The sequence below is a fragment of the Balaenoptera ricei genome, chromosome 20, assembly GCF_028023285.1.
Source record: "Balaenoptera ricei isolate mBalRic1 chromosome 20, mBalRic1.hap2, whole genome shotgun sequence".
Classification (NCBI taxonomy): domain Eukaryota; kingdom Metazoa; phylum Chordata; class Mammalia; order Artiodactyla; family Balaenopteridae; genus Balaenoptera; species Balaenoptera ricei.
In genome coordinates this window covers 23,122,773-23,264,320 of record NC_082658.1, presented here as the reverse complement: position 1 = coordinate 23,264,320, position 141,548 = coordinate 23,122,773, and the positions used below count along the sequence as shown (strand labels likewise).

General features: G+C 51.1%; 3 protein-coding genes, 1 non-coding gene and 1 pseudogene across 5 annotated transcripts; 3 read left to right on the top strand and 2 right to left on the bottom strand.

The window, feature by feature from the left end:
* Window positions 1–50,231: 50,231 nt before the first annotated feature.
* On the top strand, window positions 50,232–92,510 carry MAP3K14 (mitogen-activated protein kinase kinase kinase 14). Its single transcript, XM_059907869.1, has 16 exons — window positions 50,232–50,326; window positions 73,133–73,408; window positions 74,624–74,693; window positions 75,832–76,042; window positions 76,164–76,784; window positions 77,367–77,504; window positions 83,071–83,200; window positions 83,430–83,561; window positions 84,007–84,111; window positions 85,434–85,597; window positions 86,079–86,229; window positions 87,996–88,385; window positions 88,551–88,657; window positions 89,092–89,236; window positions 90,415–90,515; window positions 90,878–92,510. The coding sequence occupies exons 2-16, from the start codon at window positions 73,153–73,155 to the stop codon at window positions 91,040–91,042; spliced, it is 2,886 nt and encodes a 961-aa protein (XP_059763852.1). The 5' UTR covers window positions 50,232–50,326; window positions 73,133–73,152; the 3' UTR covers window positions 91,043–92,510.
* Window positions 92,358–105,578, top strand: SPATA32 (spermatogenesis associated 32). The gene is given in 8 exon segments (XM_059908474.1): window positions 92,358–92,466; window positions 92,918–93,041; window positions 93,293–93,576; window positions 93,579–93,602; window positions 102,624–102,678; window positions 103,504–103,558; window positions 103,880–104,871; window positions 105,494–105,578. Coding segments are annotated over 8 exon segments (1,728 nt in total).
* Window positions 105,579–106,627: 1,049 nt separating this feature from the next.
* LOC132355918 (uncharacterized) lies at window positions 106,628–111,491 on the top strand (annotated as a pseudogene).
* Window positions 109,027–109,133, bottom strand: LOC132356307 (U6 spliceosomal RNA). The gene has a single exon (XR_009499824.1). It is a non-coding gene; the product is annotated as a U6 spliceosomal RNA (small nuclear RNA).
* Window positions 111,492–111,552: 61 nt separating the features above from the next.
* Window positions 111,553–137,098, bottom strand: FMNL1 (formin like 1). 2 transcript variants are annotated; one of them, XM_059907479.1, is made up of 27 exons: window positions 136,871–137,098; window positions 127,477–127,560; window positions 125,777–125,890; window positions 124,955–125,028; window positions 124,509–124,592; window positions 124,038–124,175; window positions 122,321–122,429; window positions 121,282–121,358; window positions 120,978–121,071; window positions 120,047–120,121; window positions 119,621–119,731; window positions 118,379–118,528; window positions 117,789–117,890; window positions 117,357–117,609; window positions 116,812–117,111; window positions 116,484–116,608; window positions 115,603–115,805; window positions 114,910–115,144; window positions 114,681–114,749; window positions 114,048–114,128; window positions 113,832–113,961; window positions 113,533–113,696; window positions 113,177–113,278; window positions 112,933–113,028; window positions 112,543–112,663; window positions 112,287–112,385; window positions 111,950–112,032 (listed from the first exon to the last, which is right to left on the bottom strand). In XM_059907479.1, exons 1-26 carry the CDS (start codon window positions 136,997–136,999, stop codon window positions 112,294–112,296), a joined length of 3,312 nt encoding a protein of 1,103 aa, XP_059763462.1. In that variant the 5' UTR covers window positions 137,000–137,098; the 3' UTR covers window positions 111,950–112,032; window positions 112,287–112,293. The 2 variants fall into 2 exon arrangements, with proteins under 2 accessions (XP_059763461.1, XP_059763462.1); XM_059907478.1 differs by lacking the exon at window positions 112,287–112,385 and having other exon boundaries at window positions 111,553–112,032; window positions 136,871–137,097.
* Window positions 137,099–141,548: the final 4,450 nt, after the last annotated feature.

The window sequence follows — 141,548 nt, the reverse complement described above, 5'->3', positions numbered from 1 at the left end:
CTGCGTAGCTGGAGAACTGGAATATTCGATGAGGGTGAAGTGGAGAGTGAAAGGGATGAGACAGAGGAGGAAGCCAGCAGCCAGATTAGAAAAGGTTTGTAGACGTTGGATTAATTCTGCAGTGAGATGTGAGTCCATCGAAAGGTTTTAAGGAAGTGAGCTGATGTATTCTGAGTGATGCTTGAACAAGACCACGGGGCTAAGCTGGAGGCGACAGAGGTGGGAGACCAGCAACGATGGACGGTCTGTGTGTGGGGTAAAACAGGCAGAACCCACTGCAGGAAGCCTTGGTTTCTCTTCCAAACCTGCTTCTCCCCATCTGTCCCATCTCAGAAAAGTGGCCCCACGGCATACCCCACTGCTCCAGCCCGAAATTTCCAAGTCCTTCCTGCACATCCTTTCTTCCTTTCACCCTCCGCACAGGTTCAGTTCTGTCCGTGTTCACACCAGGAGAATAGAACCGTCTCCAGGCCAGGCCAGTGCCCATCCGAGGGGCTGCACCCAGGCAGCCTGGCTGTGGGACTGGCTCAGCAGCTTCCTGCTTCTCTGGGGAGAAAGTGGAGAGTAGGCTTCAGCCACAGGGAGGCTCCAGCAGGCATGGACGATGAAGGGAGGAGGGAACGGGAGTTGGGGTCGCTGCGAGAGAATAATCAAAATGGTAGACCATGGACTCCAAGGTGGTAGAGACAGAAGGGAAAGGTCAGGGGTGACGGCCAGTGAGAAAGTGGGAGAGTCCCTGGTTGGGGGTTTTAGACGGTGCTGGCCCGAGAGAAAGTGAGCTGGGAGGATGAGAGGTGTGGTCAGGGTGGAGACTTGGGGACCACACTGCCGGCAATGAGGACGAGGTCAAGGGGTGACTCTGGAAGTGGGCAGCTGGCGGAGTGGAGAGTGATGGCTGGAGGCCAGGAGGTCAGGGTGCTGAGGACCATCTGTGTGGATGTGGGAGTCACTGGGAACCAGGCCAGGCTGGGTGACAGGCATCGGGTCCCCCAGGGTGTTGGGGGTGGCTGGGAGGTGGTGGACGCCAGCACTGGCAGAGGCATGGCTGGTACAGCTGCAGTTGGTGTGTGTTCAGAGGGGCCAGGGGGTTGAAGGAGGAATGGTCTGGAAACTATAGGGAGAGAGGAGGACACACCCCTACACACACTTCCTGGCCCTGAGATGCCTCCTTTTGCAAGGACTGCTGGGAAGTCTCCACCCTGACCAGGAGGTTGGGGGGACACCCTGAGAACCCCGAGGCCCCCAGGAAGGGCTGTAAAAGGGTTGAGACAGAGGCCCGGACACGGAGATGGGCCAGGCTGAGGCCACCCTGGGTGAACTTCCCAACTAGCTGGAGTAGAAGGACAAACAGGCCAGCCGGGCAGGCCGGATGGGGACGGAGAGGGTGGAGGCCATGGGTCGTGGCGGCAGAGGGCGCTGTGGAGGAAGGAAGGTCCCAAAGAGGGCGAGAAGTTAACTAGCTTGTAGCCCAGGTTAACTATCCATTCTTTTGTAGAACTGCCTTGAACCCCCAAAACTGCCAGAACTGTGGCTTCTACCACTGGTCTTGCCAGGCCAGCAGTACTGGTCTTCCCCAGACCCCTTCCTCCTTCCCTCACTCTGGGGAGAGGGGTTCCTCCTGGCCTGGGGCCCCGAGGCTGGGCAGACCCAGGTGAAAGTAGCTGAGGGACACAGGGAGGACAGGTCCCATCTCCTCACCGCTGCTCCTTTGCAGATAATCTCCGTGGGCACCAGAGAGGCACAGAAACTGCTCTTCAACCGTGAGGGGGTTTGGTGGGGAACCTGGGGTGCCAGATTAGCCACCAGGTCCCCTGGTCACCCTGCTGTGTTTGCTGTGGAGAAAGCAGCTGCCTCTCAGAGGCCATGGCTACCTTATCCGTGTGTGTAGGGGGACCCCTTTGACACTACTGCCGCCTTTGTCTTGACAGGTCCACATGGAACTCCTGCTCTGGGAGGGAAATGAGAAGAAATTGGGCCTGTGAGCCACCATCTTGGCTGTCACAGAGCAGTAATCCTTACAGTGTATGGAGGGAGGCTGGGATTTCACAGACCAACAAGTGATCAGTGTGCCACAGCTAGGATGTGGGTACACATGGGGCTCTGGGAGCCCCCAGAAGGTGCCTCATCTGCTTGGAGTGTCAGAAGCACACAGGTTGGGAGTATTCGTGGAGCCTGGGCCAAGGGGGGGTCAGGAAACCTGAATCTGCCTTTCTGGTCAGAGGGAACCCAACCGATGTCCTGGTGACAACTGATAACGGTAACAGTCCCAGCAATTGTCCCTTGAGCGTTAGTGACCTGCCAGGCATGAGCACTCGTCCATCCTCTCAAGTCACCCACCAACACCCGCAATGGGTAAGTCCCGTCATGGCGCCCATTTCACAGAGGAGGGAGCAGGACCTAGTCTGCAGCTGGTCTGGCCTCACAGTGACAGACACGCCATCCATGCATCCATTCATTTACTTATTCAGTGAATGTTTATTGAGCACCTCCTAACAGTGCCAGGCACTGTTGTAAGTGCTGGAGATGCTGCAGATTACAACACAGGTAAACTCCTGTGAGCCCCTGCTTTCATAGAGAGAGAGCTAAGTAAGGAACAAAGAAATAAAGGAAACCGAGATTTGAGAGCTGGTGTGGTTTAACAGCCCAGACCAACGGTCCCTTCCAACCTGCTGATCATGAGCACGCTCTGCCTGGGCTGGAGCCCACAGGGAGGAGGGTGCTAGCTTAAGAGCTGGGAGCAGCACCCAGAGCCAGTATCTCTAATTGTGAGTCCGGGGTGGGGGGGCGGTTCTCTCCCCTTGAACCCATTCATCTCTGGAGACCCTTGACATTGAGTTTCCGAGCTGTAAGCCCAGATTTGGGGCCAGTCAAGGTTCCACCTGTTAGGGGGTCCTGACTGAGGAGCTCCCAGCATCCCTGGCAGACACCTCTGGCTCATTCTTCTCTCTCTAAATGCAGCTCCCCTCACTGTCTGCAGTTGATACTGGTCAGCACAGACCTTGGCTGTGACTGTTGGCCAGACACCTATACATGGTCCGGACTTCTTCACAACATGGCAGCCTTGCACTGTTTACACGGCAGCTCGGGTCTCCAAAGGGGAGTATCCCTGGAGAACTTGAAGGAAGCTGCATTGTCCTTAAGACCTAGCCTTGGAAGTCACATCACATCACATCACTTCTGCCATACCCTATTGTCACCATACTCTGTAAGTCTGGCTCTCCTCCAAGGGGAGGAGGCGTAGACCCCACTTCTTGATGGCCAGAGAATTTGTGGACACGTTTTAGAACTGCCACATACAGCTAGGAGTAGTGGCACCAGAAGGTGAATTTGGGATGTCTGATGGCAGAGTCTACACATTAGGCCATAGGACCTCACATGACTCCAGGCTGCCAAGAAAGAAAGAGAAGGGGCTTCACGAAGGCAGTAGATGTGGGCTTGGAGAGGAGACAGAGAGGAGTGACGCTAAGAAGGTGAAAGTTCTGTCCTGTCTACCTGCAGACATCCCAGCCCAGAGGATCAGGGACTGCTGGGCCGGTTGGATGGTTCCGGGGGCTCGGGGAGCCCCTTCTCCAGGGCAGGGGGCCTGAATCAGTACCTAGCACTGGGGAGAAAAGGGAGATGGGCTTCCTGCACTCAGTGAGCCTGGAACGGTCACGGGCCAAACTCCTCAGGGTTTTTTTAAGGAGCTGGTGAGGGAGCATTAGGGATGTCAGATCCCGCTGCCCAGATTGTAGTCACCACCATGAAATTTGGGAAGTGAAACTTATTCAAGGTCAACTTTCTCATCTGTTGTGTGAGGTTGGCTTTCAGTGGCTCCCCCGCTTGGAGCAGCAGGCAAAGGGCTGGGACCTGAAATGCACCGAAACTTGCCTGGGGGATGTGGGAGAAGGGGGGCCACAGCACCCAGGTGACCCCCGCGGGCATTCCCAGTTGGAGGCAGCGCAGTAAACTCACAGGGCCCTTTTCCTCTGACACCACAGTGGAGGGCGGGGGGTGGGGACAGGGGGTGGGTTCTGGCCTGACTGGGAGTCAGCCTGGGTTTTGGTGGCAGCTCCACCAGGAAAGATCTGTGTGACCTTCAGAAGTCACTTCCCTCTCGAGCGCTCAGTTTCCTCATCCATCAAATGTCAGGTCAGTTGATCTTTAAGACGCTCTCCTCTGGTGACATCACAAGCTGATTCTCCAGCCTCCACAGACCTTATTCACCACAAACCTGTTCTCTTAGCCCCCAGCCAGAGCCTGATGACTGGACAAACACACAGGAAGAAGACGTGCCTAAAGATAAGGACCTGGATTCAGCCCAGATCCACTTTGATCTCAGACTGGGTCCTCAGCTAAACCTGCCACCTCCCAACCTGCTGGGAAGATGGGGAGAGAGCGTGGATGGTCTAGGGTGTGTCCATCCGTGGGTCCCCTGCAGGAGCACGGATGGACACGTCAACCCTCCTTCCCCGGGGATCAAGAGCATCCTAGCTAAGCCCTTCTCCATTAGCACCACCATCCAGCCACCCACCAGGCAGGACACTGAGGGAAGAGATGGAAAAGTGTGAGGCTTGGGCACCCATCCCTGACCAGCTCAGGCCCCCACCACAGACAGTCCCTGCAGCTAGGACTCCTCAGGGCTTATCGCAATGGTTATTAATCATTTTGGGCAATTGGTATTTAATATTCATCTTCCTTGCCAGACTGGAAGTTCCATGAGGACCAAGTCTGGTTTGATACTTTATCCCCAAAGCTTGGAACTGTGACTTGCATATAGTAGGTGCCCAATAAATAAAGTGAATGATTGAATGAATGAATACTTTTGAAGAGCTTTTAACCTAGTAAGGAAGATTAGGCACATACAAATGCTATGATAAAAAGCCTTTCATAGTATTTATATATATATATGTGTGTGTGTGTAACTGAATCACTTTGCTGTACAGCAGAAATTACCACAACATTGTAAATCAACTATACTTCAATAAATTTTTTAAAAAGCCTTCCATGTCGTTCAACATTTATTATTAATATACTAGCTAACATATAGGTGAAAGTTGCCAGATTCAGCAAATAAAAATACAGGACACCCAGTTACATTTGAATTTCAGGTAAACAGCGAATGATTTTTTAGCATAAGTATGTCCCACGCAATATGGGTGTCCTGCATTTTATCTGGCAGTCCTTCACAAGACAACTCTCCAGTCCTCACGCCAACCCTACGGGATGGGTATTATTATTATATTCCTTTACGGAGGGAACTGAGGCACAGAAGGGATGAGTAACCTGCATGAGGTCACATAGCCAAAAAGTGACCAAACCAAAGCTAGGTCCTGATTAGTTGGAGCCTTGTGTCAGCCTGCTTAGTCTCTCTACTCTCTTGCTTCCCAACAAGTGCCCATAAGTGGTGGGCACTGGGACCCAACAGGGGAAGGTCCTTTGCCAAGTCGGACAGTAGGTTTTTGTTGGATGGACAAGAAAAGTTTTCCAGAGGAGGGACAGAAGGGGTGGGGGACAGAGACGGTGGCAGACTCTTGCAGGGACAGCATCTGGGAGAGACACCACCTCAGGCTTAGACCCACCAGCCCATGCCCAGCTCTGACTGACCACTCTGAGCCTTGACCCTGTTCAGTAAAATGGGCAAAGCACAGATCCACAGTCTCTTATCTAAAATCCTAGGGGCCAGATGGGTTTTGGAATTCAGAATTTTTCAGATTTTAGAAAGGAGGTTCAGCATGAAATGTGCATTATATATAGCACCTCCAGGGGACCTGGGGCAGCATCCTGTAATCAGACATGTACATTTCTGTAGCCAAACGTCTGAGCATCTACATTCAGCGCGATAAAGACTATAACTTAGTTTCACGTCAGTTCAGCAGGTTTTGCCATCCATTTGGTTTTCAGGCATTTTTGGGCTCTGGAATTGGGGATAAGGGAGTGTGGATCCGTTCTCTCCAAGGCCGGTGGGTCGCTGCACAGAGAGGGCGCTTGTCCCCAGGCTTCCCTGCCCTCCTTCCCCCGCCTGCTGGGGACCGGGGAGGAGAGGGGGCTGGTTGGAGCGGAGGCGTCTAAGGAGTTTCCAAAGAGGAAAACCAACGGCTGCGGGGCCCCAGGACGAGGCCGGGCGTTCCCTGGCTGCCTGGGCCGTGAGTCACCGGGCCGCAGCAGGCAGCTCGAAGGAATGTGGCCCGGCCAATCGCCTGGCAGGGGGTGGGCGGCGGGCAGGCGAGGGCACGGCTGGGCTGCCGGTGACTAAGCAAGACCCTCCCTGCGGGCCCCTGCCGGACCCCCAGCGTCTGGCAGCTACCCTGCAAGGGGCGGGGAGGACGCGCCCCCTTGGACCCGGCTCGGTGCCCCCCCCACTCCTTCCGGCAGGCAAACGCGTCCCGGGAGGCCCAAGGGCTGCGCAGGGACCTTCGAAGGGGATGTGGGGAGAAATAGTACAACTTACATTTCTATTCACTTATATTTCATACTTTTACATTTTAATTTACTTTTTTTTCTTCAAATAAGTTGTACAAGTCACATGCTTTAGAAATGTAAATATACAAGGATCCCCCAAGAGATCATCTGTACACCCGTATAGCAACATTATTCACAATAGCCAAAAGATGGAAACCAAGGCACCCGTGGAAGGATGAATGGATAAACAAAATGTGGTATATACAGACAATGGAATCTTATTCAGCCTTAAAAAGCAAGGAAATTCTGACACATGCTACAGCATGGATGAACCTTGAAGGCATTATGCGAATGGATAGAAACCAGGGACAAAAAGGCAGAGACTGTATGATTCCACTTATATAATGTACCTAGGGTGGCCAAATTCGCAGAGACAGCAAGTAGAATGGTGGTTGCCAGGGGCTGGGGGAGTTACTGATTAATGGGTACAGGGCTTCAGTTTTGCAAGATAAGAAGAGTTCTGGAGATGGATGGTGGTGATGGTTGCACAACAGTATGAATGTACTTAATGCCATAGAACCGGACACTTAAAAACGGTTAAGATGGTAAATTTTGTGTTATGTGTATTTTGCCACAATTAAAAACAAAAAGAGGAAGAAACATGTAGAGGTACAAAAGTCACTCTCGCACTCCTGCCCAGCAGCCGTCCAATTCCTTCAACCAAAAAAACCCTAATGTTTTTAGTTTTTGTGTGTCCTTCCAAAGAGAGTCTGTGCATATACAAGATAATCCATATATACATGTCTATGTATAAACATTATATGTATAAAAATAAATATAAATATGTATGAAAGTATGTATATGCACACCTTTTATTTTTTTCCACATTTTTATTGAGATATAGTTGACGTACAATATTATATAAGTTACAGGTGTACAACATAGTGATTTACAATTTTTAAAGGTTATACTCCATTCATAGTTATTATAAAATATTGGCTCTATTTCCTGTGTTGTACAATAGATCCTTGTATCTTATTTATTTTATACAAAATAGTTTGTATCTCTTAATCCTCTGCCCCTATCTTGCCCTTCCTTGCTTCCCTCTCCCCACTGGTAACCACTAGTTTGTTCTCTGTATCTGTGAGTCTGTTTCTTTTTTGTTATATTCACTAGTTTGTTTTATTTTTTAGATTCCACATATAAGTGATATCATACAGTGTTTGTCTTTCTCTGTCTGACTTATTCCACTGAGTATAATACCCTCCCAGTCCATCCATGTTGTTGCAAATGGCAAAATTTCGTTCTTTTTTATGGCTGAGTAATATTCCATTGTGTATACATACCACATCTTCTTTATCCATTTATTTGCTGATGGACACGTAGGTTGCTTCCATACCTGGGCAATTGTAAATAATGCTGCTATGAACACTGGGGTGCATGTATCTTTTCAAATTAGTGTTTTGGGGTTTTTTGGATATATACCCAGGAGTGGAATTGCTGGGTCATATGGTAGTTCTATTTTTAGTTTTTTGAGAAAACTCCATACTGTTTTCCATAGTAGCACACCTTTTCTTTTTTAAAAAATGCAAACAGCAGCATACTCTGTACCTTGATTTTTCCATTTAAAATACATCTTGCATGCAAACTGTTATATACAGAATGGATAAACAACAAGGTCCTACTGTGTAGCAGAGGGAACTATATTCAATATTCTGTGATAAACCATAATGGAAAAGAATATTTTATTTTTATTTATTTTTAAAATTTATTTATTTATTTTTGGCTGAGCTGGGTCTTCGTTGCTGCACGTGGGCTTTTTCTAGTTGCGGCGAGTGGGGGCTACTCTTCGTTGCGGTGCGTGGGCTTCTCATTGCAGTGGCTTCTCTTGTGGAGCACGGGCTCTAGGCGTGGGGGTTCAGTAGTTGTGGCTCGCGGGCTCTAGAGCTCAGGCTCAGTAGTTGTGGCGCATGGGCTTAGTTGCTCCATGGCATGTGGGATCTTCCCAGACCAGGGATCAAACCCCTGTCCCCTGCGTTGGCAAGTGGATTCTTAATCACTGCGCCACCAGGGAAGTCCCGAAAAGAATATTTTAAAACAGAATAAATAGATATGGATAACTGAATCACTTTGCCATACAGCAGAAATTAACACAACATATATTTCAATTAAAAATTTTTTAAAATATTTCGATGCCTAAAGAATGTCCTCTTTTTTTAAAAAACAGCTATATTGAGATACAATTTACATAAAAATTCATCCATTGTAAGTATACTGTTTGATGATTTTTACTAAGCTTATAGAGTTGTGCAACTTTGACCACAATCCAGTTTTAGAATATTTCCATCATCCCCAAAGTTCCTTCGGGTCATTTACAGCTTAACCCTCACTCCCACCCCTAGTCCAGCCAACTGCTGATCTGCTTCCTGTCTCTAGGGATTTGCTTTCTCTGGAAATTTCATATAAATGGAATCATAGGATATGTAGTCTTTTGTGTCTAGCTTCTTTCACTGAGCATAATGTCCTTGAGGTTCATCCAAGTTTCAGCATGTTTAATTAGTTTGTTCCTGAGTAATAGCCATTGTATGGATATTTCACATTTTGTTTATCCATTCACCAGTTGATGGATATTAGGATGTTTCCAGGTTTTTCTATTATGAATAATGCTGCTTACAAACACATACAAGTCCTTGTGTGGACATATGTTTTTATTCCTCTTTGGCTGAAACCTAGGAGGATTGCTGAGTTGTGTGGTAAGTTTATGCTTAACTTTTTAAGAAACTGCTAAGCTGTTTTTCCAAAGTGACACACCATTTTACATTTCCATCAGTGATGGATGAAGGTTACAATTTCTCCACATCCTTGACAACACTTGCTATTATTTGTCTTTTTGAAGAAGGTCATGGTAGAAGATGTGAAGGGTTACCTCATGTGGTTTTTTAATTTTGTTTTGGTTTTTGGGTTTTTTTTAAATAATTGACTTTTTTTTTTTGGCTGTGTCAGGTCTTAGTGCACTGCAGGATTTTCATTGAGGCATGCGGGATCTTTCCTTGTGGCCCAGGCTTCTCTCTAGTTGCGGTGTGCGGGTTTCTTTTTCTCTCTCTCTAGTTGTGGTGCACAGGCTCCAGGGCACGTGGGCTCTGTAGTTGTGGTACGCGGGGTCTAGTTGAGGTGTGCAAGCTCAGTAGCTGTGGCACATGGCCTTAGCTGCCCTGCGGCATGTGGGATCTCAGTTCCCTGACCAGGGATCTAACCCGCGTCCCCTGCATTGTAAGGCTGATTCTTTACCACTGGACCACCAGGGAAGTCCCCCTCATGTGGTTTTTAACTTGCATTTCCCTAATGTTAAATGAAATTGAGCACTTTCATATGCTGATTGGCCATTCATATCTCTTTATTTATTTATTTATTTATTTATTTATTTATTTATTTATGGCTGTGTTGGGTCTTCGCTTCTGTGCGAGGGCTTTCTCTAGTTGCGGCGAGCGGGGGCCACTCTTCATCGCGGTGCGCGGGCCTCTCACTGTCGCGGCCTCTCTTGTTGCGGAGCACAGGCTCCAGACGCGCAGGCTCAGCAGTTGTGACTCACGGGCCCAGCTGCTCCGTGGCATGTGGGATCTTCCCAGACCAGGGCTCGAACCCGTGTCCCCTGCATTGGCAGGCAGATTCCCAACCACTGCGCCACCTGGGAAGGCCCATATCTCTTTTTTTAATGAAATGTCCATTCAAATCTTTTGTTCATTTTTCAATTTAGTTACCTTATTATTGAGTTGTAAGAACTTATTCTTACATTCTTAGTAATCCGTTGTACGGATGAGCCATAATTTGTTTGTTTCCTATTGATAGTGCTTTAAATTTTTCATTTTATGTATATTTTATAGTGGGCATAATATATTAGTGTAATAGTATATATCACTGACATAAATAACTAAACAAATACATTTTGGGGATAGATCTTCAAATTATTTTACTGAGAAGGGAGCAGTAAAGCTTGGTGACCCCTGGCTTGAGCCTTCATCCCCCTTCTGCCCCCCCACCAGCCCCACCCCATCCTTCAGGCCTATTCCAGCCATCCTGAGATTTGTAGAAATCCTGTGAAAAGCTTGCTCCTCTGGCAGCCCTGGGACCCCAAAGAGCCTGACCGGTATCCCCTAACCAATGGGGTAAACGAGGCTCCGAGGGTGACCACCTGGAGCGTATGGGCACAGTCTGACTTTCCAGGGCCCTCTGCCATGACCCAGGGCCCACGCTTCCCTTAATTTGGGGATCTCCAGGAAGGATGACCCAGTGATATTCATGTTGGGGTTCCCTGAGCCCAGCAGGGCAAGGAGAGTTCAAAGTCCAGGAACGTGGTCTGGGGCTGGGGCTGCCCTTGGCCCCTGTGCTCTGTCCCGGCCTCCCTTCCCCCGCATCTGCTCAGCCTGATGACACGGCCTCACGCACAGGCTCAGCTCAGAGTGCTCCAAGGGACGGGACTCTGCTGGTCATTTCCTTCCTCCTTGATTGGTTCTTTCATCTCCTTCATCAACTTCATCATCATCATTGTCACCATTTATTGCAGACCCTGTGCCTGTATGTGACATACAGGATCCCATTTAATCCTCCCGTCAATCTTGTGAGATGGAGCTTATTCGTTCCGTTTTGCAGAAAAGGAAACGGAGGCTCAGGGAGGTTACATGACTTGTCCCTAGGGACAAAGGAGGAATTCAAACACAGGTTTGACCAACTCCAAATCCCACCTTTGACTGGATGCTGGAGAGCCTGAGGGTCCCCACAGACCCTGCCCAGCCTCCGGCTCAGCCTACAGGGTGGGAGAGGGGAGGTTAAGCCCAGAGTAGGGGGGATGTCAGGGATACTCAAGCCTTCTGTACTTTGGCAGGAGAAAGCTAAACTCTGTAATCACACTTTGTGCTTTCACTTTCCTTCTGTCTCTCAGTAAGCATTTCTACTGGAAAACTCCAGCCCTGTCTGAGCTGAACTGAAGGGAGAGGGACCTGTGGGCACCAAGGGCAGCCCAGGGTGGAAGGGGCAGGAGTGGAGCAGAGGGTCAGGGCCCCCGTGGCTGATGCTTTCAGCTCCCAGGAGCTCAGATCTGATGACCCCAGCCTTGGCTCCTGAACCATCCATGAATGCCTCCCAAATTCAATCCACACCCCTTAGCCTGGCACTCAAAGCCTTTCCCTCATCCAGCTTCAGTTCTTGCTCCTCTCTGTGCTTGCCTTCAGGAATTTGCTCGCATTGTCCCCTCTGCCCAGAATGTCTTTTCCTCCCCTTCCCCCCAGATCCAACACTCAAACTCTGGTTGTCCTTCAAGGCCCAGCCTAGATGCATCCTCCTCCATGACGCCTTCCTTGATCCCCTTAACTACAAATGACATCTCCCTCTCTGAATTCCCACAGCCCTTGGTTCATACCTCTCTGAGGGCATATTCCATCATCCTACCAGCAGTATTGATTGTTATCCTACTCAGCATCTGTCTTCCTTCAGATCATAACACCCTAATCTTCCTTGGGAAATCATGTATCCCCCAACTTCAATCGTGTGGTCCAGAAAAAGCTGACTTCACCCCCAGGATCCAGGGAGGAGCCAGAGCATTTCATCTTCTCTAACCACCCTCATCCCCACCACCGACCAGTACAGAGATTGGTTCAGGGATGGGCCTGTGACCCAGTCAGAGTCAGTTAAACAAGGGCTTTTCTGGTGTGACCAGGGAGTAGACAGATTCTTTCAGGTGAGACTGATTATCACAGGATATGGTCCTAAGAGTGTGAGCATCTCCAGGAATGAAGCCAAGACAGAGAAGAGCAGAGCCATGCAGATTTCATGTAACATGTTATAAGGACCTGGATCCAGCCAAGCCTGAAGCTGCAATCCCTTCAGACATGAGGACAAAATATTCCCTTTTTTTTTTTTTTTTTTTTTCTTTAGTTAATTTATCTATTTAATTTTGGCTGTGTTGGGTCTTCGTTTCTGTGCGAGAGCTTTCTCTAGTTGCGGCAAGCGGGGGCCACTCTTCTTCGCGGTGCGCGGGCCTCTCACTGTCGTGGCCTCTCTTGTTGCGGAGCACAGGCTCCAGACGCGCAGGCTCAGTAGTTGTGGCTCACGGGCCTAGTCGCTCCGCGGCATGTGGGATCTTCCCAGACCAGGGCTTGAACCCGTGTCCTCTGCATTAGCAGGCAGATTCTCAACCACTGTGCCACCAGGGAAGCCCCAAAATATTCCCTTTTTGAGATTGGTTCAGTTTGGATAACTCAAAGCATGGGCTTAGGGCACTAGCTAACTTAGGGGACCAACAGAGGAAGAAAGGAAAAGATTTCAGCTTTGATAAACGTATTTAGAATTTTGCAATCAGAAAATCTAAAGAGTCAATGTTAATTTTGGCATACACACACACCACACACGTATTCCAAAAAATAACACTTTAGAAAATAACATTTGAAAAGGAATTACTTTCAGAAGTGAGAAGCACACAGTCTTTTCTCTCTAGAGGTCATATTACTTGCAACCGAAAAATCCCAGACTGATTTACTCCCTGTGCTCTGGTTTTCTGTAGCTAATGTCCTATTTGAGCCTATGGGATGGAAGTTCCTGGAAGGCAGGGGCGAGGACCTCTTGCCTTTGTGCTCTCACAGCACCAAACACAGGGCCAGGCCTACAGAGATGCTCAGAGATGAGTGTTTGAGAACTGCCTGGATGAGGAGTGAACACTCTCACTGTCCCGGCTGTCTCCACTCCAGCCAGGAGCCAGCCCAATGCCCTGAAGCCCCCACTTTCTCCCCAGGTATGAACTAAAAGCAGGCAGCCCTGCCCTGAGCTTCCTGCCCGCCACACCCAGCCAGTTGTTCCCGGTGAGTAGGGGCCAGAAGACGGTGATTGCCCTGATTGCAAGAGCTCTGCATCCCCAGGGATACATCTGAAAGACAATGTGAGGCTCAGAGAAACTTCCAGGCACTTTGGCCAGCATCTGGAGGGCAGCCAGTGGTGTCTGGGCCTTTGCTTCTGGAAGCCATCTGCTGGGGGTGGAGACAGGGGCACTGTGCCAAAGATGAGCAGCTTTGGAAACCAGCAACAGGGAGAAGCCTGATGCCAGGCAGAGGAGGAACCAGAGCAAGAGGCCAGGCCTGGGGGTCCCTGCTGCTCAGGGGGCTCAGGAAGACCCTCAGTATTCTCCCATCTGCTTCTGGAAGCTTGTCTTTGGGCAGTCATTCTTACTCTGGGCACAATACAGTTCACAAAACAAAGTATCTTAGGGACACTATGTTGTCAATAGAAAACGGGGTGAAACAGTGATATATTTGGTGTCCTGTCTGGTGTACTAGTCAGGAGAGGCTATGACATGCTGCGGTAACCAATTAATCTCCAAATCTCAGTGGCTTAACACAACAGAGGCGTATTTCTGGTACACACGAAGCAGCTGCAGGTAGGACAGCTGTCTTTTGTACGACAACCAGTGATCCAGGCTGCTTCCTCCTAGTGGCTCCTCCATTTCAAGCTATGGCCGCTATAGTCACCACTAAAGGAAAAGAGAGAACAGGAGGGTCAGACACCAGGACTTAATGCCTTGGTCTAGAAATGACACGCATCACTTCCATTCACAGCCTGTTGATCAGAGTTAGTCACATGGCCCCAACCTGACTGCAAGGAAGGCTGGGAAGTGTGGAGGAGCACATGGCTATTCAATGAGCATCAGGTGCCTCTGCCTCGCTGGGTGTCCCAGGAGACAGAGGCACAGAGGAATTCACAGACTGTGAAGTTGTTTACTTAGGTTTCAGCCCAACTGTTCTATTCACTAGCTATGTGACCTTAGGAAAGTTCATTTCTCTGAGCTTTGCTTTCCTTGTCTACAAAATGGGGATAAAATAAGAGTCCTTGCCTCATTAGATCGTTGGGAAGATCAATAGACAAGTCTTAGTGCTTCGCTATGCCTGGCACACGGTAAGCACTAATGAATGACACTACTTGGGGGGAATTCCCTGGCAGTCCAGTGGTTAGGACTCAGCGCTTTCACTCCCGTGGGCCCAGGTTCGATTCCTGGTCAGGGAATTAAGGTCCCACAAGCCTCGTGGCATGGCCTAAACAAACAAACAAACAAATAAGTAAGTAAATGACACTATTTAATTAGTCTCCTTTTGTTTAGAAAAATTTGAAGATGCCCAACATATGATGATTGAAAAATATAAAAAATATAGCTGAGACGTCATCAAAGCTTGCATCAGGCCTGACACCTCCCTTTCCCCAGCTGGCCCCTTTCTCCACTCAGTCCAGGGTCCCCATGCTCTCCTTCGCTCCCCTCTAGAAGAACCTATAAGGACCTATAGGGTGTGAGAATTCTGCCCCCTTTCCCAGGGGTACGCATATCTGAAGCCTCAATGTTGGTTGCGGGCAGAAAGTCTTGGTCTTCAGTTGAAGGAATTCCAAACCTTAGGAGCAGGTGAGAAAGGGGGAGATGTGCCCCTAAATGTTGCTCCTGCTCATGTTTATGGCAAACAGGGTCCCCAGAGAATGGAAGACTTCAGTGTGGATATTAAAGTCCCTGAAAAGCTTCGTGGAGGAGGTCAGATATAGGCAAGTGTCTTAGAAACAGGGGGACCTTGGGGTAGCTGAGTGAGGTGGAAAGCAACGTCAGAGACAGAGGAAGCTGTGAGGAACCCAGCTTGGGGATGGGGTGGGGGACAACCCTTCACATACAAACAGCCCTCTACAGTTTACAAAGCAAGGTCACAAAACTGGTTAAAATGCAGTGGGACTCAGTGGCAGGGCCAGCAAAATTCAAGCTCTCCCAGTGTCACTTTGTCACCGGGAAACAGCTGCGGAGCCAGGGACCACATTTCCCAGGCTCCCTTGCATCTAAATGTGGCCCCATGACAAATTCTTGCCAATAGAATCAAGGCTTTTGAGAAGCGGTTATGCCTCTTTCCTTCCAACTAGATGGGTGCCAAGGATGACAGCTAGACCAGGGGATGGTAGAGCCTCAAATATGCAAAAATCCTGGTCTCTAAATCGCCGCGTGGAAGAAATGCAAACTAGGAACAGTTGCTATAAACTGGTGCACGAGTGAGAAAGAAACATACTATCTGTGGGGGGTTACTTGTTACAGCAACTAGCACTGTCTTAAAGCATGGTAAGTATACCTTTCTTTGAAGGGGGTTTGGGAGCATTGTGGGGAGTACAGAGGGGTGACAGTCCCCTCCTCAGCACTGCCACTGTCCCCCCACCAACAGCTCTTTTGCCTTGCAACAGGGCAGCTCCCGTGCCTTCCTCTCCTCCCTTCCTCCCCTCCCACGCCCTTCCCCATGAAACAGACAAGACCCAGGATGGGTGGAGTTTGGGCTTGCCCAGTTTTCTCCTCAAAAATCGTTCCTCAGAGCGTGAGTTGGAAGTTTTGGCCCTTGTGAGAGGTTTGGGCAGCTGACTCTGTAACTGGGTGGGGCGAGATGAAGAAACGGGGCTGGAAAATCCATCGAGGGTGGCAGTCAGTGGGGGCCCTGGGAAAGCCAGCCCAGGAGTTCGGCTATCTTGAGCAGATTAAATCCCAGGTATTTCAGCCTCTCTCTCCTCCCTGCAGGCTGGGCCAGCAAAGGACCAGAGGCTGTGGCAGCTTCTCATAGAGTGGGCAGAATATGCCACCTATACCACTGACGCCAGCTTACCTGTCCACAGAGGACCACACTCATCCCAGGCCATGGTGGCAGCAGCCCCACCAGAGGGCTAGTTGAATGATGTGGCCCAGAAGGTTGGGGAGGAGGGACACGAGAGCACTTTCCCAAGGCCCCTTGGCACTTCCCTGCCTTCCCTTCCCAGGAGGGTGTTAAGGAAGAACATCCCTTCTCAGGAACAGGATAGAGAAAGGAAGTCAGTCTTGCACACTATATTGTGCCTCTTTCTCCCTCCCATCACATGGCCACAATATTCTTAACCTTCCTAGACCCTCTACAATTGCCTGTAAATAAATGGCACCTCCCCACTCCCACTTCCCAAACCTAGGATCTCCTGATGGGCTGTCTTTTCTGTCACTGTTCTGGCATTCAGCTCTGCTGCCAACAATAGAAAATGAAATTTGAAAATTTTCCATTTGCAATAACATTTTTTAAAACAACATGAAATACTTAGGAAAAAAGTTCACAAATTATGTGTAAGACCTCTGCACTGAAGACTACAAAGTATCCCTGAGAGAAATTCCAGAAGACCTAAAGAAATGGAGAGATATGTTCATGGATTGGAAGACTCAATATTTTTGTGATGTCAGTTCTCTCCAAAACGATTTTTAGATGCAACTCAATTTCAATCATAATCCCAGCAGACCCTTTTGTAGAAATTGACATGTTGATTCTAAAATTTTTATGGAAATGCAAAGGATCTAGAAATCCAAAGCACCGTGAAAAAGAAGAACAAAATGGAGAATTTATCCTACCTGTCATCATGACTTATAAGGCTACAGTAATTGAGATATTGCAGCACTGTCATAAGGATAAATGACAATGGAATAGAAGAGAAACCAGAAATAAACCCACAATTAAACAGTCATTTGATTTTTTCATAAAGTCACCAAAGCAGGGACTTCCCTGGTTGCGCAGTGGTTAAGAATCCCCCTGCCAATGTAGATAACACGGGTTCGAGCCCTGGTCCAGGAAGATCCCACATGCCGCGGAGCAACTAAGCCTGTGCACCACAACTACTGAGCCTGTGCTATAGAGCCTGCGAACTACAACTACTGAAGCCCACGTGCCACAACTACTGAAGCCCGTGCACCTAGAGCCCATGCTCCACAACAAGAGAAGCCACTGCAATGAGAGGCCCATGCGCTGCAACGAAGAGTAGCCCCTGCTCACCGCAACTAGAGAAAGCCTGCGCACAGCAACGAAGACCCAACACAGCCAAAATTAAATAAAAAATAAAATAAAATAAATTTATTTTTTAAATAAATGAATAAATAAAGACACCAAAGCAATCCAAAGGGAAAAGGGAAGTCTTTTCAACGAATGATGTTAGACCAACTGAAAATTCATATAGAAAAAAATAAACTTCATTCCCTCCCTCACAAAAGTTGATTTGAGATGAATCACAGACCTCAGTCAAAAGCTGAAATTCTAGAAGAAAATATAGGAGAATATCTTTGGGACTTGGAGGTAGGCAAAGTATCTTAAAATAGATCATAGAAAGAAATAACTATTTTTAAAAAGATTGAAAAATTAGACTTCATAAAAATTAAAAAATTCTGTTCATCAAAATACACTATTAGGTGGGCTTCCCTGGTGGCGCAGTGGTTAAGAATCCACCTGCCAATGCAGGGACCAGGGTTTTGATCCCTCGTCCAGGAAGATCCCACATGCCATGGAGCAACTAAGCCTGTGCACCACAACTACTGAGCCTGCACTCTAGAGCCCACGAGCCACAACTACTGAGCCCACACACCACAACTACTGAAGCCCGCGCACCTAGCGCCTGTGCTCCACAACAAGAGAAGCCACTGCAATGAGAAGCCCACGCACCACAATGAAGAGTAGCCTCCGCTCACCACAACTAAAGAAAGCCTGCATGCAGCAATGAAGACCCAACACAGCCAAAAATAAATAAATAAAATAACAAACAAATTTATTTTAAAAATACACTATTAGGTGTAGTATAGACAAGCCTTAGGTTGTGAGAAAATATTTGCAAAATATATCTGACAAAGGACTTGTATGCAGAATATATAAATAATCCCTACAACTCAATAATAATAAATAAGAAGAACCCAATGTTTTAAATAGACAAAAGATTTAAATAAAAACTTCACAAAGGAAGATATACAGATGGCCAAGAAGCACATGAAAAACTGCTTAACATCATTAATCATCAGGAAAATACAAAATAAAACCCACAACAAGACACCAATATACACCTACCAGAACAACTAAAATTAAAGACCGACAAGATCAAATGTTGGCAAAGATGTGGAGCAATCAGAACTCTCATACATTGTTGGTAAGAATGTAAAATGGGGGCTTCCCTGGTGGTGCAGTGGTTGAGAATCCGCCTGCCAATGCAGGGGACACGGGTTCGAGCCCTGGTCTGGGAAGATCCCACATGCTGCGGAGCAGCTGGGCCCGTGAGCCACAATTACTGAGTGTGCGCGTCTGGAGCCTGTGCTCCGCAACAAGAGAGGCCTTGATGGTGAGAGGCCCGCGCACCGCGATGAAGAGTGGCCCCCGCTCGCCACAACTAGAGAAAGCCCTCGCACAGAAACGAAGACCCAACACAGCCATAAATATATAAAATAAATTTTAAAAAAAACCACTTTGGATAAAGATCTGGTAGTTTCTTAAAACAAAAGCCACCTATGATCCAGCAATTTCACTTCTAGCTACTTACCTAAGAGAAAGGACAGTATATGTCCTCAAAAAGACTCATACAAGAATGTTCATAGCCACTTTATTCATAATCTCTAAAAACTAGAAACAGCTCCAGTGACTATCAACAGAAGAATAAATAATTCTTCTGGTATAATCATACAATGGGACATTACTTAGCAATAAAAAGGAATTAACTACCAATACATGCAACATCATGAATGAATCGCCCATTATGCCAAGAGAAAAAAATTAGACACAGAAGAGTACATGTAGTATGATTTGATTTCTATGAAGTCCTAGAACAGGCAAAACGAATCTATGGTGAAAATATCGGAATAGTGGCTGCCTGGGTCGGGGGAGGAAGGGACTGACTAGGAAGGAGCATGGGGGACCTCCTGAGGTGATGGTAATGTACTATACATTTTAAAAATTTTTTTATTTATTATTTATTTTTGGCTGTGTTGGTTCTTCATTTCTGTGTGAGGACTTTCTCTAGTTGCGGCAAGCGGGGGCCACTCTTCATCACGGTGCTCGGGCCTCTCACTATCGTGGCCTCTCTTGTTGTGGAGCAGAGGCTCCAGACGCGCAGGCTCAGTAGTTGTGGCTCACGGGCCTAGTTGCTCCACGGCATGTGGGATCTTCCCAGACCAGGGCTCGAACCCGTGTCCCCTGCATTGGCAGGCAGACTCCCAACCACTGCGCCACCAGGGAAGCCCTATGTACTATATCTTGATGGAGGTTTGAATTATATAGGTACAGGCACCTGTCAAAATTCACCTAATGTATAATTAAGATCTGTGCCTTTCTTGTATGTAAATTGTACCTGAACAGGATAAACAAATATTGAACTTTAGTTAATTATATACCTCCAGAAGAGTTTAGGGGTAAAATATGCTAATGTCTGCAATTTTCTTTGAAATGGTTCAAAAATTCTTTTTGTTTGGTTTTTTTTTTAGTTTTTTGTTTTTGTTTTTGTTTTTGTTTTGCCACACTGTGTGGCTTACAGGATCTTAGTTCCCTGACCAGGGATTGAACCCAGGCCTTTGGCAGTGAAAGCACTGAGTCCTAACCACTGGATCTCCAGGGAATTCCCTCAAAGATTTTTTTAAATGGAGGTATAGGTGAATGGATGGGTGGGTGGGTGGATGGATGGATGGATGGGGAAAGAAAGAGAGATGCATAGACATGTGATTAAGCAGAACAAAATCTTAATTGTAGAACCTCAGTGGTAGGTATGTGAGTGCTCAAATGCAATTCTTTTTTAAATTTTCTGTATGTTTGAAATTTTTCATAATAAAATGTTTTGGAAAAAAGGGCAAAACAAACAAATCTTCATCAACACAGTCTGGACTAATTTCTCTCCTTCTATGAGACCCTTGAGACTATCCCATCAGGCCCCACACACTTGTTCACATCGCTCGCTGCAAGTCATTGTTGATCCCTCGTCACTCAGACACTCATTCCAAGCTACCCAATCCCTCTCCTTCCCTTTCCAAACCCTCCCCCTGGGCTCTCTGGAACTCCCACTCTACCTCTTCTGGAAATTTCCCCTACCTCCTGACCCTAATGGAAACCAAGCTCTCCCCTGAGACACTGCCTCCTGCTCAAGAGGAAGCTATTTTTTCTCTCATATTCCAAGTACCTCAGAGCCGGGGGTGGGGCAGGTGTTTTTCTTACTCCCCACAGCTCCTTCAAAGTCATTTCTCTTCCTTCCTCCATTAAAAACTCTAGTTCCTTCGAAGTCCGCACCAACTGGCTAAACCTCCATGCCGCCTCCTGACCAGCCTCCTAATTCACTGGGAACTTTCGCTCCAGGCACGGTCCGCGCGTCACTCCCACACCCCGTCGATATTCTTGTGACCTCGCCGTCCACAGGGATGACTTTTCAAGATGCTGGCCTCTCAGTTACTTGACCTCCTCACCTCCAAAGCTATTTTCCTTCACACCATCTCAGCCACCCATTGCCCTAGAACGTGCTAGACTTTGTCCCACCCTCAGATAGCATCCCCCTTCCCTCCAGCTCTCTCTCTCACTGCACCAGTGCTCCAACATCTCCAATCCAATCACCCCATCATTTTTCCCCACAGCCTCCTTTCTTATTTCCTTCCTTTCTTCCCACCAAAATATCCTGTCTCCTTTTCCTGCTTTAGTTTTCCCTGTAGCATTTACTACCTTCTAACATCAGTAAAACCTACTTATTCATTTTATTAGTTGACTCCACCCAGGAGAATGTATGAGCCATGAGGTGTTGTCGTCTGTTTAATCACTGCTGTAACCTAGAACAGTGCTATGACACCCAGTAGGTGCTCAGTAAATGCTTGTAAAAAGAAAGGAAAAAATAAAGAAATAAAGAGGGCCAAGGGGGAGACAGCTTCAATTAGAAAATAGAAGCAATCCCTCAGGAGCACCCTCACCTTCCCATGTCCCCATCTGTACCATGTTCTCCTACTCCTTGTGACAACTGGAAGAGCATCCCTGCTCCTCTCCAAGACCATTCCCTCCACATGGGCTCTAGATGCCATCTCTTCTCACCTTCTCAAGAACCGGACTCCTGAGCTGTTCTACCCCCTCTGCCATCTCTAAATTCTCCTTCTGAATGAGATTATTTCACTTGCCTCTACTGTCTCCCATCTCTTCAAATTCATCTTTTGACCTCATATGCACATCCAACTTCTGTGCCATTCATTTCTTTGCTCCTTCTGCCTCAATTCCCATTCATTCTCAACCCAGTTCAGCAGCCATCTCAGCCCAGGAAGTGAAGCTTGGGATGGGAAATCATGTGCCAGGACAAAATGGAAAAACATAAAAGAGCCTGGGTTCCCAGTGACTCTGAGGAAAGACGGTACCAGCCCTGGAGTACCCCCCTCCAGGCTTCTATTTTTTTTTTTAATTTTTTTTGGCTGTGTTGGGTCTTCGTTGCTGCCTGCAGGCTTTCTCTAGTTGCAGCGAGCGGGGGCTACTCTTCATTGCAGTGCTCGGCCTTCTCATTGTGGTGGCTTCTCTTGTTGCAGAGCACGGGCTCTAGGCACGTGGGCTTCAGTAGTTGCAGCACACGACCTCAGTAGTTGTGGCTCGCGGGCTTAGTTTCTCCGCAGCATGTGGGATCTTCCCGGACCAGGGCTCAAACCCATGTTCCCTGCATTGGCAGGCGGATTCTTAACAACTGCGCCACCAGGGAAGTCCCTCCAGGCTTCTATTTAGTGTGAGCGAAATAAATTCTGTCTTGTTTAAGCCATTGGTATTTTGGGTTTTTCTCTTGTATCAACGAAGTGAATCCTAAATGATAGGTCTTATCTCTCCTATGATTCTGCGAAAAATGGAAGGCAATGGCTATATTTCTTTTCTTCAAAGTGCTCTGCAGAACGTAGATTCTAAATAAATGCTTCTTGGGGTAAATGAGATCTGGAAAATTAGGCAGAGGCATCAAAACAGAGGACCACGTGTAGCACCAGCCTAGGGTTTGCAACCAGGGTTCCTCTGCTAGGTCCACAAGTTTGTGGTCAAGGGGGGTGTTGAGCGAGGCAAGGGAAAACATACTGAGGAAGTAAGAGGAAGCGAGAGGCTGAAAGTAATGAATGATTCATACTCGGTTTCGTTCTGTTTGTGTCTAAGCTGATGAACTTTATCAGTCAGAGGGTGCAATGAAGTTCCACTTCTAGGTTTCTTTTCTTTCTGTAACAGCTTTATTGAGATATAATTCACATACCATACTATTCACCCATTTAGAGTGTACAACTCAGTGGTTTTCAGTATATTCACAGACTTGTGCAACCATCACCACAGTCAATTTTAGAATATTTTCATCACCTCAAAAAGAAACCCCATACCCTTTAGCCGTTGTTCCCCATTCCTCCACCCCACCCCAACCCTAAGCAACAACTAATCTATTTTCTGTCTCTATAGATTTGCTTATCCTGGACATTTCATATAAATGGGATCATACAATATGTGACATTTTGTGTCTGGCTCCCTTCCCTTAGCATAATGTTTTCAAGGTTCATCCATCTTGTAGCATCAATCAGTACTTCATTCCTTTTTATTGCTGAATAATATTCCATTGTAAAGTCCATTGTATGGATATGCCACATTTTATTTATCCATTCATTAGTTGACGGACATTGGGTTGTTTCCACTTTGGGGTTATTATGAATAATACTTCTATGAACATTCATTCGAGTTTTTGTGTGAATGTATGTTTTTAATTCTCTTGGGTACATACCTAGAAGTGGAATTGCTGGATCATATGGTAACCCTGTGTTTAACCTTTTGAGGAACTCACCCCTCTGGCCTACAGCTGCTTGTGCTTGTGCTGCCCCCAGTCAGAGGTCTGTCGGGGCCTCCATTAGGGTTAGATGAGTTTTCAGTTGTTTTCCAAAGTGGCTGCACCATCTGTGTTCCCACCAGAAGTGTATTTCTCCACATCCTCACCAACAGTTGTTATTATCTATTGTTGTTGTTGTTAGTATCCTAATGGGTGAGAAGTAGTGTCTCATTATGGCTTTGATTTGCATTTATTTCCCTTAAGACTATGATGTTGAGCAGATTTTCATGTGTTTACTGACCATTTGTATATCTTTTGGGGGGAAATGTCTATTCAGATCGTTTGCCTATTTTTTTCTCCCATTCTATGGGTTGTCTTTCACTTTCTTGATGGTATCCTTTAAAGCACAAAAGTTTTTAATTTTGATGAAGTCCAATTTATCTATTTTTTTCTTTTGTTGCTCGTGCTTTTGTGCCGTATTTAAGAAACCAGTGCCTAAGCTGGGGTCACGAAGATTTATCCCTGTACTATGTTCTAAGAGATTTACAGTTTTAACTCTTACATTTAGGCCTTTGATCCATTTTTAATTCATTCTTATATATTGTGTGAGGTAGGGATCCAACTTCATTCTTTTATATGTGGATATCCATTTGTTCCAGCACCACTTATTGAAATTCTTTCCCCATTGAATTGCTTTATCCATGCCAAAAATCAATTGACCATAAATGTGAGGGTTTATTTCTGGACTCTCCATTCTATTCCATTGATCTCTATATCTATCTTTATGCCAGTACCACACTGTCTTTATTATGTAGCTTTGTAGTAAGTTTTGAAATTTGGAAGGGCAAGTTCTTCAACATTGTTCGTTTTCTAAATAGCTTTGAGTTCTGAATCCCTTGAATCTTCATATGAATTTTAGAATCAATTTCTGCAAATAAGACAGCTGAGACTTCAGTAAGAACTGCATTGAATCTAAAAAATAAATTTATCATCTCAACAGTATTAAGTCCTCTAATCCACAAATATGGGATATCTTTTCTTTTATTAAAGAAGCTAGATCTTCTTTAACATCTTTCAGCAATGTTTTGTAGTTTTCAGGAGTATAAAGTTTCACTTCTTTTGTTAAGTTTATTCCTAAGTATTTTATTCTTTTTTATGCTATTGTAAATGGAATTATTTTCTTTATTTTCACATTGTTCATTACAAGTGTATAGAAGTACAACTGATTTTTGTATTCTGAAATCTTTTTGTACTTGCTTATTAGTTCTAATAGTTTTTTAGTGGATTCCTTAGGATTTTCTATATAAAAGATCATGGTATCTGAGAATATAGATATTTTACTCCTTCTTTTCCAATATGGATGCCTTTTATTTCATTTTCTTCCCTAATTGCCCTGGCTAGAACCTCCAATTCTATGGGGTTTTTTTTTTTTTTCAAATATAGTTTATTTATCTATTTATGTTATTTATTTATTTTATTTTTGGCTGCGTTGGGTCTTTGTTGCTGCGCACGGGCTTTCTCTAGTTGCGGCAAGCGGGGTCTACTCTTCATTGCAGTGCGCAGGCTTCTCATTGAGGTGGCTTCTCTTGTTGCGGAGCACGGGCTCTAGGCGCGCGGGCTTCAGTAGTTGCAGCACGCAGCCTCAGTAGTTGTGACTCTAGGGTTTAGTTGCTCTGCAGCATGTGGGATCTTCCCAGACCAGGGCTCGAACCCCTGTCCCCTGCATTGGCAGGCTATTCTTAACCACTGCACCACCAGGGAAGTACCTCTCTGGGGGTTTTTTAAACAGCTTTATTGAGGTATAATTGATGTACAAAAAAGGGCAGATATTTAATGCATACAATTTGGACACATTTGATGAATTCCATACACCCATGAAACCATCACTACAGTCAAGGTAATAAATCTCCAAAAAGTTCCCTCTTGTCCCTTTGTTTTGTCTTGTTTTTTGTGGTAAGAACACTGATCATGAAAGAAATCTACCTTCTTAACAAAGATGTTAAGTGCACAATACAGTATTCTTAACTGTAGGCACCACGTTGTACAGCAGATCTCTAGAACTTAGTCATCTTGCATAACTGAAACTTTATGCCCATTGAACAACAGCTCCCTATTTTCCCCTCCCTCAGCCCCTGGCAACCACCATTCTACACTTTGCTGAGTACAGTATTGAATAGAAAAGGCAAGAGTGATCATCCTTTTGTTCCTAATCTTAGAGGGAAACCATTCAGTCTTTCACCATTAAAAAACCTACTGTGGGGTTTTTGTAGATGTCTTTTATCAAGTTGAGGAAGTTCTTTACTATTCCTAGTTTGAGTGTTTTTATCACGAAGAGGTGTTGGATTTTGTCAAATGCTTTTTCTGTATGCTTTGAGATAATCATATGGTTTGGGTCTTTAATTCTGTCAATATGATATATTATGAATAGATTTGTTAAACCAACCTTGCACTTCTGGGGTAAATCCCACTTTGTCATGGTGTGTAATCCTTTTGATACGTTGCTGGATTTGGTTTGCTAGTACTTGGTTGAGGATTTTTTCATGTATATTCATGATATATATTGGTCTGCAGTTTTCTCTTCTTGCGGTGTCTTTGCCTGGTTTTGTTATTAGGGCAATACTAGCCTCATAGAATGAGTTGGAAGTGTCTAGGTTTCTTTTTCACTCATGTTTTGGTCAAGCTTATCTCTTGATCTTTACAACATTCTGAGAAAAAAGCCAAGGCCTGGGAAGATTTATCTGGGGTTCTCAAGTTGAGCATGCATCACGATCAACTGGGAGCTTGTTCAAAGCAGTTTCCTGGGTCCCGGCTCCATATACTCTGACTCAGAAACTTTGCAGCAAGACTGGTGACCCTGTATTTCTAACAAGCACTCCCCAAGAGATTCTGAGATAAGTCTTTCTCATTTCACTTTAAAAAACACTGATAGACTTGCCCAAGCCGACCCAGTTAGTAGCCTCAGAGGATGGGCTAAGAAAGTATTGTTTCTTCATATAGGAGTCTCAGAGGCTTCAGTGTGCTCATGTCCCTCATGAATATCTAAAGGGGAAGCTAAAGTAAGCACTGTTTCCCAGACTTATTTGTCCACAAAATCTTTTATTTGTGGAGGACTGGTGTTCCACAGAGCATAGTCTGGGAAACACTGCCCCCAGAATTATTCAAACGTCCCTCTGAACTTTCATGGGACTTTGTTCTAAGCACTCACCCCTTTGGCCTGCAGCTGCTTATATATGTGTGGCTGTGTCAGACATCTGTCCAGGCCTCAGTTAGGGTTGGATAAGTTAGGCATTTGCCTCAAGAGCAAAATTTCAGGAAGTGCCAAGAAACTCAATTATCAAGATAAATTATTATTTGGAGGATGGGTCAACCAGATAGCCCATCAGGCAGCCAATGGGATAAAGGAGGGTATAGTAGTGTAAAGGGAGCTTAATGATTACTGTGTGTGGGACCAAGAGCCACGGTCTGTCCAGGCAGGGTCAAGTCCTGGAGCAGTGGGATGGTTGAGCCAGGTCTGTTGTTTGTCTCCCCCATGGACTGCGACCCTCTCCAGAGTAGGGGCGGGTCTTTCTCACCTCTGAACCCCCAGTCTGAATCCACAGTGCCTGGAGCACAGACTGGTTCCACTCCCTCACGGGAATAATGCCACATTGTCTTACCTCCCAACTCCTACTTGAGCCTCTAACCCACTGCTGGACACAAGGAGACTCAGCCAATTCATATTTTGAAGTGATTGAATGGATTTCATCTAGAAAGCTTCCCCAGAGTATCTGAGCCGTCTGCATGATGGTGCCTTGCTTTGGATGTGCTCCCAAATCTGAATTGGGGAGAGGGGGGCTGGGTGCCAGAGAATTTCTGGGAAAAGTCTGTCCTTTCCCAAATACCCTTCCTCTCTGTGTCCAACAGCGCTTGACCTCAAATGTGCAAGCTCTAACATTTGTAAAAGTTGGGCTGATTGGGCTGCCGCTAGATGTTTGTGATTTGTGCAGTCATCATGGCCTGATTGGGCTCTGTGACTAGGAGGCCCTCAGCCCTGACCTTGGAAAACAATCTGAAAGCCAAGAGTGGTTGCCCAGGGGTACCATCCTGGGCCCACCCTTCAGGCTGGTTCCAGGGCATTTCCCTGCCTCAACCCTACTCATTCTTTGCCTCATTAAAACTGCTTTAGGGGCTTCCCTGGTGGCGCAGTGGTTAAGAATCTGCCTGCCAATGCAGGAGACACGGGCTTGAGCCCTGGTCCGGGAAGATCCCACATGCCGCGGAGCAGCTAAGCCCATGCGCCACAACTACAGAGCCTGCGCTCTAGAGCCCGCGAGTCACAACTACTGAAACCCGCACACCTAGAGCCCATGCAAAAGCCACCACAATGTGAAGCCCGTGCACCGCAATGAACAGCAGCCCCCGCTAGCTGCAACTAGAGAAAAGCCCGCGCGCAGCAACGAGGACCCGACGCAAGTAAAAATTGATTAGTTAATTAATTTTAAAAAAACAAAAAACTGCTTTATAGGCCTAAAATCTCATCGATTAATTGGGCAACAAGGAATAAGAACAGGGTTCCCTTTAAATAACTTGTGTAAAAATTATTACAGTGGCTCCATGTTGACCTGCTCAAGAGAGGAAACTTGTTCACTCTCTTAGGCAACATCTAACTGTAAATAAGCCTCCAGCTGATTATAGAAGATTCTCGTCTATGCCATAAAAAGCTGATCCCCCATGACCTCTACTTATCAACACCTCATAAGTTTACTATGGGTTGCTTCATAACCTCACGGGTACAGTGATGTCTTCTGGGAACCAAGCTTTATAGTAACTCGATTGTGTTAAATAAACTTCAGGGAGACTTCCCTGGTGGTGCAGTGGTTGGGAGTCCTCCTGCGAATGCAGGGAACACAGGTTCGAGCCCTGGTCCAGGAAGATCCCACACACCGCGGAGCAACTAAGCCTGCGAGCCACAACTACTGAGCCCACATGACACAACTACTGAAGCCCACGTGCCTAGAGCCGTGCTCCACAAGAAGAGAAGCCACCACAATGAGAAGCCCCTGCCCTGCAATGAAGAGTAGCCCCTGCTCGACGCAACTAGAGAAAGCCCGCATGCAGCAACGAAGAGCCAATGCAGCCAAAAATAAATAAATTTTTAAAATAAAATAAAATAAGAAATAAATAAATAAATAAAAATTTCAGGAAGCAGGGCAAGCTAGAGTCCAGGGAATCTGTGTGGATGAGCAGGGTTTAGGATGGTTGGAAAGCTGGTTCTTAGGGATTGTGGAATTGGCCCTGGCTCTAGGATGATGGCTTTCAAAGGAATGTCATCTCACAGAGGGGTTACTGAGACCCCGGTTGAGGGAAAGGAGTGACTTGTCTATATTTACATGGTGGCAAAGCTGAGGTTAAGACGTGGGTCTCCAGACACCAGACCCTCTCTCTCCTTTCCCTTCCAACTCCCAGGGCCCAGCCCCTCTGCTCTAATCCCCTTCCTGCTAGGAAAGCAGAAAAGAATCTGACAGCTGACTGAGAGCATGTGTAGGAAAGAAATTCAGCCATTTTCTCTCCTCAATTCGTCCTCTGCATTTTAAGCCATTACTTTTTATTGTGCCGTGAAAGTCTTTGCGCTGTGTCAAATGAACTTCAGGCAGGTGGGAAGAAGGCAGTGTAGAGGTAGGAGGCCACTGAAGTCACACCTGGGGTAAGGCAGCAGGTCTCACCCTTGGCTGCCTGGTAGAATCACCTGGGGCCATTGTAAAAGTCCCAATGTCCAGGCCACGTCCCAGATCAATTACATCAGAATTCTCTGGAGCTGAGCTCAGGCATTAGGATTTTTTTTTAACTCCCCTTTGATTCTAACATATAGCCAAGTTTGGGAACCACAACAGTAACGCCATTCTAAATCCAATGAAGCCAACGTCGGAGTGGAACAGCTGTGGTGGATGTTCACCACTGATGTAGACAAAGTCAGTGGGCCCTGGGCCCTCACCCTCACCCACCCCTGTCTCCAGAGAGACTCCCCATCATAGCAGCCTGCTCCGCTTGCATTTGTTCAGTGCGTGCTCTGCCCCAACAGGCGTTCTGTTAAGTGCTTTATGTGCGTTGCCTCACTTTCCCCACAGTTGCCCGGTGATCCAGGTGCGATTATTACCCACACTTTGAAGATGACAAACCTGAGGCTGGCTGAGATGGCACATGAACCCAGGTCTGTGTGACTCCTAAGCTTATCTTCCAGTAAATAGTTGTTGAAGTCATTATTCTATGGATTAATACTATACGCTTAGACATAATAATGGCGTCAAGAAATATTTCCCATGTGCCTCTTGTGGGCTGGGCACTGAGCTGGCGCTGGGTATAGAGTGGTGAGCAGGACCGGACAAGTCCTGGCCCTCGGGGAGCTTACGAGCCAGTGGGGCAGATGCACTCAATTTAAAAGACTCTACGCCAACACTCATGCCCATAAACATTTCCAGATGCTGAAGGCTGTGAAGAAGGCCACCTGGAGGCTGGAATGGGGAGTAAGGGTGGGCCTGTGTCAGCCAGAGGGAGAGGAAGTGAGATGTGGAGAAGAAGCCAGCTGGTTCCAGCGGGCAGGGGGCATGGTCCTGCTGGGCTGGGGAGGGGTACAAGCCAGAGGGGTCCCTGAGGGTTTCAGGCAGAACAGTGACAGGATCAGATCTGGGTCATTAAGAGACCACCCCCAGCAAACGGATTCCCCTTCCATTTCAAAACCGATTAGCTGGGTGACCTGTCCTCCCCACCCCTACCCTCTTCCTCCTCTGGCAAAGGAAGGGCAAGACCAGTGATATCTCAGGCCACCAAGCCACGGAGTCCATGGGTAAAGGGCTGAGGAGCACATTTGTCATCCGGCCCCAGCTCAGATTCTTAGGAAATACCAAAATAACGAGAGACCAACGTGGCCTAATTCAGCTAGAAGAGCTGGGAGGTTTTAATTAGAAACATCACAGAAATAAAAACCTTAATCCAAACCATCCCCACCAGCTGGAAATTCAGTCTCTCTTTCAAGGTCTTTAAAAAGAGTTTGCTTTACACTACACAGTGATAAGTTTTTGTACTTAAACAATATTTATGAGCTGGGAATTCTTCTTCGTCCTGGGGCTAAGACTTCTTTAATGAAATCTAACATGAATACCAGCTTTTCAATATATTTCTATTTGTGAAATTACGTATATTTGAAGATAAGAAATTATTGTCCAATAAAAAGTTAAAAAATTAAAGATGACTCTGGAGCTCTAACATAAAGGAGTGGCCGTTCTCTTAAGCCACTTTCTTCCCTGGGTCCTGTACCCAGTAGGTGCCTAAATATGTTGCTACTAAGGACACAGCGAGTAAAGAGGAGCAGGAGCACGGAAAGGAGGGAGGGAGGGGTGTGTCTGGAGCAGCACAGCAAGAAGCTGGTCCTGGCCCAGGCCCCGAGCAGGGCAAAGACAAAAGTCCAGATCCTCAGGGACCCCGCGGGGGACAGCAAGAGACATGTTACATCTATGAACCCCCTGTCAACACATCCCAGCAAGGTCCTGAGCCCTTCCACAGTCACTCCAATCCTTGACACCTCCTTGGTCACAAGAACCAACACACACACATACACACACTGGTTGCCATGAACATCTTGGGGTGTCAGGTTTAACAGAGTCAACTGAGGTCAGGGTTGACAGATCTAAACTCTTGTCCCAGCTCTGTCCCTGCCAGCTGTGTGACCTTAGACAAGGTACCTAACCTCTCTGTTGGTCAGTATCCTCTCTGGGAAAATGGGAGGAATAAACACATAAGACATTCTTCGTGGGGTTGTTGTGAGGACTGATGGGGTTATGGGGTGAAGTGGTTTGTGAGCTGGACCCACACGATTCATTAGATTCATTGTTACCTTGGGTCTGACTCTGAAGCAGGGGTCAAAGAGGGACAGACAGGAAAGGAGGGAGAAGTTAAAGAGGTTGGAACTCTGGGACTGTCCCCAAACCCCAAGGCCAGGCACCTTGCAGCTGCTGTGGTCTCCCCCTGGGCTCTGAAATTCACAGACACTGTGAAAACAGCGGGGGGGCCTCCTCCGAGCAGGTCCTGGGCAGACACTTTTCACAAGATCAGATGTTCTCATGGCCCCATTCTACAGAAGAGGAAACTGAGGCTCAGCGAGGTTCTATTTCTAGGCTGAGCCAGGCATTCCCCTCTAATGTCTGAGTGCTAATCCCTGTGTCACGGGGCCATGTGTGGGGAGCACAGCTTCTGCAGAACAGGAAAGCACTAGAAGTTTCCCCCACGGAGCTGCCTTATCTTTTAGGCACAGGGCCCACAGTACTTTCAGGGGCCCATGCAAATGTTTTCATTTTAATTTATTTTAAAATCAAAAGATAAATTGAATAAAATAATGAATATATAATCATGAATCCAGCTTGGATTATATTCATCTTTATACCGATACAGTTGTATCATATACTTTTTAGTATTTTTTATGAAGGAAGGGGCCCACAAAGGCAAAAGTCATAAGTGGCCCTGGTGCCCCATAATTATGTCCCCACCTGGGAGAGGAAGGTCAGGAGCTCCTCCTCCTGACACCCCACCTTCCCGCATGTTCCTGGTCCCTGGGGGCACTCAGCAAGGCCAGGCCAGAGCAAGCCCAGCCTATTAAGCCCAGCCCCTCAGCGAGGCGGCGGGGTCCAAGCCACCCTGGCTTGGGCTGCAGAGCGCCAACCCCACACGCTGTCCCATGTCCTGTCCCCAGCACCATCACAGTGTCCTCCAGCCCAGGGCTGAGGAAGGGTGTGTTCCGATTCCTGGCAGAGCCCAGCTTCCTGTTTTTCTTCAAGTAGACGAGGTCAGGCTGCTGCTGGAAAGGGACACAGGGACCAGTTATGGGCCAGCAGATCCCGGCCGCGCTGATGGGCTCGGCAGCTGAGGGAGGAGGGGCCGGCAGGCAGGCACACTGGGCCCCAGGACCCAGAGGGGGCCCTCTCTTCCTGACACCCCCTTGGACCCCCCACAGACCTCTGCAAGGCCTCCTCGTCCTCTCTGACTTCCTGGGCTTCAATTTGCTCATCTGCGAAACAGACAGGGAGGTTCTGCAGTGCCTGCCCGCCTGCTAAGAGGATCCAAGTCAGGCTGAGATGGGAGCAGAAAGGGCTTTGTCAACCGTAAAGACCCCATTGGCCATCCGCACAGTAGGGCTAGTGACCAGGAGGTGCAGTGTAACAGCGTCTATTTATTGCCTCTCTGCCCCTTGTGGGGTCTGTCCCTGTGCAATTTCATCTCCACAAAGACCCTATGAGGATGGACCTACTATTCCTATTTTCTGATGGAGGAAAGTGAGCCTAAGTGCCTCTACTCTGGCCTCGGGGGCAGGAAATGACTGACGTCAAGCTGTGCCCACACCACAGTCTCCTCACTCCTCACACAGTCGGTGTGGGTTGTGGGAACTGAGAACTGGTAAATCCAGGTCTCCTTCTGGCTGGTGGATTTCGGGGCCCTGATCATGGTGGCTGAGGAATTACGGGGTGGGGAAGGTAAGATGCTTCACTAGCCGGTGCCTACAGACACCAGGGATTTACACAGTCAGTTCGTAGCCTTCAGCCTCAACCCGCCTGAATCCCCATCCATTCAACACTATTCATCGAGTGCCAGCTGTGTGCCAGGTGCACGCCCTCCTCCTCAGGATGCCCTGTTGGGACTTCTACACCCTCCCGCCTCCGGGGAGTGGAGACAGACTCTGAGTTCAAATTCCAGCACTGCCACTTACAAGCCATAAGGCTTTGGGCAAGTTTCATAACCCAGCTTTGCCTCCTCCCCTGTAAAATGGGGATGATAATCGTGCTGACCTCACAGGGCTATTATGTGGATTAAGGCATCAATGTGTTAAATTCATGTCACATGTTGTCATCGGCATCCTCCCTCCCTCCTTCCATTTCAACCTCCTTTCCTCGCTTGGCCTCACTTCTTTCTTCCACTTGCTCTGCCCACTGCTCTCTTTGGATTACCCCTCCCTCGTCTCTTCCAGGGCCTTTCCTGACATCAGGAGAGACATCCAGGAAAAGAAAACACAGGCCAAGAGTACACAAGGCCAAGGACAAGGTAGGATGCGGTCACATGAAAGAGGAGGGCTCCATGCTGCAAAGGGCCTTCCCTCCCACTGAGCCCTCTGGGGTCCAAGAGGAAGGATCCATGGGGCCGTTCGTGACGCTCACTCTCAGCCAGCAGCTGAAGGTCCAGAAGGGAGGACAAGAGGTAGCTGGGTCACATGGAGACTGGCTTTACATCTGGGTGACCCTGAGCGTGTACAAGAAATGGGGGTCAGGGGGACAGGGCCTCCCACCTCCAGCAAAAGCAAACCCAAGGCAGGACTTGTGGGATGCTCAAGGATTTGTGAGATGCAGAAGACTAAAACAAGAGTTTAGTGGCCGGTACCATGGGTAGGCATTCAAGAACTATTTGTTGAATGGATAAATGACTCCATGTGGGAGTGGGGTAGGGTGTGTTGGAAACAGGAGCAGAAGGAAGATGGGGACCAATAAGGGTACCAACAGTCACATCTGCCATGCAGAATGTGGACCAAGATGGCAGCTCACAGGGTAATACCAGTAGCTAACCCTGGAGAAGCACTTCCTGTGTGCCCCAAGCACACAGGAAGTGTGTTCTAAATGTCTTACCCATAGTTCTGTTATCATCACCTCTGTCTTACAGACAAGGAAACTGAGGCACAGAGAAATCAAGAAGCTGGCTCGAGGTTACACGAACACAGGCACTCTGACCTCAGTGGCCGTGTCGCTAACCACTGTGCCCTCCTGCCTCTCAATTTACTCTGGAGAGGGAATAGCTTCAAATTTCAGGTAATGTGCTGATTTTCCAGATCAAGTATCGTGTTTGTGGCTTTCCTAAAGTTTGTTTAGTTCATATGCTCTACTTGAGGCTCCTTCAGTTGTCTTATTTTTTTGTTCACATTGTTACCTGTCTTTTCAGCAGCTCCATACTGTTGGCCATCTTGGCTCAAAATCAAAACAATGTCAGCAGTTAGGAAAGAGGTGGAGATGGAGAAAGGGAATAGTCTGGAGCTCTGTTTTGGAGGTCACAGTCAGAGGACTTCCTGATAGTTTGGATGTGGGGGTGAGAATAAAAATTACACCCTTCTCGCTGCAAATCAAGTGATACAGCGCATGTGAAGTGAATGATATAATGCATGCAAAAGCCACAAATGATCCCCTAAAGCAAGGGAAACAGATGAAGGAAAGGAGGAGAGCTAGCAATGAAGAGGTTGCAGACTGAACCAGCCCTGATGTTGTTCCTGTTGCCTGGAGCTTCATGCCATCCTGCACTGATACAGGGTTCCAGCTGAAACATCCAGCAGGTGCTCCTGCTGTGGGCACCCGACACAGCCTGGGTTACACCTATTGCCCGGACATGGTTGTCATCATGCCCCTGTGGCAGATGCTGTGAGGCACCATCCAAATCCCCAGCTGTTGGGTTGGCTACCCAAGCTGCCTTCAGCTGTCAGCCCTCTTTGGGCGTTGCCTCAGCTAAAGGAAACAGCCTCCCCCGAGGTCACACCTCCTTCCAGAGGCCACAAGTATCCAGTGACTGCTCGTTGTTACACAAGATGTTATACAAGCCAGGCCCCCGGCCCCAGCTGGAGATGATAGTGAAGGGCCATCTTAGCTCTGGGCTCCCCGTGGGGTTAGCTGAGACCTTCACTCAGACTGTGTCACATCTCAACTTCTCCCTCTGCCCAGTCTGGCTTCTGTCCCTTCCTTTCCACGTGTATTGATCCCAAAAGTACTCCTAATAATCTTTCTGCACGCAAATCCCACTCCGACCTCCCACCCTCATCTTAAAATCTGCTTCCTGGGGAACTTAACCTGCAACGATCATTTTTACTCTCAATAGTGTCCTAGTTAGAATACTAAACGGCACGGTCACCCTAGCTCCATGAGACCTACCAGGTCACAGCACTTGTCACAGCTCATTGCAATGACTTATTTAGTGACACTAGACTGGGAGCCCCCTGAGGCAGGCAATGTGGAGGTCTCATTCCCAATCATGCAGAACCCAGTGCTTGTCACAGCAGTGCTGAATAAATATTTGTTGAATGGATGGATTAAGCACCTTATCTGAGAGTTTAGAGACCAGACGAGCTGGAGGGTGGGGGGGGCGGGGGGGGGAGGAGGAGGAGGAGGAGGAGGAAGCTGCCCTGAGCCCCTAAAATGCAAAGTAGCAGCAAGACACATGCATCTACCACCGTCCTCCCCAGTCTGCCTTTGCTCCTCCTGGCTTTATTGCCGCCTCCCAACAACATCCCATCCCTGACTATAGTTCTTCTTGTTTATGGCTTCATTCATTTGTTCATTCATTCATTCATTCATGGAATACCTGCGGAGCCCTCCCTGTGTGCCAGGCCCAGGGCAGGACACTGGGATACAGAGGTGAATACAACCAGCCCTCTGTCCTCCAGGAGCTCACAGGTCAGAGGAAGAGACAGATGTGGGAAGGGCTCTTGTGATATAGTATGAGAAGGCAATAGTATACCAAGGCTACCCTTGATTTTTATTTTAGCAAGATTTCACTTGCACTAATGTTGGGCGGAGGGAGGAAAAAGGATCCTTGGGTTTGTCTGCAAGCCCAGGAATGGCTCTGATCCCAATTGTACCCATCCCTAAGAACTGGCCCCGACCCCGACCCCACTACTGCTCCCACTCCCTCCTCCTCCCGCCTCCTCCTGAAATCCATCAGTCCTGCAGCCCAGGCCAGGTTAGGTGCCTTCCAAGATGACAAGTACCGAATCCTAAAAATGGCCCTGGGGTCACATTTCCCTTCCTGGGTAGAGGTCATGTTGTAAAGCTGGCCTTCTAGAGACAATGGCCTCAGATTGGTGGCCTGCTCCAGACCAGGTGGGCAGAGAGCTGGATCCTGGGTGGGAAGAGAACCTGTCTTGTAGACTTGCCCCACACCTTACACAGCAGGCAGCCACCCACCCTCGTGGATGAGGTTCTTGGGAGACCCAGGTCAGCTCCTGGAGGAAACCTGGAACCGGTCTGCAGAACGGGCAGTGCCCAGGAGAGCCGCCAGGCCAAGCTACCTCTCCACCCGCCCTCTCGCTTCCCATTCTCATCTCCTGTTAGTCAGAGGGGCCTTGGCAGCTGAGGGAAACTCATACACAAAGCAGAATTCCAGGAACTCCAGGCTGAGCAGACTCCTGGCTGTTTTCTCAGTTCCTTTTTGCTTTTCTTAAAGGTCTCTGGTGCCGGAGCTCAGCCCCATGACCTTCCAGGCAGAATCCTGGTTGATGGTCTCCATGCTGCCTCCCTCCTTCCCCCACAATTACACTTCTCTTCGGAGGCTTCTGAGAATCCTAGAAGGTCACACTGCTGGAAAGGACCGTATATAGATAGCGAAAGAGGAAGCTGAGAGGCTCCAGCCTAAGGAGGCAGCCTCCATCTAGCTGGTTCCCACCTGTCAGGCTGCATCTCCCCAGGGTCCCCAGCCTCCAGAAATGCCGCCACTAATTAGGTACCAAGAGGTATGGAGCACTGGAACAATAACACCTTCACACTTGTATGCCTGACCCTTTCTACAGGTGATGAAATAAAAAGGTGGAACAGAAAAGGGTACGGGGGTTGTTGATAACATACAAAGCCCAGGATATGAAAGGAAAAGGCAGAGAGCTCCCCATCCCACCAAGCAGAACAGGGGGAGATGCAGATTTTTTCCAGAAGGATGAAGACTACCTGGAGGGACTGCTAAATGGAGTGTCTGAGTGCCAAGTGATGGGAAGATTGAGTAGAGGTAACTCCAGGCAAAAAAGAGGATGATCTGAATTGCTTTGGAGTTTTTAGGAAGAGACGTTTCTAGCCTGTGATTCATCCTGTGATTTTGATGACGCAACAGTTTTCGATAAGTGTATATATGTGCATTACAACCCCCTTCCCCTCCCCTATCCTCACTCCTCCTTCTTTGGGGCCACAGAGGGGAACTCTGGGTAGGAGGGACTCATCCTGCCTTCACATGAAATGTCTATGCATTTATTTATTCATTTCTTTCTTCAGCAAAGATTTTCAAGCACCTATTCCAGACCCTGATAAAACAATTGTAATCAAGGTAGATGCAGTGTCTGCTCTCATGGAGTGTACAGTCCAATGGGGACAATGAAATGATTCCACAATAGTGTGGAGTAAAGTGCTATGTGGGCAGAAAAAAGTGAGAAAGCTAAGGAACACAGATGAGGGACCCCTCAGTGAGACCTGTGTGAGGGAGGAAGTCAAGTCTCCTCCCTCATGACAATGGGTTAAACAAATGACAATGCTTCAGACTCAGAGACTAATTGCCTCCAAGATCACACATCTAGTGACAGTCACCAACTGAATCTCATCTCTATAAACTGACTTTGACTCCTAACTCTGCCACTTTCTAGCGAAGTGCTCTTGGGTAAGTTACTCAACTTCTCTGTGCCTCAGTTTCTCCGTCTGTTAAATCGGGATAATAAGAAACCTGCCTCATTAGGCTGTTTGGAAAAAGTAAATGTATTAGTACAGCAATTCTTGTTTTTTAAAATTTATTTTTTATTGAAGTATAGTTGAATTACAATGTGGTGTTAGTTATTGCTGTACCGCAGGTGACTCGGTTACATATATATATATATTCTTTTTCATACTCTTTTCCATTATGGCTTAGCACAGGATATTGAATATAGTTCCCTGTGCTATACAGTAGGACCTTGTTGTTGTTGTTGTTTTCTAATTTATTTATTTTATTTTTGGCTGCGTTGGGTCTTCGTTGCTGCACGCGGGCTTTCTCCAGTTGCAGCGAGCAGGGACTACTCTTCGTTGCGGTGCGCGGGCTTCGCATTGCGGTGGCTTCTCTTGTTGCGGAGCACGGGCTCTAGGTGCGTGGGCTTCAGTAGTTGTGGCGCATGAGCTTAGTTGTTCCGTGGCATGTGGGATCCTTCCAGACCGGGGCTTGAACCCGTGTCCCCTGCATTGGCAGGCGGATTCTTAACCACTGCTCCACCAGGGAAGCCTGACCTTGTTGTTTATCCATTCTACATATACCAGTTTGCATCTGCTAACCCCAAACTCCCACTCCAACACTCTCCCACCCCACTCCCCCTTGGCAACCACCAGTCTAATCACTATGTCCCTGATTCAGTACAGCAGCTTTTAAAGTGTGGTCCAGGGACCCTTGGAAGTCCTCAGGATTTTGTCTGGGGGTCCAAAAGGTAAAAACTATTTTCATAGTAATAGTAAAATATTATTTACCTTCATTGCTCTCCAGTGTTTTCCAGAGACCATATGATGTGTGACATCACAACAGATTGAATGCAGAAGATGTGTGAATCAAACTGTCTTTGATTGAACTAGACTTTACAGGGAATTGCAAAAATATTAAAAAAAAAAAAGTCACCCTCTTCACTAAATATTGTTTATTTTGGAAAATAACAGTTATTTTTGCAAAGAATGTTATTTATACTGACATGCAATGGGTTTGTTATTAGTATTTTTTTTTTTTTTAACTTATTTATTTATTTATGGCTGTGTTTGGTCTTCGTTTCTGTGTGAGGGCTTTCTCTAGTTGCGGCAAGTTGGGGGGCCACTCTTCATCGCGGTGCGCGGGCCTCTCATTATCACGGCCTCTCTTGTTGCAGAGCACAGGCTCCAGACGCGCAGGCTCAGTAATTGTGGCTCACGGGCCTAGCTGCTCCGCGGCATGTGGGATGTGGGATCTTCCCAGACCAGGGCTCGAACCCGTGTCCCCTGCATTGGCAGGCAGATTCTCAACCACTGCGCCACCAGGGAAGCCCTGTTATTAGTATTTTTAATGGATGCATAGTTTAACTTTTTCTCAATTTTAATTTCTAATATCTTAAATATTGATAAATATCCCAGCAGGGTGCTGGAGTCAGCTTGCACTGGCTTGGGAAAGTTGATTGTGCACATCTCTCCCCAATTCACATTCGGTTATGTCAGGGGGAATCTTAAAATGGGTCACAGTAGAAGTATTTACACCATGGGAATTGGCAAATGCTACACATCAGAATTTTTCTCCCAGAGAACCAGTTATTAAGCATCACACCACCAGATATAATCCACAGAAATAAAAGCTCTTTGGGAAAAAAAAAAAAAAAAAAAAAAGCTCTTTGGGGGTTTTCAAGAATTTTTGAGGCAGCCAGAAAAGTTTGAGAACCATTGAGTTAAGTACTCACAAAATACTTAAATCAATGCCTAGTATGAGGTAGGTCCTCAGTAATTAATTATCAATAATTAATCTCCACCAGATTTCAAAGTTCAAGGATGTAGTCATTAATGGAGGGCCTTATTTTTTGTTTTTCATTTTCCAAGTCCCCAGATGCTCCTTGCTCTCACCCCCAACCTCACCCCTCCATTCGACTGTGGCCCCTCTTAGCTCCCACCAGAAAGTTTCTCTGCTCCAGGGCCTTGAGGCACCATCCACCCTCTGACCATAGCCAGCAACCTCTGCCAGAGGCTTTCTACCACCTACTCGGCATAAAGAGCCCATTTGTGAAAGGTACTCTTGTTTACACTTGCAACCACCCAGCTAATTGTGTCTTTAGCTAACAAGCTGTGGGTGATTACGGGCCCACTGGTGGCTGTGGGGATTGTTCAGAAGGTTCTGGCTTTGAGATCTCCTCAAAGGCCTACTTGGGTTGGTTGTTTCATCATGTTATATTTTAAGAGCATTATCGAGCAAGCCTCAACCAGATTAAGAAAATCTGACTAAGGGTGCTGCATGAACACCCCTGGCAGAGGCGTTTCCAAATATCTCCAGGGACGGCAATGACATAGAGGCTGGGGCATCTGGGGAACCCAAGTGGAAGAGATTCTGTGAGAGAATGCAAATTGGAACAGTTCAACCAAAAAACAAAACAAAACAAAACAAAAAAACCCTTTCATGACCAGAAGCTCAGTGCAATTTAAGCATAAGAATTACCAAGCAAATAGTAAATGACAAACAAATAACCTGCCTAGGAAGAAATACGGATGCAAGTCCATTTCAACACCAAAGATGAGTGAGGATACAAAAATAAACACCAAATACAGTAGAAAGAGCCTCACCTTTTCTCCTTGCTTTGTTTCCATCAGTGATTTCCCAACCTCAGTCATTTGAATAATACCTTTGCGGGTTTTGCGGGTTTTTTCCACCCCCGAATTCCCACCTATGTTATTATTTACTTAGCTTTCTTCTCTAAATTGACTCACCTTTTTTTTTTAACTTAAATTATTTTGAAAGGAACTTTCATATTTTGATTGTAGATGGAAAATCTATGTAAAACTATATCCAATAAAAACCAAACATTGTTATTATACTCTAGCTAGGCTCTGGCCAAAGACTCTAATCCGAGACCAACACTCTGTCTTGAAGAGATTAGCAAGTATTAGAGAAAGATAATATTAAAGACATATTGGCACTAGTGAGACTTTCTCACCCAAGTGAGATTCTTCTTGACATCATTAGAAGGATTGAAAGAAAGTGTGACCCACTTCTAGGAATTTATCCTGTAGCTTTCTCCACTATAGATTGTCAGCTCCATGATGCAAGGACTGGGCCTGTTGTGCTCACTACTCTGCACACACACACACACACACACACACACACACACACGCACACACACACCATGCCTAGAGCTGGCCTGGTGCATAGTAAGTGCTCAATAACATTTGTGGAATGCATGGATGAATTAATATGCAAAATGAAATAGGTACAAAGATATTTACTGCAACAATTCTTATAGTAGGAAATGGGTTGGAAACAGGTAACTCCATCAATAGGGGACCAGGTAAATTACATACCAGACATACAATGGGGTAGAATGAAGCATGTACAATGTGGAACTCACTGATATGTAAAGTGAAATAAAGTACAGAGCTGTTGTGTATAGCATGCTTCCGTTACTTTTTTTTTATATATATATAAATTTATTTATTTTTGGCTGTGTTGGGTCTTTGTTGATGCACACAGGCTTTCTCTAGTTGCAGCAAGTGGGGGCCACTCTTTGTTGCAGTGGGCAGGCTTCTCATTGTGGTGGCTTCTCTTGTTGTGGAGCATGGGCTCTAGGCATGTGGGCTTCAGTAGTTGTGGCACGCAGGCTCAGTAGTTGTGGCTCGCGGGCTCTAGAGCACAGGCTCAGTAGTTGTGATACACGGGCTTAGTTGCTCCACGGCATGTGGGATCTTCCCGGACAAGGGCTCAGACCCATGTCCCCTGCATTGGCAGGCGGATTCTTAACCACTGCACCACCAGGGAAGTCCACTTCCGTTACTTTTTAAAAAAGAGGCTACCTGAATTTATGTGTTTGTAGATGCATGAAACACATCTGGAAAAATACATAAGAAACTATATTTTTGAATGGTTGCTTCAAAAGAGGGAAACCTGGGGCCAGAGGTGGGAGAAGCACACTCTTTTGAAATTTGTACAAAGTGCACACATCAACTATTCAAGGAATAGACAAACCTGGAGGACTGGAGGTTTGAAAAACGAACTGGAGGACTTCTCCAGTGGCACAGTGGTTAAGAATCCGCCTGCCAATGCAGTGGACACGGGTTCGAGCCCTGGTCCAGGAAAATCCCACATGCCAAGGAGCAACTAAGCCCGCAAGCCACAACTACTGAGCCTGCGCTCTAGAGCCCTCGAGCCGCAACTACTGAGTCCACGTGCCACAACTACTGAAGGAACCGTCAGGGACTCAAAGCCCATCTAGCTTTCTGCTCTGCCATCAGAGGATGAAGTTTTCATGCTTATGCTCAAACACTGGCTGCTATACCTCCTGGCAGTGGGTCTACATTCTAGACTAAAGAAGGATAATAAGACAAAGGACAAAAGACAAAGGGTATGTGCCAGCTGGGTTGGTCCTCTTTAGCAAGTTTTCCCAGAAGCCCCACCCAGAGACTTCCATGTACATCTCACTGGCCAGAATTTTGTCACATGGCCATCCTAGCTTCAAGGGAGTCCAGGAAGCATTTAAAAAGGAGCAGGTCACCATTATGAACAAAATTAGAATTTCAATCTTAAAGAAGGAAAGGCAGGAGAACTCGTGAGTGAAAGATATTATTTTAAACTGATAGTAGTTATCAGTAGGCATAGTTTATCCACCCTGGTAGATACGGGAAGGGAAGGCAGGGAAGGTGTATTTTATTCATTTTTCTATCTTTCACACTTCTAGCATAGAGTTGAAATTGAACAAGGGCCATATTTGGGGGAACAGTGGGGGAATAAGATTAGATACCTAAGCTGGAGCCTGGGAAGCCACTAGGAACAGGTTTGAAGCGTTGGACAATGAGGAGCCACAACAGGTTCTTGATCTGAGGAATGTTTTTTGAGCCAGTTCAGTTCAACACACATTTAGTGAATACCAACTCCTCATACGGTGATTAAAAGCTGCCCTTAAGGTGCTGTCTGTTAAGAGAGATGAGGCAGACAATTACCTGGGAAATATGGTGCGTGGAGAGGAAGCATTTCACCGGGGCCTTGAGGGATGGGTGTGATTTGACAGGCAGAGGCAGGAGAAGTTGCATTGCAGTCTGCAGGAAAGCCTGTGGTCTGGACGCACAAGACGTGGCATGGTTTGGGGCGATGGTAAGGGTGTCTGCCAGGAAGTTGTGAAAATTACGAGCCAAAAAGGTAAGTGGGGGCTGGACTGTGAGGACCTTGAGAGCCAGAGAACAAGCGTGTACTTTATCAGTAGGCAATGGGCAAGCACTGAAAGTTTTGAGCAAGGGAGTGTCAGACAGACAGTAGGAAGGATCGGAATGGAAATGACAGGAAGCAAGAGGAAACGGTGGGACATCACAGGGGCACTGGCAGAAAGAGGAGCCAAAGGGAGGCCACAGACTCAAAGGGCGTTATGGAGGCAGAATCAGTGTGGCTCGGGGTGAGTCGGTGAGAGAAGGAGAGGACACTCCTGGGGTTGGTGGTGACGTCACTAACAGAAGGAGACGGACGAGGCACAGGTTTGGGGGACTACGTAGAGGTAGAGGTGACAGGCGACTGGCTAGAAGGTGGAAATGCTCTACGGGCCCCTGGAAATTCCGGTTTGGAGCTCAGGATCGAGGTCAGAGCTGAAGGTGTTCATTTGGAAGTGAACAGTCAAGAAGGACAATTGATGGGGCCAGATGTACTTCAGCTACAATATGTCCAAAGCCGATACTCCTCTTCTTCCCAGAACCTGTCTCCTCCAATGGGTCCTGACCTCAGCAGTATCAGCCCAGACTCGCCGTTCCCACCCTCGGTCCACGCCCTACCAGCTGACTTCTTTTCTCAATTCTGAATCTCTCCATATTTTGCTAGACTGTCCTGGCTCCGCATCCCCTTGCACTGCCCGAGTCCAGCCCCCATTGTCTCTCACCTGGTTTACTACAAAGCCCCCCAACTAGCCTGCTAGATTGTAACCTGCTCCACCACCCCAACCCTTTCACACTGCAGACAGAGAAACGTCTCTAAAATTGTGTTCTACGGACTTGAGGACACGGGGGGGGGGGGGGGGGCGGGAAAGGGAAGCTAGGAAGAAGTGAGAGAGTAGCATCAACATATATACACTACCAAATGTAAAATGGATGGCTAGTGGGAAGCTGCTGCATCGCACAGGGAGATCAGCTCGGTGCTTTGTGACCACCTAGAGGGGTGGGATAGGGAGGGTGGGAGGGAGGCTCAAGAGGAAGGGGATATGGGGATATATGTATACATATAGCTGATTCACTTTGTTGTACAGCAGAAACTAACACACCATCGTAAAGCAATTATACTCCAATAAAGATGAAAAAAAATTTTTTTTAATGAAATTGTGTTCTAGAAATGTTGTCTTTTCCCCAGCCCAGCCTACTAAGTATATAAGGCCCTCTGCAATCCAGATCGAAGCCTTCGGGGCCAGCCTGAGGCTCTCTCTCTCCCCGCATACCTTGCATTCCACACCCAAGTCCACAATGTGCCTTGACATGCCCCTTGTCTCCATGCCTGTGCACATGTTATTCCTTCCACCTGAATGTTCTTCCCAGCACATTCACCTGGCTCACTGCTAGCATACCTGGCAGCAATCGGCTCAAAGGTCACCTCCTCCAGGCAGCCTTCTTTGATCTCTTCTATGTGTTCTTACCTCACCCAGGACTTCCTTCTGTCGTCCACATTGTATTGCAACTTTGTCCATCTCCTCTTTGAGGGCGGGGGCCTCATGATTCATTCATCTCTCACTGTCACCAGGGGCCTACTCAAGTGTCTGGCACACACCAGGTGCTCAATTAATGTTTGTCGAATGATTAAGTGAAGTTAGGAATGGATGAGAACTCCAAAGGAGAAAGTGCAGAGAAGTGGGGGGCTTAGGACTGAAACTTGGGGTGTGCCTCAATCTTTAAGAATGGGAGAAAGAGGGAATGCCAGGGAACTAAGATCCCACAAGCCGCGCAGCACGGCCAAAAAAAAAAAAAAAAAACTGGAGAAAGAAACAGAAAGTACAGTATCCGTGAAGTCTCAGGAGGAGAATGGGCAAAAAAATACCACTGACCTTTTTACTGTCTCCATACTTTTGCCTTTTCCAGAATGTCATATAGTTGGAATCATACAGTATGGAATCTTTTCATATTGTCTTCTTTCCCTTAGTAATACGCATATAAGTCTTTTAAGTAATATGCATTTAAGTCTTTTCATGTTGGATAGCTCATTCCGTTTTAGCGCTGAATAGTATTTCATTGGTTGGATGTATCACAATTTATTTATTTATTACTATGGAGATAGTAAAAATATCAGTGGCTGCCAGGGTTTGGGGTGGTGGGGTGGGAGGAGGGAGGAATGAACATACAGAGCACAGAGGATTTTTAGGGCAGTGAACATACTCTGTATGATATTATAATAATGAATACATGTCATCATACACTTGTCCAAACCCACAGACTGTATTATAGACTGTACAACAGCAAAAGTGAACCCTAATGTAAACTGTGGACTTCGGGTGATTACAACGTGTCAATGTAGGTTCATCGACTGTTAACAAAGGTACCACTCTGGTGTGTGATGCTGATAGTGGGGAGGCTATGCGTGTGCGGGGGCAGGGGGTAGATGGCAAATCTCTGCACCTTCTACTCAATTTTGCTGGGAACCTCATGCTCTAAAAAATTAGTCTTTTTAAAATGTCAGTGATTGCTGGGAACATTTTCTCCTCCAATTCCCCTTCACCTTGCAGGTCTCAGCTTAGTTCCTCAGGGAAGCCTTCTCTGAGCCCCCTCCACTAAGTCAGTCCCCCCTCATCCTCTCCCATCCCATCCTGGTAGTGGTCCTGGGCTGTTGCCCTCCCGTCTGGTCCTCACCTTCTCTGTTCTGCACTGCAGGTGACTGACCCCTGCAGGCTCCGGACCAATGAGAGGCTCTGGCAGGAGACCAGAGGGTGGAACGTGGAAGGAAAGGAGAATCTTCGTCCGGCTCAGTCCTGAGCGGTATCTATGGAAGTGGATTGTATCTCCTCTGTGGTTCCAACTTCTTCCAAGTGACCCTGGCCCTCCACCACTGATTACACTGTTTTCCCCCCAACCCAGGACTAATAGTGGATTCCTGGTTACCTTGCCATCTCCTCCTGGGCTTCTCAGCTCTTCCAACCTCTGTGTAACCAATTCCTTGTATGAAATTCCATGTTTAAAAACTCGGAATGAGTTCTGTTTCCCTGGTTGGGCCCTGCGTGATACAGTACACTCTGTCCATCCTCTCAACATCCTCAACACTAGAATGATTTCGGTCCTCATCTGTAGTCACTTTTCAAGGTCTGCCCACCCTTGGGAAGGGTGTTCCCTAAGGGCAGGGCAGGGACTGGTCTGGAGGTCCCGCACTCCCTCCCCAGGGCCTGGCACAGTAGGTGCCCGGAGCATCACATCTGTAGCTGGCTGCATATGAGAGCCAAGACAAGGTCATCTGACTCGGAGGCGGTTAGTGGGGTGTCCATGGAGAGAAGGGATAGTGGGCCAAAAACAGACTGCCGGGGTTACACACAAGTGGGAGATGAAGCAGACACCAGGAGTACCAAGAAGTTTGGGAGCTGAGAGGGGAAAGAAGGCTGGGGCAATAGTGTAGGGGAGAGCCAAGACAGAGGAAGGGTTTTTTTTTCTTTACTGGTCTGTTTTTCGGCTGGGGAGACTCGATAACATTTGGAGGTTGAGAAGAAAAAGCTAAAGGTGAGGAATTGAAAGGCGAGAGATGTGGAGACACTGGGGCTAGAACACATGACCTAAGTGGTCTCTTAGGAGGATTAAATCCACCAGAAGGGTTGAGAATGATGTTGAGAGGAGACTGGAGGCAGGGAGGTGAGTTAGGAGGGGATAACCCATCAGGAAGTGAGAAGAATTTGAGTCAAGCCTTAACCCAGGGCTCCCTAAGAAGCCTAAGAAGGCTCCAAGGTCAGGAGGGGTCTCGGGTACGCCCAGGAGATGACCTCTTGGTAAGGTCATTTTTGCCCAGTGCTCCAGAGACCCCCACCCAGGCAGCTCTGTCCTTTGTGGAGATGAACATCTCTCTCCTCAGCCACGTCACCAGGGCTCCTCCTATTGTCCCACAGCTCTGTGGCTCGCCATGCCCCCTTCTATCCCCCCTTGTGAAGCAGAATTAGTGAGAGTCAATCAAGATCCAGAATCTGCATGCAATGGTGTGCTGGTAAATGCTGAACAACCAGCTTGCTGGTAGGTAGCCCTGGTTTATATTGTTTGCTAATTTCTGTGGTGTAAATACTCCCATCATGTCTGATTTCAAGCAACATGAGTTCCTGGCGGCAGGATAGGAAGAGAGCCCCAGCACACCACTGCCTGCACCCATTCCCTCTCCTGCTTCCCTAGTCCCACCGATACCTCTGGACTGGGTGGCAGCAATGGGGCAGGTCCAAGCCTGGGAGGGCAGCAACAGCACTACAGCTGCAGCCTCGGCCAGGCCCCTGATGGAGAAAGAAAGCTGCTTCTCCTTCAGGAACATCCATTCCCACCCCCCAGTCCTCTCTGATCTCAGCCTCACATCCGAGTTCTTCTCAAGCATAACTTCAGGATCTCCCAGCAAAGTGGGGCCTAAGACCCACAGACACAGAGATGATTCACTAGCTAATTTCCCACTAGACATCACTGGACACCGTGAACTGTGCTGACCAAGGCAATAAAAACCAGAATATAATTGCCTTTCTTCCAAAGCAAACAGAAAAGGAGAAATGATCCAAGAATGGCATTCTCTCACTGATTCACAGAATTCACTCACTCTTCATCACTCTTCTACAGAAGTGATTGGGCAATTTGCTCCTTGAAGCCCACAGTCTCTTTGCAGAGTCCTGCACGCAGGAGAGCAGGGGCTCTGGGTCACACCTGGTTTAAATCCCAGATCTTCTATTACAGTGAAGTGACCTTGGGCAAGTTACTTTTCTCTGAGCCTCAGTTTCCTCATCTGTGAAGTGGGGATGATAATAATAGTTATTATTCTATGAGGTTAGACTGCAAAGTTTCTCAACTGGGGGCAGTTTTGCTCCCTTTGGGACATCTGTCAAGGTCTGAAGACATTTTTTTTGTTGTCACAACTGGGTGTAGGAGGGCGGTGTTACTGGCATCAAGTGGGCAGAGGCCAGGAATGCTCTTAAACATCTTATAATATATATGATAGCCTCCCCACAACAAAGAATTATCCAATCCAAAATGTCAGTGGTGCCAGGTTGGGAAACCCTAGACAGGAGTGAATATTTAGCGAGGTTATTATGCATACAAAGCACTTAGAAATATCTGGTTTATTTTTTATAAGCTCTCAAAAAACAGAAGCTGCTATTCTTCTTGGAAGAGCATAGTCTTGCCCTTCCATTTCCGGACTTGAACCATGGGAGTGGGATGCAGAAATCCTTGACTGCTGAGAACCCAGCTCACTGCTCCAGGTGTGAGTCATCCCATAAATAGCAATTTATTTTACTTAAAGCAGAGCTGAGGCTGCACGACTGACTCAGGGCTAGAAGCCTTCCCAGGTTGTCGTGACTTAACTAGCTGGGCTGGAAGGAAGTAATTTTACCCTGAAGCTCTCCTTCCAGAAGATGCCAGCATTTCAAGGCTCAGAAGTGCTCAGTGCTCACTTGCAGTGGGTGTCATGTTGTTTCTTACCTCACATCACACACAGTTGGGCTTGGAAAGGCCTGGGGAAAGTAGCTGAAACCAGGAGTCCCAAATCTTGTCCTCATTAGTCTGTAGAGGTTTGTTCCTCTCCTGCAACCTGATGTGAAATTCCTTCTTGCGAGTTGCAACTATGGGTCAACAGGTTCACTCTCTCCCAGTAATACACATTAGTGTTAGTGGATAGATTTAAAGACAGATAGTCTTGATAGGGTGGGTGGGTCATCGCAGGACCGAGAGACGTGTCGAGGGAAGCTGGGTAAAGTACATGGGCACTGGGTGTCATAAAGAAGGAATGGTGAAAGAGGGAGAAGGCAAAGGCAGGCCAGGGAATGTCTGCAGACTCTGGCCCTGTGCCCACATCTTTCCTGAGAAGCGGTGTGCCCAGAGGCAAACAGGTGGTGGAAGAGGCAAGCCCTGCATCCAGGCTTGCTGATACTGACCTGTAACCCACCATCTGGCCAAGCTCCACCTCTCCCTGAGTCACTGAAATGAAAACCCTGTGGTTGGAAGCAGCTTTAAGGGCCCCCAGCTTCTTTCTTACCCATCATCTCCCACGCCAGTCAGTAGCAGAGCGAGTTTATGCAACAGAGACTGTCCAGCTCCAAAGTATGGGCTATCTCTGGACCATGACCACAAACGCTTTAGTGGCCAGGCAAATGACATAGGTTAAGTGGTTGGGTGTAAGACAACAGGGGCTGGGGCTGTGAGGAACTGCAGGCTCTGCTCGAAGGCATTCAAATTCAATTAAAAAAAAACATTGGGCCAGCCAAACAAAACTTATCTATGGCCTGAGTGAGTGGGTGAGGCCTCTAGATGGTTCAGTTTTCTGCCTAAATGGTCTTCCGTATCCCCTGACAACCAAGATGTCTGTTGGATGCAGATCTCCAGAAACAGACTTCAAGCTATGAACCACTGTCTGCAAAGTGGTCCTGAGCAGGTCTTTGCTCCAACACTTCCAGAGATAGGGTGATCCTTACTGTCCCAGACAGCCTTGAATGGGGCCTGCTTACCCGTACCACTAGAGCCACTTACCACACCTGCCTGTTGTAGACCACTTATTGGGGTGGGGTGCCCACGTAGGGGCATATCTTTTATTTTGCAAACTTTTTTTAAGCGTGGAAATATTTTCTTTATTATAAATAAAATACAAGCTCACTGTGGAAACACTGGAAAATATGGAAAAGCAAAAGTTAGAAAAGAAAAAATATCCATACCTCCCTTAAGCACCTCCCCTACCCCTTCCCCAACGCCCACCCCCACCCCCCATTCAGAGAGAAGCATTGTTGACACCTTGGTGCATATCCAGACTCCGAGTCCTTTTTTTAAATAAGTAAAGCTCTAGTCTTCTTTCTGGCTCCATAACCTGTAAACCCAGCGAGGAGCTGCTTCACGCAGCGCTCACACCACGTTGCTTCTCTGGCTGTGGAAAGGGATTGCACCACGCCAGCCACACGCTCTCACCAGACCTGGGTTTCAAAACACAGGTCTGACCTGCGTAGGCCTTTAGCCCCCCAACCTTCTCGAGGGCAGGCACTAGAACCTACCCTATCCTCAGAGACTCTACAGCACTAGGCTCACAGCAAGTGCTCAATTAAGTGTTTCTAAATACACACCCCTGCCCCGCCCCGCTCCCTCCACAACCAACACACCTGCCTCAGCCGCCACGGCCTGGAGCAAAGAGGAAACACACCCAAAGCCTGGAGCGAGAGCACGCCTCGCCGTCTCCTAGGTAACCAGGTCCTAGGCTGGGGAGGGCCCACGCATGCGCACGCTCACCCTTTCTTCCCGTAACCTCCAGAAGAAAGCAACCCGAAAGATTGCCAGAAGCCGAGCGCGCATGTGTGGTTACACCAACACCCCTACCGCCTCCGCCTTCTGTGGATCAGTCTGCCCAGCAATCTCTTCTCTATAAACACTGTCCGGAAATAGTGCCCATTCCTGGAAACGAGGCCTCGTTAACCAATCGTTGCTTGGGGCGGTAGGCCAGAACTGGCTGGGACGCGCTGTCTCATTGGTTAGACTGGAGGAGTGGGCGGGGCCAAGGGTCTAGGTGAGGCCAAAGCAAGGAGGCGCGAAGCGAGGCAAATTTGCTGCCGCCGGCGGAGGCGTGGCCCCGGGGGCGGCCGGGAAGGCGGTGAGGGGGCGGGGCCCGAGGCGGGGCGGGGCGACCGTGGGCCCTGAGAGCAGCGGTCGGCGACCGGCGGCAGGAGATCGTGGACGAAGGGAGCGCGACACTCGCTGGTGGGGAGATCGGCGCTCGGCCGGTAGGTGACTGGAGCGAGTCCCGGGGCGAGGGGCAGAGGGGATGGGTCGCTCCTCAACCCGGGGCCGGGCTGCGGCCTGGCCCGCCGCCACGGAATGGTGGGGGTCGGCGGCGCGGCCGGGGGACCCACTCGCGCGCGGGCCCTCGGCCCTGGCGGCCGGCCGCCGGCGCTCTCTCACTCACGCTGCCAGGGCCACGGTCTCACGCCGTGCTCAACCAGCACACCCACAGGCCACACGCTCGCCCGAAGCGCGCGCAGGGACGCCTTGCTTCCCCTTCTCCAACATCCTTGTTTCTCTGCGCCAAGCTGCCCCACCGCCAGGCCTGCCCCTCCTGCTCTGTTCCCTGGATGCCCCCCAGGATGAGGGCTCACCTCGGCACCGGGCAGAAGGTGCCTAACGCCCAGGTGCGCCGGGTCCGTGAGCCCTCCCACCTGTCCGGGCAGTGAAACTCTCAGGCCTTTCCTGGGAAGTTCTGGGGTCACACCCCGAGCCTGGGAGAAGAGGCAGAACCTGCCCTTGGCACCCAGCGGGGCAGTGCAGGCTACTCGCAGCATCCTCTTTCTCTCCCTGACCCCTCTGTAATTCTTCTGTCCATTCCACTCAGGACTTTATCTGTCAGCTCAGATAAAATATCCCATCTTGGAAGCCCATCGTGGCCCTGGCAGCCTGCAGCCACCGGCACCAGGCAGAAGGAGGCCACTTGTGAAGTACAGAGAGTCCCACCTGCCCGGGAACCTCCTCGGTGCTGGATAACTTCAGAAAAAGCCGTTTTTTCCTAATTGAAGTTAAAATATTGCTCTCGGTCCTAAGGGTGGACTAGGGGATGAATGGAGAAAAGAGACAGAAATCAGTGGTGTAAATGGTAAAATTATTATTTTTTAACTGGGGGACAGTGAGTACCTGTCCCTTGATTAAGAACTTGAAAAGCAAATGAAGTTAAATGATGAGAGATGGGGCCTAATACAGAATAGAAGTCTGAAGTTTATTCCAGGAAAAATGTTGAAAACCCCTTGACTAGAAACATGGTCTTTCTGAAAGAGTAGAGGGAGATAGTATCTTAACATTAGTGATGTGTTTTTTACTTAGTATCTTCATACTTGTAACCTCCTTTTCCCTTCAGATGTCCATGTGATAAGATAGTTAGTATTGTCCTGCTTTAGAGGTGAGGCACCTGAGGCAGGTGTGTGTTTGTCGGGGGCGGGGATGTAAATAGATCTTGCCTAATGCCTCATAGCTAGGACTCAGGGTGAAGACTTGAACCTGGGCCACTGGAGTCTTTCCCAGGCTCCTTCCCCTGGACCAGGACCACATTTATGGGACTTAAGATGCAGGACAGAGGGAGAAGTGTTTGCTGGGGTATTTATGCTTTTAACATGAGAGAACAGGTGCTTGTGTTACAAAGTGTTTGGATTTACTCTTGGTGTTTTTTAAGTGATGTCAAAGACAGTTCCTTTGGTGCAGCAATGCCAGACATCTGAGATTTTCAGACACCTTGAGGACATCCTCGTTTATTTTGAAGGGTGTGGTGAACTTCTCAGAAGGCCTCAAAGTAAAAGTACTAGTCTCTGACTTCAATTTTAGAAATATATACCCAGGTATATGTTCCAGCACTTTTGTGAAATCAGACAGCAGTAAGCCGCCAAGCTTTAGGTCACCTTCTGACTGTTTTCAGAGTCTAAGGAGTAGTTAGTTCTGAAGGGGGTTTTTCGCCCCTGGTATTGTCAGTTAGAGTTTGCGGGAGCGGCACCACAGAGACCCTGCCAAATGAGCCTTCATCTATTAAACAAAAATGTCTGGTTGGCCATTTCGCCTCAACAGACGGAGGTTTGGTTCCTCATTTTGGTTCTCCTGTTGAACACTGACTCCATTGTGATCTGCTTGGAGTGTTTGTATATCACTTAATGTTGAGAAGCAGGCCTGCCCTGATTGGTTGTCCAACTCCAGGCAGCTGTTGTGATTTTGTTTGGTGCGGGGTAACCGTTCATCCTGACCAGGGTCTGGTGAGAGATCTGTAGATATGCAAAAGAGGTAAAGCCCGATCCAGGGTTGTTTTCCTCATTGTTGGCACCCTCTTAAGAGTGTCCTATCACTTTGGCCTGCAAAGTCACTTTTAATTTCCTATTTTTTTTCCTGTCTCGATGGACAGCACATGAGCTTTCCTAACAGGCCTGCCTGCCTTGATGAAGAGCTGAGAGATTAATGTTGGTTGACCTGACACATGTTTTTTCTGGGAGAGTAATTAAGAAATCTTAAGGGCTTCCCTGGTGGCGCAGTGGTTGAGAATCTGCCTGCTAATTCAGGGGACACGGGTTCAAGCCCTGGTCTGGGAGGATCCCACATGCCACGGAGCAACTGGGCCCGTGAGCCACAGCTACTGAGCCTGCGCGTCTGGAGCCTATGCTCCGCAACAAGAGAGGCCACGATAGTGAGAGGCCCATGCACCGCGATGAAGAGTGGCCCCCGCTTGCCGCAACTAGAGAAAGCCCTAGCACAGAAACGAAGACCCAACATAGCAATCAATCAATCAATCAATCAATAAATCTTTAAAAAAAAAAGAAAGCAATCTTAAAACCAAATTCAGTCCTAAATCAAAAGTGTAAGTCAGCTTGATACACACATAGACAGCATCTTTTGTACCAATGGCTTCCATCATCTCAGAGGTGTTTTTTTTTTCCTGGCAAAAGGTTAAAATGCAACTAAAATTCTGCTTTCATGATTAATAAGTCACTACCGCAGTTGTGTCTGATGCTTCCTGTTTGCCCCATTTTAGTATTTCAGTTAAACTGGAAACATCTGAGCCTTATGGGCACTTTTGATGGCACCAACGTGAAATTGGCGGGAAGGGGGACAGTTCCCTGTCAGTGGATTTAGGGAGCTTTAAGGATAAGCCAGCCTCTCTGGCCGCTGCACGCCTGAGATCCTTCAGCAGGAGAAGGAATGGGGGTTGAGCACCTTCAAGGGGTAGGTGAGCGTTTAGAGTGATGCACGTGTGAAGGCTTTGCATTTGCTTGGCGATGCTGACTGAAATGTTGAAAGCAGTAGATGAGAAGTGGAAGGCCAAACATAGGGCAGATTGTGTGGTAGAACATTTCAGTTGAGCTGAGCGAGACACTGAAGTATGTTGGATTTGGGGTCTTCAGTTCTGGCCTTGTCTTACTGCCTGAGTGACAATGCAGAGAAAAGTCACTTTTTCTCAGCAGCCTGTGCACCCTTCTTTGTACTCTATCAATAGTTTAAAAGATCCCCTTCCTGTGGTTGCCAAGGTGGGGGGGGCGGGGTTGGATTGGGAGTCTGGGATGAGAAGATGCAAGCTATTACATATAGAATGGATAAACAACAAGGTCCTACTGTATAGCACAGGGAACTATATTCAATATCCTGTGATAAACCATAATGGAAAAGAATATGAAAAAGAATATATATATATGTATAACTGAATCACTTTTCTATACACCAGAAATTAACACATTGTAAATCAACTATACTTCAATTAAAAAAAAAAAAAAGATCCCCTTGCCCTTGCTATTTTATACCCTTTAATCTCTTATCCTCCTGATATAAATCCCTTGAAATTATATGGCATCCAGAGTAATGGTACTTAGTGGCTATTTTCTGTATTTTCTCACAATACTCCCGTAAAGAAAGGCAGGGACAAAGATCAGGAATGTGAGGCCTAGTAAGGAGAAATAAAGGGGATGAGATTACTCAGGAAATCAGTGTCATGCCTAGAAGCTAAACCCACGTTTCTTGATATCTAGTTCACTGCCTCTTCTACTAACTTACTCATGAAAGGGTAAGTTGTTTTCTTTTTTTTTTTTTTCCAAAACAGGTCAGTTTTGAATATAACTAAACCAGGGTAGCTGCTTTATTTATCTATTTATGTTAACAAGTATTAATTAATAAGTGTTAGCAATTAATTATTAGTTGATATTGATTATCCATAATAATTATTAACAAAAGTCTAAAAGATGAATAGAGCATCCTCTGGGCGAGTCTGCTTATCCCCGTTTTACAGATGCAGAAATTAAAGCAGAGTGGTCAAGTGATTTGCCTGGAGCGGTAGAGCAAGTCCACGGCATCTTCGTATCCAACTTGGGGGTTTAGGCTGTCGGGTCAGGTCCAGGTCTGCCACTGTCTGCCTGTGTGACCTCAGGCAAATCACTTCACTTCTCTAAGCATTGGGTGCCTCGTCTGTAAATACTTCATGGTGTTGTTTTGAGTAGAAAAGGAGAGAATGTACGTAAAGTGCTGAGCTCGGTGCCTGGCACAGAATAAGCCATAGGACACAATGGCTATAACTGCTGATGGTGGTTGTAGTAGTAATCGCAGTACTAGTAGTTGCCGATTACCACTTTGACTAGACCTGTTTTCTGTAAGATGACGTCAGGAAGGGTCACACTGCCTGATAAGGGCAGTCATTTTCTCAGCAGGACCTCCCGGGGGACATTTCTTCTGTCTAGAGGGTTTAGCTGTCAGGTTTTCCCTGTCTTACACTAAATACTGCCCTTACCACCCTCCAAACGAGTCTAAAAAAGCTCCAGCTCTGCCTGGTCAGAGTTGGCGAGCCTAACCCTTGGCCACCCTCGGCCCTCCCAGGACTCTGGCAAGAGGCAGAGCTGAGCCTTTCTAGGGCCGTCCTGTGTCCCCCGTGCAGCAAAGTGGGTCCCAGCCTTAACTCTGGAGGGGAAAAAAAGGAAAACACTGTGTAGAATATAAGTCAGCAAGGACTCATTCTTCTCTGTTTGGGAGACCAGGAGGGAAACCTGGGTTCTGTGGGGCAAGGTTCCCACCACCATGTGGCAGCCTCAGCTCACTACGCTTTGTCGCCTTATTGCCAGTCTGGGGGCCCTGGATCCGCAGTCAGGGACTTGCAGATTTCCCTTTAAATCACCCAAGAAAAAAACCAGTTTCACATTATATTTTAAATTCTTTTTTTTCCCCTTCTTAATACAAAACAAAAATACAGGCTCCCACCAGGCTGACGTTGCCTTTAAATAACATTTTGTTTTCTCTTGGGGAAGCTTCCTTCGTGGCCAAAGAGTCATTTCTAAAGTGAACCTAGTTTTTAGAAAAAATAGATCACCGGATGTCAAGCCTCGTGTGGAGCTCGGTTCAGATGAAAATGAAACCAGCAGATCTGGAGTGGCAGCTCCACACTTCACTTCAGGCTGCAGGTGAGAGGCAGAGTGTGTCTGGGCCCGGCTTGGTAACTGGTCGGCCCCACAGGGTGCATTTGATAGGCGCCTTAGTCATTTTCCAGGCAGCTTTGCTTAGGTGAGCAGAGCACTTTCTCTGGAAGGTGAGTCACCCTTGCAGGGGTGTAGGTGACAGGCGATTTATTCCCCAGCTCAGTCGCAGAGGAAGTCTTGAACAGACCTTGTTGAGAAGCCCTTTGCCAAAGGTCATGTTCATTTCGGTCCAAGGACTTTGGAGGCAGGGGTAAGGAAGCAAACCGAAGGCTCCCGGGGCTTGCGGACTGACAGAGAGATGGATCCCCCGGCAGGGGGTTCATGTGGACCCGGCACAGAGCCCAGATCAGCAGTGTCACTGCACTCTTGAGTCCAGCCACCTTGAGAGTGGAAAATGGCCCACTTCCAGTGAGAGTCAACAAAGAAGCAGGAGGGGAGCTTTGGCTCTAGGGAGCTGGGAAACCCCTTGGCAAAAAGCAGAGAGATACATACCATACTTTGGTGTGAAAGGCCTTTTGGGGAACCCTTTTCTACCTGCCTTCCTTTTCGCCACCTGAGTTGGAGGCTCTGAAGAGCTCCAGTGATTAGGAAGGCTAGATTCAACCCTGGCTTTCAGGAAACTGGAATTCTGAGCCTGCCACACTTCTGGAACCAGTGTTTGGACTCAGAAAGAAGCAGCAGGGCTTCCCTGGTGGCTCAGCGGTTAAGAATCTGCCTGCCAACTCAGGGAACACGGGTTCGAGCCCTGGTCTGGGAAGATCCCACATGCCACGGAGCAACTAAGCCCGTGTGCCACAACTACTGAGCCTGTGCTCTAGAGTCTGCGAACTACAACTACTGAGCCCACGTGCCCCAACTACTGAAGCCCGTGCGCCTAGAGCCCGTGCTCCGCAACAAGAGAAGCCACCGCAATGAGAAACCCACGCACCCCAACGAAGAGTAGCCCCCACTCGCCGCAACTAGAGAAAAGCCCACGCGCAGCAATGAAGACCCAACACAGCCAAAAATAAAATAAATTAATTTATTTAAAAAGAAAAGAAAGAAGCGGCAGAGGGAACTCCTGAGCCATCTCTTCCACCCGGTTTCTGGATGCTGTGCCTTCTGACCTTCTTACCACTAAAGCCGTGACCAGGTGTCCTTCAAGGCAAAAAGTTTGTTCAGACTCTGTGTTCTAGACCAGTGCAGTTGGTGTTGAACTTGACTGCTGAGGGTCAAGGACCTCTCTAAGCAATGTCCAGATCACACCACCAGGTGGGCTTGACTTTATTGAAGCCACAGGGGAAGAGCTAGTATTACCTTGTTTCCTTTATCTGTTGCAGGCTCCCCTCCAGCCCCCCCTACCCACACCTCATCCATCTGGACTAGCCAGCAGTCACTTTGGGTGGGCATGGCTAAGTGACCTTAGGCCTGAACCACTCTGTCAAGAAAGAGCTATTTGAGTTATAGCCTGGAAGTGATCATAACCGTTTGCGTGCTCTGTTTTACAAACGAGAAAATGGTGACCCCAAGAAGCTGAGTTGCCCAAGGTTACATGGCTAGTTAATTGCAGAATCTGAACTAAGGTCCAGGCTCTCTGCACTGTGCTGTGCTGCTCCTTGAACAAAAGAACTACTCCTGGAGTAGGAATTGTATTTTTTTAACTAGCTCCTCCTTCATATCCACACCCAATCCCATCACTCCCGGCCTTTCTTCAAGCTTTGCCAGACCTGGGGAGGGTGGAGCCAAAGCGGCAGCTGCTCTGAGTCTAAGAAAAAGTAAACAGAAAGCTATTTATTTGACACTCTCTTGTACCATGAGGTTCGTGTAACCAAAAGGAGGTGAAGGTTGATAAGAAAATACAATTCTGGGCAGGGTTACCCGGAAGTCTCAAAGGTTGCCTACACCTGTAGGTCACTGTCCTACCTCACCAGGCAGTATCTTACCCAAAGTGGGTCTTCAGTAGCTATGAATGATTGATTGTGAGGCTACAAACCCACTGGGCACCATGAAGCTCCTCTGCATCTTTCTCCTGTTGTGTTACCTGTGGTGTGCAGGTAGCCAGAAGACCCAGAGTAGTTGGGCGTCATTCCCTCGGGATCCGTCCAGCTCCTCTCAGTGAAGAGGCTCTTTCTCGTGGGCAAAGCTCGATGTCACATCTAGATGGTGGCCTCCATAAGTGCAAAGAGCTGTTGTATCTGAGATCCACCACCCACCTTCTGCTGACTGCGACATTTCCTTTTATCAGAACAGAATTAGTCCTGGTCAATACTAGGGATAGGTGGGAGGCTTGGGAGGAAGGGGGCTTTGCCAGCCTCAAATGAGGATGCTATTGCCAATTAAGATTAGAAATGGAGGGACTTCCCTGATGGCACAGTGGTTAAGAATCCTCCTGCCGATGCAGGAGACACGGGTTCGAGCCCTAGTCCAGGAAGATCCCACATGCCGCGGAGCAGTTAAGCCCATGCACCACAACTACTGAGCCCGCGCTCTAGAGCCCGCGAGCCACAACTGCTGAGCCCGTGTGCCACAACTACTGAAGCCCGCACGCCTAGAGCCCGTGCTCCGCAACAAGGGAAGCCACCACAATGAGAAGCCCTCCCACCGCAACGAAGAGTAGCCCCTGCTCACCACGACTAGAGAAAGCCTGCACACAGCAATGAAGACCCAGCGCAGCCAAAAATAAAATTTTTTAAAAATAATAATAAAAATATAAATAAAGAGTCTGCCTTCCAGAGATCCTCTGCGAACATTCCCTGTCATACCACAGGTCCCAAACCCTTTCCTTCCTTCCTGGGGGAGGACAAGAATGTGACCCTGTGTTGAAAGGGACATGTCCTCAAGCTGCTCACTCAGGCCAGTCTGTCAAAGGATGTGTAGGGCAGCATCTGAAACGAGGCCATGATCAGGGTGCCACTGCCAAAGGGCAGAGCTGGACTGTGTACTTCCTTCCATTTACCCCCATACATTGGAAGCCTTCTGTGGAAAGCCAAGTTGTTTGGGTTTCTTGTTTATTCTGAAGTTCCTCAAACTAGTTCCTCAATTTCAGGACCAGTCACCAATAACTACAATGAATTTGACACCTCTTCCCTTCCAAAGAGGCTGAGCCCGTCTTTCTCCATCTCCGAAAACAGGTAGACCCTGCTTGAAGCCAGTCCCACCTGTGAAAAGCAGAGTTACCAACCAACAGAGGAGGGAAGTGGTTGTGTTGCAGCAGGATTGACCATAGCCCAGGGAACTGCTCCTTGCTCAGAATCCAATCCGAAAAGTTAAATAAGGAGAAGTTTTTCACAAGCAGACCTTGCTTGCAATGATGACCTCAAGGCTTGGCAAGATCCAGAAGTGCATTTTGACTCATCAAAGAAAGCTGGTTGTGTTTGGCACGACTTTAGTGTTGAGGGCAGTTAGTGGCACTATAATCTTTGGAAACTGATCGTTATTGAGTGGTACACACTGCAGCCCCCACTTAATCAGAATATTCAGTTACACAGAATACCCCAACCTACAGATTTCAGTGACCCTATGAAATTTTTATATATAACATACATTAAAAATTCCTTGCTGTGTATTGTAGAAAATGAAGTGGTTGAGGTTTTTCTCAATACTACCCTGCCCCCCATTCTCCTGAGTAACTGCCTCTGTGGATCAGTGATGCCCCAGTGGCATCTTTTCTATATGCTATTGGCTCTCCTCATGCAAAGGATTTGAAAGTTGAATTGAAAATGTCGTTGTAATACTTTTCTTTTAAAGTTTATACAATGCCCTATATCAGGGCCTGGAGACAAAGTAATAACCATATTTATGAATTTAGTAACTGATGCTCAACGCTTTGCTATTAAAAACAAAAAAAACAGTAAAATAGGCTCAAGAAGCCTGGAGCCAGGCTTTATAAAATGAATGGTGAATTTGAACTTTGTCATACTGTTGGTCCCTGGGATGGGTCCAGCTGTGCTGGGCATGGGTGGGCTAAGGAACACAGGCCTGCCACATGCTTGGAGTCTTTGATCCCCATTGCCATTTTAAAGTTGCTTTTTCCAAAACTTAGGCTGGCTGTATTTATGCTTCCTAATTGAGATGCTTCCTCCTGGGTCAGTCCCTGGGTTTCTCACTAACAAACCTTTGGCTTGTGGCAGCTTCTGCATTGGGGTCCCAATTTTTAAAGCTTGAATCATTTGAAAATGGATTCAGTGTCATGGTTAAGAGTATGGACTTTGACATAAAAGAGTCCCACGTGCAAATCCTGCTTCTGCCACTTCCTTGCAGTGTGACCATGGGAAAATTACTTGACCTACTGAGCCTCAATTTATTCCTCCATATAAGGGGAATGATACTAGAGTTATTGTGAGGATTCAAGAAGTAATACATAGCAAACATTGCCTAATGTACCTAATACATAGCAAACAATAATAGCTGTTATTATTATTTTTATTATTATTGACAACCAGCATGTAATTCTGTGTATACATATAGCAGCAGGTTGTTGAAAACACCCAAAGATCTCCACAGGACAACTGATTTCGGCTCTAGGTGCCGAGGAGTTCTGGGTCCTTGTCCATTGTGCACTGGTGGGTCATTCTTGAGTCCATTCAGAGCTGAGGCACTGCCAGGAGAGAGAGGCTGGATGGCGTGTGCAGAATGCTCTTCAAAGAACAACCCCCTCGGGAATTCCCTGGCGGTCCAGTGGTTAGGGCTCTGTGCTTCCACTGCGGGGGACACGGGTTCGAGCCCTGCTCAGGTAACTAAGATCCTGCATGCAAGGTGAAGCCAAAAAAAAACCCAAACAAACAAAGAACACCCCTGTCATGGGTGGTCCTTTTCCTGCTGGCCGCTTCTGCCTCCCTGCTCTTGGGATGCTCCCCTCCTCCTTTGACAGTGCCTGTTGCAGACTTTCCTTCCAACACTAGGGCTGCTGGCTGGTGGGTTTCAGCTCTGCACAGGCGAGGACTGTCAAACAACTGGCAATTCCAGTCCCGGAAAGAACTGCTCATCTTGTAACAGCTTCCCTCTCACTGGAGGTTCTGCTAATGTTTCTAGAGCATCCCCTGTGTGCCAGGCATTCTGTTGGGCATTTAAACATTGTTTCTTGTATTTAATTGTCCTGTAAAATCCTGTTATGTACGTTTGAGGATCCTTATTTAACAGATGAGATACCTGAGTCTCAGATTAAGAGATCTGCCCATGGTTACACACCAGAATGTTAAGACTAAGATTCAAACTCAGATCTTTTGATGCCAAGACCATCCTGTTAAGTAGCTGGATGGCCATCCCTCAGGATCATTGAGTGCTATGTTGGAATAAATGACGTCCAGGGCCCTTCTGATCCCAAGGTCATTTTGAGATTCCTTGATCATCTATTTATCCATCCACCCATTTGCACCAACTAGATTATAAGCACCTTGAGGGCAAGTATAGTCTTTATAGCAAATAACTAGTGTAGTGTTTGTTAACCACCTGTCCTTAACTGATGGATGCTGCCTACTTCCCTGACACATAGAAACAGGAGAGAAGAAAGGGCCACTAACCCACTAAGAAAAGGGTTACCCAGGAATTCTGATCCCAGCAATTTACCACCTAGAGTTACTTGTAAGAGTGCACAGAGAGGGAATTCCCTGGTGGTCCAGTGGTTAGGACTCTGCACTTTCACTGCCGAGCACATGGGTTCAATCCCTGGTCAGGGAACTAAGATCCCACAAGCCGCAAGCCACGCGGCACGGCCGAAAAAAAAAAAAAAGAAAAGAAAAGTGCACAAAGAAGTGAATAAAAGTGTTGTTTTGCAATATTACTTACAAGAATAAAAAATGGAAACAATTTGAAAATCCACCCATAGAAGAAAAAGTGGGAAAATGATAGTACATCTGTACCATAAAATCTTATGGAACCATTAAAAAGAATGAGATAGATCTACATACACTGAAATGGAACAGTATTCATAATTTATTGTTAAGTGAAAGAAGCAACATGTAGAATATTATGTATGTATAATCCTATGTTTATTTTAAAAATAGTCCCAAACTCTATGTTCGTATATGTACAGTAATGGAACTAGAGGGGTTTACACCAAACCTGTTTCTTTTTTTTTTTTTTTAATTTTATTTATTTATTATTATTATTTTTTTGGTTGTGTTGGGTCTTCGTTTCTGCGTGAGGGCTTTCTCTAGTTGCGGCGAGCGGGGGCCACTCTTCATCGCAGTGCGCGGGCCTCTCACTGTCGCGGCCTCTCTTGTTGCGGAGCACAGGCTCCAGACGCGCAGGCTCAGTGGTTGTGGCTCACGGGCCCAGTTGCTCCGCGGCATGTGGGATCTTCCCAGACCAGGGCTCGAACCCGTGTCCCCTGCATTGGCAGGCAGATTCTCAACCACTGCGCCACTAGGGAAGCCCACCAAACCTGTTTCTAACATTGCAGGGAGAAGGGAATGGTGCAGGGATCTTTTTTTTAATATATACACTTTTTGTATTGTTTAATTTTTTATAATGAACAAGTATTATATTTGTATTTGAAAACAAAATAAAGATTTTTTTTTCTTTTTTTTTTTTTTAAAAAGCAGCATCAGATATACAAGGAAGCAGCTTCAGATACACTAGCCTGAAACCCTTGCCTCTTTCAGGTTCCCCGGGTTGGGACCAGCCCTCAGATCCTACCCCTTGACATCAGCAGCCACGGAGGGGCCAGTGGTTTTCTCTCAGGTCCAGTTCTGCTGTTTCCCACTCTTTATGGGGCCACTTGTGCCCACGAGCATGTCTTACCCAGCATCTTCACCGCTGCATACACTTGTCATTGGATGGTTATAAAGTAAAAGCAGGGAAGCACTGGCCATCAGAGTTGAGGACGGCTGGCGCAGCGATCGCTGAGCACCTTCCTGCTTCTTGAGTCACAACGGATGAAACTCACAGTCCCCCGGGGAAAACTAGAAAGAGAGTGAAATGAAAACCAAAACCAGGAGGGACAAGCTTACCCATCTCCAGCTTCTGTTTTAGCGGCCCTGCTGCCAGAACTCACTGAACAGCCCCCGAGTTTCTGGCAAGGTTTCCTGTGTGTGTGGTGTGTGTGTGCGGGGTGAGGAAGCAGTCATCACGTATTTATGAAGCCCCGGTCACAGATGTGGACCAGACACCTCCTAAATTCTCATCCCATACCAAGAGACCTTATTTTAGTTATAGCTTGTTTTCACCATAAAAGTAATAACCCGCAGAGAACATCTCTGGAGGAATATGTAAGAAACTGGTAATGGGGATCCCCTCAGAAGAATGGGGGAGCGGTGGGAAGGACTTATATTTCTCATTGTTTATCCTTTCTGTATTTTATTTTTACCACTTGGAAACATCTGTTGAAGAATGAAGACTGGGGAAAGTAGTACTTGCTCACTGCAAAAAATGTGGAAAAATTAGAAAAGTATAAAGAATATTACCACCACCAAGGGAGAACCATTGCTGCATGTCTGTGCTAGGTGTCTGCATTTTTATAAATGTTGATAAAATATACAGACACATGCTAGGTGGGATCATACCTTAGATATAATTCTGTATCCTTTTTCTTTTAACATTGTATCCCATACGCATTTTTCCATATAGTTAAATATTATTTGTAAGCATTTTTAATGGATGTACCATGACTTATTTAATAATTATCCTCCCCATGTAATTAGACATTTTTGTTTCAGTGTTTTACTATCATAAAAATACACTGAACATCTTTGTACATCTTTTCCCATATTTCTATCTGCTCCATACCTCCTAGATTGCAATTATGGAGTTGTGCGCACAAGAAATGGCTATCTTCCCTTGGTATATGATGATTTATCACATTTAGAGTTCTTTCACCTACATTATCTTATTTAACGAGTAAAGGGAGTGAGGGTGAGGAGAGTAAGGAGACCAGGTGCTATCGGCGGGGACTTCCTGGAGGTGGAAGGCCTGAGCTTCGCCTGGGAAGGACAAGCAGGATGTGCAGCACGGCCCACACAAGGACAAAGCGCACACGGAGACCTGTAGATCTGAGTAGCCAGCGGGGTGTGGAGAGATCAGACTGGCCAGAGCCAAACCCTGTGTTTAGGGAAACAGTGGTAAGACAGATTATGGACCACAGAGTTGGGACCAGGCCCATAAGCAGTGCACAGCCAACAGATGTCTTTGAGCTTGAGGTTATCTTAAGGACATAATGATTTAAGATTAGCTTGGCCTCATTGTGAGATGGGAGGGGTCAGGGAGAAGCTGGAAGTGGGTAAGGCCTGTGCTAATAGAATAGTGAGGTGACTTTGTGTCTTAAACATTTGAAAGGGCCTGTAGACAGCGGTGTTCCTGCACATGTGGGGCTAGTTAACCTTTTTTTTTTTTTAACATCTTTATTGGAGTATAATTGCTTTACAATGTTGTGTTAGTTTCTGCTGTATAACAAAGTGAATCAGCTATACATATACATATATCCCCATATCTCCTCCCTCTTGTGTCTCCCTCCCACCCTCCCTATCCCACCCCTCTAGGTGGTCACAGAGCATCGAGCTGATCTCCCTGTGCTATGCGGCTGCTTCCCACTAGCTATATTTTGCATTTGGTAGTGTATATATGTCCATGCCACTCTCTCACTTCATCCCAGCTTCCCCTTCCCCCTCCCCATGTCCTCAAGTCCATTCTCTACATCTGCGTCTTTATTCCTGTCCTGCCCCTAGGTTCATCAGAACCATTTTCTTTTTTTTAGATTCCACATATATGTGTTAGCATATGGTATTTGTTTTTCTCTTTCTGACTTACTTCACTCTGTATGACAGACAGGGCTGGTTAACCTTGATGTGTGGTGGGAATTAGGGATGGTCATAAATTTTATTCCATACATTTCATCTACCTGGCAGTTTGACCTATGGAATTGGCAGTGAGATTGAGTTTTGTGGGCGTGACAGGTTTCTTTTTCATAACTGGCCTGTAAGATTTTAATGATTAATGTATTACATTCACATTTCATATCCTCTTTAATGGGAAATGCTTACGCAGGAATTGCTCTCCTGGGAAGCAGGCCTCAAGCTGGCGAGGAGGCAGGTGTTGAGATTCCTCCAGCTGCGTTTCACTCAGAGTGCTCCTTCCTCCGATGTCTGTTTCTAGGTCCAAATGCCCACTCGGTCTCTCTGCCGAAGGGGAAATTAGCAAGCCTTCCAGAGGCCTGTAACTTGTGATTTTATCAGCCCAGGCTGGGCAGGTGGTGGAGAGTTCTGTCCCAATGGCAGGATTTTCATTTAATGCCCAGCATCCACCATCTGCCCTTAGGCTGTAGGTTCCTCCATCTGGAACTCTGCCCCTGAATTAGACGCCTCTCGCTCTTCTGAGAATTTCACCCCTGGGGGTGTATCAGGACCGAGCACAGTTCCATGATCTGGTACCTGAACTCCACAGGCAACCTCATCTCCTGCAGCTCTCGACAAGCTTTGCTCACCAACAACTTCAAGCTGTTTGTGATTCCTACATAGACTTACCCCTGTTCCTTAACTTTTGCCATCCCCTCTACTTGGAATACCCTCTCCTTTTTTCTTGGGAACTTCTCACTCACCCCTTGAGACTCAGCCCAGGTGTCACCTGCTTTAAGAAACCTTTCCTGATCCCCACCAGGCTGGGCTAGCTGTCCCTCCATGTGTTCCCACTGCATCTGCTATGTGTCTGTGCCTGTCATTGCATCGCTGTGTGGTAAGAGACTACTTGTCTCTTTCCCCAGTAGACTGTAAGCTCCTCAATGGGCTGCTGCATCTTCTTCCTCAGTGTACACCCAGTGCTCAGCAAAGCCCCTATACCCAGCAGACCAATACATGTTCAAAGAATGCTGTGTTATAAGATCCTGCAGTTCTCTGCAGTGTGACAGGACACTCCGAAGGCAAGAGCTTACTCATCCAGAAAGCCTCAACCTGCCACAAGTCTCTGGATTTAGAGGCTCCTTATTGCGTGCATATAAGTGATTGTTATATCTTTTTGTCTTAAGTGTTTGGTCTGATATTAATATTAAATGTTTTTGGTTAGTATAGGCCTGGCATATCTCTTTGCATCCTTTGTTCTCAATCTTTCTGTATAATTTTGTTTGGTCTCTTTTAGTTAGTATCTAGAGGGATCTTTTAAAATCCTGATTGTCTGACTTGAAAACTTAATGTTTTAAAGTGCTTTAAACTAATTTTTTTTTTGAGATTTTTAAATTTCTTTATTTTTGCTATTTTCCCAAAGGCTTGTATAATGTAGAAACCATCCTATATATTTGATAGAAAAATATAAAACTACTGGATTGTTTACTATTTTTGACTTATAAAAATGATGATTGCATATTGTTCAATCTAAAAGTTTCCTCATTTAATCACATATAATTTTGGTCTGTTTGAGAAATACTTTCCATTGATTTGTTTGTTTCATCTATCTGTTCTTGAACATTTTCTATTTGGCGAAATGTTCATGGCTATCAAATGTAGTTTTTGTTTTTAGTGGTAAAATGAACAAGTTATTTCTGTTTCTCTTTTATATTATAAAATAATTTTTTAAAATGTAGACCATATGTGCTTATGTAGATTAAATTCTTTTTTTTAATAGATCTTTATTGGAGTATAATTGCTTCACAATACTGTTAGTTTCTGTTTTACACCGAAGTGGATCAGCCATATGCATACATATGTCCCCATTTCCCCTCCCTCTTGAGCCTCCCTCCCATCGTCCCTATCCCACCCCTCTAGGTCATTGCAAAGCACCAAACTGATCTCCCTGTGCTATGCTGCTGCTTCCCACTAGCTAACTATTTACATTCGGCGGTGTATATATGTTGATGCTACTCTCACTTCGCCCCAGCTTCCCCCTCCCACCCTCTGTCCTCAGATCCATTCTCTATGTCTACATCTTTATTCCTGCCCTGCAACTAGGTTCATCAGTACCATTTTCCTTTTTTTTAGACTCCATATATATGCATTAGCATACGGTATTTGTTTTTCTCTTTCTGACTAACTTCACTCTGTGTGACAGACTCTAGGTCCATCCACCTCACTACAAATAACTCAATTTCATTTCTTTTTATGGCTGAGTAATATTCCATTGTATATATGTGCCACATCTTCTTTATGCATTCATCTGTCGATGGACATTTAGGTTGGTTCCATGTCTAGGCTATTGTAAATAGTGCTGCAGTGAACATTGTTGTACATGTCTCTTTTTGAATTATGGTTTTCTCAGGGTGAAACTAATTTTTTTACATTCAATTGTTAATTAAATTGACCAACATATCGTATCGATTCCTATGCCTACCATTGTTTCTTGCATCCCATTTCTTCTCTGGTTTACTTTTCTGCTTGCCAAAGCACAACCTTCAGTGCTTCTTTCCCTGAAGATAGTACCATCTTTCCTGGAGCTCTTGTCGCTGTGTTTGTGTATTGTGTGGATTTTTTTTAATTGTATTAAGAAAATGAAATGACCTGTTAAAACTAATCAAGTGAAAAATGGTAACATCCCAGGAACATGTACCGGAGTAACTCCACTAGAAGTCTGACCAATTTATTGCTGATCCAGCCCTTACTGATGAGACCCCTCATTTTTAGTTCTTGTCCTTCCTGCCTACACAGGCTAAGAAATTATTACCAACAGTGGGCAGATTCTGCGGGTAAAATAGGGGTAGTAATATGCACATGGGTAGTAATATTGCTCAGTTCCTGAAGTTCCAGGTAACTTTGCCAACAAGCTTTTATCCTAGAAAGGAACTAAGGATCCTTGGGTCCCAGGGGAAAGGGCCAGGAGTGTCCTGCCTTTAGCCCTAACCCCATGTTAGATGCTCTAGTTGTATAAATTGGGCCTTATTAGTTTCTGCAGGCAGTTTACCTCTCAGAACCTTAGTTTCTTCATCTGTAAAAATATTACCAACCTTGCAGTGTTGCTGTGAGGTTCATCAATAACATGGATAAAGCCCCTAGCACATGCCCAACACACAGAAGATGTTTAATGAATGGTAGTGACTATGACAGTCCCTGGCACTTAGGAGACTGTCATTTAATACCTGTTGAGTGAATGCAGGAGCCTACCGGAAAAGGTTTCATTGAGGAGATAGGTTATAAAGGATAGGTGAGATCTGGACAGATAGTAATAAAGGAAGAAGACACTCTTTACAGGGAACAGGATGAGCAGAGGAAGAGAATCAGGCTCACCCATTGCTGCCCTGCTCAGGGAAGTGAAAGGAGCAGTGTGGCTGGAACAGAGGCTGAGGGTAGGGGCTTGGGGAGGGTAGGCAGGGCAGAAAAGGGAGCTGGGATTGAGAACGCATGGGGATCTCCATGTCCGCCTGGCCAGATGGCCGTTTTGCCTGGCCAGCTCACTCTGCCCGGCACTTGCCCTTGGTTCCCCTTCCTGCATACCCCTTGTTCTTGATAGGCAGAGGCTGGCCCATTGTGGCCTAGTAGCCAGGCAAGCTGAAGGCTTAAAAGAGGAAGCATCAGAATGAGATTGGTTTTCAACTAATATCTTATTAAGGAAGTTGAGTTATTCTACTTCTGCTATTTGTCCCCTCTGGGCATTCAGAGAAGGACAAGTTTTTATTTCCAGATGAAATATCATGAGAGGGATTTGCCCTGGTCTGCCCTGGCCCCTCAGTGGACATTTTCAAGATGGCCCTATATTTCTCTTTGATATACAGCGAACCAAGGCTCAAAGTGTTGAGTGCCTTAGGTAAGGCTTGACACCTTGGCTGTATGATGCTGAAACAAAGAAGTCCCATTGTCTCAGTGAGGGCGTTTATCAGCTTCTATTGGCCAGGCAAGCTGATTGGCATTTCATGTACTCTACCTCCTTCAGCCCTCAAAACAACTCTGAAGAAGCTATGAGAAGAAACTCAGTGGCCTGCTCAAGGTTTAGCATGAAGGCTGGGGAGGCAGCAGTGCACGTTCAGCCCCACCTCTGCAACTTGTCCCTGTGTGACTGTTTTGGCAGGCTCCTGAACTTCTCTAAGCCTCAGTTTTCACATCTGAAATTGACATTAATAATGGCGGTGCTTAGTAAATACTGACAATTATCATTCTGAATTGGAGTCATCCAGCCCTCAAATAATCCTGACAAATCAGTGGCATTTGGGAAACTAGAAGGAATCTCAAAAGGTTTCCTAGGCCACTAGTTTTTGGACTCTTTTCCTTGGAGACCTAGGATTCTGGGGAGGTCCGTGGTGGATGAAGGGAAGCTGAGTATGTGTGGCCCTTGCCCACCTTCTTCAGCAGAGCAGCTGTTTCTAATGTGAATTACATAGCAGTTGCACGTTTCTCGCTCTTTTATATTGTGGGGGTTGAGGTGGATTTCATTTAATAAAAATGGTCCTGCTGCTTTTTAAAAAAAGCTTCCAAGGCTTGACCTCGTATCTCCTGGTTCCTAATCTAGTGTTTTTACTGACCTTACTAAAACAGGGAACTGAAATATGATACATTTTAGGAAGGTTGTCATCAAAATTTTAAACATGATTCTTGTACCTTCCAGTTAATCAAGCACTCATTTAGTCTAAACCCCATTCCTGTCCCAGAATCCTAGGAACAGAAATTTTGCTGTCAGAGAAAGCATTGCTACCATAGCCTTAGACAAGAACTGTCTAATAGAACTTTCTGCAGTGATGGAAATGTTCTCTGTGTGCACCGTCATATATGGTAGCTAGTGTAACTGAGGAACTGATTTTTAAATTTTATTTAAAATGAATTGATTTAAATGTAAATAGCCATGTGGCTAGTGGCTGCCATATTGGACAGTGCCGCCTTACAGTATAGAGCAGGGGTCAGATGGCAGTCCCTGGCCTCTGGGCATGAGAATCATCCAGAGAACTTGTCAAAAGTACAGATTCTGGGCCTAATGCCCAGTGACTGATTCAGTAGACCTAGGGCGAGTGCATTTGAGACGGTTATTCTAACTTGCAGTCAGGTAGGAAGGCACTACATTAGTGAGCTTTCCCTCGGCGTAAAAATATGGAACCAGAACAAGCATTTTGCCCTGGCCTTGATTTTCTGGGGAGACTAGAGCAACTTTCTGAGGAATGTCAGACCCTTGGAGAATGTGATGAAAGCTATGGACCTCTTCCCTGGAAAAATACAAAAATAGTTTCTAGGGCTCCCAGACCTCCCTGAAGCCATCCGTGAACCCACATTAAGAACACCTCAACTTGGACAGAAGATCTTTACTAGCTGCTGAGGGATTTGAGCTTGAGCCCAGGAGCCTTGTGACACGCAGGCATGTCACACAGATATGCCCAAGGGTTAATCTGGTACCATCCCACTCATTCCTACCCCCGGATCCCTCCAGGGGGTCATGGAGGCACCACAGAAGAGAGAACAGGCAGTGTATGTGGATCAGGCCCTGAAAGAATACTGAATTAGTTCTGCCCCTTTCCTTTCCCCTTGTGTTTTCATAGCCTTGTGGGTGAGCTGAGAGGGTGTGGCTATTGTCACTGCTCATGTCCTCAGCTCTGACACAGAGAGCAGAGGGAAGAATGCATCTGGGGCCTGAGTGGAGCTGTGGAGAGAGTCCAGCTGAGTAATGGATCAGGATTTTGACTTGCCTTCAAAGGCAGAGACACAACGGGCTCCCACTTAGTCCTCACTTCCCACAAGCTGCAGGAGTGAGAGAGAAGGGGCAAAGCTGCGGGGCTCTGGGCTGGGGCAACGAGCCAGGGACCAACGCCCAGAGCTGGGCAGGCCACCCAATCAGCAGCCCCAGGCTTAGTGCAGAACCCCATTTTTTGTAGATCAGAACCCATGTAGAAGTGGAGAAGAGTGAGGAAGCAAGCGTGTGTATGTGTCGGAGAGCTGCTGTCAGGCCAAAGTGTCCTGAAAATAGCCTCTTGAACTTGGAGACTGTCGGTGAGGGTCTGAGTCATGGTCATGTGGCACAGGAAAGCCAGACACAGGAGAAGCTGTACAGCTCCCGGGCCGAGATTTCGTGCCCCTGGGAGGTGAGGGTCAGCCTGTTTTCCCCATGCCCTTCACAGGTTCAGCTGCCAGCTGCTGGGTTAGCTTCTCAGGCCGCCTTGTTCCTCTCTCTGCCTGCTAGGCTGCCGGATGAGTCATCAGGGAACTACAAGGAGGAGGCCCCAAGCTCGGCTGCCTCAGCCTCGGCTTCTCTGGGACAAGGGCGCCTGGAGTGCTCCTGGAGGGAGGATCAGGGCCCCTGGCCAGCTGCCTACCTAGCCACCAAGGTGAAAGGGCAGCTTCTGGGGGAGGGGTTGCCCCACAGCCTGTCTGGAGGAGCTCCAGCTCAGGATGAGCCACGTCAGGCAGGACAGGCCACTTGAGCCTGAGTGCAGCTCTATAGACCTCTAAACATCTGGGTTTAAGATGTTGGGTTTAAGATCTTGCCCTCGGAGCAAGATTGACTGCTGGCCTCATTTCTCTCACCGTCAGATGAAACTCTCTCTTCATCCCCGATGCTCAGCATCACGCTTTGATTCCCTCATGCAGCCAGCGCCGGCTGTTTCATCTATGCCCCACTCTGCTGTACACCGGCAACACCACCTCTGACCCTCAGAAGCCTTCTGCCCAGGGAGGACCACGACTTTCCTCCTTGTGTTTGCCTGCAGCCCAGGGGACTGGGGAGTGGGCAGCACAGCCCACTAGGTCCGGCCCCGCACTGCCCCACACAGGCTGGGTGATCTGGGGCAAGTCTCCACCTAATCAGGCCTGCGTTTCTTCAAGTAAAAATGAGGAGAGGGACTTCCCTGGTGGTCCAGCGGTTAAGTCTCCGTGCTCCCAATGCAGGGTCAGGGAACTAGATCCCACATGCATGCCACAACTAAAGGAGCCCGCATGCTGCAACTAAGACCCAGTGCAGCCAAATAAACAAAAAAATTTTTTTAAATGAGGAGATTAAAGCAATGTCCCTGTAGGCACGCTTCTAATACTATTAGGTTTGGAGGGCTTGGGGTCTGTTTTTAAGATCTCATTTCCCTTATAAAGAGGCTGAGAGAGGTGGGCCCTACTCTAGGCCCTGGATCAAGTCCTTTTTGGAGATGGAAGGGGCTGTGGAAGTGTGGGGTGGGATGACAGTATGGTTACAAGTAAAACAGCCTGCCTTGGAGGGCTTTCACCTAACTGAAGTCAGAACACCCCTTAGACTTCTTAAGGTCATCAAGAAACAATGAGGCCACCCATTCAGCCTCCTGAGCATCCGGCCTGCAGGACCACACCCAGGCATCCAGGCTGAAAGCTGGAGCTGCTGAGTTCAAAGCTAGAAGGCCCTTGAAGGCACCCCACACACCCACACCCCAGTCAAGCTGACTCAGCCTTTCGTAGCCACTGTGGTGAGACAGATGCAGTAGGAAGGAGGTTTCAGCCTAGTGTTTCCCAGCACCCCACTGTCTCTTGTAAGCTTCCAGCCTGATCCGGCAGAAGGTCAGAGGTGTTGGAGGGTCGGCTTCCCACGGTCTGCCTTTCTCGCGCAAGAGCAGATGGAGGAGTGATCCGGGATGAATGGAGCTACCGCAGGGAAGACCGCATCTGTTAGTAACAGCCTTAGGACCAGGCTGCCATCAGAGAGCACTTATTAAAGGCCTGTCTGCAGTTGATGCCTCCTCAGGCTTTGTCTCAAGCAGGTCACGACCCAGAAGGGCCCTGCCCTTGGGAGTCCACAGCCCCAGTCTTTAAAAAGTTTCCCAAATGGTAACAATCTCAGGGCGGTGCCATTCTCTTTCATGACAACTCTAGCCCACGTGCTGTTTGCACAGATTGTCACAACAGTGGGCTCTCTCTCCCTTCTGGCTTTGTGGGAACGCAGAGCTGGTAGAGATGGAGCCCAGAGCGAGGTGACTTCTTGTGCTTTGTCCTCATATTTCTAGAGGTGTCGGTTGGTGTGCTGGGCTCTAATATAAATTCCACTACTAATGTTGCCTGAAAGAAAAATGATACTTAGGAGAGGTTTTCAGCAAATGAGTTTGGACATTACAGAAGGAAGCATGTCAGTTCCTTCTGGAGAGCCACAAACAGATGCATCTTGTGAAAGGAGCCAAGTGCTGGTATTGCCATTTGCATGCTGGTTTTTCAATTTGCAAGATTTCATTTGTGTGTATGTATGTAATGTTTATATAAATATACACACAAATCTATATATATATGCACACACACATATGGATGCCTATGTACACACACGCATGCACACACACATATACATACATATATCTACCTCTAGCTAGGGAACAAAACAAAACCTTGGTTCTCTCCACTTGGAGAAAAGCCATCATGGATGGTGCAGGCATGTCCTCTACGAAGCAAGGCTTATGCGGAATCAGTGATGTGACTGATGGTTTTGGAGTATGGGATCCACCACCCTGTTCTGGGGAAGCAAAGTTCACCACAAAACAAACAACAGAAAAAGATTCAGCCATTATTTATAAAGGCAAGAAAGAACCAACCCAGATGTTGGTCCACGTCTCTCCTGGAGGAGGCGGGCTGGAGTTCCCCTTGTGGGGTGGAGAGAGGGGCCATTTACGGTGGAGGGACCAGTAGGGCTGGGGGGCTCACCCCACGTGGAACAATGGTGAGGTTGCCATTTGGAACATTTGGAGGATAGCTACGTGTGGCATGAGGAGGTAGAGACCCTTTGCCCCCTGCTTTTCTCCTCCCACCCAAGCCTGACCTGGGCGCCGCGGGGTCTGGGGGGGTGACCTGCTCTGTGTGTGTTCTCTCACAGGGTGAGCGTGAGCCTGGGAGATGGCAGTGATGGAAATGGCCTGCCCAGGCGCCCCCGGCTCCGCGGTCGGGCAGCAGAAGGAGTTCGCCAAAGCCAAGGAGAAGACACAGGCAACGGAGACGAAGCAGAGCTCCGTCCACAAGCTCGAGGCCGTGGAGAAGAGCCCCATGTTCTGCGGGAAGTGGGAGATCCTGAACGACGTGATTACCAAAGGCACAGCCAAGGAAGGCTCCGAGGGCGGGCCGGCCGCCATCTCCATTATCGCCCAGGCCGAATGTAAGGAGCCCTGGGCTGGGAGTGTTGGCAGAGAGGGCAGGTGGGGAGCCTGCAGGTGGGTGCAGCGCTTGTGCAAGGGTGGTTGGGCACCGATGGGGCTGGGCTCAGGGTCCCCCTGTGGAAGAGGGAAGTCAGGGTGACCACCATAGAAGACTTGCAAGACACACCTGGGAATTAAGCCAAGGATCAGTGTGAAGTGGGAGCTTGAACAGTGCAGGGGAGTGAAGCACAAGAAGGGAGAAGTGGCAGACAGAGGCCTTGCTCATGACCAGAGCAGGGGAAGGGAGCTGGGAGACAGGAATGCCTGGGCTCCAAGGTCCTGGGGACTCTCTGCAGGACCATCAGGCAGGCCTTCTGCTGGGACCTTGGGCAGCCTGAGCATCTCTGGAGAGGCCCAGGCAGGAAAGGCCAGGTCTCCCGGAAAGCCTCTCTGGGCCCTGGGACCTAGGCCCTTCACCTCCTTCCACGCCGGTGCTTGCCGCCCCCCACCCCCCCAAAGAATGAACGCCTGCCCTTGGGCCTGCAGGGCCGATGCAGGGTCCACGGGCCATCCTGGGCTGATCCTTTCCGCTTCCACTCGCAATACCTCAAGATGGCTCGGAACAGTGGCTGCCACCAGAGCCTGAGAAACTCCCAGGGGCGTGAGGAGGGCCAGGAATCCCCTCTCTACCCCACACCTACCCTCCACCCCAGGAGGTTTCCTGGGGTGGAGCCTGGCGAGACCTACAGCTCATAATGGTATTTTCTCACATACACACATCCTTCCCCTCATCTTCCGCTCCCTTCTGGCTGGCCTTTGACGAGAGATGAGAGAATAAAAATTAAAGTGGAGTGAGTGACATAGTAACGATAGTACTGCACACACGCACGCGCACACACGCGTTATATGTAATAGTGTATATTTGTTGAGCTGTCACTGTGTGCCAGGCACCGAGTTGAGTGTTTTATAGATCATCTCACTTACACCTCACAGTACGTGAAGTGAGGTGGGCACCCTATGATCCCATATTGTAGGCATGCCCTGGGCCTTGACCCTCAGGCTGGGAGGGAGGGGTGAGGCTGCCAGTGATAGGAGGTGAGCCTCCAGGCGGAAGGGGTCTGGGAAGGAGGAGTGGCCCGGGAGGGTATCTGCAAAGTGCCTCTCTCCTAAGTGCTGAATTCCTGTTCTTTCTCTCTCCTTTCTGCTCATCCAACCCCTTTGCCTTTACTTAAAAGGTGAGAATAGCCAAGAGTTCAGCCCCACCTTTTCAGAACGGATCTTCATCGCTGGCTCGAAACAGTACAGGTAAGGAGGTCAGCTTGAGTGGGGTGGCAGGGAGCTGCCGCGGGGGCGTCCCCACCCCAGCTGCTTGCTCAGGCCGCTCCCAAGTGACCCCTGGCTCCTTCCTTCAGCACCTGTGGTTCGGCTCTTGGAACCCACCCAGGCTTCCTCGCTGAGCTGCTCTTGCAGCCAAATAAGCTTTTCAAAAGCTTTTCACAGCGTGTGGGTGACTGCCTCTGGGTCACCTCAGGGTCACATCAGCTTGACGTTTTATTTTTATTCTCCTCCTCGGAGTCCTTGCTGCTCCCCTCGGTTCCCATCGGTAGGGAGGGTGCTGGGAACAGGAGGCACTTTGCCGCTGGTGCGTGACCACGAGTGCAGGCCCAGAGAAGCCGCTCTAACTCGGGGAGAAACCTGCTGTGTCTTTCCTTCTGTGAGACACACCCAAGGAGGGATGAGGGCTTGGAAACAGGCAGGGACAGACTTGCAGCTGGTGGCCCTGTAGAAAGGAGGCCAAGTGAGGCTCGGTCTGTTCCCAGCCTCCCCAGCCCCAAAGAAGATTTTTGGCAGCTGGAGGTTGAACCTGGAAACGGTTCCTCCCCTACTACCAGGTGGACTTCTTTATCGTTGGAATTTGGGAACTGCTAGCGGGAAAGTGACCAACCTCAGCTGTCCCTGCTTCGGAGGCAACAGAAGCCAACTCAGTTAGAGCCGAGAATGCCTGCCGTGGGCTGTGGCCCTCTGAGCCACATGCCCCCCTCCCGGGACCTCTCAAGGGCAAGCCCCCCCTTGGAGAGCAAGGAGAGAACCATGTCTCCCCCTCCACACCAGAAGAGCAGTGTGCACCCTCACTTTAGTAATAACCACTGTTGATCGGAAGCTTGCCGTGGGGCAGGGCACCGAGGCAGGCTTTTTAAATGAGCTATTTCATATTTCATTTAAACCCCATCTTCGCCCTGCCTGGCAGGAAACACCACCTCCATTTTATCAGTGAGGAGCCTAAAGGTCTTTGGGGCTTGGGAACTTTCCCACTTTCACCCAAGTCCTGACCAAGCTGGGATTTGACCTTGGGTCTGTATGACTCCAGCCGCAGCTACCTGAGCCGTTCTGTCTCCCTGCCCCCTCACACTCAGAATGCGTGTCTGTGTCCCCTTGCTGACAGCCAGTCCGAGAGTCTTGATCAAATCCCCAATAATGTGGCCCACTCGACCGAGGGCAAGATGGCCCGCGTGTGTTGGAAGGGGAAGCGTCGCAGCAAAGCCCGGAGGAAACGCAAGAAGAAGAGCTCCAAGTCCCTGGCTCAGGCAGGAGTGGCCTTGGCCAGACCCCTCCCCAGAACCCCTGAGCAGGAGAGCTGCACGGTCCCGGTGCAGGTGAGACCCGCCCCTACGCCCAGACCCCTGTGCCGGGCACCCCCTGGGCTCACAGGCCATCGGAACAGCACCTGTGCCTTGGCCCCAGCTCCGCATCCTAACAGCTGTGTTTCCCCCGCAGGAGGATGAGTCTCCGCTAGGCACCCCGTATGTTAGAAACACCCCCCAGTTCTCCAAGCCTCTGAAGGAGCCAGGCCTTGGCCATCTCTGGTTTAAGAAACTCGGGGAGGGCCTGCGGCCAGCGCTGCCTCGACCGGAACTCCACAAACTGATCAGCCCCCTGCAGTGCCTAAACCACGTGTGGAAACTCCACCACCCCCAGGACGTAGGCCCCCTGCCCCAGCCCGCTCACCCCTTCCCCTACAGCAGACGGCCCCACCCCTTCCCGTTCCACCCTCTCCAGCCCTGGAAACCTCACCCCTTAGAGTCCTTCTTCCTAGGCAAACTGGCAAACTGTGTAGACAGCCAGCGGCCCCTGCCCGGCCCTCCCCTGGGCAGACTGGCCTGTGTAGACGGCCAGAAGCCCCTGCCTGGCCCACATGTGAAGCCCAGCCGCCCATCTCATGGCTCGAGTGACAAGCTGTCCGTGGAGGAGTACCTGGTGCACGCCCTGCAAGGCAGCGTGAGCTCCGGCCAGGCCCACGGCCTGGCCAGCCTGGCCAAGACCTGGTTGGTGGGGGGCTCCAAGCCACGGGAGCCCGGCCCTGAAACCGAGGACAGTGAGGGGGTCCTGCTTATCGAGGCGAGTAGTCCCCAAACACACGTACACCTACCACCGCCTCCCCCTCCACCTCCACCTCCAGGGCCGTCCACCTTCACTACCCCCCTTCCCTTCCCCTTTTCCTCTAGTTCTCTGCCTGGATCACTGTGTAATGTTATGTGATTTTCCCAAACTTAGATCTCTGGGTGTTATCCCGTCCATCTCTGACACTATCCCTTGTCCCCCGCCCCTCTTCACTGTCCTTCCCTTTCCTCTGCCACTTAGCTCCTGAGTCATTTTTTCTCATGGTCAAGGCGGTTGACAATTTCGTTTCTGTCCCACAATCACAAGTCTGGGGAGGAGGTTTCTTCATCGCAAGGATCGGCTTGCCTCAGCCCGTGAAGCTCTCCTTTGCCTTCGCCTGACTCCTGCAACCCCCTCTCTGGGTCCGTCCCCACACCCCGACCCCGAGCCCTGCCTCAGACCTGCTGGTATTCTTGGATGTGAGGGCTCAGCCCAGCAGCCTGGCAAGGGCCACCAGTTGGAGAGCCTTCCTCACTGTAACCCTTCGTCCCTCCACTGCCCTGGCCACTGAAACCGGCCTCTGTCTCCCGCCAACCCCAGAAACTCAAGCCGGTGGATTATGAGTACCGAGAGGACGTCCACTGGGCCACGCGCCAGCCCTGCCTGGGCAGAGGCTCCTTCGGAGAGGTCCACAGGATGGAGGACAAGCAAACTGGCTTCCAGTGTGCCGTCAAAAAGGTATGCCAGGCTCCGGGGCTGAGGAGGGAAGGCGGGCAGGAGGCCTGTCGCGTTCCCTCTTCTTCCTTTCAAGGTTAGCACAGGGAGGCCATGGGTCTGACTCGTTAACAGCGTCTGGCTACCCTGGCTGCCCTGGGTCAGCTGGAGCTGGAAGGGGACAGTCCAGGTCACGTGTCCCCGCCTGGGCACCGCACTTGGTGCGCGTGTATGTGAGAGGGAGCATGAGAGTGTGCACGCAGCCTGGACCACTCCTGATGCCAGGCCCCTAGGGCAAGTCAAAACCTGGAAGATGGTTGGATTGTCATGAAATTCATGTTGAGCTGAAACCCCTAAACTACATAGTGGACCAGCAGGTAATAGCAAGAGCATAGCCTCCACCTAACAGGTGCCTCCCGAAGGAGGCCGTGCACCTTGGGAGTCAGATCTGACTTGAGTTTGGGCTCTGCTTCCTGTCGGCCGGAGGTACTAGGTCCTGCGAGATGGACGTTATGAGGAAATGAGACTTAGTGAGAAGCCCCAGGCTTGTCCGACTGTAGAGTTTGGCTTTGAACCTCTCTTCGGGAAGGGACAGGGGAGGAAGACTCATGCTTCTAGGATTTTGGTTAGACGCAGAGGCCTGAGTCACCTCTCCCACTCCCTCGTCTCACTGATGTTAGAACTGGAGACCAGAGAGGGTCTGCACCTTGCCCACAGCTGCACAGCTGGGCCTGGAACTGAGGCCTCCTTCTGTCAGATCACACTGCCCAGGCCTAGCAGTCCTTGAGGGTGTCAGCCCTGCTCTCCTTCAGATACCATTTCTCCTCCTCTTCCCTCACCTTGACTAGAAGCCACCTTGTCCTTGACCCCAACTCAGCCTGAGGGCTAGCACCAAGGACTTCCTAAGGTGGAAATCAGAAACATTTCCATGGGCCATTTCCTTGGCCCTTGGGCAGCGTGAAATAAGCTAATTCAAAGATGGACCTTGTTTTCAAATGGCTTTTGTCAAGGACACTCTGATCCCCAAAAGGAAAGGGGCCAAATAGCCAGCCCAGGTGGGTCCATCCCACTCAGGCCCCACACAGAGTAGACACTGCTGCTGCCACTGTCTTGGGTGCCTGTGACTTTAAGGGGCAATGGTACAGATTGTGTTGTGAGTAAACCTGGCTTCCCTGGCTTGTGTGTGACCAGGTGTTAGAGTTCTAGAGTTTGGGCCTCGGGGTGATGGGATGAGAGAGGGGACTATCCGTAGGTATTACCCCAAGCTTCAGACATACTGTGTCAAATAAGCCAGCTCCACCCCTGCCCACCCCCACCGGCCAAAACACGTGCTTAGTTCTTGCCAGCACGGGTCATCTTTCGCTGGGATGCCAAGGCCACGTGCCTGACCTCCTCAGCTGCAGTCCCCTCCCCAGGCCACCGGAGAAGGCTCAGCTGTTCCTCCTGAGAGGCGGGTGGGAGGAGGGCAAGAGAGTGTGAAGTGTCCTGGAGATGAGCGCCCATGCTGGGGAGCTTAGTCACCGGGCTCCTCAGCTGTTCCCCTGCTGAGGTTCTCAGAGTCCCAGGCAACAAGGTAAACAACCCTAATATAGTAGAAGAGGACAGAGACTCCATTTCTCACCTCCCCAAGGCAGTCGGACAAGCTCCAAGCACAAGGCACGGACTTGCCAGCCCCCAGAGCTGCTGCCCCAGCCCACCAGAGCCAGCGCTTCTCAGAACTCCGCCTCCCCCATCCAGGATCTTAGTGGGCTTGGCTTTTGGCAGCCCACACAGCTGCCTTTGGTCGGGCAGACCACCCCTCCTTTCTCTCCAGGGCAGCGGGGTAGGGAAGGCAGTAGTGTCCTTTAGCGTTTTCAGCTGGAAGATCTCAGACACAGTTCCCTGCTAGGGGGTAGGGGTGGAGGGTGGGGACCAAGGATCAGAGGTCAAGCCGCGCAGGGGGTCAGAGCAAGTCTGCACACCCTCTGACGCTCCCTAGGGAGGATCCAGGATGTGGAGTATCATGTGGTGACATCAGCACCCCATTGGTCCTCCTTCTAGAACATTCACGGCCCCAGGTCAGATGTTGATTGGTCACAAGTCCAGGGCTTAATGTAGGGTTTGGGGGGGGGGTGCGGTTTAGGGTTTTGTTTGAGCTTACTTTTAATTTCAAATTAATAGAGGCTCGTTGTAAAAGAATGATACCCAAAAAGCAAAAGTCTCTCTGTTGCCCAGTCCCCTTCTGAGGTAACCAGCCTTAGACATAAATCTTTTTTAGACTTGTTACGCATATATAAACATGTAGTTGTTTCTTTTATTGAAATGAGATTGCACTCATTTGTTGTTCTGTACCATGTTTTTTCATGTGATGGTGTATCATGGATAGATTTCCTTATTGGTACATATACATTTGTCCAGTGCTTTTTAACAGCCAGTGTATAAGTTCTTAACCTAGTCAGTGGATGAATTCATAAGATCCATGAATTCCTGGAACTTTATTCTAAAGTGTGTATGTGTGTGGCACGTGTGGACACACACACATTTTTTATTTATTAGATTTTCAAAGGGGTCTGTGGCTCAAAGAGGGTTAAGAACTGTTCATTTGAGAACATCTGGCTCGAGCATGGAGTTCTGGGAGCCTCCTTTTGCCTCTTCCCTGATCTGGGGTAGTGTGGCCTTGGCCAAGTCCAGCCAGCTGTTGTTACCAAGCACCTGTTCTGTGCCAGGCGCTGTGCCAGGGAGACAGAGGTGTGGAATCCACACGCCTGACCTGAAGGAGCTCAGACTGTAATGGGGGGTGGACACTTACATGGTGTAAAGGTGGTAGAAGCAGCCATCAGCCGGGGACATGGTGAAATCAGCCGGGACAAGTGTTGAGAAGGAAATCAGAACAAGGACCGAGGGGAGCATATCTCGATGGTGATGACGAAATAAGGCGGCAAGCTATGTGCCCAATACTGTGTTAGTCACCTTCACATATTTATGTTCCTGGGATCTTTAAAAGAACTTATTAGAGTTTCTGTTACTCCCTTTTTTACTGATGAAATAAAATGGATACGAATACTAAAGAAAACAAGAAGGAAAGTTTCAAGAAGGAAAAAGCGATCCGCAGTGTAAAGCGTGCAGGCAGTTAAGCAGAGGGAAGTGGCTTGTGGATTTGGCAGTTAGGTGATTGTTGACCATGTTTCCACCTGGGTAGGCGCGTGCCTGAACGTAGGTAAAAACGTCCCGGATGTCAAAGCTAATACACCTGGAAGGGCCTTCAGCGAGGTGGGGTAGCTGGGAGCTCTGGAGACAGGCTTCCCCCACCAAAATCCCAGCTTTGCTACTTTATATCCAGTGACCTTGAGCAGATTACTGGTCCAGTTTTCAGCTTCCTTGTCTGTAAAATGAGATAATCTCACCTCCTAGGCTATCGTAAGACGTAAACGACTAATGCTTATAAAGTGCTGAGCACAGTACCTGGCACGTGTTAAGTGGGCATTAAATATTAGTCCTCATTAACATCCTCATCAGAGTCCAGCCCTCACTTGACAGACGAGGACACTCAAGTCCAGGGAGGAGAGGTGGCCAGACGGGCAGCTGGCCTGGTCCAGAAGGCCGTCCTTTCTCCCTTGGGACCGCCCTTTCAGCCTGCTCTCCCTGGGGCTGGCCCAGACTTCTAACGCACCTTGTGTTTTGAGGTGTCCCTTCCAACCCCCTCTGATCTGGGTGGTTGGGAAGGGTTTTAATATTCCTGGGACACTCCAGAGGACTTATGGATTTCTTCAAAGTTAAAGCCGAGGCTCCCAGACTTTCTTGGTTCACAGCCCTTAATGTCTCAGTCATTTTTTCAAGGTGCTCCAGGCCAAAACAAGTACTGACCAGTTCCATTTATTAAATAATTGGGTCAAATAATAAGTCTTTATCCTAATAACCTAGTAGCCATTTGAATAACAACACACATAAATTGAGAGATAAATTTTGTTCTTAAACAAACGTAATTACTAACGGGATGCATGCCTTGTTGGGCAGGCACAACTTCTCCAACTTAGAAATCACTGGACACCGTCACTTTCATTTCCTGCTCCACATTATCCCCTTATCCCCCTGAAGTACCTTTTTGTCACAACAACCTCCAAAAACCTAGCTTCATAAAGATATATCATCAAAAGAATGCAGTTCGATCATTGAAACTGAACTGTCTCACGCTAGTAGTTTGTGTGGTGTCCCCAGATGTCAATCGTTGCTGTTTCCCTCAAATGCAAAAAATACCCTGTAACCCCCTTCCAAGTTCTCTGCAGTGCCCCAGGGCGCTTCACCCCACAGTTTGGGAGCAGTAGGATTAAAGACATTTGCTAATACAAGTCCGGTTGGTGAATTAGTTCCAACTCAGTTTCAGAGCTGGAAACACTGACAGAGAGTCAAAGTTCATGTGAGTTGATTAACCAAACCAGATATTCTGCAGGTAACCAGAAGAGGGACATTTTCCACTGACAGGCTAAAATCCAAAAGCTACACAAGTCAGCAGGTCTCGGAAGAAAACTGCCAGGCCCTGACTGACGGCTTCCAGGCTAGTTTTGTTACCACTCATGCCCCCTGGTGGCACTTCTCAGGGCTAACATGAGAACCAGCTGCAGCCGGAAAGGACAAGTCTCTCTATTAGGAAGTGTAAGCATTTAGTAAGCTGCGCTTATTTGAGCTGGAGGGAGGAGGTGGGGAGCTGGCATTTCCTGAGCACCCACTAGTTGCCAGGCCCGGTGCTGGTTATCACCCCTCCAGATCCCCACTCTACCCTGGAGCAGATGCCACTGTCCCCACCGTTCACATGTGGAGCCACATAGCTTGGGGGAAGTGATCTACCTTTGGAAATGGCCAAGCCAGGGTCTCAGCCCAGGATGTTTGTATCCAAGGCCTATTTCTTCCCTCCATGTCATGCTGGTCCCTGCAGAAAGGAGTGGGGGGTCCCTGGCCTGCCAGTCCCCTGCAGGAGGGGCCTTGGCCAAACCCCTCCCCATAGGAAAATCCTCTCCTATGCCCAGATCCTGGGGAAACAGCTGCAAACAGAATAAACAAGCACTGCCCCATCTATGTGGACATTTTAGCCCTCAGGGGAAAAGGCAAATAATTATGAGCAAATAATAAGTGCTGAGAAGGATGCTGAGGACCCAGGGGCACTTGACAGAGCCAGAATCTTGGCCGCATCAACTCTGGCTACAGAAGCCCAGCATCTTAAGAGTAGAAGTGGTTGTTGATACACAAAAGGTCCCATGACCTAGAAACTGTCCAGACATTTGGGCTGGGGAAAAGAAAGTTCTGTGTTTGGCAGATCTCTGAGGGTGGGCAGCATGCCAGGGGCCTGGATAAGGATTGTAGTTTTTGTGACTATATTTCCATAGGCATCAGCACTGCAGAACTCTAATCAAGTACTAGGCGTTGACCCCGACCCCCAGGGGGCACAGTTTAGTCTCTAAGGGTCCAGTAGGCCCACCAGGGCCCCTGCCTGGCCTCAGAATCGTCACCGGGAACATCAGCGGTCTCTGTGCAGGGAGCTTCAAGGGTCCTGACAGGATGCCAGGGAACCAGCCCTGGTCCGTCACCCTGACTCACACCCACCTCTGGGCCCTTCCAGGTGCGAGTTGAAGTGTTTCGGGCTGAGGAGTTGATGGCATGTGCGGGATTGACCTCCCCCAGAATCGTCCCTTTGTATGGAGCTGTGAAGGAAGGTCCTTGGGTCAACATCTTCATGGAGCTGCTAGAAGGTAAGGAGCCAGCTGCCACTCCTTCTCCCTCCAAATTCAGAGCCAAGGGTTTCCCCGAGTCTTGCCCAGGTTGACCCTTGTCCCCAGTCAATCCGTTTTTAATCTCTTGACCCTGTGACATCGGCAAGAAAGGACTGCTTTCTACCACCTGCCCTTCGAAGGTACTTGCCCTTGGCTGGCTTGCAGGCCTGGAAAAGCCCCATGTAAAGACTGGCCATTGGTCTCCTAGGTGGCTCGCTGGGCCAGCTCATAAAGCAGAGGGGCTGTCTGCCGGAGGACCGGGCCCTTTATTACCTGGGCCAGGCTCTGGAAGGGCTGGAATACCTCCATACCCGAAGGATTCTACATGGAGATGTGAAAGGTAAGGCTCAGGGCGCCCGTGGCCCTGGTCCCCTTGGGGCTCCTTCCTCGCCCCACCCTGCCTGGTTTCCTCCCAGGTCTTCTGGGCCTGCTCCAGTAGGAAGGGGAAGTGTGTTCTCCCAGCCCTCAGCCTGGCACTGTAGTTTCCAGTGGGTGATGCCCACAGAGAACAGTAGATCAAGCTCCTACCACACTGGTGACCACTGGGGGAGGGTGGGGACAGCAGAGCTGAGTGGCACTGTCCCCTCACCCTCAGTGATCCTGCCTGCTGCCTGCATCCAGGCTGAACTGATTCCCTCCTCCCTCCCTCCATGACTAATGAAAGTAATCAGAAGCAGCAGCTGCCATGCAGGGTCAGCCAGAAAATCGCCTCGCCGGAGGTGCAGATTGGGCCGGGGCCCTTGGTGACTCACCTGTTCCTCTTCTTCCCGGGGGTGGCCTGGCAGCCGACAACGTGCTCCTGTCCAGCGATGGGAGCCACGCAGCCCTCTGCGACTTTGGCCATGCTGTGTGCCTTCAACCCGATGGCCTGGGGAAGTCTTTGCTCACAGGTATGCCCCTCCCCGCCACCGCTCCCCACAACGGTAATAGCCAGTAGCCTTTGCTACGCATTAGCCATGCGCCTTCTCCTGTACTTTCCTTAATGGCAATCAGAGATGTGAGCACTTTAGGTCCACCAAGATACTTCAGTCCCACAGCAACCCTAGGTTATCATGAGGCTTTTGTTGTTAGGCTTAAATGCAATAATGCATGTCAGATGCTTGTTTCTGATGTTCCTGTTATACAGAGGAGGGAACAGAAAGGCTGGGTGCCTCGCCCGAGGTCCCCAGGTCTCCTACCTCAGAGCCCCCAGAGCTCCACCCCTCTTGTCCAGCCTTTTCTGGGGAGCCGTGCTCCCAGCCTGCGACCTCAGCCCTCCTGTGCCTCTGAGAGCACAGTCTCTGAAAGCAAAATGGGAAGGCTGACCAAGGGGCTGGGGCTCAGTAGCTGAAGAAATCCCTGTTTTTAACTTACATTCTTCTGATTATCAAAATAATCCATACCCACTGTAAAATATTTGGCAACTACAGTGTTAAGTGGTATGGAACGGGAGGAAAAAAGAATTCTCACCATTCCTCTTGCCCAGAGAGATAATCGTGAATATTTTAGATAATTCCCTCCAGGTCTTTTTTTTTTCCGTACATAGTTAAGGCCATTATAACACAATTTTGTGCCCTGCTTTTTTTTTTATTTATAGCATTAGCATAAAATTATTTCATTTTGACCAAAGGAAAAACAGTCTTTTAGAAGTGATTCTTTGTTGTTAAAGGACTGTTGGTAATTCTGAAGATGTAAATTGAACATGGACACCTGCCCTCCACTTTGAAAGAACTGTAGTGTTTTCTTCTTATTACAAAAATATCTTTTCTAATATCTTTTGCAGAAAGTAAAGCTAAGCAAAAATAAAAAATACAAACCACCAGAAAAAAATACTGTTCACATCTGGCATCAATCTTTCTAGTCTTTTATGCATATAAGTTTTCTTTTTCCTTTTTTCTTTTTTTTAACCTACATTTTAGGAACATCATACCACTAATCAGTCTTCTACAACCAAATTTCCAGTGTCTAGGCCCCTCCCCCTTTTTGGAAAGCACTTTAAGGGTTTGGTCCACAGGGCAGAGCCCGTGTTTTGGATGATATATTCTTTGTCCTAGTGCCCAGGACAATCCCCGACTTGGCTCAGCCCCAGCAAGTTTGATTTGGAGGCTTTATCTCTATTTAAAGTACTCTGAGACAGTCAGGGTGTTTCAGGAATTGACTCGGGTGGTCATTGCCGAGGCGTTTGCCCATCAGAGTTCACAGTTGCCTTTTCTGTCTCTCCTCACCTTCTCAGGGGACTACATCCCCGGTACAGAGACCCACATGGCGCCAGAGGTGGTGATGGGCAAGCCCTGTGATGCCAAGGTGGACATCTGGAGCAGCTGTTGCATGATGCTGCACATGCTCAATGGCTGTCACCCTTGGACCCAGTACTTCCGAGGGCCGCTGTGCCTCAAGGTCCGTGACAGCACCTGGGACAGCCAGCAGGGCCACAGGGCCCAGGCCACAGGCTTGATGTGGCCTCCCATTTTGGCCGCTCTTCAGTGGCAGATGGGAGCAAGCAGAGGCCTCATCCTAAATGTGGGATCCTGACTAAAATACTTGGCTACTCGAATCTGAGGGTCCAAGGGCAGATCCTAGGTGAGGGGTCTTCTTGGGTTCATGGTTCAGGGCTCTCTTGCGTCCACATCCCGGGCCACCTCTGCCTGCCTCCTGACAGGCTGGGCCTGGGGGTCATGGGTGCCTCACTCCCTGGCTCTGTGCTGTCCTACCTTTTCTTGGAAAAGTCCCAGCCCTCACTGTAGCCCAGGCCACTCTAGTCCTTGCGACCGACCCCAGCACAGCAGGGCAGGGGAGAGTGGGGAGGAGCAAGAACAGAAAGCTGGGGGCCAGGAAGTGACGGGGAGGCAGGCCTCATATGTTGCCTTTTGACCCCCAGATTGCCAGCGAGCCTCCACCTGTGAGGGAGATCCCGCCCTCCTGTGCCCCCCTCACAGCCCAGGCCATCCAGGAGGGGCTCAGGAAAGAGCCTGTCCACCGAGCGTCTGCAGCGGAGCTGGGGGGGAAGGTCAACCTGGCGCTGCAGCATGGTAAGAGCCCCATGCTGGCTACAGGGGGCGAGAGAGGTGGCGGGGTCGTGTAGTGGCTAAGAGCAAGGTACTCAGCCTCTCAGAGCCTTGGTTTCCCCATCTAGAGCATGGGCATGACACCAACCTCAGGCTTGTTAGGAAGACTGAGGTCACGTGAGTCAAAGTGCTTAGTACTGTGCCTTGTATTGTGCTTAGTACTGTGTCTTGATGCAGAGGCTGTGCTCAGAGATGGGGCAAGGGGTTACAACATATAAAGGGAGGCTTGAACTCATTAGTATCAGAGAATGTGAAATAAAGCCAGGTATCACTTTCTAGCCATTTGTGTGGGGAAAATCAGGAAGTTGGTGTCACACCAAGTGTTGGTGGGGATGAGGGACAGTGGCCTTTAGGCTCTGCTGGAGAGCACCTGGCAGCACTCTGGCAGACGTCTGTAGACCCAGGACCCGGGACCCAGCACCCCGCTCCAGGGCGCACCGCCAAAGAAACTCTGCCCAGGTCCATGAGGGGACACGCCTGCGGATGCACGCTACAGTGTCGTTCGTGGGAGGGGAGTCAGGTGCAGTCAGGTGTCCCTCCCTGGGAGCTTGGAGAGGCCAAAGGTGGGGGTGGGGGGTGGGGGACACTCCACGCAGCGCTCACGGCAGTTAAAGCAACTCAGTGCTCATGGGGCAACCGGCTGGATCTTCAGGCCACAGTGCTGGCTGCAAAGAGGACCAACAGAGAGAGGCCTAGAACACAGTGCCTTTCTGTAAATTAAAAATTGATAAATAGGGCTTCCCTGGTGGCGCAGTGGTTAAGAATCCGCCTGCCAATGCGGGGGATGCAGGTTCGAGCCCTGGGCCGGGAAGATCCCACATGCCGCGGAGCAGCTAGACCCATGCGCCACAACTACTGAGCCTGCGCTCTAGAGCCCGCGAGCCACAACGGCTGAGCCCGCGTGCCACAACTACTAAAGCCCGCGCGCCTAGAGCCTGTGTTCCACAACAAGAGAAGCCACTGCAATGAGAAGCCTGCGCACCACGACGGAGCGTAGCCCCCGCTCGCCACAACTACAGAAAGTCCACGCACAGCAACAAAGACCCAACGCAGCCAAAAATAAAATAAATGTATTAAAAAAAATTGATAAATAAAAACAACACATGCTTTGCAAGAATTCGATCAAACCCAAAATGACATGTTGAACATAAGAGAACATCAGCCGGGGGCGGAGTAGGGGGTGGCAAGGGAGAGACAGTGGTTATGGGAACGAAAGGGAATAAGTAAAACAGAAGAGAGACTGCATAGCCCCCCGACGTCAAACATAGATGGTAGTTGTAATGGCCCTGGGGCTGAATTGCCCCCCACTCCAGAGGTAAGGTGTCTTCAGGAAGCACTGACTATCGGGAAGGGAGGGGTAAGAGAGACGGAGGGTCAGCGAGGCCCATTCGCCTGGGAACTCTGTGTTGGCATTACCCCAGAGCTATTTTTAAATCTTCTCTTTACTATTAATATTAACAAAGTCCTTCTCTGGAGCCAATTCTGTAATTTTTAAATTTGCAGTTGTTACCTAGGAGGAAAATGGAATAAAAGAAATACTGTCCTAGTCCCGTCATCGGGGCCATCTTATGGAAGAGGCCTCCTCTGGAGACCACGCACTGCCCTCCAAAGCCATGTCCTGGCCGGGCAAAAGGTCACCCTCACTGCCCGCTTCTGGCCCTCTTCTGCTCAGGAAAGGCCACCTGGCCTGGCCCATTTCCACCTCACCACATGTGCTCTCTGTTTTGTAGTGGGAGGTCTGAGGAGCCCTTGGAGGGGAGAGTACAAAGAACCAAGACATCCGCCGCCACTCCAAGCCCACCCACCGCCAAGCCAAGGGCACCCTCACCAGACCCTACGTGCCCCACCAGTGGAGCTCTCGCCAGGGGAGCTCTCTCCAGAGGCCCCAGGGCCCCAGCCAGCTGAGGACGCAGCAGGCGGGGCCCCTAAGCTCCAGCCTCCTCCACCCCCGGAGCCCCCAGAGCAGAACAAGTCTCCCAGCCTGCACTGGGGCAAAGAAGAGTCCGGGACGTGGGAACCACTGGCTCTGTCCTCCCTAGATACGGCCCCAGCCAAGAACTCCAGCTCACCAGAGCGGAAGGCAACCTTCCCCGAGCAAGAGCTGCAACAGCTGGAAATAGGTACGGGCAGCCACGGCCTCCAGGCCCCTGAGCACGGGCCTGGGCCCTGCAGCAAGGCCTGGGCTTCGTCCTCTTCCCCAGGGTCAGCAGTCTGTGCAGAAGAAGGCCGACGGCACAGCCAGACCCTCCCAGTCTTTCACAGCCGTCTTCTGCCTTTCTCTGCAGAATTATTTCTGAACAGCCTGTCGCAGCCATTTTCTCTGGAGGAACAGGAGCAAATCCTCTCATGCCTCAGCGTCGACAGCCTCTCCCTGTCAGATGACAGTGAGAAGGTGAGTCGGCCGTGGACCAGGAGCCGGGGCACAGGGCAGGTGGCTTTGTGTCCGGCCAGTGAAGGGACCGTGTGCAAGTAGTGGGTAAAGGGCGGGTGACAGGATTGCCCGTTCCTTCTGGGTGGGGTCCTCACTGGGGCAGGGGTCCTGGTTTCTCAGAATGAGACGGTCCATCTCCAACACACCTGGGAATTAGGGACTGGTTTGGCTACTAGGATAGTGAGGGGAAAGGCTTGGCTTTGGTCCCCATAGAATTACTGTTCACCCTCCTCCAGCCCAAGGGCCCCTCAGGAACTCAGTCCTGTGCTGAGCCCCAGTGCTCAGGAGAGCCACGCTCCAGCCTAGGACATGGGCACTTCCTCGCCAAATCAGGCCAAGGCCAGAGATGGTTCCCTGAGCCCAGGAGCCTGAGTCTGTGCCCACTCTTGTTTCAGAACCCGTCCAGGGCCTCTCAGAGCTCGCGGGACACCCTGAGTTCCGGCGTGCACTCGTGGGGCAGCCAGGCGGAGGCCCGCAGCTCCAGCTGGAACATGGTGCTGGCCCGGGGGCGGCCCACCGACATGCCAAGCTATTTCAACGGTACAGTCACCTGATCCGCCTGGGACTGGGGAGTCTGAGAGTGGGGCACAGTGGGGAAGGGAGAGGAAGGCACCTGGCACCCAGAATTTGAGGTACCTGGCCATTAAGTTGGTTTAGAGTAAAGGCCCTGATCACCCAGAGCCTTTCCTCATGGGGCAGTCGAGGACCATTGCCCCTTGTGAGCAGCTGATAGAGTCCCAGAAGGCCTCTAGCTTGGAGCAGAGAGCAGTCTTTCCTGGCCTGGAGTCCAAAAACTGAGCAATTAATGTCTTCTAAAGAGAAAAGGAAGAACAGGACCCATGAGCGTTTTAATCAAGAACTCAGCAATAGGGGCTTCCCTCGTGGCGCAGTGGTTAAGAATCCACCTGCCAGTGCAGGGGACGCAGGTTTGAGCCCTGGTCCGGGAAGATCCCCCATGCCACAGAGCAACAAAGCCCGTGCGCCACAACTACTGAGCCTGAGCTCTAGAGCCCGTGAGCCACAACTACTGAAGCCCGCGCGCCTAGAGCCCGTGCTCCGCAACAAGAGAAGCCACCGCAATGAGAAGCCTGTGCACCGCAACAAAGAGTAGCCTCTGCTCTCCACAACTAGAGAAAGCCCGCGCACAGCTACAAAGACCCAACACAGCCAAAAATAAATAAATATTTAAAAAAAAAAAAAAAACTCAGCAGTAGGTTTGCTGAGATCCTCCTCTGACATTTGAAGTCAGAAGATGAGAAGGACAACATATGTAGAACTCTGTTTTCAAGCGTGGTTGCAGAGGTCATGTTGTGATTTTGATAGAATGAGGGTTTCATCAGCTCACGGTTCCCTGGGGACAGTGAGACTCATGGCATCAAGCCCCCATGCCTGGCCAGAGGCCGCTCCACCTCAGGGACTTACAATCTAAGTTGCCCACAATCTAATTTAAGAATCTTTGTGTCCAGTTCCTTTCTGCTTTGTAAGTTGAAATACTACTTTCCCACAGGAGCCAACCTTAGATCTTTGCACTGTGCAGGCCAAATTCCTGGTGTTGACAGGAAATGGCCAGTAAGAGCTAGCAGGGGTATAACATTACAGCCACTCCATCCTCAATGTCATCTCTGCAGCTTCCCCACAGCCACCTTGCTTCCCCCTACATAGGGCGCCTTAGGGAGCTAGCAGCCACTCTCCTGATGGTCACCTTACCTGCCTTCTAGGTGTGAAAGTCCAAATACAGTCTCTCAATGGCGAACACCTGCACATCCGGGAATTCCACCGGGTCAAGGTGGGAGACATCGCAACTGGCATCAGCAGCCAGGTAAGGGGGCAGGTACACACTTAGGGGCAGAGCCCCACAACCCAGTGCACCTAGCCCAGTCATCCAGGAAGGAGGCTTTTGAATAAGTAGAAATGGCCCCAGAGGGAATAGTTGGCCCCAGATGTCCCCCGGGGTCCCAGGGCAAGACTGGCCGTGGTGATTGAAGGGTCCTCAGGATCCACACTTGGGCCAGGTGAGATTCTCCAAGTGTTCCAGAATGAAAGGCAGATGATACCTCAGGGCTGCCTACTCGGCTGGAGGGAGGTGTCTGCCAGCACGGCAGGAGACCATCAGCACCGCACTTCTAGGAACCTTCCGTGCCCCTTGCCATTCTCAAGCCCATTGGTTTGCTCTGCCCCTAGATCCCAGCCTCAGCCTTCAGCTTGGTGACCAAGGACGGGCAGCCCGTGCGCTACGACATGGAGGTGCCAGACTCGGGCATCGACCTGCAGTGCACCCTGGCCCCTGATGGCAGCTTCGCCTGGAGCTGGAGGGTCAAGCACGGCCAGCTGGAGAACAGGCCCTAACCAGCCTTCCACCACTGGCTCCACTCGGCCAGAAGCGACCTTCCTTCTTGGTGCTCAATGCTGCCCCTGAGACACAGGCTCAGCCTGCCTGCTCCCAGGGGTCTGCCAGCCCGTGGCTCAGCGGTGGGACCAGGGGCTGGCAGCAGTAAGGTGGGGCTAGCAGAACACCTCCCAGGATCTCCCACCTGTGCCCTGCCTGAGCCCACATGAGGAGGAGGAGGAAGGCAGGAGGCCTCTTCCCATGGGGAACAAAGAGGGTCTTCTCTGCCTTGGTCCTGACAAGCTGGCCTGACCCATTCGGATCAGTGACCACTTGCTGGCAGTCAGGGGAGAGTGGCTTCCGGCCCAGGTCCCAGAGAGGTGGGCGAGCCCCTCCCTCGGCTTCCAGGAGGGTATGAGCATCTAATGACCTACCCCCAGGCCCAGTACAGGACGGGGGCAGCAGGTGTGCCTACCCTTGGGTTAATGGAGGGGGCCCTCTGGCCCCCTTGGCCGGCCTTGCCTGGCCATCAGCCCCCCTTCTATCTCTAGGTGCTTTTCAGACCAGGTCAGGGAGGGAGGAATGCCTGACACTGGGGGTCTCCCTGGGAGAAAACACCACACTTCTCAGGGAGCCGCAACCCAGGCCCTGAGCTGAGCTCAGCTTCAGCCAAGGACCAGAGAAGGCGTTCAAGTGACATGGTTCTCAGTCCCTAAGCACATGCCCCTTTGCTGCTGGCCACCAGTCTTCCCCAGAGCAGCAGGCCCTGAGCCCCAGCCGCAGGCCCAGCACCGCCCCTGCCCAGCTGGCACTCGGCTCCCTCATCTGTAGTAGTGAAGGGTGACATGAGACCTACCTGACGGGAACGGTCTGAGGACAGAGCACGATAGACTCCAGAGAAGGCAGCAGACGCAGGCGCTACTGTTACCCAGGCCACGGCTCTCAACATCCTCACATGAGCTTCCCGAGACACTCACTGATCCTGCTGCCCCTGGTCTCGGGGGCACTGCCAGCTGCACTTTGCACTCTGATGACCTCAAGCACTTTCATGGCTGCCCTCCAGGAGGGCAGGCCAGCGGTCCTGCATGAGCACAAGCAGGCCAGGAGATGGGGTGAAGGGACTCAGCTCTTGACCCTTCTCCATGCATGTGACCCCTCAAACCTCCTTCGGGTTTCTTTAAGGTGAGCACCCCCTACCATCACCCCAGCCCAGCCTCTTCTTTCCGGGGGAGCTGATCAGCACTCATGTAGCATTAATCAACTGTGAATTGTTGCGGGGTGAGGGGATGTCCCCTGAGATTCCATCTGGGGAGAAGCTCATCCCCACATTTTGCCATGGTGGCCTCTGCCCAGCTCTCCACATTGAGCCATGCTGCTCCCCAGGGAGAGACCCCCAGCCCCCCGTACGTGAAGAACTGCAGCCTTGGTCCTGCAGAGTTGAGACGTTAGAGAACTCCTCCTGAGCAATAAAGTTTGCAGTAATGATAAGTGTGTTTAGGCCACAGTTGTCTCCACTCACGCCTGCCTGTGTGCTGAACCTCACATCCTAACAGCAGCCTCCTTGTGCCTTCTTGGTGGGATCTTGTCAAGTCTTGCCCCGTAGGCAAGGACTGTTTTCAGCCCTTGAATGGGGCTGCTTTTCCCACCACTCCTCCCAGTTGGTGCTTCCAGTTCCGCCTCTGAGCTATCCATTCAGACCAGTTAGGCAAGATCCCCCACCTGGTGACAGCAGGGAAGTCCCTGGCAGAACGCTGCCAGGCTGAGGGGAGGAGGAGGAGGATGTCGAGGCCTCAGCACTGACCCAGCAGGGATAGGTGGGGGCAGACCACATGCCCAGAACAAAGACATGCCCCCCCTCCCCCCCACTCTTCTGTCCCTGAGGTCTGGCTTCCCAGGAACTGAACTGGGAGTGAGCCTGCGCTCCCAGCCCTTCCAGCCACCCAAGTGTCTGCAGGTGATCAGAGATGACTTTCCCAAAGTCGGTTCCCTGGTGGTGGGAGAGGACCTGTCTGAGGATGGGTGCCACCAGCACACAGGGTGCCTTATCTAATCTGGCTCTACACCCCAAAGCTGTGCCCCAGTGTGTGTGCACTGGACACATGTGCACAGCTTGGGGTAAAGGTGGCAGGTTCAGCAGGTTCTTGGAGGGTCCTGGGCGCACGGAAGGGGCAGCGGCCTTGTGCCAGTGTGCCCAGGGCAGGTGCGAAGTTCAGCCTAGCAGACCCCAGGCTTACAGGTCGCCGCCCTCCACTGCTCTGGGCCTGCTGCAGAGAGCAGAGCCGCCCCGTGTCTCCGGGAGAGGGGCTCCGGCTGCGGGGCGAGGTGGGGCAGCCCAATCCAGAAGATGCCCCCCAACCGCCAAGCCCACCCACGCGCCGGGATCGTGAGCGCTGTTCCCTGCCCGCGGGGTTCGTGGCAGGGATGTCACAGAGGCGGCGACATCACAGACGCCGGCGCCCCCGGCATCTCCACCGCCCTCCACAGCCCGCCACCAAAGAGCGCACTGGAGGCGGAGGGGCAGCAGCCACCAGCCCGCTCCCCGCCTTCCCGACGGAGCCTCGGTCAGCATGGGGGTGACAGGTGGGAGCGGGCGGGCGCGCGGCGAGGCGGGGCCGGGCGCGGAGGGAGGGCCGGGGCGGGAAAAGTGAAAGTGAGGGGCGGGGCGCCGGGGGCGGGGATCGGCCAGGGCCCCTGCCGGGCGCCTGAAAGGAAGGTCGACCCCAGCCAAAACCCTCGTGATCCCCGCGAGGATGAGGGGCGGTGCTACCCTGACCACCACACCCACCCAGCGTTGGCCCTGCGCGGTGCACAAGCGTGTGTGTACACACGTGCACACCGAGGGGTGGAGGCCGCAGACCCGGCGGGTTCTTGGAGGGCTTCAGGGTACCCAGAAAGAGCAGTGGCCCTGTGCCCAGAAACGACACATGAATTATCCCAAACTGCCGAGAACCACCCCCAAATCAAATCAAGTTGTTCCTGGTTGATGCTTGGAGCTTTTGCAGGGAAAAGCAATCTGCTTCAACAGATGTTTACTGAGCGCATCCGTTGTGCTTTGCACTCTTCTGTGTACCAACGAGCAAAGATGTTTGCCCCTCAGGGCCCTGGATCTCCCAGGTTTCTAATAATGGGGGCTCAGATCCCTCCCACCCCCGAAATGGAGGCTTTCTTCTCAGGACCTTGTCTCCCAGGAGGACATGGGCCAGCCTTCAAAACGTGCCAAGAACCAACTACCAGAGAGCAGCTTCCCCCCCCCCCGCCCCCACCCCGTCCCAAATGCCTAAGGCAAACAAATTGATGCAGACAACTTAAATCACTCCTGCAACATTTATTGCACCCCCTTCAGGACTTACTCTTTTTTTTCTTTTTCTTTTTTCTTTTTTTTTTTCTCTCAGCAGAGAACAGTATTTTATTTTATAAATTTACTTATACATTTATTTATTTATTTATTTATGGCTACGTTGGATCTTCATTGCTGTGCGTGGGCTTTCAGTGAGCAGGAGCTACTCTTCTTTGGGGCGCGCGGGCTTCTCATTGCAGTGGCTTCTCTTTGTTCTGGAGCGTGGGCTCTAGATGCATGGGCTTCAGTAGTTGTGACACGCATGCTCAGTAGTTGTGGCTCCCGGGCTCAGTTGCTCCACGGCATGTGGTATCTTCCCAGACCAGGGCTCAAACCCGTGTCCCCTGCACTGGCAGGCAGATTCTCAACCACTGCACCACCAGGGAAGTCCTATTTTATTTTTTAATTGTATAGTTGATTTACAATGTCATATTAGTTTCAGGTGTACAGCACAGTAGTTGTTATATATATATATTTTTCAGATCCTTTTCCCTTATAGGCTATTACAAAATGTTGAGTATACTTCCCTGTGCTATACAGTGAGTCCTTGTTGGTTATCTATTTTAATATATAGTAGTGTGTATATGTTATCCCTACCCCCCTGCCCCCGCTTTCCCTTTGGTAACCATAAGTTTGTTTTCCGTGCCTGTGAGTCTCTTTCTATTTTGTAAATAAGTTCGTTTGTATCTTTTCTTTTTTTTAGATTCTACATATAAGTGATATCATATGATATTTGTCTTTCTTTGTCTCTCTCACTTCACTTAGTATGATAATCTCTAGGTCCATCCATGTTGCTGCAAATGGCATTATTTCAGCCTTTTTAATGGCTGAGTAATATTCCATTATGTATATATATACCACTTCTTCTTTATCCATTCATCTGTCCATGGATATTTAGGTTGCTTCAATGCCTTGGCTATTGTAAATAGTGCTGCAATGAACATTGGGGTGCATGTATCTTTTTGAATTAGAGTTTTCTCCAGATATATGCCCAGGAGTGGGATTGCAGGATCATATGGTAACTCTATTTTTAGTTTTTTAAGGAACCTCCATACTGTTCTCCATAGTGGTTGTACCAATTTACATTCCCACCAACAGTATAGGAGGGTTTCTTTTTCTCCACACCCTCGCTAGCATTTATTATTTGTAAGGGCTTAGTCTTGTGCTAGGCCGAGTCTGATGAGTTAACTAAAAATTAAAATGTAGGTTGGACAGCTAGGTTTATCACTGAGATGACGACAATGGAGATTTGAGCTGTCAGGCATGAGTAGGATTTTGTCAGGAGAGAGACTTTCTGCATATCAGAAATAGCATGTGCAAAGGCACTGGGGCACAAAAGACCCTACCATGCTCCAGGGTGTCTTGGGCTTGGGGCAAGGCAAGGAACTGGATACCAGGAGATGAAAAAAGAAGGCAGAGGTCAGACCATGCAGGATCTTTGAGGCCACCCTAGAGTCTGGACATGAGCAGAGGCAGGGGTGATGCAGCAGGCTCACTCTGCAGTCATTGAGATGCCCAGGTTGGAGTGGGGATGGGGGTGGGGGGACATGGTTCAGTGGTCCATCTAGAGGCCTAAAGAAATTTCAGACAGCACAATGGTTAGCACCACAGGGTTTGGAGCCAGTTCGATTTGTGTTCAAGTCATGGTACTGCTCTTAAGAGCTGTGTGACTTGTGCAAGCTTCCTCATCTGTAAGAGGAGAGTCGTGGCCACCTGTGCATAGAGTGGCTCTGAGGATTAAATGTGTGCAAAGCACTCAGAACTGAGTTTTGAGGGGTAGTGAGTCCTGGGTTTGTGTTGACTTTGGTGTCGGAAGAGAAGGTCAGCAACAGCGGTGGTGGGAAGGTCAGAAGCTGGGGAAGTGAGAAGGTCACAAATGACCCAGGTCTCTAATTGGGGTGATAGGATGAAGGATGAATCAGGCAGAGAAGATTATCGAGAGATGAGAGATTGGAAAGGAAGACAGGTCAGACATGCAGAACCGTGTTGGCCAGGCTAGAGTCTGGACACCAGGGTGTGAGGTTGAGGTCAGAAATGGGGGATAAACCACAGGGTTTGGCAGGGTGAGAGGGATAAGGAAACCATTTTTTTGCACAGACTTTTGTTGAGCATCCACGTTATGTCTGACTCTCTGTGTGGAGGATCAGAGATTCAAAGTGAGCAACCCACGCACCCGACCCACCTCTAATTGAGGGTCAGCAAGAAGCTGTGTGCTTAGATAGAAGTCCACAGGGGTGGGGTGGGGGCAATTGGACGAGGAGTCCCTAGCTCAGCACCTCGAGGTAGAGTCTGGAAGGTCTTCAGGAAGAGGTGAATCCTGAGCAACGTCACAATAGGAAACAGGGGAATTCCAGGCTTTGACAAGGAATCCGTAGTGTTTTGGACAAGGTGAAGTTGAGGCCCCCTGAGGGAGAAATGTGTAATCAGTGATTGCAGTTTGAGTCTAGAACTCAGGAGAAGTGAGAGTAAGAAATAGAGATTGGAGGGTCTCCTGCGGTCACAGCCACAGGCTTGAAAGCTCCAAGGGGGCAGAGACTGTGTATGTTCATCACTATCTCCTCCTCCCCTAGCACAGTGCCTGGCCAGTAGCTGGGGCTCAACATTTTCTTTTAACTTTATCAGAGAAATATATGCATGTGGTTAAATAGTACTGAAGAGCTTATTCAGTGATGAGAAACAAGAATCCCCTATACCACACACCCCCAGCCTCACTCCTCAGAGCAACCACTCTTGTTTCATGTGAACAGTTTTTCTGCCTAGTTCCCTTCTTATCTCTCTACAAGCTCACAGGCTTTTTCTTGGTTTATCAGCTCTAGACATTACCACTTTCTTGCTCTAATGGCACCACCCTCCCCCATCCTCCCAACTTCAATTGTTTTTAGATATGCTGATAACCTTTGTAAATTTAATATACTTATATCTTTATTTTTTTTATCAACTTTAGAGAATATCTTTTGACACCACACATAGTAAGATGAAGTTTTTAGTGACCCTACCTTTCCCTTCAGCTTTCCTCCCTGCCTTACACCTCCCAAAGCCTCTAACCTGTATTTTTTTTTTAATATCAAGGTTGGTAACATTCATATTGTCCCATAACCATAATTATGTTTTCCAGATTTTGTTTATATATTGATTCTAAAAGTTGAAAGTTAATAAACAGGATTTACCTTATTGTGACTACATAACAACTGTTCACTGCAGGACCAGAAAAGGTAACACAACTACCTTTTCTTTCTCATGCAGCTTTTTGTTTTTCCTGGAGTTTTTAGTGGCCTTTTCCTTGTACTCTTTGCTTTTATTATAGTCTTTGTTTTCTTCAACCTCTACATCTAGCCAACTACCTTGTCAGGTCTTCTTTATTTCAGAGACCTACTGCCCAGGATCCTCTATTCTCCTGCACCAATGTGTACTGGTTGTAGGCCTCTATACAGTTAACATCTGGGACTTAGCTTCTTTCCGGGGATGGACACACTATTTCATTTCTGACTCTCTTGTTTTACACCTTTATTTTGCTTTAGCACAGCCTCAAATAACTTCCCCCCCAAAAAAAAAAGAGGAGGTATATTTTCTGAGTTTTCCATGACTGAAATGATAGTTGGGCTGGATATAAAATTCTAGGTTAAAAACCATTTTCCTCAGAAATTTTAAAGACAACCTTTGTTGCTAACTCTGCTGCCAATATGATTCTCCTCCCCTTGTAGGTGACTTGTTTTTCCACTTAGAAACAATTAGGAATCCTTTGTTCTTGGTGCAATGAACTTTTACAGCAAAGATCTTTTGACATCTGTAGTGCTGGGCATTCAGTGAACCCTTTTAAGCCAATGACATCCTTCAGCTCAGGGAAATATTGATTTCTCTTTTCTTCTCCATGTTCTCCATTCTTTCTGAATCCCCTTTCTATAACCCAGAATTAGATTTCCTTTTAACTTTATTTTATTTATTTATTTTTGGCTGCATTGGGTCTTCATTGCTGCGCGTGGGCTTTCTCTAGGTGCGATGAGTGGGGGGCTGCTCTTCGTTGCGGTGTGCGGGCTTCTCATTGCAGTGGCTTCTCTTGTTGTGGAGAACAGGCTCTAGGCACGTGGGCTTCAGTAGTTGTGGCTCGCGGGCTCTAGAGCGCAGGCTCAGTAGTTGTGGCACACAGGCTTAGTTGCTCTGCGGCATGTGGGATCTTCCCGGACCAGGGCTCAAGCCCATGTCCCCTGCATTGGCAGGCAGATTCCTAACCACTGTGCCACCAGGGAAGCCCTAGATTTCCTTTTGATCCTTTTCTCTCACATTGTCTTGATATTTTGGTTCTACTTTCTAGAAATATTCTCTGTATTTTATTTTCCAATTCTATTTGCCAAAAAGCTCTTTCTTTTCTTAATTCTTTTAAAATAGTATCCTGTTCTTGTTTTCTGGATGCAATATATTGTTGAATATCTTCATTTCTGAATCTCTGAAGATGATTAGAGTTTTTAAGTTTCCTCAAGTTTCTCAAATTACCTCTGGTACTCTGGAGTGCTTTTTTCTCTTGGTCTGTCACTCCTATGTTAGCAGTTTTCTCAAATGCCTGGTGATGCTTGGTTGTTCATGTGTAATAGTGAAATCATAAAAAGCTGTTTGGGAACCTATGACTTCAGGAGCGTATTGCCTGGCAGATGTCACTTTAGGGTGACCAGACAGGAATCAGACATATCTCTGGCTGGTTCAAGAAGACCAACAAAATTGATAAATCTCCAGCCAAAATGAACAAGAAAAAAAGAAAGACAAAAATTACTAGCATGAGGAATGAAAGAGGTGACATCACTACAGATTCTGTAGATATGAAAAAGATAACAAGGGAATATTAGGAACAAATTGTGCCAATAAATTTGACAACTTAGGTGAAATGGATAAATTCCTTTAAAAAAAATTACACACTCCAAAAGCTGACTCAAGAAAAATAGATATTCTGGGGATGGATAGTGTTGGTTGCACAACAATGTGAATGTACTTAATGCCACTGAACTGTATACTTAAAAATAGTTTTAAAAGGGCAATTTATGTTATATATATTTTACCACAGTAAAAAAGAAGAAATAGATAGGCTAAATAGCCCTGTATCTATTTTTGAAAGTTGAATTTGTAATTAAAAATCTTCACACAAGGAAAGTCCAGGCCCAGGTCCACAAGCTTCATTTGTGATTTCTACCAAACATAAGAAGAAATAATATCAATTTTACACAAACTGTTTCAGAAAATTGAAGAGGGGTTACTTCTCAACTCATTCTATGAGGCCAGCATATCAAAACCTAACAAAGACATAATAAGAAAAGAAAATTACACACCAATATACCTCGTGAACATGTATGTGAAAATCCTTTTTGAAAGTTAGCAAATCAAATTCAGCGATGTATAAAAAGATAGTACATCATGATCAAATGAGATTTATCCCAGGAATGCAAGATTGAGTTAACATCTAAAAAAATCAATTTAGGGCTTCCCTGGTGGTGCAGTGGTTAAGAATCCGCCTGCCAATGCAGGGGACATGGGTTCAAGCCCTGGTCCGGGAAGACCCCACATGCCACGGAACAACTAAGCCCATGCGCCACAACTACTGAGCCCATGTGCCACAACTACTGAAGCCCACAAGCCTAGAGCCTGTGCTCCGCAACAAGAGAAGCCACTGCAATGAGAAGCCCACGCACCACAACAAAGAGTAGCCCCCACTCACCACAACTAGAGAAAGCCCGCGTGCAGCAATGAAGACCCAACGCAGCCATAAATAAATAAAAAAATAAATTTTTTTAAAAAATCAATTTATTTCACCATAAACAAATTATAAAAGAATTATTAACAGAATAATATGTAACATATGTTAACATAATATATGCTATATATAACTTACATAATATATTAACAGAATATAAAAGAAAAACCATATGATAATCTCAATAAATTCAGAAAAAGCATCAGATAAAATCCAACATCCCTTCCTATTTAAAAATTAAGTAAACTAGGAATAGAAGGGAACTTCCTCAACCTGACAAAGGGCATCTATGAGAAAAATTATAACATTATACCTCATGGTGAAATACTGAATGTTTTCCCCCTAAGCTCAGGAGCAAAGCAAGGATGTCCACTCTCAATTCTCTTCAACATTTTACTGGAGATTATTCTCAGTGCAATAAGGCAAGAAAAGAAAATTAGAGACATCCAAGGTGGGAACGAAGAAGTAAGACTGTGTTGAGTCACGAACATTATTGTTTACATAGAAAACCCTATGGAGGGCTTCCCTGGTGGTACAGTGGTTAAGAATCCGCCCGCCAATGCAGGGGACACGGGTTTGAGCCCTGGTCCAGGAAGATCCCACATGCCACAGAGCAACTAAGCCCGTGCGCCACAACTACTGAGCCTGTGCTCTAGAGCCCACGAGCCACAGCTACTGAGCCCGCATGTCACAACTACTGAAGCCCCACGCCTAGAGCCCGTGCTCCGCAACAAGAGAAGCCCGCACACCGCAATGAAGAGTAGCCCCCGCTCACCACAACTAGAGAAATGCCGGGCGCAGCAACGAGGACACAACACAGCCAAAAATAAATAAATAAAATAAATAAAAATTAAAAAAAAAAAAAAAGAAAACCCTATGGAATCTAAAAAAAGTTACTAGAACTAATAAGATTTTAGGATGGTTACAGGATACAAGATCAATACATTTCTATATAATAGCAACCCACAATTGGAAATTGAAATGATTTCATGCACTACAGAATGTCACTTGAATCCCTAATAGAACATCCCCAAGTTGGGTACAGAGGCCCCAAGTTGGGTACAGAGGCCCCAAGTTGAATCAACCTCAGACTTTTGCTTCCATCCCCCAGTGCTGCAATGAGGTTTACACCATAATAATTTCTCCCCTTCTATCCATATTCAGTTGCTGTTTATGGAAGGGTTAAGGCTGCAGGTGTTGATTAAATTTCCCAGGGAAACTTTGTAAAGCAAGCAAAAGAAGGCTCTGAGGTCAGAAGCCTGAGGAATAGCAGCACTTGGGGCAGATAGAATTGCAGAGGAAGAGAGACGTGGGGAGAAAGCCAAGGGATGGTCGAAGGAAGCATGGTGGCCAAGGAGGTGATGGGTTCTGAAGAGACCACTGAGCCCACCACTGTGAGCCTGTCCCTGGTGTACTCTTAGCCCAGCACTCTGGATCCCAGGCCCAGGCTGAACATGGAGGAAGCCAAATCCCAGGAACAGCACCAGCCATGCAAGGACACTCTCCAGCACACTCTAATCCTTCTGGTCTAACCCTGGGAGCAATTCTTCTCAGCCAGAGCCAAGGCTGTCACTTCCTGCCACACTCCAGGCTCGTAGGGACCCAGCTTGCCCATTGCCATGATGACCCCACCATCAACTTCTATCCAGTACGCTGGGGAGCAGAGAACAGGACAGCCTGGTGGCCCCTATCCCCAAAAGATGAAAAAGAAGCTTCTGCAATAAAAGATACAAGCTTCCAGGAAGGGGACTGGGGCTCCCTCCCCAAGGGAGTCAGTCTCTCCTGCAGAGGATGATTGGAGCTCATAAATAACCAGATGGGTGTCAGCATCACCTCAAACCAAGCACCTGGGGTGAGAACTCTGGCCCAGAGTTGGAGATAAATGACCCAAGGGTGTGATGGTGTGAGAAGCCAGGGGAAGAGAGGACAGATTTCAGGGCAGGAGAGGCCAGGGTTAGAGTGAGTGGCAAATCTGAAGCCTGGCCAGAGAGAGTGGAGAAAGGGGGCAGAGGGGGCAGGAATGGAGAAAGGTGAAGTTCATCTGGGGTGTGATGGGGAACCCCACACAGTTGTAGGCTCCAGGGTAGGACGGCATGTGGGACAGGGGAGTAAAGAGTTTCTTGAGTGAAATCTGCATTCAGGTCCTGACTTCCTGAATGATCAGCTGAGGGACTTTGGGCAAATGAACGTCTTCTCATTTTTTGTGTTGAATCAATGAGCTAAAGCATATAAAGTGCGCCACACAATACCTGGGCTAGAAGCCCTCAATGAACGGAAGTGACCACTGTTAGTATTCGCCCTAATGGAGGACAGTGATGGATCACGGAAGGTGGAGGGAGCAGACGTGGAGGATAGGGCTGGTGACCCTGGCAAGGGAGGGAGAGGAGATGAGGGGCAGGATGGGCGAGGGGATGGCACATGGGCTTAGGTGAGGGACAGGGAGGGAGGGGGTGGCTGGAGCAGAGCCACCAGCCCGGGCTCCAGAACCCCTCAGGGACTGTCCCCGCCCTCACCTCCTTCTCCCTGCCAGGTGCCAATGGATTTCCCTGCTGTGACAAGGAGTCGGTGGACATTGTCGATACACAGTGAGAACTAGTCCCCCCCATCATCGTAGGACCTCTCCCCAACCCTCCAAGATCACCAACCCTCACTGGCTGCCATGGCTGTGAAGTTTTCATGTGTACTCACCCAGGATCTCCCTCTATCTTGCCCGTTTCCAAAATCTCCCCAAGGGCAGTATCCAGGCCAAAAGGCAGCAGGGGCTGGGCGTACTATCCTCCTCTGCTTCTGCCCCCAGCCCCTGACGTTGGAGGAGGACTGAGGGGTGGTGGGGCACACCCAAGACATGGATGGGACCTGACCCCTTAGAGCTGCATTTCTCTGAGGACAGAGCTGTCCAAGGGAAGGGTGGGCAGTTGCCTAAAGACGGAGAGGGGTCACAGTGGCTGAGCGCTGAGGGCAACGGCCAAGATGACAGCAAAATACCAACAAGAACCAAGGGCACCCTCCACATACACCCCTGCATTTCAGATCTGCCAAGCTGAGAGCGGGCAGGTCCCGGAGAGGGCGTTGCTCTGGGCTTTTCCCTCTGTGGGGAGCCGCTTTCAAGGGCGCTGGCTCACTGGAATGCTGGATTAAAATGAAGATTCCTGGGCCTCACCTCCAACCAACTGTATCCCTCTTTGCGGGTGGCGGGGGGCAACTTGGCCAGCTCTCTAGGCGCTTCCTGAACTCACTGAAGTTTGAGAATGAGTCTGGAATTCTTGGTGGGAGTGGGCACAGACAGGGGAGTGAGCTGAGGGCATCTTGCCAGCTCGTGTACAAGGCAGGGGGCCTTAAGGGCTCCAGACACCGTCCCCTGAAGCCACCCCGTGGAGCCCTGTCACCCACTCTGTCTCCTTCTGTCTTAGGGGTGGCATAAACCAAAACCAGTTCCAACCAATACAAGAGGAAGATGACATGGAGGTAATAATGGGCAGCATCACCTCTTATGGGGAGGTGGGAGTCCAGGGGCAGGGCTCTTTAGGGCCCGTCTTCTCTAAAGCCCGACCAGCCCCTACCCTGGACAATTCTGGGACCCTAGCACCAGGCCAGTGTCGGCACGAGCGCGCACACCCGCCCTCACCAGCTGCCCACACCGCCTCCCTGCCCTAGGCAGGTCACTTGGAAGAGGCAAGTGTGGGAAAGGAAGTGAGAAGAAGCACGAGGGGGGCAGGGCAGGGAATGGGTGACGGGGAGGACTTTGGGGGGCAGGCGCCTCCTCAGCTTTCTGTTGAAACCTTTCAGCTGGAGAAAGAATTGCTAGAGCTGGAGCCCCCAGACAAAGAAGTCCTGCGCCTAGACCCAGAACTGGAGCCGGAACGGAAGCCCAAGCCTTTCCCGCAGCCAGAGATGCGCCCGCTTCTCATGCTCAAGCCCGAGGCCAAGCTGGACACAGAGCCCAAGCTGAAGGTGGTTAACTTGGAACCCTTCAGTGAAGACCCTGAGCCACAGGGGCATAAGACAGAGTCACTCCACCCCTACATGGAAGGGCTAACGCAGCAGGACATCAGCCGATGGAGTATGAGGTCAAACTCCAGCTACCTGAGTACCACAGAGGAGGACCCGGTGTCCACCGACCACCGCTCCCTCTGTGTGCAGACCTCCAAACACCTCTTCTGGGCAGACAAGTTCGTCCAGGCCTCAGAACACAGCCTGCAACAGGCTATCAGCATGCAGCCCATCAAGGAGAGCACAAAAGAGACCGCCTGCCACCCAGACCAGCCGTCGGCCCCCAAGGACACTGTGTGCTCCAAGAAGCAGAGCCAGGCCCCCAGTGCCCAGCCAGCTCTTCCAGACAAAGTCTCCCAGCAGCCGCCAAGCCCCCAGCCGTCCCCCTCCCCACAAACCATCAGCCTGGCAGAGCTGATCAACGTCACATCTTCCCTGGCCATGGCCTCCTCCAGCAGGATGGACTTGCCCAATTTGGGGCATGTGATCAAAGCCCCACTCCAGATGGCCATGACGCCTTCCACAGAGCCCACTGTGGATCACACTGCCCAGCCCACCGTGGAAGAGTCAGAGCAGGAAAACCTCACTAAGGATGTGCTAGAGAAGCCACCAGAGGAACCACTAGAAGCCAGGGAGCCGCAGGATGCTTCAAAGCAGGAAGACAAGCACTTCCCTCACCCTTACCTTGACTTCAGCAAGCCAGGGTTCAAGAGGGCCACCATTGAAGGGGAAGTGAAGTTTCTCCAGCCCCCAAACATGTCCCCTCAGCCGCAAGGAGCTGGGAAAGAGTAAGTGAGGCTGGCCCAAAGCTCCCCCAGGAGGGGGCTGTGTTATGATGTGCAGGTGGCCCCATTCCTCACACAGCCAGGTGGGGGTGGGGACAGTGGAATGAGGGACTGGCTGGGGGATGGGTGGGCTGTGATGTCTCAACCTCAGTGACCTCATAAAGGCTGCTGGAAACAAGGTTACGGTGGGCTGAGGCGCAGTGCCAAGGCCAGGGCTGGAGGCCTGGGAACCATGGAGGGTAAGCGCTCCAGGGCAGGGGCAAGGTCCTGGGTTCAAAGAGGGAACTAGAATGTCGTCCTAGCGTCAGGAGACTTCTCACCCAGAGTATAGACAGCCTCACCCTCACTGGAAATGCTCAGGCTAGTGTCTTCCCTACTGAGAACCCGATGGCCCCAGCCCTGGGCCCAGGACACCTCCATCAAGCCAGGAATGAGGAAACGGGGCTTCCCAGCACCCCGTGCTTCCTGGTGTTGAATGAACACAACAGAACACCAGCCGCCCATCAGCTTGGCAGGAAGAGGCCCTCTTAGCCCCAGGGCCTTCCTCGGAGAGGCCTCTGGGCTCACCCCTCTCTTTTGACCTTCCCACCAAAGCCCAAGTGACACTCTCTCTTTTGCATTGCAGTTCGGGAGGGAGTCCATTATTGCTGAAAATCCATTTTAAGCTGTCGTCCCCCACTTCCCCAGAGAAGACTAGACAACACCAGTAAAGCCTCCATTGCTGGCCCCCGGCTCAGACTTTTTGTGCAAATGCTCCTGGACCAGTGAACTCCTCTGGCTGCGGCATCCTGGTCTCGATTTTTTTAGGGATGCCACCCCCACTGTAGCTACCCCAGCAGCCCCTGCCCCCTGAGGGCTCTGCCAGCCCTGTTTTGTGCCTGCTCACTCCCCATGGCTGGTCCCACTTCCCCTGCACCTAGCCGGACCTCCCAGCCAGCAGCAGACTCATGACTAGGGCAGGCCTCAGTGGTGCCCTTTCTGGGGCTTCTGTTTCTTAGATGTAAAAGGGGGCATGTTGGGATCGCCTGAGGCGAGAGCCTGCTGGGGGTGGGGCTGGGCAGGTGAGAAGTCTTCTGGAAGGAGTTCTTCCTGCTTCTCTCCATGGGGAAGGCCTGGCATGGGAAAGGGGTGGTGTCCAGGGCTTGAAGGAGGGCAAGAATGAAGCTAAAGGATTGGTCCTCCAGGGGCCACCGCCTTGAGTCCGAGGTACCTCCAGCGTAGGGGAGAGCCCGTGTGTAATGATGCACTTCTGCATGCAACCCAGACACACACACACACACACACACACACACACCCCAGCAGCTGACCAGCATGTTACACATACAGATAGTCACATGACATAACCACATGCAGACCGAGGAAGTATGTTCCACACATGCCGTGCACACAGGCACACACAAACACAGTACCTGTGACCCAGACACATGCACACAAACGCACAAGCCTCCCCACGGCGGGGGAGGACAGGCAATGTGGAGAAGCTTCTGGAAGAGGAGATGGCAGCAAAGGAGGGAAGAGAACTTGGAGTGTGGGGATGGACATGGGCAGGAAGAGGGAAGTTGAGGAGGAAGAGAAGGGGAGGCAGCACCAAGGCTTGGGACCTGGTGAGCCTTGAGACCTACTCTGGGCCAAGGCTCCCCGTGCAGTGAAAGCTCCACCTTGCAGATCCTCAGAATCCTGCCCTGCCTTGAGACGGGGCTGAGGAGGCAGGTGCCCAGGGCCTGGGAGAATGGGATTAGGAAGGGGTGAGCAGTTAAGAATGGGCCAGGGCCAGAGAAGGGGGCAGGAGGCTGGAAAGAAGGATGAAGAAGAGACCCAGAGGTGAGTGTCTGGGGAGGAGCTGGGCCAGAATGGTCATCTGGATGTTGGGATGCCTCTTCCCAGAGTATTTTGTTAATGTGGTTTGTAGGTTTGCATCATTTGGAGGAAGGGCGTCTTCCCTCCCGGGGGTCCTGGGGTAAGGTGGGCCACAGCCCCAACTTGGCTAGATCCCACCCTCCCACGCCTTGACTTGGGGCCTCTGGGGCCTGCTTCTCCCCTGGGTCTCAGCCATCCTGTTAGCTTCCAAGTGGAGTCACAAATGTACATGCCTTAAGGGAGGCAGAAATGCAAAAGACGAAAACTGCAGGTTCCCCAGCAGAGAGGAGCAGGCCAGTGGTGAGGGAGAAGGGCACCCCTGCCAAAAGTTGTTAGGGTCCACCCCAAAGCCAGCCTGGGGACTGCGGACCTGGGACATTGGACCAGCCTCCGAGCCTGTGACTGCCTTTCAGGCAGCAGAGGATGGAAGACCAAGATATCACCATCGGCAAAGAGAACGTCCAGGTGACGAGGGCAGGGGGAAGGTCCGCCACTCCTCCAAACTACTGCCCCAGGAATCCCCCAGGGAGAGGACTTTGGGTGCAGGCTGGCGGGGGCGGGGCAGGTCCTGGGAGGGGAAGCTGTGCACCCACAGGTCTGGTCTCAGGTCCCCTGGAGTCTGAGCACTCAAGTGGGCTGGGCCCCTCGGTCCTGTCTTCTTCCCGCCTCCAAGGCCTCCACAGAAGCCTCAAAGACTGCTCGCACGAGACCCAGGAGAGGAGCAGGCCGGGAGGACGCAGGGGAGGAGGCCGCAGCAGCGCGTACCCTGCTGACCCAGACAGAAGCAGCAGCGGCCACAGCCACGGGCTGAGCAGCCCTCCCAGGGCGCGAGGGAGTTCAAGGGCCTTGCAGCCACCCGTATAGTACAGACAGGCCCAAGCGCTGGGTCTGAGAAGTGAGGGCAGGGACTGAGGCCAGGCCTGGGGTGCTGGGTTTGGGGAAAGGCCTGCCTGGCCCTGGCATCTCTCTGCAGCAGGTACAAAAGCCTTTCCAGCTTCCTTCCCGCGAGGCGGCTTTGCAGACAAGAACCTGCTACCCCTGACACCCGGGCAACTGGCAGGTGAGGGCCTCAGGGCTGGGAGCAGGGAGGAAAACTAGGGGGTGCTCTGAGCAGAATACAATGGAGTTGCCTGCCCAGAGGCTGGGGACACAGTGAGAAGCCAGTGATTGTGTTGTAACCTCTCCATGCCAGCCTAATTTGCTCATCTCTGCAATCCCAGGGCTTGTTGCTGTGTGTGTGTGTGTGTGTGTGTGTGTGTGTGTGTGTGAGTGAAGGGGAAGGAGGGATGGGATTGGTGGATAGCAAGGTATTTGGATGGTGGATGGACAGATGGTGGATGGATGAACAGGATGAAAGGAAGAAGGGAAACTGGGAGAAAGGATGGAAAAAAAGAATCTGAGGTCCCTGCCCCACTGGGGTTTGGAGCTGTGGGAGTAGGGATGGAAGGAATCATTTCCACATTTGGGGGCCCCAATGTCCCTGCAAAGATCATGCCCTGATACTGGTAGGGGCCCCTCGAAGCAGAATCATTCTATTCATCATCAATAATTTTCAGTGCCTACTACAAGCCAGGTGCCAGCAGGGCTCCTGGAGCCTCTGGGCATCGTAGCTCCAGAGCCAGACTGCCCGAGTCCAAAGCCCAGCATTGCCCCTACTGGTGGTGTGGCCTTGGACATGAGTTATTTTGTTGTTTGTTTTTGTTGTTGTTTGGGTTTTTTTTTCATAGGATCGCTAGAATGATTTAATATTTATAGATCCTTAGAATTGCAACAGATATACAGTAACATAGGGGTTAGCAAGCTACAAGTCTTGGACCAGGTCCAGCATTTGGCCTCTTTTTGTACTGCCTGTGAACTGAGAATGGTCATTACATTTTTTTTATGTTACATATATTTTATCTATTTTTTTAACATCTTTATTGGAGTATAATTGCTTTACAATGTTGTGTTCATTTCTGCTGTACAACAAAGTTAATCAGCTATATGTACACATAAAAAATATGGAACGGGGCTTCCCTGGTGGCACAGTGGTTGGGAATCTGCCTGCCAATGCAGGGGACACGGGTTCGTGCCCTGGTCTGGGAAGATCCCACATGCCGCGGAGCGACTAGGCCCGTGAGCCGCAGTTGCTGAGCCTGCGCGTCTGGAGCCTGTGCTCCACAACAAGTGAGGCCGCGACGGTGAGAGGCCCGCGCACCGCGATGAAGAGTGGCCCCCGCTTGCCGCAACTAGAGAAAGCCCTCGCACAGAAACGAAGATCCAACACAGCCATAAATAAATAAATGAATAAAATTTTAAAAAATATATATGGAACGCTTCATGAATTTGCGTGTCATCCTTGCACAGGGGCCATGCTAATCTTCTCTGTATCATTCCAATTTTAGTGTATGTGCTGCCGAAGCAAGCATGTTGTCGTTTTTAAAATATTTATTTATTTATTTGGCTGCACCGGGTCTTAGTCGCGGCACGCGGGATCTTCGTTGCCACGTGCGGGAATCTTCACTGCAGCATGCGGGATCTTTAGTTGCTGCACGCAGGATCTAGTTCCCTGACCAGGGATCGAACCTGGGCCCTGAGTTCAGTTTTTGGACATGAGAATTGAACGGACACTTAACAAGTGCCAAAACACAGCAGCCACTGTTCTCCATTAAGTTATAATGCACGGGGGGTTGGTGAACCCAAGTCCTCAGTCCCATCTGAGCTAGAGTGGGTGAATCTCAGGGTTCCTGTGCCTGTGGTTCACCTTGCACACCTGCTCCCCTCCCCACCCTCAGCGTTCCAGGATGTCTTCAAACTGTTCAGCTCCAGCCCGACAGGCACCATGGACATGCGCAGCAGAAAGCTGCCCAGTGCCATGTGGGTGTCCAGCTGAGCCCGCAGGAGATGTGTGAGGTTCTGCGGCAGGCAGACTTGGATGGTGGGTGACCCTGTCCCTGCCCTCCTCTCCTCTCCCACCTCTAGCCCTGAAGAACGCCTCCCTTGCCCACAAAATCCTGGGCCTGGTCCTATTCTAAAGTCCCCTCTTCCAGGAAGCCTGCCCTGAACAACACACCTATCCCGGAGCCCCTAAACATTCCTGCTGTGATAATCATCCTGACTTGGGGCTCCCAAGGGCAAGGGCTATTTCTCCCCCACTCAACCTGGGACAACGCTTGGCCAGAGGCAGGACTGGATGCTCTATGCCTCGAACTGCTGGCAAGCCCCTAACGCATATGCAGAGTAGGGCTTTGGCAGGGGGTAGGCACCTACAGTCCCCACTCCTTTCTCTCTTCCCAGGTGATGGAACCGTAAGCTTCAAAGACTTCCTGGGTGTCCTCACTGACAGCCACCGACTCGCTCAGTGCTTGGGTGAGGGGCAAGGCTGGTGGGGCAGGAGTGGATCTCGCCAGGGGGAGGCTCTTCCTTACCTGCCCCCATGTTTTCTGCCCCTAGGCAAGGTGAGGAACAGCCGGGTCTGTGGTCCCCAGGGCTTGCAAACCCTGTTCTTAGAGATGCTGTTCAAGTTGATGAGTCTGGGCTTTGTGCCCTTCAAGTCGGTACAGGAGGTGATGAGGTGGGCACAACTGGACCCAGCTTCAGGGCCCAAGATGGGGGGAGCAGACTCTGCCCCTGCAGGAGTCCCCAGATGTCCCTGCCCCAGAGACGGGAGCCCTGAATTCTGGGTCAGTTTCCTGGGCCCCAACTTGCCCCCCAGACCAAAGTGGCTTTCTGTCCTGCTTTGGTTTCCCCACCGGTGAGATGGAGAGGACTGGGGGAGGCGGTGTCTGAGGCGGCTACCCACTTTCCTCCTTCAAGCTACTACTACAAGAAGCAGCGGTCTCTGCGGCCGAACTCGAACTGGAAGGGCGGGTCCGGCGGCCACGGCCGCACCTCGCGCTCTCAGGCGGGCCTCGCGATCTTCTGCCAGGCCGCGCACCTTAGCGGCCTTTCCAGTGCCGAGTTGGCGTGCTCGCTGCACGGACTGCACAAAGCGGGTGCGCCCCGGGCTGGGCGGGGACCTGCGGGACTGGGGACTCTCTCTCAGGACCCGCTCTCAGAACTGGCCGTTCCTTTTCCTCCTACCGGCTTCCTCGCTCCAGGTGCGCGCAGCGCCTACTCCCAGATACCTAACCTGAACGGGCGGACGCAGTCAGAATTCCACACGCGGAACCGAACCCCGCGCCCAGACGTCCGACTTCCCAAGTCCTACCAGCCCAGCCAACCCAAGCGCCGGCCCAACCGTGGGCGGCTCAGCCAAGGTGAAAGTCTAAAGAGGCAGGGCCAGCGGGTGGGGCCGGGTCATGCAGATAAGGGGCGGGCCATGTGAGGGGTGGGGCGGGACCGAGAGCATAGGGGCGGGGCAGACGGACCGGGGGCGGGGCATACAGACGGGGAGGGGAGGGGCAGGCGAAGAGTGGAAGAAGAACTCCAAGAAATTGGGACCTGACTGGCGGAGATGCAATAAATCACTCAAGGGCGCGACTAAGGATACGGCGGGGCGTAAGAAAACGAGGCCGGGGACCCAGGTAGGAGGGGGGACTGACGGAAATGGGGCGGGGCCGGCAGAAAGGTGGACTGAGGTGGAGCTAACCCTGCGTCTCTAACCCGAGCAGCAGGCTTGATCGTCTGCACGCCCCCTCCGCGCTTCCGCAGGGTTCGTGGGCCAGACGCTAGGGTATACGCGCCCTTCGAAGCTGGCTCCCTCCCCACCAACTCTAGTGCAGAAGCAGCCCTTCTCCTTTCCAGTCTGTTTGCAGAGACCTGCTATGAAGAACTTGTACAAGTAAAGCGTTTGCTGAGCGAAAACAGGTTGCGCTTGGTGGGGGCGGGCACGGAGCGGGACGCGGATCTTTTGCAAACGTCTTTATTAATCTTGTATAAAAATAAGGTCCACGGGGAGTGCCCAGAGTTGGGGCGGGGTGGGGGGTGGAGGGGGCGCGAGGTTGCACTTTATAAGTTACAGGCCAGGCTCCGGCTGAGGCTAAGTATGGCTATTGGGGGAAGAGGGGTGCTGCAAGCAGCATTTGGGGGGAGGGGCCAGAGATGCTGCCCCCAGTGGCCAGATGAGGGTGCACCCACCTATCTGAGGTGGGCGCATGGTCGGGGACCTCGGCGGAGGAGACTGCCCGGCCCAGCCGAGCTGAGGACCACCTTCCTTGAGTCCTGGCTTGCCACCCTCCCTGCCCCCCCTCCCAGCCTCCCAGTCCATCTGCAGAAATAGTGGCTACAGAGAGAGGTCGGAGGTGAGCTGAAGGGGGGGTCCGGGGGGGCGCCGACGAGCGCTGCGACGGCCTGTGTCTGCGCGGATGTAGGGCTGGTTCCGCAGATCTGGAGGCGGAGAGGAGAGACATTTACCTTTTCAGGAGTCTGCCCAGGGTTGGGACACCACTCCAGGGCACAGGTCTCACCCCTCTAGGGACACAGGTTGTGTTCACGTGGGTGGGAGCCTGTTTGTTTATCAGACCTCCCTCCAACACAGCCCAGCCATGCATGGTCCAGGGGAGGGCAGCATGACTCAGTCCCCCCAAGGGCCCCCAGGGCTGTGGGCAGCCACTGGGATCAGAGGCCAGGCCGCTGGGTACCTGGGGGCTAGAGGGGGATCTCCTCTCCCAGGCTGGCCTCACAGAGGAGCCTGGACGTCCTCTTGCCGGTGCGAGCAGTGAAGGGCACCGTCTTGAGCACTGAGGGTTGGAAGGGAGGAGGGGAGAGAAAGGGAAAAGGAAAAAAAGACAGAAGTAGCAAAGAGGCAGTGAGGCAGCCAGACCCCCAGGGTTGGGCGGTGGATGGAGGACAGCATAGGACAGACCAAGGACGGGACAGGCCCCACCAAGTCCTCACCTGTGATGATATCTTCAATGGCCCCATCACGGTCACTCTCATAGATGAGTGGCTCCTTCTGCTGCTTCCGTTTCAGCTCAGAGATGAGGTCCATCTGTTGCCGCCGGATCTTGGGTGGGGACTGGGGGGGAGGGCGAGGGTATATAGCTCCAACTCCAGGATCCCCTTCCCCCCTGTGCCACTAAACCCTAGACCATCTGCCTGGTCCCCCACGGTAAGAGGAGCTGGCTTGAGGAAAAGGAACCCATTTCCACCCCAGGCTACTGGAGCATCCTGGCCTTGGGCAGGGTCAGTCCATAAAAATAAGGGTGTGCAGGAGGGCCAGATCTTTGGGGTGAGGATACCAAGCATCATTGGATCCTAGTTCCAAGTTCAGGGGCAGCTGCCTACCTTGGGTGCTGGGGGCTCCCCTTTCCCCGGGGTGTCGGTGCCTGCCTCCTGGGCAGCTGCTGCTTTCTTCCACTGTTCCACCTCCTGCTCGGCTTTCTGAGGGGCCAAGGCAGGTCTGCGTAAGGGGAGTCCTCCCTTCCCTATTCCACCCCCCAGCAGAAATAACCCCTACCACTCCCACTGCCCATGTGGAGAGGCTGCAATGCCCTGCAGGGGTCCCAGCCTGCCCACCAAACACACATACCTTATAGGCTTTGATGAAGCGACTGAAGAGGGAAAAGAACATGGAGGGGGACGTGGTCTTGGGGTTCTCTCCAAAGTACTCCACCACAGACTCGTAGGCTTCCTGCGGGCACAGCCTGTCAGCCCCACCAGCACAGACCCCTCAGAGCCTGACCACTGTTCTGTACCCGCTTAAGACACTGGCCACTTCATCTCTCCTCCTCCAGGCAGATGGCTGCTCCCTCCTGCCCCATCCCCCCAAGGCGTCCCTGCTGTGGTCACAGCACTCCAGGCCTTGGCTACACGACCCCACTTAGGTAGTCCTTCACCCCCCAACCCAGCTTCCCCACCTCCCGGGCCGGGTCAGCCCCAGCCCACCTGAGCCGTCTTGCTGTCTGCCAGCAGCTTATCCATGATGGGCGAGTTGGCCCTCAGGAACTCCTTGAGCACTGCGCAGTCATCCTGTCGCACAAACTCCCGCTGGGTCAACTCCAGGCCTCGCTGCAGGGAGCGTACGTCGGCCAGCACGCTGTCCAGGGACACTGAGTGGGAGGTGGGGCAGTAGAGAAGCAGGGAATCAGAGAGGCAGCATTCCCGTCCAGTTACCTCCTGTGGTCCTGTTGCTTTCTCCCAACCTGTATCCGTCCCCAGGGCTGAGCCCCTCCCCCCACCCATACCTGTGCCTGCCTTGTCCAGAAAGTGCAGGTCGCTGTGGAAACCTGTGAGCTGTGGGTACTTCTCAGCAATGACCTTCACCAGGTAGTGCAGCAGTGTCTGCTTGCGGTCAGTCGACTTCATCTCCAGCAGCTGCAATGAGGACCTGCTGTAAGCCCCAGGCCACCAGCCATCCCCCAGCCCCCGGGCCAGGGCACCTCTCCTTGCCCGCCCCTCACCGCATCCAGACTCTGGAGCCGGAAGCCATAGGCTGCTCCACGCTTGCTGCTGTTCATGTAGTTGCCGAAAGCCAGGACGATCTGCAAGAGGCAGAGCGGGGGTGGCGGGGGGAGCTCAGCCAGGTGTTGGGGCTGAGGAAACCCCCTAAGGTATAAATTGCACAAGAAGAAAAGGTGGTAAAGAGCAAGCCCTGCACTAAGCGCCCACCGAACTCCTCCGTGGATGCCTCAGGTCCATGACGCATGTACATGCGTGTCTGACACATGTGCACAGCCAACACCATGGCACACCCAATTTTGTCACCTGCTATCCTTACCCAAAGCTGTGCTGCCAACACCTCCTCCAAGGCTGTGGGGTCACCGTCTCCCTCACAGCCATGTCTATTGGTTCCCCGACAACACGATGCTCTGCTAATGAACCCTCAGGCAGGGTGTGAGGTGCGCTGTTGTAACATGTCCCCCAACCCCACCTTAGCTTTGCCCTCCTGAACCTGGATGTTAGAAGTGGGAACCTTATCGTTGTTGCATCCCAGGGACTCAGGGCAGGGCCTGGGTCTCCCTCTCACACAATCCAGAACAGGCAAGGCATCATGGGTGGGCCCCGCCTCCTAGACCCTTGCCCTAGGCTCTCACCTCCAGGATCTGGCGGAGTTTGTCCGAGGACTTGATAGACATTGAGGCTGCAATGATGGCATTCAGTTGCTGGGGGTGGGATGGGGGAGGCATGGTAAGTTGGGGTGGGAGTTGGGGGAAGCCCATAGGAGGCTCAAGTACTCCCAGATGCCCTCTTGGAGACCAGGCTGCAAGCTGCCTCCTCCCCAATCCCAGCCCAGGCCGCATCGCCCTGCCAGCCCGCGCACACCGGCATGAGCAGCTGGACAGTGTCTGGGAAGTTGCCCAGGAAGGTGAGCGTGTTCACGCGCTCGGGCAGGCGGGGGATGCGGCTGAAGCGCAGCATGAAACGGTCCTCCTCTGACAGCTCCTCTATGGGTCGCTGCTCCTGCTCGAAACGGGCGATGAGGCTATGTTCATACTCTGTGGGCAGGAAGCGGGTCAGCAACTCCAGGAAGTCCAGGCCAAGGGTCTGTAGGTCGTACCTGTGAAGGGAGGGGCCGGTATCACTCCACACTCACCAGTTCTTGAGAGCAGGACCACTCCTACCCCATTACTTGACTGATTAAATGAACTTAACTATTTGCTATTGCCAACAGCTTCAGGGAATAAGAGATAACAGTCAAGGGAAGCTGGGAGCTAGGAAGCCCGGAGTCCCAATCATACATCAGTGGCAGATGTCCAAGCTGTAAATGCCTGGGCCTGAGTGCAAGGAAGCAAGAAGGCAAAAGGAACATCTCCATCCGGGCATGGACTCACAGTATGACCTCAGTTTTCTTAACCTGAAAATGGGAACACAGTTCCCTGCCCTACTCTCCGACCAGCATTGGTATGAAACTTGATGGACTCCGTTCCATAGTTGGGGCTCTTTTACTATCTGCCTAACAACCCCGGCCTAGCAGAGGGGCTGCGCCGCCTATAAGCCTGGGGCAGAGGTACTCACGTCTCGATGGCCTGGCAGATGCGGTCCGCCCCCAGGTTGCCCTTGCGCAGGGTGATGGCCAGGTTCTTGGCCCGGTTGGCCTCGATGAGCGTGGCTTTGCTGGGGGCCTTCTGGGCTGCCTTACTCTTGAGAGCACTAAGGTCTAGATTGGGACCTTGGGACTTAGTCTTGAACTGCTCCTCAAAGTCACTCATGTCCAGCTCCTAAGGGTGCAGAGAGAGGAGGTGGGGCTGGGCAGGGCCGGGGTCTGGTGCGTTCCTGGCTGAGCACTGTGCTTGGTGCCAGAGCCACCTATCCAGCCCTGACCAGGCCACCAGCAGAGAAACAAACCAGTACCCAGCCTGACCATGCACCTTGATGGGGGATACAGGGGAAGCACATGGAGCACTAAGGAGGAGCAGGAACAGCACCCCATCCAGGGGACCCAGACTCCAAGCCGCTTCAGCTGAAGGAAGAGCCAAATTGGCCAGAGTTAAAAAGAGGAAAGGGAAGGGCATTCCAGGCAGAGGAACAGCATGAGCAATGGCCTGGAGGCAACAGAACACAACCCTTTTGGAAAACTGAAAATGTAATTAGAAGGGCTGAGGCCCTGGTTGTCTGTGGGAAGGTGGTGGGAGAGGGGCCTGAAAGGAGGAGAGAGGCCAGACTTAGGGGAGGGATGAGCCCCTCTGCAGGGATGGAGGGAACGCCTCCAAGGGAGTCAGGACACACTGCCTACGGGATGCACTAGTCCAGTTTGGCTTAACCCCCATTCTTGGGCCTCCGTGTCCTCCTCCATAAAATGGAGTAGAGGAGGTGACCACCCCCAGTGCCCAGCATGATCCAGGCAGGTCCCCCCCCTCCTCTGGTGCCCACACTGGCAGCAAGGCAGGACCACTCACCTGCAGCACTTTCTCGTCATTGAGCTCAGTGAAGACAGTGCCTGTGATCTGGTTGGGTTTCAGGGCCACCCAGTTTAAGAGCGGCATTCTGAACTTGGTCTGGATGGGTTTCTTGGCCTTCACTCCTGGGACAGAGAGGGAGTGGTCACTGGGGCAGTAGTAGGTGCCATGGCTGGAAGGAACCTGGGCCCAGGCCCAGTGAGGACAGACAGAGCAGACTGGAGACAGTAGGAGGCCCACAGACAGAGGGTCCTGGAGGATACTGAAGCCAGAGTACCCCCCCCACCGCACCTCCGCCTCGTCCCCCTGCCCTGGGCAGTCTACTCACCCGGGCCCATCTCTGAGCTAGGCCCTCCAAGAGCAGCAGAGGGACCTCCCGGAGGCGGTGGGGGCGGTGGAGGCACCGGCCCGTCAGCGCCGGGAGGCAGCGGTGGCGGCGGCGGTGGGGGCGGCTGGTCTCCCGGCAGCGGCGGCGGGGGCGGGGGCACCGGACTGCCTGGGAGGGGCGGGGCCAGTGGGGGCGCCAGGGGCGTGGCTTCCTGCTGGGAGGGGAGACCAGGTAGTGGGGGCGGCAGCGGCGGCGGTGGGGCTGCTGCTCCGGGAACCGGCTCTGCTGCAGGTGGGAGTTCTGAGCCCAGCGAGAACCGGGGAGGGGGCGAGGAGAAGGGCGCGTCAACTTCTTAGGTTGAGGGGTTGTGTCTCCGCCTCCCCGCCCTACGCATGCGCACTGGGCTCGTTGCGACCCACCCGCACCTGCCTGAGCCACGCCCACAATCCAAACCTACCTCTCCCCGCCTGAGATGTCCCCAGGCTCCCTCACGCAGGTCCCGGTTCCGCCATTCCTACCCCACCCGGCTTGAAGCCCCTGCACACCTGGGCTGGGGGAGCCGGTGGGCACCCCCGGAGTCGGGGCATCACTGCCGCTCGGAGTTGCCACAGCGACCGGGAGGATCTCGATGGAGACGGCATCCCCGGGCCCCCTCAGGATACGGATCAACCCCTTCTCCTCCAGCTCCTCCACTTTCAGCTCTAGCGCTGAGGGCTGCGCCGGGGCAGGGGCAGGCACTTTCTCAGGCTCAGAGGGACGTCTGGAGGTGCCCATGGGGGTCGATTCGCTGAAGCGCTCCTGCGAGCCCCCGGTGGGGGGTTAGTAACCACCGGCAAGCCTGGCACAGAGCCCCCATTTTCTTGCCGGGGTGGAGGGAGGTGTCAAGCCTAGAAGCCCCAAATGGTCTGTTCTTGGGAGTCCGTTCCCCCCCTGGCCCGGCCCACCCACCCCCCAACCCCCAGTCCCCCCAACCTCACCCGCAGGGTCTCCAACTCCTTTCGGGCCTGGCTTAGCTGCTTTTCCAGTTCTGCGATCTTGGCCATGGATTCGTTCTCCGCGTCCCGAAGCCGCTCTGTCAGCTGTGGCACCAGCACATGGTGAGCTCCCACCCGCAGCCGGGCATTAGCATGGGCACCGAGGGGGCGGCACCAGGCATGCCTGCCTGGAGGGTTAGGGGAGGCTTCCGGATGTGCTTAGCCCTGGGGTGCCGCGGGTCAGCCAAGCCTGGCACTTGAACCCAAGTAGGTGAGGTACTGAGAGCACTGAAGTGCTCTCAGGAGGGGAAACCAAGGCACCACTGATGAGGGAGGGAGCTGGAGAGGAGACTGAGCTGGCAGGGGCCCCAGGCACCCAATTCCACCCAAACCAGGGCCTGGGGTCCGAGCACCTCGAGAGGAGGAGACCTGCCTTCCTTCCAATGAATGAACATTCATTCATTGAGAAAGGCACCCAAAGGATTCAGGTCAAACTCAGGGGTCCCCAGCTCACACCTAGAACCAGTGCCTGATATCGTGTGGGGCTCTGTGGGCCTACTCTGTGCTGGGCCAAGTTCAGGAGCAGCTCTCACCAGGGCCACCTGCTCCTGCAGCTCCTCCACGTGCTCCAGCACAGCATTCTTAGTCTCAGTGTCCTCCAGCAGCGCACCCACATCAAAAACATTGTCCAAGTAGGCCTGAATCTGCACCTGCAGCTTGTCACTCTCCGTGAGCCGAAGCCTCTGTCCCCAGATGGAAGGTTCAGGTTGAGGCCTGGTGTGAGGGATCTTTCCAGTACCCCCCATTACCACCAGAGCCCAGACAAAGGGGCCTGAGCCCTAGCCCACTTTTGTTTCTTTATTTTTTATTGAGATATAATTCATATACCATAAAATTCACTATTTTAAAGCGTACAATTCAGTAGTTTTTAGTATATTCACAAGGTTGTGCAAACCAGCACCACTATCTAATTTCAGAACATTTTCATCACCCCAAAAAGAAACCCTGTACCTGTTAGCAGTCACTCCCCATCCTCTCCTCTCCCAGCCCCTGGCAACCACCAATCTTACTGTCTCTATGGACTTACCTATTCCGGACATTTCGTATAAAGGAATCATACAATATATGGGCTTTGTGTCTGGCTTCTTTCACTGAGCATAATAGCATAATGTTTTCAAGGCCCATCCACATTCTACCATGTATCACTACTTTGCTCCTTTTCGTGGCTGAATAATATTCCATTGAATGGACATATCACTCTAGCCTGCTTTTCACCTTTTGTTGATCCTGGTTTTCAAAAATCCAATCCCAAAGGCCCTGCTTCTCTGGGACGCCTCACAAAGAAATCAGAAGAAAGCTACAACTTCTCTGCTCAGGCTGAGCGACAAAGTACAAGCCCCTCTGCCCATCTTCCCCAGAGCAAGGAACTCCCCCATGACCCAGACCCATACAGCATGAGCCAGCTCCTGCTTTTGCCCAGTATCTCTGTGCTCCCCACTGTGTGCCTATCTGAGTCCGGTGCTCCCAGAGCTAGACCGAGGGCCACCTAGAGCCTGTTCTAGCACCTGAAACAACAGCTCTGTGGTCTGAGTGCCTATTTTGCGGCAGGCACCACTCTATACATTTACAGTCTTTATTATTTCTATGATTCTCCTATCTTACAGATGGGAAAAGTGAGGCTTAGAGAGACGAGACCTATCTAAGGTCACATGAGCTAGGAAGTGACAGAGTCAGGATTTGAACCCAGGTCTGCCTGACCCCGGCACCTGTGCTAACCACTGAGCCATACTCTGCAGCAGGCAAGTGGTTAAGTCTGGGGGGAGTACAGGGCTCACCTCCAAGTACAGGTCCAGGCCCAGGTGGGTGAACTCATATTGCAGGAAGACGCGGAAGTTCATGTTCTCCACTGAATGTACCACAATGTTGATGAATTGCATGCAGGCCACCTGGGAGGCGGGGCAGTGAGCAGGTCTATGATCCTCTTGGTGGGGGGTTCTCAGTGACTTCCACCACCCCCCCCCATTTAACCCCAAGTCCCCCACCCTTGCCACATTTCTCACCCCACTAATCCAGCTTTGTCCCACCCATATTTCTCCCACGTCCCCTCCTCCCAACCTCCCCTTCACTGACATCCGCCCCTCCCTCACCAACCACTCAGTCCTCATATCTGCAGGAGCTGAGCCCAGATCCCAGATACCCAGGCTCCTGACTGCTCCTGGCACCCGAGGGTGACCTGGCCCAGGCTGGGCTCCTGAGCTCACCATGAAGTCAATGTTGCTGTCCTCATTCCGGAAATATTCCATCAGCTTTTCAAAGCGGTGCTGCTCCCCACATACCTGGGTAGGAGGAATGGCTGTCACTGAGGTCCCAGTGACACACCTCCTCAGCTATCTTCCAGCTGCCCCCTTTATGCCTCTGTGAGCGCCTCTCAAGTTAAATCTAAGTCAGGCCACATCACTCTTCTGCTCAAAACCTCTATTCCCTCTTGATCTCTCACAGCCCTCCCCAACACTGACCCATTGTGGCCACACTGGCATCCTGGCACATTCCTACCTCAGGGCCTTTGCACCTGCTGTTCCACCTGCCTGATGTGCTCTTACTCAAGACAGCCACCACACCAATCCCTCATTTCCCTCACAACTTTGCTCAAATCTTACCTTCTCAATGAGGCTTCCTAACCACCCGGCAACCAGTTCCCCCTCCCCTGACAGCTTCCCTGACTTTTTTCCCCAAAGCATTTATGACTTCTTCATAGACTATGTAATTTGCTTATTTATTATGTTGCTGACTATCTGTCTTCCCCTGCCTTCTTTGTTTCTTTTGTTCACTAATGTATCCCAAGTGCCCACTCTGTGCCTGACACATAGTAGGCCCTTGATAAATATTCATTAAAGGAATGCATTGATCCTATGCTGCCTTATGCATCATATTCTCATGCAGTTACTTCTTGCGAGCCTGTTAAACAGAGTCAGCAACTCCGAGATGTATGGATCAAGGCCAGTTTAGGCAGAGGTTCAGCAGATCCCCATAGTTGTCCCTGTCGCCCCAGGCAGTGCCCCTGCGTGACCCTGTACCTTCCCTTCAGATGAGGAAAGTCCCCAAATACCCCCCCAGCAGAAGCCACAATTGCCAGCAACAGGGCTCCAAGCAACACTAGAGGGCAAGTACATGTTTGGGTGGGGGCTCCATTACCTCCTTGAAGTTGTCAAAGGCGGAGAGGATGATATCGTGTCCTCCCCGAACCAGGCACACAGCCGCCAGCAGCTCCAGCACCAGAGCCTTGGTTCTGGGGAGAGAAGGGGCAGGCTGTCCCTTGCGAACAGGCAGGCCCCGCAGCAAAGGTGGATGTGGGCCTGGCTAGGGGGGAGGACAGGGGAGCTGTTGGGGTGGGAATGAGCCTGGGCAGTGGTCCTGAGAACTGAGGGGACAGAGTAGGCAAGGGATGAAGTAGGAGGAGAATCTAGACATGGAGAAAGTTTAAGGGCCTGGACCTCACCTAGGGTTCTTGTTGTTGAGGCTCAGAGCAATCTCATTGACACAGGCTGGGTGGTTCATGACGAGGCTGAAGCCAGACTGGGGAGAAAGGAGAGGTCAGCTCCTCCAGGCAGACCCCCCAGGGTTCTTTTTTTTTTTTGGCTGCGCGAACCTAGGGCCCCGGCAGTGAGAGCGTGGAGTCCTAACCACTGGACCACCAGGGAATTCCCAGGAAGTTCTTTATATCCAACCACGACCTCTTGGGTGGCAGCCAAAGCCTGGTCCCTCTTTTTAAATACCTTTGTCTGGGACTTCCCTGGTGGCGCAGTGGTTAAGAATCCGCCTGCCAATGCAGGGGACATGGGTGTGATCCTTGGTCCGGGAAGATCCCACATGCCGCGGAGCAACTAAGCCCGTGCGCCACAACTACTAAGCCTGAGCTCTAGAGCCCACGAGCCACAACTACTGAAGCCCACACACCTAGAACCCGTGCTCCGCAACAAGAGAAGCCACTGCAGTGAGAAGCCCACGCACTGCAACGAAGAGTAGCCCCGCTCGCCACAACTAGAGAAAGCCCGCACACAGCAACAAAGACCCAACGCAGCCAAAAATTAATTAATTAATTAATTTAAAAATAATAATAAATAAATACCTTTGCTCAAAAGCCAGTGTCAAGACTCAGTACCTTGGACAAAGTGAGTCCTTTAAGGCCAGCTGAGTGAGGGAGGACCGGCTTCACCAATCACCCCTCCAGATGAAATAAGCCAGAGGCTGTTCTCCCTGGTGTGTGGCCTTTCTTAGTGGGGTGCCTAAGTCCCCACGTGAGGCATATCCAGGCCCCCAGCCATGTCCAGGGTATTCTAGGGGACCTAACCAGGAAGGTGCAGAAATCTGGGCTTCCCCTCAAGACTCATCAGCCTCAAGACCCTGAACTAACAGCCCAGATCCCCAGGGTTCTCCAATGGGGACAGGGTGGGGCACAGTTGGTCCCAGAACCTCAGCAGCTTAGGCAGCCCCCAGGGAGGACAGTCAGTGCCAATGCCCCGGGCCCACTGACCAACCTGGTAGTTCATGATGGCACGCAGACACATGATGCAGACGTGGACGTCATCCTTCTGGCTGACGATGCGGGAATTCCTCAGGGCCTTCCTGCTATGGGCCGGGGTCAGCCTGGGCAGGTGGAGAGGAGGCAGCAGGGGTCAGAGTCCCAAACCCAGCTTCCTATTCCCCCCACCACTCAGATGGCCACTGGAGTAAGAGGGGGCACATCTGGAAACTTCTGCTTCCCGTCCACCCAACCAAAGAGGCCAGCTGAAGGCCGGAAGTCTTCCTCAGTTCTTAGGCCTGGGGCCTGGCATTTCCGGGGGGAGGTGAAGAGGCGGGGTCAGGGAAGCAAAGACCCCTAACAGCGACTTGGTATTAAAAAGAGTTGCTGTATTGTGGGGATGGAGAGCTTATAGAGGGAAAAAACCGCCAAAGCTTGTGAACGGCCATGAAAATGCTCTCCACAAGGTGGCGCTCACAGCCACGTGAGTTTACCTTGCATCTTGACAATTCAGGCTGCCATGGGTCAAATCCCAGCTCACTGATTACTAGGCATGCATGTTACTTAATCTCCCTGGGCCTCAGTTTCCTCTTTTGTAAAATAGGAATTGTAATAACAGTACCTTCCTGATAGGGTTGTTGGGACTATGAAATGAGCTTAGAACAGTGCCTGGCACATAGTAAGTGCTCTATGAATGGTTTTGCTGATTCTTTGCTAAAAGAAACGTGATTTTTTCCATTGTCCCAGAACCGCCAATCAATACTGGAAGGCCCCACTCCTCGTTCTTCCCACCACATCTCCCTTTTCCCGTCATTGCTCAAACGTGCCTCTGAGTCTTTGCTTGTGCTGTTCCTTCTGCCTGAAATGCCCTTCCCTGTTCCCACCACTGCTTCTAAAGCCTGTATCCATCTGCAAGACACAGTTCCAGTGTCATCTCTTCTGGGAAGCCTTCCTGATGCCCCAGGGAGTGACCACCTCCCTACTCAGAGTTTCCAGTCATATTTCCATGACAACCTGTCACACACTTGTCTCCTACTAGATGGAAGGCTCCCAAGGGCAGGGTAATCTGTCACCTGAGAATCTACCACCATGCCTGGTACATAGTAAATGCTAAAAAAATGTTTGTGGAATGAATGAATGAATGAATGAACAAAGAAATATATTGTGAGAGTTTGGAGCTTAAGATGAAGTTGGCTTCCTAGACCCAGAATGGGAAGGAAGGTACCTGGGGTCCACATGAGGCTCCAGGGCCATCTCCTTCCCTCTCCCCACCTCCCAGCAGATGTCATAAGTTAGGGTGGGCTGATGTATCCGAAGCAGCTGAATCCAGGGGTGTCACCTGAGTTGAACACCTCACCCAACCCCACCACCACCCTGGAAGCTGACCAGGCATGCACCTGCCCCTAGGCGGCTACGTACCGGGGAGAAGGGGGGCATCTGGAGTCCGCATGGGAGAAAACAGGGGGTTAGATGATACAAAAGGGGTCCCACCGACCCCAAAACCCACTTCTTATCTCAGACCCCACCGAGATTCCAGCCTCTAGGTGCACCCCAGAGGCTTCTTAACACACCAATCTCCCGAGCCCTGGGTGAGGCCCTTACTCTGATCCCCGATGCCAGGCTACCCCTCCCACCACCCCCAGGGCCCTGGTGGAGTAGGCTGGGTACAGCCGCCCAGGGGTGAATTCTCCATTCACCCCGCCACCTGCCACCCCCCCAGGGGGCCCACATACTTGATGGTCAGGTGGCGGCTCTTGGGCTGTGGCAGCAAGGATGAGGGCGGGCCCTTGCTGAGATCTTCCACCGACTGCTGCAGCGGCTTGCTCTTCTCGGAGCCCGGGGCCCCGTTGTCTGTGCTCTCCATGTAGTACCTGTGGAGGTTAGACTGGGGATGGAGGCCAACACTGCAGGGCACTTCAGAGGGGGTGGGGGGAACCCAGGGAGAGACAGATCTGCAGGAGAGACTGGGGGCAGGATAGGAGGCTGTGTTCTTGGCGCTGTGCTGGGCCTAGCAGGTCCCAGCTGGCCACCGCAGGCGACCTCCCTCCCCGTCCAAGGCAGGCCATCAGGAAGGGGCCTTGCTCAAGCCAACTGCAGGGCTCCAGGATGGACCCAGTCTAAGTTGCCTGGAAGCGGCCCGAGGAGTGGGCGAGGCGCAGGAAGGCACGGACTCTGGGGGGGCACCAGGGCAGGGCCAGGCTTACGTGACAGAGCACTGCACGAAGGCCAGGTACTCGAGCAGCACATCCAGGCCACGGTTCTCCTCGTTGAGGAACTCCTGCACCCACCTGCAGGGCACAGGGCTCCCTGAGTGCCGCCCAGGAAGGAAGTCCTGCCCAGTGTTGGCACAGAACGGGCACAGCAAGGGGCCCTGGGCTGCCCTTTCCCAGGAAGACAGCCACCAGCCCTGGCCTCGGAAGACCCAGTGACGCCAGGGGATGATGGTGGAAACCTCGGGCAGGACCCATGGCCCAGCCATGCCTCAAGGGGCAGGCAGAGGGTGGGCAAGAGAGGACACCCAGCCTGGAGGGGCCCCATAGGCATAGCCTGTGGGGATATGGGGGGATACCAAGGGGACCCCAGGGGCTGCCTGCTGGCAGAGCTCTCCCCCTCCCCCGACCTCCCCAGGGAAATCTGAGCCCTTGCTCACCCAATGTGGTTGGTCCTCAGGGAGGTCTCCAACTCCCGTAGCACCTGGGTGGACTCCTGAACTCTCCTCTTAAACTGGGAGCCAAGAAGAGGGGAGTCTGGTGGGTGGAGCCCAGGCCTCAGCCCACAGTGCCTGCCCACCCCGACAGCTGGCCTTTCATGCTCGGCTGTCTCCACCACCTCCACACACCTGCCCAGCAGAATAAGCATACTCAGGCCACACACACGCCCCCCTATACAGACACACAGGGTGCACACCACACGGCCACGCACAGACACGAAAGAGGCACACACGTCTCTAGACACAGACATACAACACGCGCGCGCACACACACACACACACATATATGAGGACAAAGGGTACACACACATTCAAACATGAACACCCTGGGTACACACACACGTGCATATCCATACTCAAGTACAGTGGGTACACAGACATAAGACACTCACATATCCACACACAGACACAAGGGGTACACACACACACACCCCTATACAAAGACTCAAGGATACACATACATCCATATGTGGACACAGAAGGACGTACATAATACACACACGCACATCCATGCCTGGGCACACATGCACACACACTACACAAGTACACACAAGTGTACACATCTGAGTACAAATAGGAGCTGCAGAGGAACCCGTGAAAGTGCACGTCCAGGGCACTCTCAGTCCCCTGTAAATACCCACACACACTCGTCCATGTACCCACACAAGCCTGCGGAAAAGTCTATACACACAGTTACTCCAGCTGCCCAGAGCTTGGAAAGTGCAGGGGGAAAGGGGCAGAGGAAAAGGGGGAGACATATACCCCTAAGTTGGACATCCAATCTGCTGCTACCTTTCGGCTGACCCCACCGATTTCCAGGTAGCTCTTCAGCTTCTGGATATAGGCTTCAGGGGGGTTCTTGACTTGAAACCGCTCCTGCGGAGATGGAGTAGGATGTACAAGGGACCAGCCAGGGCCACCCCAGGGCAAATGGCCAGCCCTTGTCCCAGAGTCCCTTTCTCAACTCTGACCCAAGGTCCCAGGCTGCCTTAAGACCCCCCTGAATACCAAAGGCATAAACCCAAACATTCCGCCTGCCACTTGAAAAGACCCCAGTCCCCAGCCAGGCCGTCCCTTGGTCTATGGCCACAGGCCTAGAACAGCCTGGGTGGAGCGTGGAGGGGTCAGTCCTACTATACACCCCATCCTGGAGGGGGAGACTCAGGCAGGCCAGTGGGTGGCACTCTCCCAGCCCTGTGCCCTCCCTGGACCACATCCCAGCCCAGAAGTGGGAGTACCAGGAGGAAGAACACTCTGGAAGGGCCTTATGAAGCGCCCAGCTCCTAGCAGGCTGGGGGCCCCTCCCGCAGGGCTCCGCCCCAGTCCTCTCGTTCACCTGTGTGTGTGCGCGCGCACGCATGTGACCTGTGCTCAATAAAACAATCCTTAACTCCCCCACCCCATCCAGGGCTCCAGGAGCCACTCACAAAAGAGGCAGGGGCCCCACTAGAGGCCCTCCACCCAAAGGAGCTCCCACCCTTCCCAGTCCAGACCCCTCAGATATGCCCAGCCACCCCCCTCAACCTCCCACTTCTCCCAGGCCTCTGTGAGCTCAACCTGAGATGCCAGGCCAAGGGGCAGGGACCCCTACCCCAGCCCCAAAGCCTCCGGAGGCAGCTCCCCACCCTCTCCCCATAGCCCTGCCCTCAACCCCCAGACCGCTGCTCTGCCAGCTCATCCCATTCTGGTCCATTAGCAGAAGCCGAAGGCCCAGCCCTGGCTCCCAGGAGAGGCTCCCTGCTCCCCAACTCCCCACCCCCAGGCTCCAGGGCCACAGGCCTGCCTCCCTCCCTCTCTGAATCACTGTGGCAGCCAGGACCCTCCCTGCCACAGCAGGGGTCCTCCCTGCTACCTCGGACAGAAGCCCTACTGCTGAAGGGGCTGGGGCAGCCAAGAGAGCCACGGAGGTGGCAAGTCCACGTGCCCCACTGAGAACCGGGAGACAGGGGCTCTAGTCCCTGCTCTGCCACTTGGGAGCTGGCTGACTTGGGGAACTGCTTGGTTGACTGCAGCTCCTCTGGATCCAAGGTGAAAGGAGGACAGGAATTCCTGACCCTCCTCCCCACCTCCCATGGGGTGGAATGAAGATGTCCAGCCCTAGGGCTGCCCCTTCTCTTCCCCAGCCCAGAGCTGGAGGGTAGACAGAGGCTTCCCCGGGAAGCTCAGCAAGGAGCATGGGGACACGGCCCTAGCTGCACTGGCCAGTACCCTGGACCAGCCCCTGCCAGCTCTTCAGAGGGCAGACCCAGCCCTGCTCGTGACTCATAAGGTCCCTGGGGAGGCCCAGGCCCAAGAGAGGGGGATTCCAGAGTCCTGCATATGTCCTCAGCACCCTCCCCAGATGCTACGCTGGCCTCTGGGCAGGGTCTTGGCCCTGTGGCAGCGTGGCAGTGTCGCCTCTCCCGCCAGCCCCAGCCTGGCCAGGGCAGGGCACCCTGATGACGGAAGGGACCTGTGCCCACCTGGTCACAGATGAGCTCCCACTTCTTCTCGTTGTCATACTGGCTCAGCAGCTGGACCTTGTCCGGGGGCAAGTTCATGCAGTTCTGGGGAGGAAGACGACAAGATAAAGATGCTGAGTCTGGGGCCCTAACACAAGGGGGAGAGGAGCATGGGCATTTTCAGGGAACCCACTAGAGGCCAGCTCCCTCGTAGGCCTGTCATTCACATGAGTCCCGTCACCACCTCACCCCTGGAAATAAGTAGCATTAGCCAACGAGAGCACCGGCACCCAGAGATGGAGCACCTCTCCGAAGGCCCAACAGCTAGAAAGCGACACTGGGATTTGAATCCAAGTCTGCCTGACTCCAGGGCCTGGGCTCTATCACCCCTAAATCGCCCCCCTGGCACAGCTGGCACGGAGGCAGGAGCGCGGGTTCGCAGCCTAACTTCCTGGGGCCTCAGGCACCTCTGGGCTCGTGTCCCCACATGTGATAAGGGGGTATCATCTCTTCTCCCATTTGCGTGGGAAGCTAACAGGGACCCATCTCTGGCCAGGCCCAAGTGTGGCCAGGCGTGGACTGTGCCCCGTTCCCACATGCCACCAAACAACACGTGTATGTGGTCCCAGCCCAGGGCACCAGTGTCTCACGAACACCACAAAGCCTCTGCAAGGACAGCAGCCAGCAGCCCCCGTCCCTCTCCAGCCCCCTCCCACTTGGTCACTTCGGGACAGACCGAGGGAGATGAGGTCAGATGGGCAGGGATTTCCAAGCAGGTGCGTGGTGGCTGCAGGGCCCAGGGGGATTCCAGGGGAAGGTCACCCACTTACAGGAACCAGGGAGAGCAGCCAGCACGCTGGGTCTGTGGTGCTGGTGGCCCAGGCTGGGACTCCTCTCAAGAGCTAAGAAAGGTCAGCACTGCTCTGCCTGGGTCCTCCTCCCCCAGCCACAGATGACAAGGGTACAATGTGCCTGCCAAACTTCTCCCCACAGGACAGACTTAGTGTCCCACCTGGTGCTATGGAATCACCAGGTGCCACCAGCACTAGGAGCTCCCTGGACCCCCAGGACTTGGCGTGTCTCCCTAAAAGAACCAGCAGATGATGCCAGTTCACCCCGATTCAGTAAACCCCAGGTTTATTGAGGGTCTAGTATATGTCAGGCTCCAAAAGACAGTTCTGGCCCTCAAGGAGCTTAGTCTGTACTGGGGATGTGGGAGCCCCAGGGAGCCCCAGCCCAGGGTAGAAGAGACCCCTGTCACCAGCTCTGCTGGCTCAGACTACACATCCTCAGTCACACGGCCCTGAGAGGAGGCCACAGCTGGAGCAGAGAAGGGGCCACACCCACCCAAGGCTTCTCGGCCAGCTTCCTCTCCCGGGTGCTAGGCCTAATTCTGGGGCTCTGGCCAGACCTCACCCCGAAAATCACTGCCTTAGGTTGGTCCCAGACAACAGGAAGCTTGGTACCCTCTGCCCCGGTTGCCCAAGCTTTCCGGCCGGGGCCCCACTTGAGAGGTGAAACTGCCCATCCACCAGGCCCTCTCCCCTGGGCCGGCTGGGCATGGCGATACGTCATTCCTCTCCTCCATTGCGAAAGTGAGCCCAGATTGAGGAAACCGCCTGCGGTCTCATCTGCTGCACGCCCCCCACCAACCTGCCAACAGCCAGGACAGCTCCTGCCCCATGAGAGGGACTGCCCAGGAAGGGGTCCTGGAGCCCAGAGAAGGACGTACCTGGCCAGGGAGGCTTCCCTGGGGCCATTCTCTGTCTCTGTCTCTCTCTCTCTTTCTCCCTGGTCCCTCCAGATCCATCCCCACCTCACAGAGACCCAGGGTGGGGCAGGGCCGAGGTGGGGGTGGGGGTCAAGGCTGAGGGGGGAGGAGGAAGCAGAGAGAGAAGGCAGGCGATGCCAGGGAAACTGGACCAGCGGCCAGCACGGTGGAGGAGGTGGTGGCGGGGGAAGGAGGGCACGGAGGAGTGAGGGGGATGGCTCAGCAGCTGAGCCTTAGAGGAGATCGCCGCTTCCTGACATGGGTCCATCTGGGCCCTCACCCACCCTGGGGACTTGCTGGCTCCAGGAGTGGCCCCAGTGGCACTTCTAGAGACAGCAACTAATCATCATAATGACTCTGACAACTGTGGTGCCAGCTTTGCCCGAAGGCTTACCAGCCCTGCTCACAGATGGCAGCCTTCCACCCTCACCACCATTATTGGCACTGCTATTAGTCCCATCCCACAGGTGAAGCACAGATTAGTTTAGTCACCTGCCCAAGGTTATGAACCCAGTAAGAGGGGAGCCGGGCTGACTTTGAGCCCTGAGCCAACTCAGAACCAGCGCCCATGTCCACTCCCCCAGTTCAGCCCATGGTTATTACTGGGGAGGGGGAGGTCTCTGCTGGGCCAGCGCCCCTGTCCCAGCAGTGGTGGAGGGCAGGGCACCCCTTTGCCCCTTCCCCACCTGGGCCTCCTCAGGCCCCCGGGCCTCCATGCCAGCCTGCCAGACGGGCTAAATTTAGGCTCGGAAATCAGAAATAGCTCTGACAGCGCTGAGCACTAATTAGCAGCTGTTCCTCGGCTGTGCCCACAGAGGAGATGGGTACCCTAGGGAGCAGGAGAGAGACCAGCAATGCCACTCACTCAGAGTGGGGTGAGGCCATCCTGGAAACAGTGACAGACCCCCAGACTCGGGGCCCTTAGCAAGGAGGGAGCGCCATGGGGCTGGGGACTGGGAGACATGCAGAAGGTTGGCTGATGGCCCTCAGATGGGACAGGGAAGGACCGGGAAGTCCAGGTGTGCGTGGCGGGGGGGTGGGGGAACACCCGCCTCCTGTGAGGGGTGGAGGGGGGGCGGCTGTGATGTGGAGGAACCCGAGCGGGATTCAGGGGACCCAGGCTCTGGGCCCACCTAGCCTGACTGCTTCTTTGTCTCCTTGAGCCTCAACTTCCTCCTCCATAAAATGGGCACACTTCCCTCCTGCCTCAGACTCACCGGGCTCCTGGGAACACTTCAGTGAGAAGCTGTGTGGGTTTTTTTGTTTGTTTGTTTTTGTTTTTTTAACATCTTTATTGGAGTGTAATTGCTTTACAATGGTGTGTTAGCTTCTGCTATATAACAAAGTGAATCAGCCATACGTATGCATATATCCCCATATCTCCTCCCTCTTGCATCTCCCTCCCACCCTCCCTATCCCACGCCTCTAGGTGGACACAAAGCACCGAGCTGATCTCCCTGTGCTATGCAGCTGCTTCCCACTAGCTAGCTATTTTACGTTTGGTAGTGTATATATGTCCATGCCACTCTCTCACTTCATCCCAGCTTCCCCTTCCCCCTCCCCGTGTCCTCAAGTCCATTCTCTACATCTGCGTCTTTATTCCTGTCCTGTCCCTAGGTTAGAAGCTGTGTTTTGATGTAACAATACTCTTCAGGGACATACCACTATGAAGAGGCATGTCACAGGTTGGGGGGGTCAAGGGAGTCCACTGAAGACCCCAAGGTGGGGGCTGCGTGGCGGACAGAAGTTGGTGAAAACATTCGGAGAAGCAGACCTGTCTCCAAGGCTTGGCCAAAAATGAACTGAGCCTTCAGCTCCCACCCGCTGCTGCCCTTCACACTTTGCGAAGAGGGAGATAGGTTTCACCTCTCAAGGTGTGGCCAAGAGAAGGAGCTGTTTCCCTGCTCCTCCTATTAGAATGGGTGAGGGTCATTCCCCTCCTTCCCTGCCCCCTCTCTGTGTGTCAGAGGGACCTCCAGCCCTGCACACCCAAGGCCAGTCCCTTGCAGGCCGCCCCCCATCCCAACACTGACATGTGGGCAGGTGTCCCTGGAGACTGAAGGGGCTCCAGCTACATGTGGACACAGTCACACCCTCCAGTTTCACTTTTAGTTTGAGCTGAGACTATGTCCCAACCCACCTGCCCACCGTCTCCCTAGGAAGCCCAGCCCTTCAAGCCCCAGGATGCCCTTGAACTTAGGCACGAGCCCGTCTCAGATCAGCCCCACAGGCATTCCACAGCCTGATGGGTCCAGAAGCCAGCCCTGTCCCCCGGCCCCACTTCCCCATCCATCTCCCCTGCCCACCTATACATGGACTCAAGCTTGGTTTTAGAGCTCTCAGGGCATCTCCAAAAACAATCAACGTTATCCTCTTTTAAAAATTCTGGTATATAGATTTTCTAGGGCTCATATAAGCAATCCCAGGCTTAGAGGAGGGTGTGGGGTAACCCGGCCCTAGGGTGCTAAGAACCCCAAAAAGCTAACAGCTTCTCCCATCAGGGTTGAAGGGTCCCCATGGCAGGAACAAGGGCAAGCAGGGTAGGAGCCAGGGCAGCAGGCACTGCCCTTATAATCCAGGCTGGTAGGAGAATAACGACAACAACAATAATTAATATTCCCCCAAACATTCAATCCGCGCTAGGTGCCATGCTAAGGGCTTTACCTCTGTTAACTCATTTAAATCTCAACAACAAGCCTACAAAGTAGATACTGTTATAATCCCCTTTTCACAAACGGTAAACTGAGGCACAGAGCCATTAAGCTGCTTGCCCAAGGTGACCTAGCTGGCAAGCTGGTAAGAAGACTCAGTTTCCTCGGAAGAAGGAGCGCTCAGAGCAATGAGAAACATGGGTCCTGGCCTCCCAGGGGTCTTCTGCAGACAGCCTGGCCCCTGCGCCTGTCTGAGGAACCAGGAACAGCCGGCCCCATTTCCTGCCACCCAGCACCCTACGTTTCCTGTTGTTGCCCACACTGAGCTCTTACTCACTGGGGAACCCCCCCTCACCAGCACACCCTCTCTCTGAGGGAAGTGGAGGCCTCCCCACCCCTCCCCATGTGCACACAGCTACCGTTAGTGCCACCGCTGCCCCACCCTCCAGGAGAGGTGGGCCCTCCCTCTCGTGGTTTCCGGCCACCAGGCAGTTTTCATCTAGGCCCCTCTGTGGCTGACGTGTGTGATGGCAGGGAGGGCAGCCTGGCCTGTGATGGCTGAAGACTAAAGACGGCACCCATGGTTGGTCTTGGAAATGGAGGTGGGGGGAGGGAAGAGGCAGGGTCTGGGCTCCTTCACCTCGAAGGGCCCCAAGATGAAGAGGACCAGGTCAGCCTCAACATCATCCCGTCCTCACAGTGGACAGTGTTTACTGATCACTTGTTCTGTGTCAGGCATTGTGCTAAGCACTCTATTTAATCCCCTCAACTCTATTTAATCCCTTCAGCAGCCCTAGCAGGCCGGCATATACCCTTTTTTGGGGAGGGGGCCGCACTGCGCCGCACGCAGGATCTTAGTTCCCCAACCAGGGATGGAACCCGCGCCCCCTGCAGTGGAAGCGAGGAGTCCTAACCACTGGACCACCAGGGAATTCCCTGGCATATACCATTTTTATTATCTTTTTACACGGGAGGAAAACTGAAGCTCGGAGAAGGTGGGTAACTTGTTCAAGGTCACACAGGTAGTAAGTGGCAAAGACAAAACTCAACTCCCAAACTTCATGACCCCAAAGCCCGGGAAGCTACTCAGCCTTCCCTGTGAGTAACCCCTGCCTTTCTCAGAGGCAGGGAGGGCTGAGCCACCTTCCAGGGCTCCATGCTCCCAGGAAAAATTTAGAGGTGGCCCCAAGAGCAGCCCCACCTGTTCCTGCCCATCTCCCCCAGCTCTTTGCCAACTGGTCCCAGATGTCACTGTGAATCATGCCTACCGCATCCCTGGGTTTCCAGGGGCAGCATGTGCCAGCGCTGCCTGCTGGGAATGGCACCCCACGGCCTCTGCCCAGCCCAGCCTCTGACACGGGGCCACAACCCCATTGGGATCCTCCATGTGAGACCCCAGAGATGGGAGGAACAGGGCCTAAGCGACCCACAGCTCCATGCGCCAAACTTCTTCTGCCCCACCCCAGAGGAGGGAGCTGGCTGAGGAGGCAGTGCCTCGGTCACAGCCTACAGAATGGAGACACCCACCTCTGCCCTTCACTCCCAGTCCCAGCCCCAGCAGGGAAGGAGTCCAGCTAAAAGCAGGACTCCCAGCATCCACACCCTGCCAGGGACTGCCCTGACCTCCCCACACAGCCTGGACAAGTGCCCACCACCCTAGGCACATGCTAAGGGCACCCCAGGGTGCCAGGCCCCATCAGGTAAATTCCTCTTCTCTTGAATGGCAGCATCACTTGGCCTCAAGCACATCACAGCGCCTTCCCTTGATCCCTTTGCCCCAAGGTTAGAGGCTCCTCCCCGCCCAGACACATCAGGGGTGTCCTAGGCCAGGCCGTAAGCCTGGCACTTCTGGCAGGCCTGGAAAGAGTGCCCTGCCACCCCAAACCCTGACCCCTGCAGGGGAAGGCCTGAAGAGGCTGGAAGACACCCAGCATTCAGCGTGGCGTAGGAGAGGCGAGAGCATGGAGCTTGGCGGACTGGTTTTCCCACCATTGCAGCAGGCAGCCATCACTCCTCCACTGTTGCTAAGGCAGCAGGTGGAAACCCTGGATCAACCTGCTCTTCCTCCCCACCACCATTTAAGCAAGGGCACCCCTCTCTCTCAGAGCCTCCTCAGAAAAGTAGCTCCCACCACCCATTCTTGCATGGGAAAAAGGCTGCCCAGGGGGAAAGGGAGAACAGCACCCTCATCTCCTGCCTGGCAGTGGGCCTCGGTCAGGATACCCTTAATCCACAAGAGGAGTTCCACAGCCAGAAGCCAAGGAGTGGTTTTAGATTTCAGGATCCTACTCCCCACCAGGGATGAAAGGGCTGAGCTTCAGTGAAAGGAAGAGCTTCCCTGGGGCCATGTGACTAGATCCCAAGGGGAGGGCTGTGCTTCCCCCTTCCAGACTGCGGGATCCCCTGGGGGTGGGAGGCCCACCACTCATCAGTCTGAGATTCTTCTCCTTTTATTAATTTTTTTTTTTTAAGGATTTTATATTTATTTATTTATTTATTTGGCTGTGTTGGGTCTTCGTTGATGCACATGGGCTTTCTCTAGTTGCAGCGAGCGGGGGCTACCCTTTCACTGGGGTGTGCGGGCTTCTCATTGCGGTGGCTTCTCTTGCTGCGGAGCATGGGCTCTAGGCGCGCGGGCTTCAGTAGTTGTGGCTCGCGGGCTCTAGAGCGCAGGCTCAGTAGTTGTGGCGAACGGGCTTAGCTGCACGGCATGTGGGATCTTCCTGGACCAGGGCTCAAACCCGTGTCCCCTGCATTGGCAGGCGGATTATTAACCACTGTGCCACCAGGGAAGCCCGCTTCTTTAGACATTCACTGAGGACAGGGCTCAGCTCTGGCCAAGGAGGCAGTGCTCAGATGGAGGCACTCCCTGTAATCCCCGTCACTGGGACTATAGTTTTAGCCAAATCTGCATCCCCCCCCCCCACCTCCCCCCCTCCCCGCCAGCCTCAGGCAGGGGCCAAGGGTATAGTCCCAGGGCACAGTGAGGAGTGCGGAACGAGGTTCTTAGCCAAGTGACCTTGGGTTGGGTGCCTTCTGTGCATACAAGACATGAGACAGGCTGATCCATCCCCAGGAAGAAGGGGGAAGTGTGAACACACTGGGGTTCCTTGGGGAGGGGGGCGGTGAACCCCAGTGGGTGCTGCTGCCCTAGATTTCTACCTAGCCACCACCGCTTTCTCCACCAGGACACCTTCGGACCCCTCTCTGGGCCTTCACCCTCCACGCCCTGGTTCTCAGGGAACTCCCAGTGGCATTTAGTGTCAGACTCAGCCAATCAGAGCTAAGGCCAAAAAAAACGCAAGCATGGCAGTCAAGTCCTACACAGGCATCAGAACCTCACCACTTGACTTTTGGATTTTCCAGTGGTCTGAATTATTCACCCAGCTCCTCCCATTAGGTGTGTGTAACAGAGAACAGACTGGGACCTGGACCTCACCCTGAGAGCCCATCCCCCCCATCCATAGACACACACTTAAGGGGAAAGACAGACTGGTGTCCTCCCAGTCAGGCTGGCCAAGGTCCAGGAACCCACCACCAACTCAGGCTCTCCAGAAACCGTCTATCTCATTCTTCCCCCTCCCCCTTCTGCTCCGCTCAACTCAGCTTTGTGAAGCCATGGGTTTGGGGAAAGGGAAGCAGGTGGAGAGGTGGGGTATTTGGGGACTAGCCTGATGTGAGGTGTCCCTCAGCGTCCCTCCCTCTCAACGAATCAAGCAAGGTGCCTTCACATGGACAGATCAGACCCCACCCCACCCTACAGCTCCTCCAAATCCCTCCCAGTCTTTCTCCTGGGAGGGGGGCAGCAGACAAGATTTCCAGGAACTGGGAGGAGGGGCCACACAGGGGATCTGGCAAGTAGGGCCTCACGGCAGGCCAGGGGAGGGGAAATGATGTCAAGGAGGTGGAGGAGACGAAGAATCAACAGGGCCACCAGCCTGCGTGGCTCTGCTGCCTGCGTCTCCCTCCGGCCCCCACCCTCAGACCTGCAGTGCTAGCCTGCTTGGACTTGGAAGTGCCTCTGGGGAAAAGCATGGCCTTACTTGCCTGTCACCCAGGGTCTGGCAAGGGAGCTGACAGCAGACAGGCCACCAGGCAATTAGTTACAGAAGGAGCCTGGGACAGGGTTGAGATAGGGAGAGGGAAGTGAGAATGAGTGGCCATTTCCCTTCCCTTCTTCTACCAGGTCTTAGAGAACCCTGACTTTGCTCTGGAGCCCCTACCCACCACATCCATCCCAACTGCCTCCAGGCTCAGTTGATGGCTTCCTCCCCGGCGGCCTAGTCCCCAAGCCCCCCAATCCCCTGGAGCAGGTGACAGTGAGGGAGAGGGGCTTCCAGACTTTTGTTCCACCCCAAGCCAGAGTGACCAACACATCCTGCCCCCGCCCATCCTTAACCTTAATCCCTCCAGTGGGTGTGAGGGGATGCACAACATAAGGACCCACAGACAAGCTCTCCCGGACATGCAGTGAGGGAGAGACACAGACACCCCCAACTGCATGATCTGACAACCCAGCTCCCAGCAGCTCAGGCACCAGCAGATCAGGACCAAACACCTCTACTCAGTTTGCAGCTCCCAGGAGGTTAAAATATAACCCCTTCTGTCTTTGACCCTGAGACACAAGTAGATGCTCTTGCACCCTGTGGCTGGGCCTGCGTGCAGTGGGGAAGGGGGTGCTCCGGGACCCCCCCCCCCACTGCGTTCTGCGCTCCCAACTTCCTCACAGGACATTTTTGTTTAGACCTTTAGACCCAGAAGCGCTGGGGGAGGGGGTATCTTGGGGAGGGAGACTGGACGGTTGCAGAAGAAAGTTTTGGGGGGAGAGTGCTAAGTCACTCTTTAAGAAACCACTGTCACTCCCACCCCCTGGAGGGGCCGCCACCGAGCCGCCGGAGATCTCCAAGCGGTACCTGAGCCCCCGGGGGCGGGGACGCGTGGCGAGCCCCTGCCGCCCCCCGCCCGCGCCCCGCGCACAGCCGGCCACACTCACCAGGACCCGGTTAAACCTCTCCTCCAGCTCTCCGGCCGCGGGCATCGGCTGCTTGGGCGCCGCGGGATGCTTGGGGGACAGCGCTGCGGGGCTCGCGGGCTGCTCCGCGCTGCCGGCCGCGTTGCCCATGGTGGTCCCCACCCAGTCGGCCAGGCGCCTCCAGCCTCGGAAATCCAGCTTTCCCGGGGAGGGCGGATGAGGCTCCCGGCCTGGGGGGCGAAGAGGGCAGCGGCTCTCGGCGGCGGCGGGGGCTCGGCGACGCGGGCGCTCGGCTCAGCGGCGCGCAAGGGCCGGGGCGCGGCGTCCCATCGGGGCAGCCCCGTCCGAGGAGCCGGGCGGCGAGCTGCGGGGTCGGGGGAGGAAGTCAGGCTGCAGGCCGCCGGGGCCAGAGGGCTGGGCCGGGGGCAGGAAGCTGCGGCACGGGCTCCCCCCTCGGCGATCTTCTAACTTCTGCTGTCGCTCCCCGTGCGCGCAAACCGCATTTCGCCTCCGCCGCCGCTACGCACCCAGCCCCAGGGGGGCGGGCTGGAGGGAGGGGGAGGGCGCCGGGCGCCGGCCGGGGGTCGGCCGCAGCCATGGCGTGGCGGAGAGGGGGCTACTGACCCGCTTCACCTGCCGCAGAGGGGGCGGCCGGCGCCGCTTCACCTGCCGCAGCGGGAGCAACCGAGGCGAGGCAGAGGCGGCGGCGCGCTCGGCCGCGCCTCGGGGTCCTAGAACCGCAGGCTCCCGCTCGCTCGGAGCCGGGGGACTGACGGGGTCTGGGTGAAGGGGGTCACGGCCTGGGGGACGGAGGGGGCAATCATCGGAGTCGAGGACTGCCACCACTTACGAGCGCGGCTTGGAGACCCATGACGGTGCGGCGTTGGGGCGCAAGGGCTGCGTCCCCCTCTCGGGTTCCCGCCGGAGAAGGTGGGAACCCCCTTCCAGGCCCCCCACCCCTTGTTTCTCCCCTCCTCTCTTTAGCCCAGGACCGAGCTGAAGACCAGAGGGAACCATCTGCAAATAAGAATCCCAAAGCAGGGCGGGGGGCGCAGATCCAGGCCAGCGGAGACCCCCGCGACCTGTCCACTCTGGACCAACTCTGCGCCTGTGCCGGCATCCCCAGTGCTTTTAGAATGGGGGCGCCCAAGGAAAAAAGCAGGCTGCGAAAATCTGGGGACCACCAAGGCGGTCTCAAGGAGAAGCGAGGGTGTTGAGGAACGGGAAGATTAAAGCCAGCATCCACGCTGGGAAAGGAGCAGGAACCGCAGAGGGGGAAAAAAATCTTGATGCTGTCACCTCCAGAGACCTACGGTGGCTTCTCGCTTGCCTTGACGAATAACAATCTCTGATGTCTGGCAATTACAGAAATACTTCCAGAGGTCTTCTTTCATTCATCCTGACAATGACCAGGGAAGGTAGGTATTGATATCCTCATTTTAGAGGGGGAAATTGAGGCTCAGAGTGGTTAAGTGACTTGCCGAAGGGCACACAGCTAATAAAGGGCAGAAACAGGCCTCCTTTCTGTCCACCTCCAAAATCTACAATGCCTTGGAGCTGCTGCCCCTTCCTCCCACTGGCCCTCTCATTCAGGATGGACCAGAGGATGAGAGAGTATTGCGGTGGGGGAGGGGGGCAGTTAGAACCCCAGGTCTGGGCACAATCTCCAGCCTGAATTTGAGGCTTTTCTCTTTCAGTTGCTCCTCCCACTCCCATCTATTATAATTTGTGGGGATCTCCAGTTGGTCCTTCCTTGCACCATCAAGGCATTGAGGACGGGGGGCCCATTAATGAGCCCTGGATTTTCTCTAGGCCGGGCAGGGGCCATAAATATCCCCTCCACTATAGCTTCCTCTTCCTTCTGCCCTCCCTTCTCAAATTCAGAACCACCGAAGTTTAAGCAGGAGCTGGGAATTTATCTAATCTTAAGGAAGGCCCTGGAATGAGCCAGTCCTTTCCCCCAGGCTGACCTGATTTAAGCCTTTCTTCTGCCAAGGTCACCAGCACCTCTGGTGGGTGAGAGATGTCATCACTTATTTCATGTCCCAGGCAGGGACCCACAAAGTAAGACAAAGCAGGATATTCCTTGAGTGTGCTAAGAAGGTGATCCATTCTGTGCCCACTGCCCTCACCTCCAGCCTAGAGCAGACCACAGTCTTGCCCTTGGATTCTTGCCCTTGAGATTAGCTAAGACCTCTCTCTCTCTCCCTTTCTTTCTTTCCTTCTTTCTTTTTTATTTAAAAAATTTAGTCCCTGTTCTCCTCAATGACTGTCTCTTTCCATTTAACAAGGCTTTACTTAGCACTAGCTCTGTGCCCAGGACTGTGCTCACTCCTGAAGATTCTGTGGCAGATGAGAAGAGTCTCTGTCCTTGGGCTGCTCACAGTCTAGCAAAGGACACACTCTAAACACATCTGGGAGAGTGACTGGGAGAGTCCGCCTATGGTGCCAGGTGTTCATGCTTACTCTTGCTCAGAACTACTTCTTTGAGTGGGTAGGACAAGAGTGGGAGTTGTGCCCCACAGCTGAAAATCCCAGGGGGGTGGGGAGCCTCTAATGACTTAATAGTTGCCAGCCTGCACCCTCGGTCCCTGGGGTTGCTCAGGCCATTGCCAACCACTGCCCACCCAAGGCCTGATGGAAATAAGCCTGGGCTAAGTAGGACCTGTTGTGTGGAAAATGATCAGCCCAACAAGCCTACATTATCTCTCTCTCATGCTGATCAGAACTGTAAGGTACAAAAAAAAGGGTGGGGGGGGAGGAATTTTAATCAATTATTACCTAATAGATTTGGTTGGCTTGGCAGGAAGTGTCTTTCCAATCTTGGTCCACAGAGGAGGAAATCCTAGAAGGGATGCTTGAAGTTTGGGACCAATACTTTGGTGGGTCTGTGCTTCCCCCTGCTGGGCACAGGCGGTATGACAGCCAAGACAGGGCGAGGCCTCCAGAGGTGATAGAGATGGAGTCATAGCATGGGTGACATTTCTGAATTGTTGTCGCCTTGTCACCTCCGATGGAATGATTGTGCAGTCACTGGGCACACTCGGAGCTCAGGTGACTGAGCAGGTTTCCCCAGGAATCTCCTCCCTCCCCATCCCTGCTCACCGTTACTCAGTTGGTGCCTCATTTTTTTTTTAAAAGGTAATACATGTGTACAGTTTAAAAGAAAAACAATTTTAATGTATCTTTCCAGAGATATTTTTGGATATATACAAACAGTATGTTTGTGTGTGTGTGTTTGTATGTTTGACACAAATGATAGCACACATTCCACACTGCTTGACACCTTGCTATTTTCACTTAATAATATATCTGCCTCCACAAAATCTATATAGTCTTCCATCATATGGAATGTGTCACAATTTATTATTTTTTTCAATAATTTTTTTAACATATTTATTGGAGTATAGTTGCTTTACAATGTTGTGTTAGCTTTTTCTGTATAACAAAGTGAATCAGCTATATATATACATACATCCCCATATCTCCTCCCTCTTGCAACTCCCTCCCACCCCTCTAGGGGGTCACAAAGCACCGAGCTGATCTCCCTGTGTTATGCGGCTGCTTCCCACTAGCTATCTATTTTACATTTGGTAGGGTATATATGTCCATACCACTCTCTCACTTCGTCCCAGCTTACCCTTCCCCCTCCCTGTGTCCTCAAGTCCATTCTCTACATCTCCGTCTTTATTCCTGTCCTGCCCCTAGGTTCATCAGAACCTTTTTCTTTTAGATTCCATATATATGTGTTAGCATACGGTATTTGTTTTTCTCTTTCTGACTTACTTCACTCCGTGCGACAGACTCTAGGTCCATCCACCTCACTACAAATAACTCAATTTTGTTTCTTTTTATGGCGGAGTAATATTCCATTGTATATATGTGCCACATCTTCTTTATCCATTCATCTGTCGATGGACACTTAGGCTGCTTGTGTCCCAATTTATTTTGCTATTCTCTACCTAGTGGACATTTAGGGTGTGTCAGCCTTTTGTTACTATAAACAATGGTGCCTTCAGGAAATATCTTGGTACATATAATTGTTTTGCACTTATGTGTGTATCTGTAAGACAAGTTTATAAATATGACATTGCTGGGTCAAAGGTTATGTGCTTTTAAATTTCAGATAGATTTTCACTGGAATTTGGATAGATTTGGAATTGACTTCCAAAAAGTTTGCACCAATTTGCAACCTCCAGAAATGGATGAGATCACCTGTTTCAACCATCCTAACTAACAGAGGATATTTTCAGGCCTTTTGGTTTTTGATGAGGCCTCCTTGAAAGTCTGTCACAAGGCAGGTGATGATCTTTCTCTTTCTTCAAGACAGAGAGTGTGTCTTTTCTGAACCTGTCTCCCCAGCACAGGACTTAAATATTAAATGAAAGAAAATAGGACTGCATTTTGGTAGGACTGGAGAGGGAAGTAGAGGGTTAGGGTTAAGCATGAAGCCTGTCCTTAAGGGTCACTCTTGTTTCCAGGCCCTGGTCAAGCCTCTGCCTCAAACCCAAAAGCCCTCATCTTGAGAATTCCCTGGCGGTCCAGTGGTTAGGACTCTGTGCTTCCATTGCAGGGGGCACAGGTTCGATCCCTGGTCAGGGAACTAAGATCCCTCAAGCCACGCTGTGCGGCCAAAAACAAACAAACAAACAAAAGTGCTTCTCTTGCAGGAGCCTCCAAGATTTCAAGATCTGAGGTT

Excerpts from the sequence above, each read along its gene's own strand:
- MAP3K14 (XM_059907869.1), top strand. The coding sequence starts at position 73,153 with ATGGCAGTGATGGAAATGGCCTGCCCAGGCGCCCCCGGCTCCGCGGTC. Across the intron at positions 83,201-83,429 it reads CTTCATGGAGCTGCTAGAAG|GTGGCTCGCTGGGCCAGCTC; the intron begins GTAAGGAGCCAG and ends TTGGTCTCCTAG. Across the intron at positions 90,516-90,877 it reads CAACTGGCATCAGCAGCCAG|ATCCCAGCCTCAGCCTTCAG; the intron begins GTAAGGGGGCAG and ends CTCTGCCCCTAG.
- FMNL1 (XM_059907478.1), bottom strand. The coding sequence starts at position 136,999 with ATGGGCAACGCGGCCGGCAGCGCGGAGCAGCCCGCGAGCCCCGCAGCG. Across the intron at positions 125,029-125,776 it reads ATTGGATGTCCAACTTAGGG|TTTAAGAGGAGAGTTCAGGA; the intron begins GTATATGTCTCC and ends CTTGGCTCCCAG. Across the intron at positions 117,112-117,356 it reads CACCGGCTCCCCCAGCCCAG|AACTCCCACCTGCAGCAGAG; the intron begins GTGTGCAGGGGC and ends CGCTGGGCTCAG.